The sequence below is a fragment of the Ovis canadensis genome, chromosome 20 (assembly GCF_042477335.2).
Source record: "Ovis canadensis isolate MfBH-ARS-UI-01 breed Bighorn chromosome 20, ARS-UI_OviCan_v2, whole genome shotgun sequence".
Classification (NCBI taxonomy): Eukaryota; Metazoa; Chordata; class Mammalia; order Artiodactyla; family Bovidae; genus Ovis; species Ovis canadensis.
Window position 1 is genome coordinate 24611997 of NC_091264.1, and position 140817 is coordinate 24752813.

The window sequence follows — 140817 nt, forward strand, 5'->3', positions numbered from 1 at the left end:
GAAGATCTTTTTTGTACAGTTCTTCTGTGTATTCTTGCCACCTCTTCTTAATATCTTCTGCTTCTGTTAGGTCCATACCATTTCTGTCCTTATCGAGCCCATCTTTGCATGAAATGTTCCCTTGGTATCTCTAATTTTCTTGAAGAGATCTCTAGTCTTTCCCATTCTGGTGTTTTCCTCTATTTCTTGGCATTGATCACTGAGGAAGGCTTTCTTATCTCTCCTTGCTATTCTTTGGAACTCTGCATTCAAATGGAAATATCTTTCCTTTTCTCCTTTGCTTTTCGCTTCTCTTCTTTTCACAGCTATTTGTAAGGCCTCCTCAGACAGCCATTTTGCTTTTTTGCATTTCTTTTCCATGGGGATGGTCTTGACCCCTGTCTCCTATACAATGTCACGAACCTCCATCCATAGTTCATCAGGCACTCTGTCTATCAGATCTAGTCCCTTAAATCTATTTTTCACTTCCACTGTATAATCATAACGGATTTGATTTAGGTCATACCTGAATGGTCTAGTAGTTTTCCCTACTGTCTTCAATTTAAGTCTGAATTTGGCAATAAGGAATTCATGATCTGAGCTACAGTCAGCTCCCGGTCTTGTTTTTGCTGACTCTATAGAGCTTCTCCATCTTTGGCTGCAAAGAATATAATCAGTATGATTTTGGTGTTGACCATCTGATGATGTCCATGTGTAGAGTCTTCTCTTGTGTTGTTGCAAGAGGGTGTTTGCTATGACTAGTGCGTTCTCTTGGCAAAACTCTATTAGCCTTTGCACTGCTTCATTCCGTACTCCAAGGCCAAATTTGCCTGTTACTCCAGGTGTTTCTTGACTTTCTACTTTTGCATTCCAGTCCCCTATAATGAAAAGGACATCTCACACGCTAGTAAAGTAATGCTCAAAATTCTCCAAGCCAGGCTTCAGCAATATGTGAACCGTGAACTTCCAGATGTTCAAGCTGGTTTTAGAAAAGGCAGAGGAACCAGAGATCAAATTGCCAACATCCGCTGGATCATGGAAAAAGCAAGAGAGTTCCAGAAAAACATCTATTTCTGCTTTATTGACTATGCCAAAGCCTTTGACTGTGTGGATCACAATAAACTGTGGAAAATTCTGAAAGAGATGGGAATACCAGACCACCTGGCCTGCCTCTTGAGAAACCTATATGCAGGTCAGGAAGCAACAGTTAGAACTGGACAGGGAACAACATACTGGTTCCAAATAGGAAAAGAAGTACGTCAAGGCTGTATATTGTCACCCTGCTTATTTAACTTATATGCAGAGTACATCATGAGAAATACTGGGCTGGAAGAAGCACAAGCTGGAATCAAGATTGCCGGGAGAAATATCAATAACCTCAGATATGCAGATGACACCACCCTTATGGCAGAAAGTGAAGAGGAGCTAAAAAGCCTCTCGATGAAAGTGAAAGAGGAGAGTGAAAAAGTTAGCTTAAAGCTCAACATTCAGAAAACGAAGATCATGGCATCCAGTCCCATCACTTCATGGGAAATAGATGGGGAAACAGTGGAAACAGTGTCAGACTTTATATTTTTAGGCTCCAAAATCACTGCAGATGGTGACTGCAGCCATGAAATTCAAAGATGCTTACTCCTTGGAAGGAAAGTTATGACCAACCTAGATAGAATATTAAAAAGCAGAGACATTACTTTGCCAACAAAGGTCTGTCTAGTCAAGGCCATGGTTTTTCCTGTGGTCCTGTATGGATGTGAGAGTTGGAGTGTGAAGAAAGCTGAGCACCGAAGAATTGATGCTTTTGAACTGTGGTGTTGGAGAAGACTCTTGAGAGTCCCTTGGACTGCAAGGAGGTCCAACCAGTCCATCCTAAAGGAGATCAGTCGTGGGTGTTCATTAGAAGGACTGATGCTGAAGCTGAAGCTCCAATACTTTGGCCACCTCATGCGAAGAGTTGACTCATTGGAAAAGACCCAGATACTGGGAGGGATCTGGGGCAGGAGGACGACAGAGGATGAGATGGCTGGATGGCATCACCAACTCGATGGACATGAGTTTGAGTAAACTCCAGGAGTTGGTGATGGACAGGGAGGTCTGGTGTGCTGTGATTCAGGGGGTCACAAAGAGTCGGACACGACTGAGCAACTGAATGGAACTGACCACTTAAGACACTTTACTGCCATCTGCTGGGAAGTAACTGTCATTAACATCTACAGTTGACTATGATGCTAGTTGTTGAGTCGCTCAGTCCAGTCACTAAGTCGTGTCTGATTCTTTGCGACCCCATGGACTGCAGCACGCCAGTCTTCCCTGTCCTTCACCATCTCCTGTGCTTTGCTCAAGCTTATGTCCATTGAGTCAAGGATGACATCTAACCCCTCGTCGTCTGTTGCCTGCTTCTCCTCCTGCCTGTAATCTTTCCCAGCATCAGGGTCTTTTCCAATGAGTTGGCTCTTCGCATCAGGTGGCTGGAGTATTGGAGCTTCAGCTTCAGCATGAGTCCTTCCAATGAATATTCAGGGTTGATTTCCTTTAGGATGATGCCAGAGGTGCCAGGATGGATGTGAAGTCCTTGTGCTGAGTACAACCTACCCAAGCTTACATGTTGGCCCTTGTTCCTGGGGCAACTGGGCTTGAAGGTGATGGTCTTCTCTCCTTCTGCCCTCTCATAGCCAGATTCAGTGCCGGTTCTTCGTGCGGGGGAATGGCCGCTGCCCTTTCAAATTTGACTGCGTTTACCTGCACCAGCTCCCAGATGAGGCCCCGAGTTTTGATCCTCTCTGGCCTGAGAGTATGCAGCTGGCCTCTGTGAGTGAGGTGGTAATAGCGGGGATATGGAGGTTGGGAAGGCTGCTAGTTATGCTTTATAATAAATGTCTGTGAATTGTAAAACCTACATATGCTATCTATGACATGGATGGTGCCTGTGTGGATGTGGTACTTTTGTGCTATGGACAACCTCCCCAACCTATGTGTCGGCCTTGATTCTCTGGTACCAGGCACAACTAGAACTGAACCTGATGGGTTTTCTCTTATTTCCTTTTCTACTCCTAGATGGTGGGCAGACCAGTGTTCCTAGGGGGCACTGAGCCAGAAGAGGAAGTGCTCTTCATGGACTGTGCCCTGGGCATGACTTTCTGGGGTTCAGAACTCCTCCTGGACCCCAGCAGTTCTTACCACTGCCTGCCATAACCATGATCAACGTGTGGGGGATGGGGCTGAGGGGCAGGGGTTGCCAGGTGGTAGTATTTGCCCTTTGGGGGCTTGGTAAGGGACGAAAGTAGCAAGCCCTCTACCCTCATGGACTGCAGCAGTGCCACAGCTGGGGGACGTAGCGAGGGGGTAGGGTTCTCAATGTCTCGGCAGGGACTTGGTTTTTAACTTTGTTCTTTTGTAAAAGGATTCTGAAGGAAACCAATAAAATGTACCTAAAGCATCACTGCTGGTGTCTGAAGAGTCTGCTTATACCCCAGGCGTGCCCCCATCCCAACCAAGGGGTTGCTTCTGCACTTAACCTGTTGTAGTATCACTTGCGACTTGGCTTTTGGAAAACTTCACTTTATACCCATAAGAGAATGAGACAAGAAAGGGCAAATAACAACATAAGTACTACAAAGAAGAGTGATGTCAGGGATCCCCTGAAAGGATCTTGAGTATTCCTTCAGGGATCTTGAACCACACTTTTAGAAAACACTTTTTAAGAACTTTTCTCCTTCATCTCCTTCCCATCGGCTAGAATGCAGACCTTGAAGGGCATGAGCTAGAGCCACTACAAAGGAAAGCTTTGTTTGTTGAGGGTGGGCAAGGCGTTGAAGGTTGTTTAGCATTCTTGGCCCTGCCCACTACTTATCTGGGCCTCCCTAACTCCTTGCCCCCAACATCATTAGAAGACCAAAAACATCTCCCATGAAGTTAGAACTGATAGCCTGAAAGAGAGGGTCCTGGAAATTTCTTTCCTACTATTTTGGGCTTTGCAAAGCAAGCACTATCTAAGAAATCCTCCTTACTCCTCTCCACAATGTTGTTCAGTTGCTTCAGTCGTGTCCAACTCTTTGTGATCCCATGCATTGTAGCTCTCCAGGCTCCTCTGTCTATGGGATTTCCCAGGCACGAATACTGGAGTGGGTTGCCATTTCCTCCTCCAGGGGATATTCCCCGACACTTGGCAGGTGGATTCTTTACCACTGAGTCACCTGGGAACTCCAGTCCTATCCAATAGCTCCCTTGAAATCATTTTGGAAAAAATTATAAAACTGACTAATGGAAATCAGATCCAGCTCAAAATATGCCTATGGCTTCCCATACTATTCTGAGTAAAAGACAAGTTTCCCTCTGGGACCTCACAAAATCTGGTCTGGTTATCTTTCCAATCTCATCTATTTTTCTCCAGCAGGGGCACTCAGCTCCAGCCAGGCTTCTGCTCAAAGCCTAACCATAACCTTCTTCCCAGAATGGTCTTCTCATAGACCTCTACCTGGCTTACTTCCTTATCTCCTTTAGGTTCAGCTTGCCTGACCACCTATTTAAAACTACCTCACTCTATCTCTGTTCCCTCCTATCACAAACAGTCATTCTATTGTTTACTTATTCAGTTGTCTGTTTCCTCCCTTGAGCATCAGCAACAATAAGGGCAAGGATCTTTATTTTGTTCCCTGTATCCTTAGCCCTAGGTGATCAGTAGAAGGCTTATTGATCGAATGGATGTATGCATGGCAGCAGCAGCTGGGAAGACAGAAATACAAGCTGGCACCTGAAGGAGGCTTTATGGGGGTCCTGTGGGGTCTTCTCCCCTCTGCCTTTATTTCCATCCTCTGCTATGATCCCTCCCTTCGCGGGAAGATTTGGTTCCTCCAGATTTCCCTAAGCTGAAACACTGGGAAATGGAGGCTCTCTTGATCCTTTATAAACAACCAGAGCAAGGCCACTTCTTGATTTGAGAGGAAGATTACAGTAGCAAGGTTCTTTGCTATAATAGATAACATTAGATTTTACTGAAACTCCCATTCTCTGGTGTACTTATACATCAAATATTTCTGGAGATGGCTGAAACTTAAATGATGGCAGCTGATGGCCTGTGGAAGAGGTGACCTTACGGTGTTTTATGATCAAATCCTATGCCAAAGCCCAAGATCTACAAGCAACATAGGCGTCGGTTTAAATTAAATAGGCTTGGGTCCAGAAGAATTGAATACAAGCAACCCTGATATCCGTTCTGTACCTCCGCCCTCATCGCTTACCTGAAGGAAGGTAAGGACCCGCTCCTCCATCAAGCCCTGTTCCACCCAATCTCTTGCATGACCCCGCCCACAAGCCTATTTCTTTGTAGCCCCGCCCCATCAGCAGACCGGCAGTCGGCCTTTGCCCTCTCCCCTGCTCCGTTCCTGCTTCCGGCCCGGCGTATCCCGGTCCCGCCCCTTCCGGCTTTCCGCCGCGCCCCGCCCCTAGCCGCACCTGCAGCTTCTTTCCTTTGCCGACCGCTCGAGACCCGCGCCCTGGCCGGGCGGCTCCCTGTGCTGAGGATGGAACTTGGCTGGAGCGGCGCTGTCCTCAGCCTCCCTTTCCCCAGGCCCCGGAGCTGAGGCCCGAAGCCGGAGCGCGGGGCGGCGCGACTCCCCGATCCCGGGCATGGAGGCCTTGGAGGCTGAGTCCGCTCGGGTTGAGGACGCAGAGACGGCGGCGCCCTGGGCTCGGCTGGAGGCCCCCGGCCGCCTCCTGCTGCAGGCGCTGCAGGCCGGGCCCGACGGGGCGCGGCGCGGTCTGGGGGTGCTGCGGACACTGAGCGGCCGCGGCGGGGAGCCCTTTGCCTGGGACTGCGTCCTCGAGGCGCTGTGCCGGGAGGAGCCCGTCGTGGAGGGCCCGGACTGTCGCCTGGAGCTGTAAGTCGTCCGCCCGCGTTCCTCCGGCCCTGTTGGTGCCCTCATCCTCTAGGGTCGTGTGAAGCAGGAGCTGGCGCTACCCGCTGCTCTAGATGTGTTTTTAACCCCCACACACAAATAAATAAAAGGTTTCTTTCCTGCCTCACATAGCCCAAGTGTCTGTGTGTGAAGAGGTGCGGAAGCGTGAAGGGTGGTTACCCTGTGAGTTGCAGGGACTGCCGAGGGGAGCACAGGGCTGCAGACTAAGCGTTACTCGGCGTTCTGGAGTATCATTTTTACATAAAATTTCAGAAAGGACTTTTTTTTTTCTTGTTTACATAAAACAGGTATGGATCTATTACAGGGTTCAGTTCAGTCACAGTTGGTCCAACTTTTTGCGACCCCATGGTCTGTATCATGCCAGGCCTCCCTGTCCATCACCAACTCCCGGAGTTTACTCAAACTCATGTCCATTGAGTTGGTGATGCCATCCAACCATCTCATCCTCTGTCGTCCCCTTCTCCTCCTGCCCTCAATCCCTCCCAGCATCAGTCTTTTCAAATGAGTCAGCTCTTCACATCAGGTGGCCAAAGTATTGGAGTTTCAGCTTCAGCATCAGTCCTTCCAATGAATATTCAGGACTGATTTCCTTTAGGATTGACTGGTTGGATCTACCTGTAGTCCAAGGAACTCTCAAGAGTCTTCTCCAACACCACAGTTGAAAAGCATCAAATCTTCTGCCCTCAGCTTTCTTTATAGTCCAGCTCTCACATCCATGTATGACTACTAGAAAAACCATAGCTTTGACTAGACAGACTTTTGTTGGCAAAGTAATATCTCTGCTTTTTAATATGCTGTCTAGGTTGGTCATAGCTTTTCTTCCAAGGAGCAAGCATCTTAATTTCATGGCTGCAGTCACCATCTGCAGTGATTTTGGAGCCCAAGAAAATAAAGTCTGTCACTGTTTCCATTGTTTCCTCATTAATTTGCCATGAAGTGATGGATTACAGGGTAGGTTCCAATTTTTGAGCTGAAATAGGAGATGTCAAAGAGCAGGGCCTAGTGTAGTGTAGAATAGATGCTCGCTTGTTGAGTGATTTCCATGTTGTCTCCACTTTCATCCACACTGACCCTCAGGTGCTGCCTTCCAGCGCTCCCCACCAACTTCTGTCCAGCGCCATGTAGCCTCTAACTCTAGCTAGCCTGCTCTGTGCTCCTTTCAGCGAGATGCTCCTAACGGTACCCTCCCTCTGCCACCTAGGAAACCACTGCTGCTGCGATTGCCCCCGTTATGCCGGACAAACCTGATGTCCCTGCTCATGGCTGTTTGGCCATCGCTGCCCAAAAGCAGGCTCCTCCCTGTGCTGCAGATTGCGAGGCAGGATCTAAGCCCTGACCCTGATCCCTGGCTCCGGGCCCTTGGAGAATTTCTGCAAAGGGATCTGAGTGCTGGTGTTTCCACTGATGGAGCATCCCCACTGTCTGAAAGGTGCCAGAGACAGCTTCAAGGCCTGTGTAGGCGGCTGGGCCAAGGGGGCAGGAAGTTGAAGTTGCCCCCAGTTCCAGATTCTGAAGGAGAAGGGCAGGAGGAGAACAAGGACTCCCAGCAGCCTGGGAAACGCAAGAAGGAGCCAGAGGAAGAGCCTGTCAGTCCTGAGGGGGAGAGGGCCCCCAAAAGGCTCCGGTGTTTGGAAAAGGAAGAAGAGGAAGAAGAAGGTCACGAGGGGAAGAGACCTGAACACGAATCTTTGGAATCCCTGGCTGATGGAGGAGGTGCATCATCCATTACAAACCAGCCTATCATGGGACCTGAGCCCAGTGAGGCTGGTCAGAGTCTAAAGGATGCTAAGGGCCTACCTGAGAGTTTGGAGTTGCCCAAAGTCATCCAGGTACTAGGGTGAGGCTGCTGCTTTAGAGTGATCTTTTGGAGTGGAGGGTTCATACAGGGCAAAAGCTGGTTGGGACACTGTCCCCTTTGGAATGACTGTAGTCTGTGGAGCAAGGGGAAGGAGGAGGGTTGAGGGAATGTAGTTTCTGCTCCACAAGCTTCTGAGAAGAGGGTAGGGAAGGGAGGGACTGGAGGTGGGAACCCTTGACCTAATGATCAGTATTGTGAGGTCAGGGGTACCGGGGAAGAGGAAAGGCTCTGGAGCTACCCCTGACGCCCCATCTTATGGGAAATGGGGGAGTCATCCCAGCATCCAGCTTGACCTCCCAGCCCAGGGCCTGGTCTAGCCCCATCAGGATGGATGCAAAGAAGACAAGTTTGTTCAGTTGGATTTACATGGGCCCTTGTCTAGTTTGAGTTCTGAAGCACTTTGTAAAGTTTAGGCTTCATGTTCTGGCTCTCTTGAGTCATCTTTGCCCACTAGCTCCCACTGAGCCGGTGCCTTCTCTCAGAGGGGGCTGGGCCCCTGCTGGGGCCATGGCCATGACCGGGGGCCATGCTGCATGGGTGGGGGCTTGGCAGTGACCGGGCTCTCCTCTGCAGGACCAGGTTCCCAGGCTGCAGCAGCTGCTCAAGACCCTCGGAAAGGTGACTTGCCCTACCCTGCTCCCCACAGCCCTTCTTCCACCCTTTCCTGGACCCCAGGGGCGCCCAGGGAAGCCCCACTGCAGCAAGGCACAGCTGTTCGGTGGGGGTGGGGGGTGGGAAGTGAAGGTCTCACCATCCATGTGAAGGCTTTTCTTGGCCCACATATGTTGTTCTAACCCCTGGCAAGTGGTTCTTCTCCTCCAGTAGCACCTTCTGGGGTCCTCACCCACCCACTCTGCCAGTTGACTTGTCACTGAGGGCTCTGCCAGCCCTAACATGGCATTCGCCCTCTCAGGGGTTGGAAGGACTGGAGGGCACCCCACCGGTTGAGCTGCAGCTTCTCCAAGAGTGCAGTCCTGGCCAGGTGAGTCCAGAAAGCCTGGCTGGCCCCAAGGACACAGTCCCTATCTCCACTTAAATTTCTGTTCCCCTGCCTCGTGTGGGAATTTGGGGAGGGAATTTGGTTGGGTTTTTGTTCTCAGGGGCAGGGGTCACCTGCAGTGGTTTCTTTTAACCCTTGGTTCTCACAGGGCGGCTTTCCCGTCTTACCTTACCCTGGGGTGTCCTGGCCCCACCCATTCTTCCTGGTGGGCTTGAGACAGTTCAGCCAAGATAGGCTGAGTGTCCCGGGACCCTCCCCCGTCCTTGGCAGGTGGACCTACTGTGTGCCCAGCTGCAGCTCCCGCAGCTCCTGGACACAGGTCTCCTCCAGCTCTGCACCTGGCTGCTGGCCCTGTCACCAGACCTCAGCCTGGGCAATGCCACTGTGCTGACCAGGAGCCTCTTCCTTGGACGGGTAGGTGCTCTGGGACGCACATGAAGGGTCTGAGACTGGTGGGGCGGTGGGGAGAGAGTCTGAGCCCTCAGCAGGATGCCAGAGGGGGTTCCCAGGCTTGCACACATCTGGCCTGTCCCGGGTTCTGGGGGCAAGGGAAGGGCACAGACCCCTAGGCCATCTACCTACGGGGCATCTAGCTCATTAATCCCTCTTGGGCCACAGATCCTTACAGAAGCTGAAGGGATATGGGAGCTGGGGAAGGGAGCTATGTGTCCTTTCCAGTGGGTGGATCCGTGTGGGTCCTGGATAAAAGAACTTTTTGGTCACTGTAATATATGTGTTTGTGTTTAGTTGCTCAGTCTTGTCCGACTCTTTGTGACCCCATGGACTGTAGCCCACCAGGCTCCTCTGTCCATGGGATTCTCCAGGCAAGAATACTGGTGGGTTGCCATTTCCTTCCCTGGGGGATCTTCCTGACCAGGGATAGAATCTGCAGCTCCTCCTGCCGTATCTCCTGCGTTGCAGGCAGATTCTTTAACCGCTGAGCCACTGGGGAAGCCTGGTGTAATGTATAAGCTTCTGAAATGAGTCTGATAAACACTTGTTGGAGGGAAGAAGCAATTAGTTAATAGTTTCCTCCTTGTTGGCTGTAGATTCTCTCCCTGACTGCCTCAGCCTCCCGCCTGCTCACGACTGCCCTGACCTCCTTCTGCACCAAGTATCCCTATGCTGTCTGCAGAGCCCTCCTTGGCCCTGTGCTCCAAGCCCCGGGAATAGGTAATTTTAGAACAGGCCCCAGGCCCAGTAGCTCTGCCCTCTCTCTTCCCAGCACCCTCCACCTCCCCTGGGTGGTCCTGGCAGGAATTGGGTATTCAAGGAGTAAAGATACCAGTTGCTTCCCTGACGCTGCCCCCTGTAATGAGCCGGGCATTTTGTTCCCTGCCAACCCCCTCCTCTCCTGCCATCTTCCCCCAGACTTCTCTTATCTGCTGTCACCCACTCAGGTCCAGCTCAAACAGAGTTACTGTGTTGCCTTACAAAGGACAAGGCCCTGGAGCCAGACGTGCAGGTTCTAATGCTGGGGTAAGTGACAGGCACCCCTGCTGGCCCCACCCACACCTCCGCCCCCTGGCCAAGCTGCTCTTGGCATTCTGGAATTGGTGCTGACTAGGCACTAGGCCCTGTGCCCAAAAGTGCCTGAAATATAGGCAGTGGCACAGCCGATGCCCACTCTCGCTGACCTGAGCCTGGCTTTGTGCCTTACCACTATGGGTCCTTGTTAGTTGCCATACCATGTCCCTTCCCCAGCCGAGGGGGCCAGACTTCTGTGCCAGATGCCCCAGGGAATGTGGAGAAGAAGCCGGTGCTGCTGTGCTTAAGTTCTCGGCATAGTTGGAACATGACATCGTGGTTCAGAGCCCTGGCTCTGGAGTCAGACGGACATGGGTGAAAACCTCAACCTTGCCTTTTATTTTTTTATCTTTCCACTTTGCCTTTAAATGTGCAAGTTTAATCAGGTTGTTCTATCTCTCTGAACCTCTGCTTCCACACATTAACTGTGTAGGATTTTTCTAGATATTAAGTGTGATAATGCACATGAAGACCTCAGCACAGTATTTGGCACCTAGGAAGTGCTCAAATACTGTTATAAAATTGGTGTTAAATTTGGGCATCAAATTGGGGAGTTAAGATACAGACATGTAGAAATAAAGAGTAGGTGAGACCCCATTGGACATCAACATGAAATATAAAATGCTAAGTATCATATGAGAAGGGGACAGTCTCCAAAAAACTACTAGCCACCCGTTGCCGAGGACTTTGTGTTTTCAATTCATTAGTTCAGTCTGCGTGCAGTCCTGTGTGGCTGCCACCTTAGAGATAGAAAAGCTGAAGCTCAGAGAGGCTGAGGGAGGTGGCCAAAGGCTGCAGAGCTGCAGCGAGTGCAAAAGCCTGGCCTCAGACCCGAGTCTGTGCACGCGGGAAGGGACACTGTTTCCGTGCCATCCTGCCTTTCCTAACAAGCTGAGGACAGGAGGTGCAGCTGGAAAGGGCCTCACCCAGGGCTGGGCTCTGCAGGGACGGCCCGCCTTCTCTCAGAGGCCTCACATGTGTCATCCCTCCCACCATCGTCATCATCCTCTCCCTGGTCACCCTCCCCATTTTGCTCAGGATGCACTCTCGACTCCTGGTCATTTTTCAGGGAATCGTTGTACCTCTCAGCCAGAGCCTCCACTGTCAGCTCCCAGGGGTCTGGGGCCATGGCCTTCCCGGCACTGCAGCAGCGGCTCCTACCTGGCCACCAGCATCACGGGCCCTGACTACTTCCTCTGCAGCTGGGGATCTTAGCTGTCCCCGGGGCCTTGCCTTGGGGTAGGAGCAGTAGATCCCCACGCTTGGTGGGAGGCTGAGCTTTCCTCACTGGGGCCTGTGCTTGCAGACAGATCTCGGAGCTGCCCTGGAAGGAGGAGACTTTCTTGGTGCTGCAGTCACTCCTGGAGCAGCAGGTGAGCAGGCTGCCTTGGGATGGACAAAGAAGCACTGCTATGCTGTGGGCGGGCGTGGGGCTCCTGGGCTTCTGACCACTTCAGTGACGGAATAGGCAAGCAGGATGGCAGCCCTCCAGGAGGGTGCCTGTGATACTGGGAGGAGGGTCCTGGGGCTTGAAAGGCCGGGAGCAGAGAGCTGGCTGCACGGTTAATCCCAGCTATGCCTCTTGCTGGCTGTGTGGCCTGGAGGACGGACTTGTTGATGTATATGTGTAAATTTAATTTATTTTTGAATAGGTAATAGAGTCATATGTTCACACTTTTGAACTGTATCCTTACAAGGATATAGTGAAAAAATTCCTCCCAGCCACCCAGATTCCCCTCCCCAGGGCTAATCAGTATTACTAGCTGCAGTGGAACCCTCCCAGAGATGCTGTATATATACAAGGACACATGTTGAAATTTACTCTTCCCCTGCTTTTTACATAGGTTGTAACACACCAAGCTCTAAGCTGTAACACAGAGTGCCCTGTGCTTTGCTTTTTCCATCTAACAGGATATTTTGGCAGTTTTTCCGTATATCAATACATAAGAGTCTGCCTCATTTGTTTATAATGCAAGTAGTTAGCCTCTTTATGCCTCCGTTTCCTCATTGGCAAAAGGCGAGTGATGATGGCACCTACCATGTAAAACTAGGGTGAGATTTAACTGGTATAATTGGGGTAGCATGTCCGGAATGGTACCTAGTGCCTAATAAGTGTTTATTAAGTTATGATTATGAAGAGCTGTTGTTATTATGCTGGCAGGACTCCTTTGAGGCCACTCTCTCCTTTTATTTTCAACCACTATGCCAGGCTAAAGATCCTCAGCCTCCCCTTGCTCCTAATCTGAGCCTGTGCAGCAGTGACCACCGGTTTTCTGAGCCCTGTGTGCCAGACTTTATCTGTATAATAACATTAAATCACTTTCAAAGTCCTCAGAGTTCAGTATTATGAGCCCCATTTTACAGATGTGGAAGCTGAGGCTCAGACTAGTTGAGTGACCTGAAGCTCAGTTTGGTTGAGGATCACCTGCTTAGGAAGTGGTGGAGTTGGGGAATTGAATCCAGGGCCCTTTCTTGTGCTATTACCCCATCTCCTAATGTGTGCAGGTGGAGATGCCCCCTGAGAAGTTCAATGTATTGATGGAGAAACTCTGTAAAGAGGGGCCAGTGGCCACCACATCCATGGCCTATGCCAAGCTCCTGCTGACAGTGATGACCAAGTATCAAGCCAACGTGAGTACTGGTAGGGCCACAAGTGTGGGGCTTCCCTGGTGGCTCAGTTGGTAAAGAATCCGCCTGCAATGAGGGAGACCTAGGTTTGATCCCTGAGTTGGGAAGATCCCCTGGAGGAGGGCATGGCAACCCACTCCAGTATTCTTGCCTGGAGAATCCCATGGACAGAGGAGCCTGGCAGGCTGCAGTCCATGGGGTCGCAGAGTCAGACACAACTGAGCAACTAAGCACACACAAGGGCAGTTTCTGCTGCTTGATTGTGCCACAAGGGTGTCTGATGTTCGCCAGGGAAAAAACCCTGAGTGTAAGCCAGGGAAACCACAAGTTCAAGTCCAAGAATAGGGGAGTGAGGCTGCTTAGGAGTTCGTTCATCCAGCCAACACTGCTGTAGGCCAGATGCTTTCTGAGGCATTAGGAATCAACAATCACGATATCACAGTTTCTGTCCTGGACTTGACCTCTGCACCAGCACCTATTGGGTTAGTGAGAGGGGAGAGAAATGATAAGCGGATCATTGTAATATCTGGTAGCAGCCAGGTGAAGGCAAGCACAGGGCATCTGATGGCAGAGGAAAAGGGGGCAACTAAACCTTGTTTGTCTTGGGAATTGGTGCAGGCTTCCTGACTCTTAAAGGATGGGTGGTAGTTAAAGGCCAAGGTGGACGAAAGGGCATTCCAGCCAAATAAACTGTGTAAGCACTGAATGTCCGAGAGGATCTGCAGGTAGGTCATTGTAGCTGAGGCCTAAAAACCCGAGAGTGGATGGTCGTGGGGGATAAGGTTCAGTTCAGTTCAGTCGCTCAGTCGTGTCCAACTCTTTGGGACCCCATGAATTGCAGCACACCAGGCCTCCCTGTTCATCACCAACTCCCAGAGTTCACTCAGACTCACGTCCATCGAGTCCATGATGCCATCCAGTCATGTTATCCTCGGTCGTCCCCTTCTCCTCCTGTCCCCAATCCCTCCCAGCATCAGAGTCTTTTCCAATGAGTCAACTCTTAGCATGAGGTGGCCAAAGTACTGGAGTTTCAGCTTCAGCATCATTCCTTCCAAAGAAATCCCAGGGCTGATCTCCTTCAGAATGGACTGGTTGGATCTCCTTGCAGTCCAAGGGACTCTCAAAAGTCTTCTCCAACACCACAGTTCAAAAGCAGCAATTCTTTGGTGCTCAGCCTTCTTCACAGTCCAACTCTCATATCCGTACATGACCACAGGAAAAACCATAGCCTTGACTAGACGGACCTTTGTTGGCAAAGTAATGTCTCTTGTTTTGAATATGCTATCTAGGTTGGTCATAACTTTTCTTCCAAGGAGTAAGCGTCTTTGAATTTCATGGCTACAATCACCATCTGCAGTGATTTTGGAGCCCCCAAAAATAAAGTCTGACATTGTTTCCACTGTTTCCCCATCTATTCCCCTTGAAGTGATGGGACCGGATGCCATGATCTTCGTTTTCTGAATGTTGAGCTTTAAGCCAACTTTTTCACTCTCCTCTTTCACTTTCATCGAGAGGCTTTTTAGCTCCTCTTCACTTTCTGCCATAATGGTGGTGTCATCCGCATATCTGAGGTTATTGATATTTCTCCCGGCAGTCTTGATTCCAGCTTGTGTTTCTTCCAGTCCAGCGTTTCTCATGATGTACTCTGCATATAAGTTAAATAAGCAGGGTGACAATATACAGCCTTGACGTACTCCTTTTCCTATTTGGAACCAGTATGTTGTTCCATGTCCAGTTCTAACTGTTGCTTCCTGACCTGCATACAGATTTCTCAAGAGGCAGATTAGGTGGTCTGGTATTCCCATCTCTTTCAGAATTTTCCACAGTTTATTGTGATCCACACAGTCAAAGGCTTTGGCATAGTCAATAAAGCAGAAAAAAATAGATGTTTTTCTGGAACTCTCTTGCTTTTTCCATGATCCAGCAGATGTTGGCAATTTGATCTCTGGTTCCTCTGCCTTTTCTAAAACCAGCTTGAACATCAGGGAGTTCACGGTTCACATATTGCTGAAGCCTGGCTTGGAGAATTTTGAGCATTACTTTACTAGCATGTGAGATGAGTGCAATTGTGCGGTAGTTTGAGCATTCTTTGGCATTGCCTTTCTTTGGGATTGGAATGAAAACTGACCTTTTCCAGTCCTATGGCCACTGCTGAGTTTTCCAAATTTGCTGGCATATTGAGTGCAGCACTTTCACAGCATCATCTTTCAGGATTTGAAACAGCTCAACTGGAATTCCATCACCTCCACTAGCTTTGTTCGTAGTGATGCTTTCTAAGGCCCACTTGACTTCACTTTCCAAGATGTCTGGCTCTAGATTAGTGATCACATCATCATGATTATCTGGGTCGTGAAGGTCTTTTTTGTACAGTTCTTCTGTGTATTCTTGCCACCTCTTCTTAATATCTTCTGCTTCTGTTAGGTCCATACCATTTCTGTCCTTTATCAAGCCCATCCATAAGGTTAGAGAGCTAAAATACTAAGCTGATACTTGTCGCCCCTGCTATGCTCCAGGCATCCTTCTAAGCCCTTTATCTATATTAACTTGGTACTAGTCCTGTAAGAACTAGTCCTATGAGAAGATACTATTATTGGCTCCATTTTATAGATGAGGAAATTGAGACGCAGTAACTTGCCCAAGGTCACATCCCCTGGTCATGGTAGTATCTAATGGAAGTTAGATTTCTCAGGGAGTCATCTCCAATTGTCCTTGGGTCCTGGATTTCTCTCTTCTAACTAACAGAGCCCAGCGGCGGGATAGGGGAGAGGCGGGATCAGCTGCTGAAGTCCCGACATGATTCTTCCTTCTCTCCAGATCACTGAGCCCCAGAGGCTGGGCCTGGCTGCAGCTGTGGAACTCAACACCACTTTCCTGAGGAAGTCCCTGCAGGCTGCCCTGAGACATCTGACTCCCTGACTGTCCACCAAAGGACCACCCTCCCGAAGCTCCCTCACCAACTTCCTGAAGGACACTTCTGCCCTCAGCTCCTCACCCTGCCTCTTGCCTGGGGGTCAGGGCTGAACCTGGCCATCCCAGGGATCAACTTCCTCCCTGCTCCAGGCTGCAGAGGGGCTGGCAGGAAGGGTCTGGGGCTAGATGATCTTTATTACCAAGGGCTCCTGACCCTGGGCTCCCTCCTTGTCACTTCTGGGGGCAGACACCATAAGATAGGCCTCAGCAGGGTCATAGCAGACCCAGAGTGGACAATGATGACACTCCAGGAGCCCCAGGGACATGTGTTCAGCACCGATCTCTTGTGCTCAAGTGTATATGTGATGATCCTCTGTGTTCTTATTTCTGACTTGAATAATTTATCAATGGTATTTCATTAAAAAAAAAAAAAGGTTCAATAATGTCTTATTAGTAGCAGTGCCTGTCTTCCTACTAACTCCCCACCCCCTGCCCCATTCTGCTCAGTGACAGGTGGCATCTTTCTCCTTGTGGGGCAGGTGGTAGGGTTCTGAGGTTCATTCATGTTCTGTGGGCCAGATCATGTGTGATACCACGCACCCGAGCCCTGTCAGAGCGGTCTGTGGAGTGGGTGAGACTGGGCATGCCACACTGCGGGAGAGGGGCTTGAGGGCGGGAGTGACTCAGCCTGGAGTTGGGGAAGGCTTTGGGGCAGATGATGGCCTTTGAGGAGGGATCTGAAGGGCTCCTGGGGTTACGGTGAGCAGACAAGACGAGGCCTGCTGGACAGAAGAGGCAGAGTGTGCAATATTGTGGGCAGGTCTGTCCTACATCTCTATATTCCCACAGCACTTAGCGAGGCGCCTTGCTCATGTTCCTGAATCAACTGTCAGGTGTAAGTCCATCACAAAACCTTCCTTGAGGCCTCCCCGCCTCAGGCTCTGAGCGGCCAAGAAAGAAACTTTTAGTAAAGCCTGCTTTTGAGACGTGAAACAGGTTCGCAAGGCAGGAGGAAGTGCGCGCCGGAGGTATAAGAGACAAAAACGGTGGGGTCTGTCTGCATCCTCTCAGCGGCTGTCAAGGGTGCGATGCCCAGCAGTGTGACTACTGCAGTTCGAGCCCTGGCCTTAGCCTCTTCCCTAAGGGCGTGGCAGAGGCTGGTGCCACGGGGCGCGCGGCTGGGGTCTTCCCAAGCGAGTCTAGCGGTGCAGGGCACGGCACCTGCGCCCCTCAGTGGCCGCAGATGGCGGCGCTCCCCGGGATTGAGCCACCAGACTAACTACGCTGAGGAGAAAAGCCGCGGGAACAGTCATCTCTCGCGAGAACAAGGATCCTATTTGGGCGCATGCGCGAGCAGCGTTTCTCTCTTTTCCGGTTATCGCGGCGTAGGGAACTATGAGGTTGGTGTCACTTAGTCGTGCTATCCACGTTCATCCGCGCTTCTGGGCGCCCCCGTGGGGAAGGAAACATTGCGGGCAGAAGCCCCGGGAGTTCTTGCCCCTGCTTCGTTGAGGTGCATTTCTTGTCAGGCTTCGGCCTGCGGGCCTGGCGTTCGAGTTGGCGCGCCAAGGCCGGTCTCCAGTAGGGTCGGTCCCTCTTCCCCGGGGTTGGTCCTTGGGCCCGAGTCGCCCCACTCTGGTGTCCAGAAGCCCCCGGGGAGTAATCCCTAGGCCCTCCCGCGCCCAAGGCTCCTGACACCGCCGGGGGTTGGTGCCCGGCTACCGGGCTCTGACCGCTCGTCTTGCTTGTTTCTTGCAGCAGCAAAGTCTCCCGCGACACCCTCTACGAGGCGGTGCGGGAAGTCCTGCACGGGAACCAGCGCAAGCGCAGAAAGTAAGCGCCGGCCTCGGGGAGAGCAGCTTTGGGGAAAGCCGCTGGAGGCTTGTTATAACTTTGTTAACATTTTTTTTAAGGTTTTTGGAGACGGTGGAGCTTCAGATCAGCCTGAAGAACTATGACCCTCAAAAGGACAAACGTTTCTCGGGCACCGTCAGGTTGGCACCGTTCCGATCCCACCCAGCCCTCAGTGCCCCCGCGCTGCCCCGTCTCCTCCCTTGTGGCTCCAGTGGAGCTCGAGGCAGCCGGGCACGTGCGGCACTGAAGTGCCCGGGTAGTTCAGACCCCCTGCTCCGCGCAGGCGTGGCTGGACGGACCCCTACCCTGGGTCTTAAAAGAAGAGGGGAGGCGTGGGGAGGCTTTGGCCGAACCCGCCGGCTAGTTTGAGAAGCCAGACTAGCTGTTGGTGAATGTGGACGGCTCTGGGTAAGGCTCAGTAGTCCCAGACCCCTTCACCTTCAGCCTCGGTAGCCTAGGGCTGGACGTGACCTATCCTGTCCCCCCCAAAATGCAGGCTTAAGTCCACTCCCCGCCCCAAGTTCTCCGTGTGTGTCTTGGGGGACCAGCAGCATTGTGATGAGGCCAAGGCTGTGGATATCCCCCACATGGACATCGAGGCACTGAAAAAACTCAACAAGAATAAGAAACTGGTCAAGAAGCTGGGTGAGTGTGCCTGGTGTGGTTTCATAGGTGGGGCAGAGTGATGGCAGATCTCTTGGGAGTGGTAGAATATAGGGGTATTTCTGCTGTTGGGGTTTTAAAATGATGAAGGGGTAGAGTCATGACCAAGTATCTGCTGTGCTTGGCCAACTGGAAATTGAAACTTAGCCATGTAAAAATTCGTGGTTTTTTTGCTTTGAGGGTTATTTTTAAGGGAAGAAGACCAGGTAGTGGTTCTTTGCTAAGCAGGTGAGCTCTTGTCAAATTGACAGGTCAGGTGCTAGTGCCTTCTGGGTTGGAATTTCTATTTAGAGCTCCTGTTGTTTCATTTTAATCTTTATGCTGTATGATTGGAGTGTTTACCCAGATGGACAGGTTCTTCAGTTGGGTGGCTAGAAAGTAGGAAGGTGGGATTTGAAACCGGGCGGTCTTAGAGTGAGCCTTTTTCATTGCAACATGGATTGTGAGTCAGCGTGCACTTTGCAACCTGGTTTCATGTGGATGTTTGGCCAGTAAAAGTCCAGAGGATGGAGCTTACACTGCCTGGAGGAGGATGCAAAAGACTTGGTAGCTGTGGAAAGGGTAGAATGCTGATGGGAGGCCACTTCTGTGGTTGGGTCACAGAGCTCTGTTTCAGAGTTGTCTTGAGAGGCCAGGTCCTAATGGCTTTTTCTCTCTACCAGCCAAGAAATATGATGCCTTTTTGGCTTCAGAGTCTCTGATCAAGCAGATCCCCCGAATCCTGGGCCCAGGCCTGAACAAGGCTGGCAAGTTCCCTTCCTTGCTGACCCACAATGAGAACATGGTGGCCAAAGTTGATGAAGTGAAGTCCACGATCAAGTTCCAGATGAAGAAGGTGCGGTGGTCTGGCTGGTTGCATAGATTAAACAGTGGTGATGGTGGCAGGGCCCTGCAGTTTACCCACGTTCTCTGAGTGGAAGCCCTGGTTTGCATTTCTGTGGATTCTTAGAGACTTGGAACAGTCACTTTACAGGATTGAAGATTTTCAAATAGCTCTGGTCTTCTAGGTCTGAGGGCAAAGCACTGCTTATTAGGGCACTGGAAGGGGGAGGAACGGGCCATCTGGCTTGTAGATGAACCCACTCTCCACAGTTGGATTCTTTGAATCAGGCCACCAACCTGATTTGACCTTCTCCCCACAGGTGCTGTGTCTGGCAGTGGCTGTTGGCCACGTGAAGATGACAGATGATGAGCTTGTGTACAACATCCACTTAGCTGTCAACTTCCTGGTATCATTGCTCAAGAAAAATTGGCAGAACGTCAGGGCCTTGTACATTAAGAGCACCATGGGCAAGCCCCAGCGTCTGTACTAAGGCACAGCTTAATAAACCATACTAAACCATCAGCAGTGTCTTCTGTGGCTTTGGGAAGGAAGGGAGGTGCTTTGCTACCCTGCACTGATGAGCCAGTGGTGGGTAGTCATTTACTGCAAATAAGGCAAGGCCTTTCTGCCCTCAAAATCATGGAGCAATGCTGAAACTTCTTAAAACAACCTTTATCTACTTGTGTACAAGGTGTTAAGTGGCTAAGTCGTGTCCAAACCCTTTGAGACCCCATGGACTGCAGCATGCCAGGCTTCCCTGTCCACCATCTCCTGCAGCTTGCTCAAACTCATGGCCATTGAATTGGTGATGCCATCCAACCATCTCTTCCTCTCACCCACTTCTGCCCTCAGTCTTTCCTAGCATCAGGGTATTAACCAGAGGGATTTGTCATTTTAGCTTGTGAATGAGTGAATTCGCTTAGTTGTGTCCCACTCTACTACCCCATGGACTGTAGACTACCAGGCTCCTCCATCCATGGGATTTTCCAAGCAAGGATACTGGAGTGGGTTGCCATTTCCTTCTCCAGGGGATCTTCCCAACCCAGGGATTGAAACCAGGTCTCTCTCATTGTAGGCAGACACTTCACCATCTGAGCCACCAGGGAAGTCCTGTCATTTTAGCTTATAGGTTGTAAGTATTACACCTAATCATCTGATGAGCATTTAATTTTGGTTCTCAATGTGGTAGTCCTGACTTGCTCCACCTAGGCCTGTTGAACAGTGTTCCCAGTAGGTATGGAGGGGGAAAAGCTGGCTACAGCTCAATTTTGCTGAAAGGAAACAAGTTTTATTCCTAGTATGGGGTTGGCCAAAAGGTTCACTCTGGGTTAAGCTGGCACAGAAAAAAAAGGACTTCCTATAACTCAGATGGTAAAGAATCTTCCTGCAATTCCTGGATCAGGAAGATCCCCTGGAGAAGGAAGTGGCAACCCACTCCCAGCATTCTTGCCTGGAAAATTTCTTGGACAGAAAAGCCTGGCAGGCTACGGTCCGTGGGGTCTCAGTTGGACACGACTAAGTGACAACAAACGTGGGCCAACTCAAGGAAAATGATGGGGAGCTTACAAACTAAAGTGTTGAGCACATTGAAAGCTGGGAGTTAAGTGATTTAGGGGATTTTCTGAAGCTGTGTGGTTTTTGTTATCCAAAACAATAAAGGTAATATGGGGGAAATTTATGATTTGGTAACTAGAGGAATAGAGTATGAAAGGTAGTTCACAAGTGACTACATCTTCTGTCCTGTCTTATAAAGGTGAGTGTAGCAAAAGGTCTGAGAGCGATGAGTTAAGGCCAGCAAGCCTCCCGGAAGGTGGGCCCCAAGTGCACCTTTGGCAGCCAGTTCTGAGAGAATGATCACAGCCTGTGAGATGGAAGCAAGTCACTTCTAGGAGACCAGCTGCTAGCAGCCTGCTGTCATGAGCAGATCACAGCAAAGCAAGGGCTTCCTGGAGGAGGTTCGCATGACGAGCTGCGCATAATGTGTTGGGTGCGAGACCAGATTGTGGGCTGGGGCCCTCATTGCCTAAGTGAATCCAGCTCTACCACTCAGAAACGATGGGTACCTACTGAGCCAGCCTCTTCCAGAAAGCTTATCTGAAAGGAGCTGAAGAAGGTACCTACTGAAAGCATGATGTGCTTTGCGCAGTGCCAGGCACTTGGTACTCAAACAGTGGTTATAAAATGGTAATTAGGCAGAGCTACGTACATGTGTGTTCTAGACCTGGCACATAAATACCTGCTTGTCTGGCTCAGCTGGCTGTAGGATGGAATGGAGGTCATCCTGAGGACAGCTGTCTCATCAATGGTGATGCGTGGGGAGAACAAGGTGCCTTCAGAATCAGTCGCACCCTCGCACCCCTCCCCCCCAACCACTCTCGCTGTGCCGAGTGTGGGATTTTAGGTCCCCAACCAGGTATCTAACCCATGCCCTCTGTGGTAGAAGCGCCAAGTCTTAATAAAAACAGTTTTGAAAACTCCATGGGTATGTTTTGGAAATTCTTGGAAACTTGAGTCTTACTGGATTACTGATTTGCATCACCTGGATTTAAAAATTAAACCTACTCCCCACTTTATAAGATCTATTAAGCCTTATGTATTGGTGCTGCTGCTGCTGCTAAGTCGCTTCATGTCCGACTCTGTGCAACAACCCCATAGACGGCAGCCCACCAGGCTCCCCTGTCCCTGGGATTCTCCAGGCAAGAGCACTGGAGTGGGTTGCCATTTCCTTCTCCAATGCATGAAAGTGAAAAGTGAAACTGAAGCCCACCAGGCTCTGTCCATGGGATTTTCCAGGCAAGAGTACTAGAGTGGGGTGCCATTGCCTTCTCCATGTATTGGTGCAAGAGTCCTTAAAAACTATATTAGACTACTGTGACTCCCTGCCTTCTGCTGGCCTGCTCAAAAGCTGTTTAGAGCCATGGTGCCTGCCCTCCAGAGGCCCATAGCACCACACTAGAGAGCCAAGAGTGGGAGGCAGGACAGAAAGCAGACTGATTTGATTTTAAGTGACAGTTGAGCTATCTTAGCCAAGCCCCAGCCTCTAGGATGACTCTAGACTAAAGCCTAGTGTGCACCTGAGGTAGAAATCTGGGGGGCCCCAGTTCTCCAGCATTTGTTGTTATTGTTTAGCCACCAAGTTGTGTCCGACTCTTTTGCGACCCCATGGACTGTAGCCCTCCAGATTCCTCTGTCCATGGGATTCTCCAGGCAAGAATACTGGAATGGGTTGCCATTTCCTTCTCCAGGGGATCTTCCTGAACCAGAGACTGAACCCCTGTCTCTTGCATTGGCAGGTGGATTCTTTACCACTGAGCCACCTGAGAAGCCAGCGTTGGTACTAGAGGGAAACAGAGAGCCCCCAGGAAACCTCATGACAGCGCTCAGGCTTTGTGGACTTGGCAAAATGATGGCCCACCTCCATCTTCCCTAAGGACATGGAATGGGAACAGAGGGGCTCATTGGATCCCTGCTCTCCTGGCCTTTCCTTACAGCTTCCCACAGAACTCCGGGCAGGGAGCGCTACCTCCAGGAGAGAGCCCTAGGTTTTGGGTTCATAAAACCCACCTTAAATTATTGAGTTCCTTCGCTATTTTGAGACCTCAGAACTATGTAGTTTTCACCCACCCCGAATCTGTTGCATTTCTATGTGGGGGTGGGGGTGGCGAGTGAGGAAGGCAGTCGAATTTCATTTCTTGAGTTTTCATGAGACCTATATTATTCTAATAGAAATTACCTGGAGGCTGTTTACTCCAGGAGCGTGAAGGCAGTAACCCACGTGAGGATGATTCAAGCACTCAACAGATATATTCACCTATTAGTAGAGATTGGATTTGTATCCCGCCCTAGGCCTAGCACAAGGTGGGTTTCTCATAAACCAATTTCTGTCTGCAGGACACCCTCCCATCTGGCTGGGGCTCCAGGCACCCTCCCCATCTTGCAAGCAACAGTCTCAGTGGACCAAGACAAAAGGCCACCTGATTATTTAATAGTATACTAGGTGGCTAGGCTTGAAGTCAGAAGACCAGGTTCAAATCCTGGTGTTGCCACTGACAGCTGAGTGAGAACATTTAACCTCTTGTTTCCCCATCTGCAAAATTGGAAGTTGGGCCAGAATGATCTAGATTTCAGTGTAGGGTTGCCAGGTTTAGCGAATGAAAATACAGGATACCCAGTTAAATTTGAATCTTTTTTGGCCACACCATGCGGCACGTGGGATCCTACTTTCCTGACCAGGGATTGAACCCCCGCCCCCACCCCTGCACTACATTGGGAACACAGGCCGTCAAGAGAAGTCCCTGATTTGAACTTCGGATAAACAGCTGTCCACTGAGTTCACCATCTCCACCCCACCCCCACCCCCGCACTGTGGTCCCAGCTGTGTAGGCACAGGAGAGCTCAAAGCAGAGAGGTTTTCTGGGCACAGAGCAGGTTGGAATCCAGCTGCCCCCAGCGAGCAGCTACCCACTTGGGAAGCACTCACTTCCCTGAGGTTCTTTCCTCACGCGTGGAGTGAGGATGGGGTGGTAAAACCTGTAGTGGCCCCTACGGACTGTGGGGATTTAACAGGGGCCCCATCTCAGAACTGAAGTCACCTGGGGCAAGTCACCGCATTTAAAGAGACAGTGCAACATAGGGCTCAGGCCCACCCTGGTCACACTTCTGTGCTCAATTCGTGGGAGGGTGGGAGAAAGGTTGGAGTCGGTAAAGCTTTCCCAAGACCCTTGAATCATATTTATTCATTTAATGATATTTTTTCTTTTTTTTTCTTTAATCTTTTGGCCATACCCCATGGCATGTGGGATCTAGCTCCCAGACCAGGGGTTGAATCACACCCCCTGTATTGGCAGCGCAGAGTCTCAACCACTGGACCACCCAGGAAGTCCCAGCACATATCTATTTTAAGTGTGGACAGAATTGCCCCCCCCCCACCCCACCCAGAGGAGACAGGGCGGGATGACCCACTAGGACCTGCTCCAGGGGGAGCACCCACCCAAAGTGCAGAGGCCTGACACACAACCACCCGGGCACACAACTAGCCCACAAACAAATAACTTTAATTCTTTTTTTTTTTTTTTAAGCAGGAGCCAGGCCTTCAGGCCTTCTGCCCCAGCCTTGTGCCACATGTATGATATAACCCATCACAGCTGGATTTTAAAAAATACACAAAAAATATATAATATACATTATAAAACCTAGGTTGGGTTTGGAGGTGGCCTGAGCAATATGCAAACTGTGAGGACCTTCAGGAAGCTCAGGGGCGGCAGAAGGAAGGGGCACAGTACTTCATATGAAACTCATAAATACCCATGGGCGGCAGCTGGAGGCAGAGGGGCCCGGGTGATGGGGAGGGATACCCAGCAGTCCCAGGTCTGGGTGCGGGGAGCCGCCGCTCCAGGTCAGAGAGACCGAGGTGGGGAGAACAGAAGAGAACGGCATCCCCCGAGGGTTCACCACCAGATGCAAGTCTCAGGCAAGAGAAACTGTCAAACCTTTCTGCTGTCCGTTGTCCCCGGGCCATGGGTCCTCCCCAGGGGCTGGGACTCCATCCTTGGACCTGACCCTCCAGACTGTTTTGGAGCCCGGGCCTGGCCCTGGGAACCTTTGCCCACAGGGAGGCTTCTCAGGGGTGGGCTGGGACCAGGCCGGGCAGCTTGGGATCTGACCAGGAAGCCCCCGGGGCCTGGATTTGCAGGCTGGTAGGGCCCTGGGGTCTGTTTGGACACCCACCCCAGCCACCCTGGCCCTTCAGTGCAGACTCCCTCTGGCCCCTGTGGCTGGCCCCCACCCCATGGAGGTAGTGTAAACCTGGGCTTTTAGGGACAGGCTGCCCTGGGGGAGGACTCCCAACGTGCCCTCCTCTCCCCCGGGTCCCTCAATGGAGACACTGAGCCCCACTCTCGCCCTTCAGGGTCTGAGGATGGCATGTGGGGGCCTGCCCCAGGTCTGGCACACTGCAGGCACAAAGAAAGCACGGGCCTCTCTCTTCCCAACACGACCCCAGCTCGACACTCCCTCGTCCGGGGCCTCTGCACTCCGGCTCCTCGCCCACCACCGTCCCCTGAAAGGGCAGCAGCCACGCACCCCTGAGCTGGAAGGCATCCTCCCAGTCTTTCGAGGCTGGGCAGAGCTGGTGACGGTGGTCAGCGTCCGGCCGGGCTGCCCCGGCGCTGAGCCCCGCCTCTCTCCTCCTTCAATGAAAGCGCAGAACAGTGGCAGGGAGTGGACGTGCAGGGGTGGCTGGGGAGGCCTCCCGGGTCCTGGGCCTGTGGCCTAGCAGGTGGATGAGTCCTCCACTCTGGACCCCTGGGGTGGGGGGACCAGGCAGGCGTGTGGGAAAGATACTCGTCCTGGATCCTGGTGGTGGTGGCGGTGGTGGTGGGAGCTGAGGGCACCCTAGTCTTTGACGAGTTTGTAGACGTGGTGCTGGGCTCCGTGCTCGCTGGTGGAGACTTCAAAGACGAAAGCAATGACGAGCAGGGTCTCCTGGGAGTCCCGACTGGTGACCACCTAGGGGTCGGGTAGGAAGAGACGGGAGGTCAGGCGGCCCAGGGCTGGGGTGTGGGGAGGGGTCCTCCTTTCTGGGGCTCAGGCTCCTCCTCTGAGGAATGGGCTTAGGTACCCCCACTTGAAGGCCCCTGTGCCCGGGTGCCCCCTGACCCACCCCCATTCCCCCTGTGCCCGGGTGCCCCGCCCCCGCCGCCACACCTGCAGGACGGTGAAGTTCTCCAGGACGCTGTTCATCATGTATTTCTCTGGCAGGTGCTTGAGCTTGTGGATAAAGTTTATCATGTACTCACACATGGGCGAGCGGTGGATGCGGTACACAAAGCGCCCATTCTCCAGCCTGGCATACTCAGTCTGCGGGAGCCGGAGGGGGTGGGCGGGGGGCAGGAGTCACTTGGCCTGCCCACTCCTAGCAGCCCACCCCCCCAGCCCCTCCCTCGCTGTGGCCCCCCACTCACCTCCACCTTCTCCACTACCTGCTTGCCAAAGGAGCACACCTTGGTGGAGACACTGATGGTCATGCTGTCGGCCGAGCTGTACTGGGAGCTGACCCCATAGAAGGCGCCTGGGCCCTCCTGGATGGTGCTGTTGAGGTCGGCCTGGAAGAGGGGGCCGGGCGGCATGAGGTGCTGCCCGAGGCCAAGGGAGGCATCCCGCCTGGGGGCCCATTGCCCGCATGGTACCCACAGGAGAGGGCGGGGGCACGGGCAGCAGCGGGAGGGTGGGCCTGGGGGCCACTGTGCTCCTGGCAGGGGCCATCGGGGACAGAGGGGAGAGGGCAGCTCACCCAGAACTTGACGAGGAAGAAGGCATTGGGGGGCCCTTTCTCATAGAGCTCCTTCAGGCCACCCTTCTTCTCAGGGAACTTGTCATATATCTGACGCACATCCACTGCCTCCAGGGGTGGGTCTGAGAAGGCAGGGTTCGTCTGGCCGATGTGCACAAACAGGTGTTTGCTGTACTGTGGGGAGGGCCCAGTACAGGGTCAGGAGAGCACATAAGCGTGCAAGCCCCAGGGCGGGGGGTGGCGGGGGGGCAATGCGCTGCACAGAGACAGACCCCCCTCGCCCCCGCCACAGTGTCCCAGCCGCATGACCCTGAGCGGCAGCCCTAGACCGCACAGACCCTGCCCCCAACCCCACGGTACCGTGTCAGGATCTCGCTGCACCTCCATGAAGGCAGAATATTCGAGGAGCCGCAGCCGGGAGGAGGCGATGGTGCGGTCCTGCCATACAGGCACAGAGGCAGCAGCTGAGGGGAGCGGGGCCAGGGGCTCGTAACCTGGGAGGACGAGATGGACCCTCGTCTGCATGGGGTGCTGTGCGGTTACACACAGAGCCGACCCTCGTCTGCACAGGGCCTGTGTGCAGCGTGGACCCTGCACCCCCGTGTGCTGTGGCCTCAGTAATGTACACCGGTGGATCTTCCTTGTGTCACTGTTGATGTGTGTCCAAACAGAAAATACAAGGCAAGTGAAAAGGCAGAAAACGAACTTATGGTTGCTGAGAGGAAGGGATAATTAGGGATGGATATGTACACACTGCTATATTTAAAATGGATAAACAACAAGGACCTATTGTATAGCACGGGGAACTCTGCTCAACGTTATGTGTCAAACTGGATTGGTGCTGGGGCGGTTGTGGGGAGGATGGATACATGTATATGTATGGCTGAGTCCCTTGCGGTTCACCTGGAACTATCACAACACTAATTGGCTGTAAGTGTTGGTAGCTCACTGTGTCTGATTCTTTGTGACCCCATGGACTGTAGCCTGCTAGGCTCCTCTGTCCATGGAATTCTCCAGGCAATAATTCTGGGGTGGGTAGCCATTCTACCCCAATACAAAATAAAAAGTTCAAAAAGAAAAAAAAAAGTGAAAATGGAAAAATAAAAATACCCAAAACCCCAATACCTAGAAGAAGTAAAGGTTTTGGTGTATTTTCCCAGAAGGAATTCTATGTATACACACATATCAGTGTAACACTTTTGGTGGTGTGTACTTGTAACAGAGTTTTGGAAGCAACAGGGTAAAAGGTAAAGGGCTGATTCCTGGCCTGTTCCAATCCCCTACAGATGCTAACCACCCTTCCCTCCCAGTATCCATACATGCACGTGTCCGCGCGCGTGCACACACACACACAGTCAGGCTCAGGCTCTCCCGAGCAGATGTGCAGGTGCTGAAGCGGGGACAGGTGGTGGCGGCTGCCTCGTGAAGGGAACTTACTGCTGAGCGTCGGTGGCAGGGGCGGCTGGACAGGGTAGGTTGGCTGTGCAAAGGGCTTGATGCTGCAGACAGGAGCACAAACTGGTTAGAGAGTCGCCCCCCTTCCCCACCTTCCGCCTGACCCAGTCACATGGGTCTCATCTGGGACCCCCGTAGGGAGGAACCTGGCCTTCCAGTGCACTTCCCCGAAATGCATGTCGACCAGCTAACTCCCAAGTGTTTTGTTTGCTCCATGTGTTAACTTTTATGAAGTCTGGCTGCATCTCACAACTGATGTGCACATTTAATGTAGCATTTCAAACCCCACCCTGCAGACCTGCTCATTAAACCGAGGGCGTGTCTTAGGAAGAAATTCATCCTGGAGTTGAAGGAGCTGAGAGTACTTGGCTACCTGACTTGTTGACTGAAAGACTGACTCAGGGATTAACTGAGTGAAAAATAATTGTAAGATGGATGACAAGTGGTTGATGAATAAACAAACACACGAACGAACAGACAGAAGCATTAGCTTTCTGAACTGGTGTTCTCCAACCCTCTATTTTTAATTTAAGATTTTGCTCAGCTGTTGCTGGAACCCAGATGGGAAGGGAAGACCAGCGCGGCTGACAGGGGAAGGAAAACGGTGGGGGAAGGACATCTCCCAATACTCACTCCTGAGAGGGTCCAGGCTGCTGTCCCAGGAGAGGGGGGCTGCTCCAAAACTGCAGAGAAGGGACAAAGGCCAAGGTCCTTCAGTATTCAGGACCCTCACCTTGCCCACCCTAAAGGCATTCCCTCACGCCAGTCCCACCTCCCAGGAGCCCCGTACCCGTGAGGAAGTAGAGAAGACGGCCTGGGGCAGAGGGGAGGGTGGGCTGAATTTGTTCTGTAGGACGCTGGCAGAGACAATCTGGGCGGAGGACATGGACGCCATGCTCTGGAGGGCTTTGTCCTTGGAGACCTGGTCCTGGGTAGGAGAGGAGCCCTGTGAGGCCTAGGCCAGGCCAGAGACAGGATGGGGGCCTGCCTCAGGGGCCCCGTCCCAGGCCCTGTCTCCTAAGTGTACATCATCCCTCTGATTACAATCCACAGTAAGAGATACTTTCATTTTATTCCATAGCCCAGGAGACATGAAAAACATTTCCCTTTATTTTGCTGCGTGTCACACGCCCATAGTTTCTATTTCATCAGCGGTTCTCAAAGTCTGGTCCGCGGACCGACAAAACACCAGCATCACCTGGAAGCTTATTAGAAATCAAATTCTCAGGCCCCACTTCAGACCTAATGACTCTGAAACTCTGAGGGTGAGGCCGAGAAATCTGGCTCCCTAAGCCTTCCAGGTGATTCTGATACAAGCTAAAGTTTAAGAGCCACTATCACCCATTTAAAAAAAAAAAAAATGCTGTTTGCACAGTCTATTACACTGATTTTGCAATCCATAATCTGAAAATTCTGCATAGGTGCTTTCCCACCCACTGCCCTTCCCCCACCCCCAGGGCAGGGGCAGTGCTACTTACCAGGTTCATGGCCTGTGGAAGAGAAGGAGGATGGATTAGATGAGACACAGAGGAGCCCGGACGGGGTGGGGGGTGGGGGGCATGTCATTTCACCACCCTCCTCTCAATGCCCACCTGGCTCTCAGGGTCCTGAGGGGCCCAGGGAAGCTCAGAGGCAGTTGTGGACCTTCCCCCAGCCCACTGCCACCCAGAGGGAGTCCGTGTCGGCTGAGGGTGCCCTGGAAAGGGCATGATGAGGGTGGAGGGGCTGGAGATCTAGTTAGGGGACCGTTCTGGGGCCCTTTGGGTCTGTCCACACCCCCTGGGGCTGTGCTACAGGCAGAGGAGCAGGGGCAGGAGGCCTGGTCTGCTGGGCAGCCGTGGGCAGAGAAGAGGTGCAGCTTACCCAGGCTGGGGCCATAAGCCCAGGTTCTGAGATCCTCAGCCACAGGGCCACCAGGATCGAATGCCCAAGACAAGGAACGGCCATGCCTGCCAGTCCCCCCCACCCCGTGCCTCCTCCCTGCCCACCCAAAGTCCCCATGCAATTAGCAAGCAGCAATTAGGAGGAAGGAGAAAAGGAAAATGGAGGAGAAGAGAGGTGAGCCTCAGGGGCCCCCAGACGGTCTTCCTCTCCCTCGCCGTCGGGCGGGCTGTCCTCCTGGGCTCCTCCCTGTCTCCAGGGACCGTGGCCCTGTGCAGCATGAGGCGGCCACTGGACTTCTGCTTCTCATATTTCTGAGACCCCCGTGCTGCCCACCTATAGCTCCACAACTGGTTCCCTGTCCCGGGCTGGGTCAGAGAGCAGCACCAGGCCCAGGCAAGGCCAGGCCAAGTGGCAGGGGACCCCCTACCTTCAGCTTGGACTGAATCTCCCGAGACTTCCGCCTGGCTAGAACCTGCAAGTGGCTAGAGACCTGCAGAGAGAGAAAGGAAAGAGAAAAAGAGCAGAAAGAACAGGAGAGGCGAGAGCAGAGCTTCAGCCAGAAGAGAGCCACAGTGGGGCCGGAGGGCCAGCCGAGGCAGAGGCCTGAGCCGCGCAGACAGTGGAGGAGGCACCGTGAGTGGGATGGGCACTGGAGGCCCCGGTCAGGCGCCTGACATACCTTGATGCCAACCTGGTACTCCCGCACCTTCTTCCGAGCTAGAACCTGTATGTGGCTGGACACCTAGGGGCAGCCCCGTGCCCGGCCAGAGAGGAAAACACAGAGAGTGAGGAGGCATAGCTGGGGTGGCCACAGGCAAGGAGCATCCCAGCCCTTATTCCTGGGACCAACTGTAAGGGGGGGGAGGCCTGTGGGGCCCCTGTGGGCAGACACCCCTTTGCACTGCCAGTTCCGCTCTCTTTTGGCCTGTCTTGATCATGAGCCTACTGTGGCTTCCAGGACTACCATGTACAGTTGTACAAGTTGTTCACTGCGTAAGAGCACCTGACCAGTGAGGGCCAAAATCAAGCCCAAGCTCTGCTGGCCAAGCCATGTGCCCTGATGCAGGGCTGCATCTAAAGCAAACGAAGAGAACCCCTGGAATCCAAGATGGCATCAGTCATACCACCAGCAGGAGAAGCTCCTGGATACCAAAACAAGGGAGCTGCTAAGCTGGATACTGATGCAGGATTTCGCCCCTGAAGGCACTGCTGGAGCATGTCAAGAGTATGACAACAAGTATGTCAATGTGAAGAAAGGAAGCTCTGCCGGACCTTCCATGGTGCTGGCAGCTTACAAGCTTTCAACTACTGCTATTCTTACGAGGAGTTCAAACACAAGCAGCCACGCAAGCGCCACTGGAGAGGCCCGATGCGAAGGGACACTGCGTTCCTGACCACGACCTTTGCCGGGCAGCCCTGAATTCTTTCATATCCTAATGGAGAGTTAACAGCCATTAAAAGATGACTGGTAAAAAACAGAGGAAGAGCACCTTTGTATTCTTCCAAGAACACGGGACTTCTTCCTCACTGGACCCCTTTTTTTTTCCAGTTGGGATCTCAGAGGCTGCTGCTGCTGCTGCTAAGTCACTTCAGTTGTGTCCGACTCTGTGTGACCCCATAGACGGCAGCCCACCAGGCTCCGCCGTCCCTGGGATTCTCCAGGCAAGAACACTGGAGTGAGGTGCCATGTCCTTCTCCAATGCATGAAAGTGAAAAGTGAAAATGAAGTCACTGAGTTGTGTCCAACTCTCAGCGACCCCATGGACTGCAGCCCACCAGGCTCCTCCATCCATGGGATTTTCCAGGCAAGAGTACTGGAGTGGGGTGCCATTGCCTTCTCCTAGCCATGGCCATAATGCCCCTGCTGGCCACCAGATTACCCATCAAGGCCAAATCCCTTACAGAAGGTCTCCCCTGAACCTCTGCCTAAGTCCTCCCAAGAAGACCCCAGCTTGCCGGCCTATGGAACCAGGCCTGGTCTCACTCCTGCTTTGTTCACGCAGCTCCCTTCCCCAGCACACCTTTCTCCCCCTCCGACTAACACATGGCAGTGTGTACTCTCTCTATGTACACAGTATATCCTCTTAACTGCATTTCTTCTCCAGCTCCTCCTTCCTGAAGCCTCCCTCAACTGGCAAAACTGAGCTAGCCAGTCTGGATGTGTGCGCCTGGGGCTTGCACAACACCCCCTTGACATTGTCAAGGATCTGACCCTGAGCCACAGAGAACTAAACATCTCTGTCCACCCCCAACGCCCCCCCCACCCCCCCACACCCCCCCACACCCCCACACCCCACACCCCCCCACACCCCCCCACCCCCCCCCCCCCCACACCCCCCACCCCCCACACACCCCCCCATGCCCCTACCCACCCCCCCACACCCCCCCACACCCCCCCACCCCCGCTTCATGAAACAAGCGGGAAGGAACTGGAGAATCTTCTAAGCTGCTTCCATTTCAGTAGCAGCAATTGCTGTTGGCTTGCCTTGCAAATTGTTTTTATCGCCACAAAGAAACAGTTTTTCTTTCTAATCATGGATTAAAAGTTACTATGTAAGGGCTGCTGGAGGGCCCCCTGCTCTCTGGTGAGGACCCAAATGAGTGCTTCTCATCTCACCGCGCCCACGATTCAGACCTACATCCAGCAAGATTCTTGATCATTTCACATCAGGACAATAACCAGCATTTTTTTGTTTGTTACTGAATGTATTATTTATTTATTTATCTGGCTGCACTTGGTCTCATTTGCAACATGCAGGATCTTTAGTTGTGGCCTGTGGGATCTAGTTCCCTGACCAGGGATTGAACCCAGATCCCCTGCACTGAGCACTTGAAGTCTTAGCCACTGGCCTACCAGGGAAGTTCCACACAGTTACTATTGTTCCCGGCACTTTACATGTACCAACTCATCTGAGCTTTACAGCAATGCTAAGAAGTTGGCACTAATATTATTCCCAATTTAATATGATTGGGATGATGATGCCAAAGCACAGAGAGGTTAAGCAACTTATCCAAGCTCACACCGCTGGACCCAAGTGGCCTGACAGCAGAGCCCACTTGGCCATTACCAATAGGCCCTCAGCCCAGAGGACTTATCTCCAGATGGCCATCTCTGTGACAGCTGAAAGTCACATGGGACTTAATCCTACTGTAATATTTAGCTGTGCTTTCGCCACGCAGGCACTGTTGTTGTCAGTCGCTCAGTCGCGTCTGACGTTTTGCGACCTTGGCACTGTAGCCGCCAGGCTCCTCCGTCCATGGGATCTCCCAGGCAAGAATGCTGAAGTGGGTTGCCACTTCCTTCTCTAGGGGATCTTCCTGACCCAGGGATCAAACCCACGTCTCCTACTTGACAGGCAGATTCTTTACCACTGAGCCACCTGGGAAGCCCATGGAGGCACTGCACTTGCTATTAACTGCTGAGATGGTGCTGGTTTGGTCGCTAAGTCGTGTCCGACTCTCACGACCCCATGGCCTGTGGCCTGTCAGGCTCCTCTGTCCATGGGATTCTCCCGGCAAGAATACTGGAGTGGGTTGCCATTTCCTTCTCCAAGGGATCTTCCCGACCCAGGAACTGAACCCAGGTCTCCTGCATTGCAGGCAGATGATATACCACTGAGCTATGAGAGAAGCCCATTAATTGGTGTAAGTAGCTATAAAAAATAAATTTAAAAACTGCATTTTTTTTTCCAGCCAAAAGTAAAATGAAAACCACCAAAAAACCTTGCATTGCTCTTTGTGACACATAAAGACACGCCTTGTTCTCACAACCATAGGTTGGGTCCCTCTTTGAGGAGATATCAGACATCAGAGCTCTAATAATAAAGTTAGAGGAGTGTCACCCTTGCAAAATGACAAAAGCCAGAGGTTTTTAAAATCCTGAACTTAACAACAGCTAGGATGTGAAATGTCATTGTCCAGCCAGCTTTCTTGGGATATCTGGCCAGGAGCGGGTGTGATGCTGGACCCAGAATTCAGAGGATCTGCTACCCTCCCTGGTCTCATTTAAAGATCCCTGGGCCCCTTCCCACTCTGACCAACAGGTTCCTGTAAACACATCTTTTGGGTGAAGCAGGACACGCCTGCCCAAGACAGTCCCCTCTTCCTGTGCCTGGGATGGCAGTCTGTAATGACTATAATAATAATAGCGATAGAAGTGGCAAATTCTTACACAAATATACTCTGTTTCACATTTCAGCTAACTGAACAGCTGAGGAACAGAGGCTGGGAGGTGAGGCATCCCCTGCCTGCAGGTAGAGGAGCAAGTATTTGAAGCCGGGGGCTGAACAGCTAGTGTTCCTCCCATGGCCCCAGGCTTCAGGGAACTGGGCCCTGTCTGTCCGGTTCTTGGAGGGATCCCTAGTGCCGAGAGAACACAGTAGTACCTTCAACGATTTGCTAAATGAATAAATGCTGTACAGTCTGAGCTGGCCCAGGGACTTCCCTGGTGGTCCAGCAGCTAAGACGCCAAGCTCGCAACGCAGGGGGGCCCAGGTTCAAACCCTGTTCGGGGAACTAGATCCTGTGTGGCACACGGAAGACCTGGTGCAGCCAAGTAAAATGAAATAAACAATAAACTAACAACAACAACCACGCGCTGGCCCAGGGAGAGTGACTAACAAAGGCCTGAACAATGAGGGCGCAATTTCCACATGGGGGAGTGGACCCAGAGCCTTCCTTGCAGACAGTGGGGATCTCGGGGTGGGTGGCAAGGCCCAAATCCCACCCAGACAGGGAGGTCCGGGCGGTGCTGACCTCAGTTCTCCAGGTCCCTAACTCCAGCCTGCCTCTCTCACCCCACACACAACCCACCCTAAGGGGCTCCGTTCAGGTTTCCTCCCTGGACTGGAAGCCACCTAGTCATCTCCCAGATCGCCAGTTTCTTCCGTGTCCACTGTTGCTACCCACGGTCGCTGCCCAGGCCACGGCTGCTGACCTAGGTCCCTGCCTCTGCCTGGCTCTCCCTAAGCACTGCCTCGGGTGCTCGGGCTGACAGGCCTTAACAGCTGCCACTCCCTGATCTAGGCCCTTCCAGGGACCCAGCTGCCCCCAGGGAAACTTGGCCCTTGGGCGCCAGCTCAATGTCTCCACCCTCCCTCCACACACCACACCAGCTAAAATCTCTTTTCCTGTCCAGTGGATCCAATGGCCAACCTGCCAACCGACCTTAGGAAGTTACTTAACTTTCCTGTGCCTTGGTCTCCTCACCTGTAAGATGGAGATAATTACTGTACCTACTTCACAAGGCTGCTATGAGGACTAAATACATGAACATAAAGTCAACTCTGGAGGCGTTAACAATTATTATTTGTACAGCCAACTTCCTCGGCCTGGAAGAATCATCTCCCTCTCCTCCTGCCCGGCTAAATCTTGTTCCTTCTTAGAAAAAGGCATCTTGAGCATCGTCTCCTCCAGGAAGCCTTCCAAGCCCTCCCTCCTCCCTTCCCCTGGCTGGTCAGGGTTAGATGCTTGTCTGATAGCGCACACTCCAATCTCAGCCATGCCGCCCTCTGCACTCATCTGTCCAGCCGTCCGTCTCCCTGCCTGGTCAGTGAGCCACTCAGGGCAGGGACACACAGCTGCCACAGTTGCCCAGCGATTTGTGGTCGCTGAACCAAAGATCTGGGGGAGGGGGGCAGTCACAAAGGACAGCGGCGACTTCCCCGGAGGTCCAGTGGAGGAGGAGACTCCTCGCTCCCAACGTGGGTGGCTCAGGTTCGATCCCAGGTCGGGGAACCTGGGCTGAGTAATGGGGCGAATCCGAGGAAGCGGGCAGGGCAGTGGGCTAGATCGTCCAGGAAGGAGCTGAAGGAGGCAGGGAAGAGGGTGTCTTTTGGGGGGGTGGTGCGCACAGTATAAATCATCTCTTACCTGTTTTCTCGTCCTAGTCTTCCCCGTCCTCAATTTAATATAGCGTGCGATCAACTCATTTCGACCTAGATTGGGATGAGAGGAAAATGGGAAGTGGGCAAAGAGGAGAGCCCCTCCCCAGCTGGAAACCACACCATGCCTGTTCCCCCATCTCTGTCTCCACTCCACACCACCCCCCTCCCCGCCCCCCAAGGGGCACAAGCAGGGCAGCTGAAGGGGAAGTCCCAGGGCTCCCCTATGGCCTCCAGGACCTGGCGTGGGGCGGGGGGGGGCGCTGCTCATTGCGGGAGGGGTTGCAGAGCAGGAGGTGGAACAATGTCAGGCGGCCTGACGGGCTTTCCCTGCGAGACGGGCAGGGGCAGGTGCGGCCAAAGGGAGGCAGGACAGCGGGCCCCCACTCCCAGCCCCGGGCAGGGCTTCCTTCCCCCTCGTGTTGTCAACGTGGGTGTGTGTGGCATCTCTTCCTGGGCGCACACCCCTGTGTGTCTGTGAGATTCTGGGCCCCGGGTCCCTGTCCTGGTGCCCTGGCTACCGGGAGTCACTGGGCAAGTCCCTGCCCTTCTCTGGTGAAGCAGCCAGGAAGGGCCCGACGGTCCCCAGCACGCCTTCCACACTGACAGCCTGGGCCAAGGGGCGCCACTGAGCATGTCGCCCTGTCCTTGAGCCTGTCACCCCCAAGTCACTGGTTCCCAGTGTCTGTCCCGCCCTGTGACAGCAAGCTCAGCCTGTCATCCTTGGATGGCGGGAGCTCTGCTCTGCACCCCAGACCCTCGGGGGACCCAGAGGCTGGCCAGTGTCTGAGGTCTGGCCCTGTGAAGCAGAGGGGCGGTGCTTGAGACACACGGTGCAGCGTATGTCAGCATCCTCAGGGGGCACACCCCTTACCCCCAATTTTAGGCCCCCTGCCCCCCAACTCCACAGCCTCCGCAGAAGGGCCACATTCTCCAAATTCCTCTTCCATGACAGAGCCAGGCCCACTGCCCCTCCCTTCCTGCCTGCCCCCTCCACCCCACTCCCTCCACCCTGTCTAAAAATACCCTGCGGGGCTGCCCCGGCCATCTGGGAGGTGGCAGTGGGGGCAGGTGGCCCCCATCCCAGGGAAGGCACCCGGGAACACCTGCCCGCCCCACGAGTGGGCCCGGGCTGGCAGTGGGCGTGTGCCCGTGGGAGGAGAAGGGGACCATAGCAGCCCAGCTGTCTCCCTTCTGTGCCCGCCACGGTGCTGGACACCGGGCATGGACGGGCTGACGGCCTGCCCTGCTCCAGAGAGCTGGAGGATGCTGGCAAGGAGCCAGGAGCAGAAGGGTTGAGTTATCCCAAAAATGCAGCCCTGGGAGAGCCCTCTGAGGAAGGAACGGGGTGTGGGGGACACTCCCTTCTGGAGTCAGGAGGTGAGCCAGGTGGCAGAGGGAGGCAAGCAGGAGGCCTGGGAGGAGGTGAGACCCTCTTCCTCACACAGGCCCTGTCCCAGAGTGGGCCTCTCACCACCCTGCAGTCACCCTCCCCGACCCCCCCATGATGGTGGGAACCCCTGCTCTGACTAGGAACCCACCCCAGGCCTCAGCCCTTGGGGGGCTCCCTGACATCCTCCTAGGAGGGATCCTCCTCGACGTCCTCCTACGAGGGGGACCTGTGTTCATGTCCAGACCAGAACATACCAAACTGACCCAGTTTCCAGGGCCCATTGAGTCACCCCGAAACCTCCAGGCCAGGAGGGGCGAGGAGAGGAGGGGCAGCCAGGGGGGTGTCGCGTGTGGGTTGCACTCTGGTGGAGGGGGCAAGCCTGGCCTGTTTGTGAGGAGGATCCAGACACACAGGCTTGCACGCCCAGACTCGCCCGCCCGCCGGGCCGCCCTGCTGGAGGAGGGCTGGAGGCCCCGCAGGACTTCGCCAAACCGGTTGGGTGAGGGGGCAGAGAGCAGGGGGAGGGGCGGGGAGGGCCAGGCGCCTCCCCAAGTCTGGCCCAGGGTCCCCTGCCTCCCTGCACGCACCATACATCTTGCCCTCGTCCGACAGGATGATCTTGCGGCGGCCGCAGGGCGGGTAGATGGCCAGGGCCTCCTGGAAGCTCTGCTCAATGTCCGGGCTCCACACGCCCTCTGCGTCGTTGTCCAGCCCCTTGTCCAGGCCCTCGGGCCCATCCTCCCGGGCCTCCCCGGGGCTGCTGCTGGCATTCCAGCTGTTGGACGCTATTGTGCTGGTTGCTCTGGGCTCTGGGCCTGAGCCCACTGGGCAGCCTGAGCCTGGGGGGCAGAAGCAGAGGGGTTAGGTAGGGCAGGGCCCTTCCAGACAACAGCAATCTCCCACCCCAGGGGCCAGGCTGGGGCTCCAGGGTGGAGTGGTTTAGCCAACGTGACCTTGGATGAGTGACTCCACCTCTCTGAGCCTTATTAAAAGGAAGGAAGGGTCTCCCTGAGGTTGTGAGGGCTAAAATGAAATGAGATCAAAGTGCCAACCATGATGCCTGGCTCTTAACACTCAAGACATGGTACTAGTGGGGATCAAGAGCAACAATAAAATGCCTTATACCTGCACTGTGCTTTTGTGAGAAAAGGTACTTTTATGGGGAAAAAGTACTTTCAGAGAAGGAAATGGCAACCCACTCCAGTACTCTTGCCTGGAAAATCCTATAGACACAGGAGCCTGGTGGGCTTATGGTCTATGGGGTCGCAAGAGTCGGACACAACTTAACGACTAAACCACCACCACCTGTACTTTCATATTCATTCAACCCTCAAAACTAAGGGGGTGGGGGGGGGTTGGCAAGAGGGGTGGCAAGAGTGATGCCCATTATTCAGACGAGAAAAGCAGGCTCACAAGACCATGCAGCTGCCAAAGGCACGATGACGAGGGGGAGAGGAGGACCACACGGGCAGGGCGAAGGGTTTCTGCGGCTCTCTAAAGGGCTCCTTGCCTCTTGCCTTGCCTCTCCTCCTCCTTGTTGTCAGGAGCCCTGATCAGGGACCCCTACCCGTGGGCTTCCCTGGTAGCTCAGACGGTAAAGAAGCTGCCTGCGATGTCGGAGACCCAGGTTCGATCCCTGGGTTGGCAAGATCCCCTGGAGAAGGGCATGGCAACCCACTCCAGTATTCTTGCCTGGAGAATTCCACGGACAGAGGAGCCTGGCAGGCTATACAGTCGATGGGGTCGCAAGAGTCAGACATGACTGAGCAACTAACACTTCACCCCTTATTCTCCCCCAGCATCAACCCAACCCTCCCAAGGACCTGCCATGGGATGAGGGTCCCTGATCCAGGGAGGGTATGGTTTTGCCTTCCTCAAAAGCTAACTCATGAGAACGCTGCCAAGGAACCTAATCTCAGGGCAGAAACTGCCCTAGGAATCCTGGAGAATGGAGCAGAGCTGGGGGGTAAGGGAGCAGCTGAGAAGGTGCCGGGCTGACAGCCTTGCTCAACCCCACCCGTTCCTCCATCCCACTTCCTGTTCCCGCACCTCCCGGCCCCACAGCAGCCCATAAACCACCCACACGCCCGCCCCTGCCCTGGCCCACATGGTGGAAGGGCCAGGGCTCTATAAACTCTGAGTTCCCTGCACACGCTGAGCTGGGTTATTAAAGCAGACCACACCCAGACAGTCCCCCAACACACACAGCCCTTCGGCTCACCCCCAGCCCCTTCCAGCCTCAGAACTGCACGTCCAGTGTTTTTTCAGGATCCAGGGAGCTGCAGAGCCCCAGATGGCTAGACTCTGAGATGTGCTCTGGGCTGAACGGAGAGAAGGGAACCAGGTGGGAGAACAGCACAGAAGCCAGGGAAGAGAATTCTTTCCCTTCAAACAAGAATTCCAGGTCCTCCCAAATGGGTGGGGGTTCTCCCTGTGGGGACCACCTGTTTACTCTGGAAGGCGTGAAGGTGGCTGCTGGCAGCTGGGCCCGGGGGGGGGGGGGGGCGCCTGAATGTCAGGTGGACAGAGTTCATACTTCACGCCACTACAAACGAGAGCACCTGCACACGGCAGGCGCCAGCAGGGCTTGACACACTGACGCACTCCATCCTCGCCGTCGCCTGTGAGGTGGCTACTCTTATTATTTCCACTTTACCGATGAGACAGCCAAGGAACAGAGAGGCTAGGCAATCTGCCCAAGGACACACAGCTAGTGAGTACTGAAGCTGGGTTCTGAACACAGGCGACCTAACTTTGGTCTCTTAACCAGGATGAGAAGTCCCACCATCTGCAGAGAGAAAGGAGGCCCGGCTGTCATGGCAACCATCCTCAGTCTGCCTAGTGGGGTCTGGGCCAGGGGATCCCCTCAACCCAGGTGGCTGGAGCAGCTTCAAGGACCCCCAGGTTACTGCCATAACCCTTCCTTGGAAGGCCTTCAAGACACACCAGAGGCAGCCATGGAGAGAGGAAGCCGTGCTCCTGACAGGTCACGAGGGCCACACGTCTCTATTCAGCCCAGGAACGGCATCCCCACCTCCATCCCCTCCTCAACCCCTTGAGGCCAAGTCTAAGTGGGGAGGGCAATGCGGGGTGGGGGCGCCACAGCAACTTCTGTACTGGGGTAGTTGGGATGCAAAGCCTCCCCCAGGTCTGACAGTGCCACAGATGGGTGGGCTCTAGAGGGGAGGCAGATGAGGGATTACGATGAGCTAAGACCCCTCCCAACAGATTCCTCAGCCCATTTCCCCCCAAATCCTTCCCTGAGGCCTCCCTCAGAGCAGCAGGGGCCCGGCACATGGGGGGCCCTGCCAGCCCCAGACTTTCCAAAGCAACTTTCCTGCCTCCCCCAAGTCTCTGCCCGCCTCCCCTCACCCAGGCGGCGGGGGGGGGGCCCCCCCTTCTCAGGGTGATGTCAGCCCCGCCCCGCCCCCCGCAGGAGCACTGTGGCCAAATATGGCGAACACAGCAGTGCTTGGGAGCTGGGACAGACTGGGGGGGCGGGGCGGCGGCCCCTGGCCGGGACTGCTGGCAGCTGGCGAGGGGGAGGGGAGCCCCGGGGGTGGGGGGGGCGCCGCAAGGACAAGTCAAGGAGAGAAGCGGGACCACCGTCCCTCCCGTTGGCTCACAGGCTACATGCGAGACCCAGTTTCCAGGCACACTCCTGGGGGCCCGAGGCGACGCCCCAGCCCACACAGCCACGCCCAGGAGCACTGTGTGCGCAGGTTATGCTGCCGTGTGGGTGCCCAGATTGACGCCCAGGGAGAATATCTACACCCCCCCCAGAACAAGGCGCACTCGGGCGCTGGCAGGTGGGCAGTGGCGCCTGGCTGGGGGCTGAACTAGGTAGGGTCTCTGTCCTGCCATGTCACTCAGGAGGGGGTCAGTGAGGAGAGCCTGGACAGCCACTCTGCCCTTCCCAGAGTTACTGCCCTGGGGCGAGGACAGAGAGTGCCCCCCCCCTTAGACTCCAAACCACCAGGACTCAGCCTGCGGGGAGGGAGGAGGCTATGAGCTCCCCTCAGACAGCTGCAGGACTGGACTGAGGCCAATCCTGAGGCTGACGGTGAAGGGAGCTGACCCCAGGGATGCTAGCCCCCACCCAGCTTAGGGTCTGATCTGCCCTTCCCATGGTGGGGTTCACAGGGGTGGCAGCCCCAGCCGCTCACTGTCGCTGGCCCAGGTGTGCAGAGCCTCTGCGTTGCTCTCAAGAGGGGTGGGAGAAGGGGGAAAAAGACGCAAGTGAGGGGCAAAGGGGGTGGAGGGATGGGGGGTACAGGATGGGGGAGAGTCTGGGAGTGGGTGAACAGAAGACAGCCGAGAAAACTGACAAGAGACCCAGAGAGGGAAAGCTGGAGTGAGAACAGGAGGGTGGGCTCCACGGACACTGCGCAGAGGGGGCGAGTGACCAACAGAGACACAGGAAGACAGAGACCAAGACGGAGGAGACAGGAGACCCAGCTGAGAGGGGCCAATCAATAAACCAAGACGTGGTCAGGCTGTGCGGAAACGGAAAAGCAGAAGGTGGGGGGAGAGAGAAAGAGGCAGAGGGAGTCAAGGACAAAAAGCGCGCGGGGAGACTGAAGGGGAAGGGAGGAGTGACGGGGGAGCCGGGGCGACGGACCCCTCCTCTCGGAGGACCTCCCCTCTCCGCGTTCCTGCAGGCCTCTGCGGTCTCATATGGCCTTTACCTTCGATCTGACCAGTCACACCTGCTTGCCCTTCTCCCAGGGCTTTGGGAGGTCAGAAGATGCCTCTGGGTGGTGGCCAGGTGGGAGATAGGAGGCTAGGCGAGCAGGCTTCGGGGCCCTGAGGGAGATAAGGGGGACTCTGCAGCCCACTCCCCTCCCTGGGGCCAGACCTGCTGGAATAACTGGCTGGACAGCTCCAGGGGTGGAGGCTAGGGAGGTCGGGGCTGCCACAGTGGACCTAAACGCCCACCCGAGCCCCTCCCACTCCCCCTCAACTCCAGACCACCCTCCCTCTACTGCCTTTCAAGCAGGGGCAGGGACAGACTTGAAGCTTGGGCCTCCCCAGAGCCTGGGCCTCATGGGAGATGCAGGCCAGGCCAGGCCAGTCCAGGCAGGTGTCAGCAATCCCCCCACTCTCCCCAGGTAGCAGCCCCACCGAGAAGGCGACTGAGCCGCTGTCTGCACTGGGGGTAGTGGCAGCAGCTGTCCACTCCTGCAGGAACTTAGCCCCCAAAGTGCTCTCATGCTGAGTGAGAACCTCACTCAAAGGGTGGGAAGATCAGGAAATCAGCAGTTTCATCCCGAATGCCCTGCCTCCAGACCAGGGCAGCCCAGGGCAGGGCTGACAGGCGGGGGGTTGAGGATGGGGCCGGCAGTGGAGGAAGGCTCGGAGAGAGCCTCCCCGCCCCCATCTGTCTTTCCCTCCTTCCTCCCCACCCACCCCCACCGCGGGGCCAGCTGTTCTCCAGCTGCCAGAGGCTCCCACCCTAGAAGTAGCTGTGCTGTGCTGGGACAGGGAGCGCAGGGCGGGTGGGATGCGGATGGTGTCCGCCGCCCCCACCTCCAGCCCAAGGACCCCCCCCCAGCCCCCCAAGGGATCCTGCCAAGTGACCACGCCCTGCCAGCCTGGGGAGGGAGTACCCACCCTCCCTAGAGCCAGGCTGAGATTTTTACAGGAGGAAGCAATTTGCAGAGCCCACTAGGAGGGAGGTGAAGGGGGCTCCCCTGCTGCCCAGCTTATTAATGTGCTTCCAATTTGGGAATCCAGCCTCTGCACCCACCCATCCCCTCTCCTAGGGCACAGGCTTCTCAGGGAGCCGAGGGGGTGGGGAACCCCCCCAGGCTTCTCTCTCCAAGGCTCCCCCTCACTGTCTCCCCCCTCCACCAGTGTAGGAGGGAGGAAAGAGGCTTCGAGCCCTCAAACCTCTTGCAGAGAGAAGGGGCCCACTTCCCAGACTTCACCCCCCACTCAGAGCCGCTGTCCAGCCTCCTCATCCCGACCCAGTCCAGGAAGGCCAGGGATCCAGGCTGGAGAGGGCGGGCATGCAGTAAAGGGGTGACTCTGGGTTTCACAGTTCTCACCGTGTCAGAGGACCCCTTGGCCGCTGGGTCAGCCACTGAGCTGTGACCCGTCCCTCAGTCGGTTGTTGCCTCCTCGGGAAAGTCACACCGGCAATGTCATGTATAAACACAGAAGCTTGCCCTGGGCCCCTCCTCTCTCTCAAACATGCACACCCCTCTTCACAGCCACTGTCCCGCACATCCACTGTCCCCTGCATCTCCCTCATTTCTTTCGTTTTTAAAGAAACATTTTTTGGGGGGGCTGCACGCAGCCCTACCAGGGATCAAACTTGCGCCCCCTGCAGTGGAAGCACCAAGGTCTTAACTCCTGGACCACCAGGGCAGTCCAGGGCAGTCCCTTAATTTTTTTTAATGGTGATAAAATATACATGATTAAAAAAAAGTACCTTTTTAAAGTGCACAATTCAGCCTCATTAATTACATCCTTTGTTTCTAACAGGTTTTTTTTTTGTGGTGATCCGCCACATAGATGCACGTGCATGGGGTCACGGGCCCTCAAATTCAACACACCCGGCATCCCACGCCATATATGCCACAGCCCTGAAGGATGTCACCCCCACGGCCCCACTGTCTCAAACCACCAGGGATGTGACCGCCCACAGGGTCAGCCTCACCCCGCAAGCGGCACCGACCCTCGGCGCGTGGGCTTTCTTTCTCCGTCTCACCCACACACCTGATTTCACACTCAGCCGTCGCCACGGCTTCTCAGCACTCGCATGCTGCACTAGGCAGAGTCCGTCGTGTCATACGGCTTCTCAGCGTGTCACACGCAAGCACACCCAGCACACGGGGTGCCTCATTCTGCCTCGGACACACACAGCATCACACGGTGGGACTGGCCCTCACACAGGTGGAGCATCGGAATCCCGGCCAGTCAGTGCCGGACACGGCTATGAGCTCACACCACTGGGCAAGCAGACAGTTTCTTTCACAAACCCACCCCGTGTGATGGCCCCTCACACACACAGAGGTCCCCTACAGACACACAAGCACGCACGCACGCAGTGTCAGTCACACACGAAGAACGTCATTCATCGTTTCTCTCAAGCACCCGCAGCCCCAGTCACATGCTGAGAACGTCACAGCGTCTCACACATGCACGTTAGAGTCACAATGCCGCATGCAGTTCCGTCCTGCGAAGTCACACACATGAGCTGGTTTCACCCCAGTTCCCCTCATGTGCACCACCCCTACGGTGTCACCCACAGAGGGTCCCTCTTGGCCTCGCGCACACGCGCACACACACACACACAGGTCCAGCGGCACGCACAGTTGCACTCCCGTTTCCCTCTATCACTTCCGGTCCTGTGGGCCTGGCAGGGAGCACAGGAAGCAATCAGCACTCTAGGAAACCTCAGGGGCTGAGGCTTTGCGGATTCACCACGGTTCTCTGGTCCCCTGGCCTGTGGGTCCCAGCCTCCTGCGGGGCCCTGAGCAGACAGGCAGAGCCCCGAGGGGCAGTGCCTCTCCGGCAGACCACCCTAGGCTGTCACAACACTGGGGGAAGGGGAGGACGGGGCGAGGCCACAGGGACAGGGCCAAGTGTGATCAGCTGGCTTCCACCCCAGCTCTGAACAGAGAAGCTCCCCGCCATGGCCCCAGGGGTCCACGGAGACCTGGATCCTCAATGCTACCCCTTGGACCCCACATGGGAAGCAGAGGCTGGGACCTCCCGGCCACCTCCACGGAGAGCTGCAGCCTTGGGAGCCCTCTTTCTTGGCTCCTTGGGGCCTGGCACCACCAGCTCCCCCCGCCACCCCGCACTGTCCTCCCTGTGAGCCGGACCCCTTGGCTCCTCTCCCTTCCTGAGCGAAGAGGTGGAAAGGACTGGGAGTTTTTGCTCCTTTCCAGCTTCCACCCTGAGCCCTCAGAGGGGTCTGGGAGAGGGCTGGCCATCCAGGTGGCCTCTGAACACCATTCATTGCCAGACCCCACAGCCAGTTCCCAGGACTGTTCTCTGACTCCACCTGGCCTCCCTGGCCCCCTGATGCCTGCTGCCGTAACCTTCTCAGCCCCTCGCACTGGCTTCGCTGTCTTCGGTCACCCCCCGGTCAGCCCTCAGTTTCTTCCTTAGACCCACTTGATCACCAACTCACCTCTCCAGATCCCACCAGGTTCAGTTTCCATGATGGGAAGGCCGACTGACCAGGAACCAAAGAGAGACTTGGAGAAGCTCAGAGAAAAGGGACCAGAGAAGTCCTGGATTCCAAGCAGGGAAACAGAGGCCCACCAGGATGACACAACTGGTTAGAGGCCAAGCTGGGGCCAGATCTCTTAAGTTCTTGGCTTCTGTTTGAGATGTCTCCTTTTCAATTTCCCCAACTGTTCAGAATGAGCCAAGATCTGCAAACCTGAGGATGAATGTGGGAGCAGGGCCCAGGATACACACACATACACACAGCTCTGGCCTGCCCATCACTGACCATCCTACTCAGCCAAATGAGCTAATTAGCATTAATTACTGTTCCCTCCCTGGGGGGCGGGGAGTGATAGTGGGGGAAGGCCCACGAGGTTGAGACTCCCATTGGATCCCAGCCTCTCTCTGAGGAGGGGGCATTTGGGGGTCCCACGAGTCCCCGTCATCATATACCCTAGTCCTAGAAAAGACATCTGTCCATCGCCTGCTCACAGGGTGAGCAGGGGATCCAGAAGACCCCAGAACCATGGTCTGCGGTGGCAACTCTATGGGGAAAAAGAGCTGCAAGAATCTGGATGGGAGGAAGACCTCATTTCTCACCAAAACCTCTAACTTTTGGCAACTTTAGATTTCCCTCCTTGCCCCAGGCTGCCCCCATCATTCTGGCCAACGAGATGTCCTGGCCCCCCTGCTCTGGGGCTGCGGGAGGCAGGCTACACAGAGCCGCCCTGGGCACCAGCCCCTCTGAGCTGTGTCCAGCCCCCACCCCCACCCCCTGCTCTGCTCAGCTACAAGTTCAGGCCTGACCTGGTTCTGCCTCTACCTGGAGAGAGAAAAGACAGAGGGAGGTGAGGGACGGCTTCCCTCCCTTGAGAAGCTCTACCCCAAGGCCTCAATCCCCCTTGTTCACAGAAAAAAAAAAAATCTCTCAGCCCTGGATGAGGGCCCCTCTCCCGGAAAGGTGACACGGTGGGGTCTGGTCTCAATGACACTGCCCCAGGGCCCCGCTAGGCTGGAAACCAGAGGCAGACAGGCGCTCCCAGCTCTCCTTCCCCAGGCAGGAGTAGAGGGCACGACAGACAATGGTGGGGCTTGGGGTTGGAGGAGACAAGCCGCCTTCAAGTCCTCTGAAGTCTAAACACGGGCTCTGACGAAGTGTGTGGCCAAGACAAGGCCCCAAATCCAGTCCCCTTCGGAACCAGGCTCACAGGGCTCAGGGCTGGAACTCCGAAACCTCCACCCCGACGCCAGCGGCAGAACTGAAGGCAACTTAAGCCCCTGCCCCCCTTAGGGGGCACACGCCCGGGGTCGTGAAGCTTGGCTGCCAGACACCGTCCACAGTCCGGCGCGGCTGCGGGCACCGCGCGCGGGAGCCGGCCTGGGCGCCCGGAGGCCCGGCCCGAGGCCTGCGTGGAGCTGGGGCCGGGCGGGCTCCGAGAGAGCGCCAGCCGGGAGTCCAAAGGGCGGCGGGGCCAGGGGCTGGGCGCTGCGGGGACGAGCTCCCCGGTGGCAGGCCTCCCCAGCCCCAGACCGTGCGGGCCCCCGAGCCCCGGCCTCGACACCCCCAAATGCGGACGTCTGGACAGGCGCTGGCACCGGGGCCAGGCTCGCGGCTCCCCGACCTCCCCCCGAACAACTCGTCCGGGTCGCGGGGGGTTGGAGGGAGGGTGGGCGGGGCTTCCCGGAGAGCTTCTCCCCCTTTCCTCTAAACTTCCCGGCACCCAGATCCGGGGCTCAGGCTCAGTCTGGACAATGGCTCTGGAACCAGCCCCCCCTCGGCTGCTCCCCACCCCCCACCCCCCGAAGCACCGACCAACCACACCATCTCTCCCAGCGGGGCCTCCTCCCGGCGTCCGCCCGGCTTACCTGGTCCGATCTCGCGGGGGCGCTCCGGCCGGGCGGCTCCGCCGGGCCCGAGGGAGCGAAGAGGGGGGCCGGGGGAGGGGGGTCGTGGGGAGGGGGCTGACCGGAATGTGCGGAATGAGCCGGGCCGGAGCGGGAGGCGCCGGGCGCGGAGGAGGGAGCGAGCCGCACGGAAAGTTTGTGTTGAGGAGCCGGGGCTGGGGGTGGGGGCTGCGGGGAAGGAGGGGGCGGGGCGCGGAGCGGGGCGGGCACCGGCCGCGAGGGGCGGGGCCGCGCGGGGCCGCCCCCGGCCGGCGCCCGGGCCGCCCACCCCGGGGCCCCGGGACCCCCGCGGCGGCCCGCCCGGCGTCTCCGCGCCCGGGCGCCTCGCTCCTCGCCCGCCCGGCGCGGCGCTCTTAACCTGCCTGGAACGCCGGGCGCTACTCCCCCACCTCCCCTGTTCCCCGCCGGAATCTGGGGCTCCGGCCTGGGCGGGGCCGAGGGCGGAGCTCCAGCCTCGAGGGCAGGGCTCCCGTCGGGGCCAGGGCCCGGGTGCCGCGTCACTAGGAGCCCGGCGGAGCCTCAGGGCGCACGGGCCTCGGGGCTCCTTACCCTCCACCCCCCGAGTCCCGAGCGGCCGAGGCGGAGCGTCCTCTCCGGCCCGGGGGCCCGCACCCCCGACTCCCGGGGCCCCAGAACCGGCCCCGCCCTAAAGGCTGCACCCGCCCTGCCCGAACCCGGTTTGTCTGGTTCTCCCCGAGAGGCTTGTTTCTCGAATTTCTCCCTTTCCCCCTCTTCCTGTACCTCCGGGGCCCTCCCTCTCGTCCCGGCTCCCCGGGGGCCCCCGCAGGGGGCGTCTCGACACCGCGAGCCCGCCGAGTTTCGGTAGGACCCGCGATGGGCGCGTGGGAGGGGACGCGGGAGCGCCCCGGGGCCGGAGCGGGACGGGGGTGGGGGATCGGAGGCCTCCAGTCCGCCCCCCGGACCCCTCCCGCCGCCTCGTTCTCCGCACGCGCTGAAGAACCGCTGCCCGTCCGGGCCTAGGAAGTGGCTTTATTGGGGGTGTGGGTACCGGCTCTCCGTCCCCCATCACCTGCCCCCTCCTCTGAGCCCGCGTCGGCTCCTCGGAGCCCCAGTACAGTCCCAGAGGGGGTTAAAACAACACTGACTACTGCTCCTGGACAGGAAGTGACTGGGGCGCGGGGCGGGGGTGGCGTTGGTGAAGCGGCACAGCCTAGCTCCGCGACCAGATGTGCAGCTCCAGCTCCAGATGTTCTTCATCTCCGTCCAACCCGCCGTCTGAGCTCCTCCCCGCCCCCGCACCGTGCCAGGATGGGCAGTGAATGAAGGTCACCCGGAGACGGTGAGGGGTCAGCCCCCCGACAAGGGAGAAGTCTTCATCGAGAGGCTCTGGTGAAGGGACCGTGCAAGCCTCCAGCGTGAATCCTTTTCCCAGCCCTGGCGGGCGGGCGCTGGGGGAGATCACTAGGATCACTCGCAAGCCAGCTTCCCGTCGAAACTGGAGAGGGCGATGGCGAACGCCTGCAGGGCGCACAGCGGATACCGGTAGTCTAGGGTGAAGGCGTCCTCGGCCACGCGGCCGAACTGCAGCACGATGTAGTCGGCTATGGACACAGATACGGGTGGGGGCGGCCTGAGACCTCGTGGGCTCTCTGTCCTGGCAGACGAAGCCCTCATCATTGAGGGAAGGGCCCCCACCCTTTCACTGGGACCCCAGTCCTTAGCCACCATCTCAGTTATTCACCCTCCATCCATGCACCCTCTTATCTCACCCAATAAGCCTGCCTGCCGCTGTGCCCGCCACTGTAAGCCCCTGAGGGCAAGGACCCTGCCTTACCTTCTACTGCCCAGGGCTAGGCAGATGACCTGCCCGCATTGTAGTAACCAGTCAAACTTGCTTATGCCTAGAATCCTTCCTTTCCAACTTCTGCTGATTTTACCCTATCCCAGACCCCAGGTCCTGAGACCACCAACCTCATGACCTCAACCAGTGCCCCTACTCAGCCCCTACCTCATATCTGGCCCAGGTTCCCAGCCCCAATCCCAACACTTCCCCCAGCATCCATGGGACAGGATGTTGCTAAAAATACCCCCAACCCAGGCAGACCAGGCTCCACCAGAAATGTGATCTGGAGATGGGTTTTTAAGACCTCAGGATAGATGACACTGGGGGCACCTCCCTAGGATGGAGTGGGGGTAGGGAGCTCATTCAATGTTAGCCAATCCTGGGAACCTGGAAAATCCCTAGGAGATACCACTCTGTATCCAAATCCCTTCAACCTAGTGGGGACCTCTCCTCCAGGCTTGTAACAGGGGATGTTTTTATTTGTGTCTGAGTATATCTTTTTTCCCTAATTCTATGATAGCAGGCCTTTGACCTCACTGGAAAGAGAATAGAAATGCTCGACTTATACTTCCTACTCCTGAAAGACAATCATCTTGATGGGGTTAGGAGTGGGGCACTGGAGACAGAGTACCTGGGTTCTGACCCCAGTTCTGCCTTCACAAGCTGTAAGTTACTCAGCCTCTCTGCACCTCAGTTTTCTCATCTGCCAAATGCTGTTCAGTCGCATTCTGTTCGTGTCTGATACTTTGTGACTCCATGGACTGCAGCACGCCAGCCTCCTCTGTCCTTCCAATAGGGATAAGAATAATACCTTCCTCACAGGGTTGTTGAGAAGATTTAATGAATCAGTATCTGTGAAGTCCTGAGAACAGTGTCTGGTCCACAGAAAGCACTGTGTATTTGTGAAATAAAATTTGAGGGCCAGGGTAAGTGCCTGCAATTGCTGAGAGACTTGGGTAAGGGACTGCCCTCTCTGAGCCTCAGCATCCTCTCTGGCCACTTAGGGGCTGGGCTATAAGTTATGGGGGTTTTTTTTTTCATATTTATTTTTATTGATTTGGCTGTGCTGAGTCTTAGTGGCTGCATGTCGGACTGAGTACCCTGACCAGGGGTTGAACCTGGGCCCCCTGCACTGGGAGCATGGAGTCTTAGCCACAGGACCACCAGGAAAGTGCCCATAAGTTTTTTTTTTTTTTTTTACTTTTACTTTTGGCAGAGCCTCATGGCTTTTAGGCTTCACTTTCAGTAACTTATATGCAGAGTACATCATGAGAAACGCTGGGCTGGAAGAACCATAAGCTGGAATCAAGATTGCTGGGAGAAATATAAATAACCTCAGATATGCAGATGACATCACCCTTATGGCAGAAAGTGAAGAGGAACTCAAAAGCCTCTTGATGAAAGTGAAAGAGGAGAGCGAAAAAGTTGGCTTAAAGCTCAACTTTCAGAAAACTAAGATCATGGCATCTAGTCCCATCACTTCATGGGAAATAGAGGGGGAAACGGTGGAAACAGTGTCAGACTTGATTTTTGGGGGCTCCAAAATCACTGCAGATGGTGACTGCAGCCATGAAATTAAAAGACGCTTACTCCTTGGAAGGAAAGTTATGACCAACCTAGACAGCATATTAAAAAGCAGAGATATTACTTTGCCAACAAAGGTCCATTTAGTCAAGGCTATGCTTTTTCCAGTGTTCATGTATGGATGTGAGAGTTGGACTGTGAAGAAAGCTGAATGCCAAAGAATTGATGCTTTTGAACTGTGGTGTTGGAGAAGACTCTTGAGAGTCCCTTGGACTGCAAGGAGATCCAACCAGTCCATCCTAAAGGAGACCAGTCCTGGGTGTTCATTGGAAGGACTGATGCTGAGGCTGAAACTCCAATACTTTGGCCACCTCATGCGAAGAGCTGACTCATTGGAAAAGACCCTGATGCTGGGAGGGATTGGGGGCAAGAGAAGGGGACGACAGAGGATGAGATGGCTGGATGGCATCACCGACTCGATGCACATGAATTTGGGTGAACTCCGGGCATTGGTGATAGACAGGGAGGCCAGGCGTGCTGCGATTCATGGGGTCGCAAAGAGTTGGACACGACTGAGCGACTGAACTGAACTGAACTGAACTGCAGTATCTTATTTCCCTGACAAGGCCATGGCAGTGAAAGTACCAAGTCCTAACCACTGGACCGCCTGGGAACTCCCTTTCAGTGGTATTTAAACTCTAGTAGCGTAACTGTCCCTTCAACACAGTCTTACCCAGAACAGCCCAGCATCTGCCCAGGCTCTGGTCAGTGCTAGAACGAGGGCCTGAAAAAATGCACCCGAAGACAGCTGCTTGGAATATCTGAGGCTCTTTGAGGGGTACAATGTGAGTGCCCCACAGGAGAGAGTGACCTTCCTGAATGTTCTGGCTCCAGGAATAAAAGCCAGCTCCACTCCAGCACGCGCATGTGTGTGTGTGTGTGTGAGAGAGAGAGAGAAGGAGATGGCAGGGGGAGAGAGGAGGGAAAGATCTGAGTGAGGGCTGAGGTCTTGGAGGTGGTGGGAAACAGCCTGGCTTGTGTCCTCAGATACTCACGGTCGTCAGCGTGGACAATCTGGAAGTTCTTGACTGAGGCCTGGGTGACTCGGCCTTGGAAGTTGAGGGTGTAGGAGCCACTGTCTTCATTCCAGATGGGGGGCTTATTGTGCAGCTCGATGAGGCTCTCCAGCGTCTTGTTCTGCCAGCGCACCAGCAGCCCGTCGCTGGCCTGGGGTGTGAGGGGTGGGGCAGTATTAGGGGCAGGACAGTGAGAGCTGGCTGAGATATCTTGGGACTGATGGGGTGGGGCGGTGGCTGGGGACCTGGGGTGCCCTTGTATGTGTGTGCAGCCTGGGTGTCAATAGCCATGGTGGCCAGGGTTTCTTTGAGTACGCCCACGGTATCTGCGGCATCCACCTGGCCAGGGTGTACGTCTGGGAGAATGGGCTTGGCTGTGGGTCGCCAAAGTGGAACGTTGGAAAGTGAAAAGCAGTATCTGCCGCACAGGAGGGGCTTTGTACCATTGGTCCCAAGGGGTCTTAGGCCACACGCGGGCATCTATCACAAGGATGAACCAGATATTCTAGGATTTACAAGGAGCTCAGAGTTGAGCTTCGAGAGATGTACAGGTAAAGAGTAGTTAAACTGTCCTGGAAGAGTTTCTGGAAGGAAGGAGCAGGGTCTGCATGAGACATGTATTTCTTTTCTTGGTTTCTTTGTCCCCTGTTCATGTTCATGGCTTAGAATGAGTCCTCTCAAGATTTTGTCCTCCAAGAAGCCTTCCTGACCCCAGGTGTGATTTAAATGTCTTAGCTCTGAATTTCCTTAACACCTCGCTCTTATGATTTCTCCCACTGCACTGTTATGGACGGAATTAGATACCCTAACAGCAGGCACAGTATTTGACTAATGGCTCTGTGCCTTACAGGTGACAGGGGATGAGATGGTGGGATGACGTCACTGACTCAATGGACATGAGTTTGAGCAAGTTCTGGGAGCTGGTGATGGACAGGGAGGCCTGGCGTGCTGCAGTCCATGGGGTCGCAAAGAGTCGGACATGCCTGAGTGACTGAAGTGAACTGAACTGAACTCTGTGCCTTAGTTTCCCTCATAACAGGGTGTTGTGAAGATTAAATGATTAATAGTGCATGAACTGCTGTTTTGAGCAGTTCCTCGCACAGAGTAAATGTTCAATAAATATCAGATATTGTTTTGATGGTACCTCTTGTATTGATTTTACATCCTCAATACCTGGCCTTAATAAATGATTGCAGAATGAATGAACTGATGATGAAGAGAGATTCAGAGCAGCTCTGGGTGTCAGTTCTTACTAAGCCCAAGCACACGTGGGAGGCACCGCCTTTGGAGGATCTGTGTGTCTATTCCAGGATGGGAGGAGCAGGTGTGGAGCCACCCAGGGCTTGTGCCCCATGGGTTGGCCAGGTCTCTGACTATTCCAGTGTGGCTTTCCAGCAAGGAAGGATGTGTGATCAGCTGACGGGAGTATTCTTTTTCATTGTAAATGAGTAAAGTGACATCACTGTGAGTATGAGACAGGCCAGTCAACCGTCTCTGAAATCCCGGGCTCACTCAGCTTGCGGTGCTGAGGGGCAAAGCGTGGGTCTGACACACTGAAGGAGGCCCCCTCTCTCTGGGGGCAAGCCCTCCATCTTGCCCTACACCTCTCTCACACACACACAAAAACAACCTTTGCTTTTAAAACTACGTCAAATCATATCACTCCTTTGCTCAAAGCCCTGCTGTTCCTGTTTCTCTGAGTAAAAACCAGCTACACAGGCTCACCTGCCCCTCACTCTCACCTCTCTGACCTCATCTTCCTGCAGCCACCCTGGCCACCTTGCTGCTCCTCAAACCCAGCAGGCACTCTCCTGCCTCAGGGCCTTTGCACTGGCTCTTCTCCCTGCCTGCATGATCTTTTCCCAGATATCTGCAGGGTTGCTCCTCACCTCCTTCAAATTTCATCTGCTCAGTGAGGCCCACTCTGACCACTGAATTTAAATCAAAACCTAGACACACATCTCATCTCCTTTCCCTGTTCAACTTTTTCTTTTCCCCTCTACAGTAAATACCACTTTCTAACACACTACACAATTTACTTACTTATCACAGTCTCTGTCTACCGTCTGTCTCCCTCCACTAGAATGCCAGGTTCATGAGAGTAGATATTCGTTTTGTTGACTGATGTCTGCAGTTGCCTAGACTAATACTTGGTACTCAATGTATGTGTGTTGAATGAATATATGAACAATTGATTTTGATGTACACTAAAAAACAACCACACAAACACAGCTAACCAACCCTATTGTGCTCGTTTTAGTGAGTTCAATGAAAACCCTCCAAACTGAACCTATCAAGTTGCCAGAATGAATCTGTGACAGGGCGATGGGTGTGCTCCGGGCTGGGTATGGGGTAGGCGGGACACCCCCTCCCCACCCCACAGGGGTTCCCGGAAGTGGGTTACAGGCCGGTAACTAGGGAGCAAGACCCACAGGGAAAGGCGTGTCAGGGAGGTGCGCGGCTCACGTTGCGAGGCCGAATGGGCACCCTTTCGTTGTCGGAATTCATGCCAGGAATGATGACTGTCATGCGCCGGGGACCTCGGAAGCCAAGCACATTGGTTTCCTGGGAAGGAGACGCGCATTAGACCACTCGGCGAGGGAAGGGGCCTATCGCAGGGCACAGGGGACAGAGGGCGCTCTCACATAGATCACGGCTGCCAGCTCCTGCCGAAGGCTCCCCACGTCCGTGCTGCCGCCGCGGTGCGGGTTCTGCCCATTGTCAAAGACAGTAAAGCGGTTCCCCAGGAGGTTGGACCTGCGAGCAGGGTGGAGCTGGGGGCGGGGCTGAGGGGGTTCCACACCCCTTCTTCCAGACCCCTCCTCACAGCCAAGCTTAAGAGCTTTCTGCCTTAAGCAAGGGTGTGTCTTAGGACCCTGCCCCTGGTTTTCTGCATGAAGTCTTTTTAAAAACATGGATCTACAGGGAGACTGGGCAGCTTTCAAACCTCAGCTCTTACTAGCTGTATGACCCCAGGCAAGTGACTTAAACTCTTAGCCTCAACTTCCCCATCTGTAAAATGGGCGTGGTAATAGTATTTACTATCAATTTGTTTGATAAGATTATTGAATGGATTAATATTTGCAAGTTACCTAGAAATACCTCTGACACACAGGTAGGCCTTACATATGTGTTTGGTAAAGACATAAAGAAAAGAAATAAAGCCTGACTTGGGGACTCACTTTCTCCTCATCTCTCAGATTTGTGGTGAGGACTGGATGAGCTATATGGGGAGACATAACACAGGGTAGGTGCTGACTATTTCGTTTGATCAGTTAGTAACTGTTTATTGAATAGCTACTATGTGCCAGATGCTAGGAATTCAACCATGAACAAGACAGACATAATCCCCCTTTCATGGACTTTATGATCTACTCCAAGTGAGGTCCCTGGACCAGCAGCATGGGCATCACCCCAGTGCATCTTAGAAATGCAGAAGCTCACTCTCAGCCCAGACCCTCTGAACCCTTTTTTTTTGCCTCACCCTGGGGCTTGCAAGATCTCAGTTTCCCAGACCAGGGACTGAATCCCGGCCACCACAGTGAAAGTCCAGAATCTTATCCTCTAGACCACCAGAGAACTCACTGAACCATTTGAAGAAGATCCCCAAGTGATCTACATGCATCAAAGCGGACAAGTGTCCATGTGTATAGAGAAGCCCGGGGCCGGGGGACAATTCCAGAGTGTCTGAGGTGGGGACACTCTGCACAGCGGGGCAGAGGTGACTGGCCCCCGAGCTTCGCAGCCCCACCTCAGCTTCCCAATGAAATTCTCCCCTCCTCGGGACAGATTGGTGGGGTCACTGGAGATGAGGTAGTTGGCGGTCTTGCTGCGTTTCCGCTTCCTGCCGGCCAAGAGAAACACCTGGGGAGAGGGGCAGCGGAGATGCGCTGGAAGACAGAGGCAAGCGGGAGGGGAGTGCGGGGAGGAGAAGGCCCGTTTGCCCCCCAGCCCCCACTCCCATTCTGGCTCTCGCCTCGGTCCGGGTCCCTCCCCTCTCCCTTCTCCCTCCCTCCTCGGACCCACCTTCTTCTCCGTGTCCAGGTGCAGGAAGTAGGAGGGATACAGGCCCCGGTCCATGCCCTTCTTGTCCCGGGTCAGCCGGCAGCGGACCGTCCGGCCCTGGGGGGCAGGCCGAAGCACGAACTCCTGGGGTTCATCCACTTCCACGGGTGGGGATGGGGCCCTGTCCTCCTTCTGAGTCGGGGCAGAGGGTGCGTCAGCCCCAGAGCACCATCTCCCCCAGCCCTCAGCAGGTCCGGACCGGGGAGGCAGGCAGGGCAACTCACCGCTTTCTGCTTGGGGGAGAGAACAGAGGCTGCTCCAATGCTCACCCCAGGCCCCTCAGTCTCCCCCGAAGCTTGCCAGGCTGTGGGAAGCTTTGTGCTTTATTAAAATTGTGTTTAGCTTGTGGTTAAGAGCCAAGGCTCTGGAGTCAGACAGCTTGGGTTCAAATCCTGGTTCCACCACTAACTGTCTATGATGTTTGTTAATTTTTAACAACGCTGTGACTCAGTTCGTTTCATCTGAGAAGTATGCAGGATGGGGGTGGATACCTGGGACAGACCTTAGTTTATATATTTAACAGACACTCATAGAAAGTCTACCGATGTGCCAGGAATTATTCTATGCACTTTCCAAGTATTCCTCCTTGGAATATTATCATTCTTTTTATCTATAACTACTGAGGTGGTTGGTCTCTTTATACAGGTGAAGGAGCTGAGGCTCAGAAAGGCTTAATAACTTGCCCAAATTCACATAGTTAGTAAGAGGTGAAGGTGGATGCTGAATGCTGCCCCATCTTCTGTTAGATGCATAGCCTGTCGAAAGATCTTCCATACATGGATGCTCTTAGGGAGTAAACTGAGGTGAGGCTGAAGGTTTGGATTTCTGCCTTCTAGGCACATGGTGTTACAGCAGTGTTAGCTACTATTGTTACTATGCGCATGCAGATGTGCTAAGTCACTTCAGTTGTTCTGACTTTTTGTGACCCTGTGAACCATAGCCCACCAGGCTTCTGTCCATGGGATTCTCCAGGCAAGAATACTAGAGTGGGTTGCTGCTCCCGCCTCCAGGGGATTTCCCTGACCCAGGGATTGAACCCTTGTCTCGCGTCTCCTGCATTGGCAGGTGGGTTCTTTACCACTAGCGCCGCCTGTTAGTTTAGCAGACAGTAAATACCCACTGAATGTAGCAGCCAATCTCCAAGATGGTATTTGTACTCTAATGTAGGTCCCTCCCACATTGGTCTCTGTGATCAATGGAATAAGGCTGAAGTGATGGGCGGTCGCTTTGAAAGTTAGGTCATAACTTTCAAAGATATTACAGCTTCTGCCTTGCTCTGCCTCTTGGGCCATTCTTGAACTCTGAGGCAAGTTGGCTACCACATCACAAGGACACTCAAGGAGCCTCTGGAGAGGCCTCCAGCCAACCACCATGATAATAAGCCAATTTAGAAGTAGCTCCTCCATTTCCAGTCAAGGTTTGAGAATGAGTGCAGCCCCAGTTGACATCTCGACTGCAAATTCATGGGACACCCTGAGCCAGAACTACTCTTGCTAAACTACTCCTAGATTTCTTTTCTTATTAAACTTTTTACTTTGTATTGGGGTATAGCCGATTAACAATATTGTGATAGTTTCAGGTGAACAGTGAAGGGACTCAGCTATACATATATCTGAATCCATTTTCCCCCAGACTCCCCTCCCATCCAGGCTGCCACATAACACTGAGCAGAGTTCCCTGTGCTATACAGCAGGTCCTTGTTGCTTATCCATTTTAAATATAGCAGTGTGTACATATCCATCCCAAACTCCCTAACTATCCCTTCTCTTTATCCTTCCTCCCTGGCCACCATAAGTTCATTCTCTAAGTCTGTGAGTCTGTTCCTAGATTTCTGACTCACAGAAATTAAGAGGATGAATTGTTGTTTTAAGTTTTGGGGTGGTTTGTTACATAGCAATACAACAAATGAATAAATAAGCTCATTTTGCTCATCGAAAACTTTTAATAACTCTTTGGCTGCATTAGGCCCTAGGGTGGCCTGATTATTGCCCCTTCTGTTCTTAAAAGGCTAGTACCCTTTGCTCGTATGTTCTGTCCCTCACATGAAGGGCAATCAAGATTCTAACCCCAACTTTCTCAGCAGGAGAGAGAAGGGACTGCCACCTAGGCATGTGCATTTGAGGAGTAAATGCTCTCTGGGAGCCCCCAAGAAGCCCTGGTAGGCTGAGGTTGCCCATTTTGCTGAAGGCAGGTTTGCACTGGGTGTGAAGTGAGGCTGGTGTTGGGAAGCAGGCCCTTAACCTCCGGGTGAGTGGGCATCTCTTCTCCACTCTAGGCTGCTGCAGAAGAATATTGGGAAACTCAGGACTATGTTTGGAATGCAGTATGGAGAAAGCCGGAACTCATTTAAACATTTCTACACGGTGAATTTCAAGGGCCTACTATATTAAAGGCTCTGCATGCCTGCATATTCATTCTGGAAGATAATAAACTGGGCTTTCAGTTTATACATCAGTATCTGGTGATCTTGGCCCTTGTGAATCAGTCTCTTGAGACCTGACCACTCTTGTACAAAGGAATAAACCCGCAAAGCTAAGACCCCACCCTCACCCCCCAGGCCCTGCCCTCGGGGTGATCTCTCCATTCCTGGAAGCCTGTTTCTCAAAGGCTTTCATCACTTTCTCCAGCTGGACCCCTCTCTCTTCCTTATTCCAGCCTGTGCATGTTGGTACCTGAGTCCTGTTTGTGAGGAGGGGCAGCATTCAATATATTTAACAACATGTTCTGCCCCCAGAGACTGCCCAATCAGAATGGACATGGTAGGTTCAGAGGAGGGTCCTGGAGGCCCTTGAGGGCCAGTGTTAACCCTCTGGTTGCTGGATAGTTTGGTTGCTAGATAGTTTGGTTGCTGGAAGGTTGAGGGTCCTGGGTGGGAGAGGAGGAAGCATTCTGAGCACTCTCAGAGCAGCAGGGTAGAACTGTTAAAATAACTCACAGTCAGCTGGCTGTCACAGTCCCTGTGCCCAGGGGTGTGTATGCCTGTGCCTGTCTGACTGTGCTCCACCTCCTGGTACAGAAAATGTGTGTGCTTTCAGGCGGGGCCATGCAAGCACCTCCGGCTGTGTCTGATGGTTAGGCTGCAGTGGGGAGGGCTCAGGGCAGACAGCATAAGGCCCCCGGGTGGCAGGTCCCAGCCTGGTGACCCCACAACTGCCTCTTCTGTTCCTACAAACCTGGTTCCCTTTGTCCTCATACCCTGTCACCAAAGAGGGAGCTAAGAATTCCAACCCCAAGGGACTCCACGGCCCCACGCCCAGGTCCCCCACACCCTGCCACTGGTCCCAGCAGGGACCTCACCCTCTCCCTTCCGGGCTCCCACCTTTTTGCCTTTTCCCTTGGCTTTGCCCTTCTGATTGCTGTTCTTGGTCATCACAGTGGCCGCCTCATCGTCCTCCTCCTCTTCCTCCTTCTTCTCCTCTTCGGAGCCTTTAGGAGTGCCTGAGGGTGGAGGTGGAAGTCTGTTCACCCCTTACCCTGGCAAGGGCACATCACAGTTTACAAGGGACACCCACGCCTCACCTGGACCCCTCCCACAGCCACAGGGGAGCAACTCTAGTTCCCTATTATCGGAAAGCAATAACCTCAGAAAGGTGAAGACCCTGTCTTGAGGCCACACAGCTTATTAAAGTGGGCGTCAAGGTGCCCCCAAGTCTTCCGACTTGAGAACCTCCGCCTTACCCCATCTAGTCCTCACCCGTCCCTCCACACTGACAAATGACTGCCCCTGGACGTCCTGGAACCAGAGCTCACCAAAGCTCACCACCCACCCTTCTTCTTCAGAGCTTTCTCTGCTGGGCACTCCCCGGGAACCAGAAACATGGCTGCTGGTGTCTTCTTCACCGTGCCTGGGCTCACAGAGCAGTCCTTGTCAGCCTCCCCGGACCCTGCTGGTGTGGAAGTGAAGAGGTCACACCCCTACCCCCGCCTGCCCCACACCCAGAGACCCTTGCTCCTCTGGAGAATAGGCTCACCTTTCTTCTTCATCTTTCTTATCTTGGTCCCTTCCCCCGCTGGAGCCTCCTTTTTCTTAACTCGCAGAGGTTTCAGTGGGGGGCCAGGGCTTCCCAGATCTCCTGGAAATGGAGGGTGGGGGTTAGACAAAGACGAGTCACACCCTCCACCTCACTCATTGTCCCTTCAGTCCCCTGAGAGGCCCAAAGCTCCTCTGCTTGTCTTGTTTTTAACCCTGAGTCCAAAAAGAACTGAATGAACACTAAGAGTATAACAAGTATTGAATGAATGGATGCCAGGCCTTCTAAGGAAACTGAATCCCAGCTCCCACCCCATCTCCATCAGAAATCCTCCAAACCTTCTCTGGTCAGAGCTACAGACAGTCCTCCCACTTTGAGAGGCCCAAGGTCCTAGTTATGTGTTTGCATTTACACCAGACCCCAGTACCCGTAGGGCAAGGTGCCCAGCCAGGAAACCATCACAGTATTTACTTACTGATTGATTTTTATTATAATCACTTTGATACTTTTGTAAAAATTATAAATATAATTCATATTGAGTTAAAAAAAAAACAAACAAACTAAAAACTCACCAAGAACATGAAAATCCTCTGCCCTCCCTGGCTCAGCACACCCTGAGCAGGGGGCTGGGAGGATGGTGGTGATGGTGGGGGGGGTGGCACATATTAATTTAAGGATCATTAGAGGGAAGAAGTTTCCCAGGTGGCTCTAGCGGTAAAGAACCCCCCTGCCAGTGCAGAGACACAAGAGACGTGGGTTCGATCCCTGGGTTGGGAAGATCCCCTGGAGGAGGACATGGCAACCCACTCCAGTATTCTTGGCTGGAGAATCCCATGGACAGAGGAGCCTGGCAGGCTGTAGTCCATGGGGTTGTAAAGAGTAGGACACAACTGAAGTGACTTAGCACACAGCATGCAGAGGGAAGAAATCACCAAAGGATGGAACACTTGGGTCCAGGCACCTGGTAGCTTTCTGATGTCTCAACCCCTGCACATCCATGAACCCCCAGGCCCCTCTGGGGCCAGTTTTGTGTGTCTTTTTGCCCTCCCTGGACGCTCAACACCCACCCTTTGGACCCTGGGCCTTGGTCTTCCTCTCCTTGGTGTCTGTAGAAGCCTTCTCTTTGGGGGGCTTCTTGGGAGGCAGGCGGACTCTCTCTTTCTTTTCCTCCTCTTCGTCTTCATCTTCCAGGTCATCCTCTTCCTCCTCCTCATCCCCTGTAGGTAGAAATTCATCAATATGGGGGTTGGGGTGGGTCCTCTAATCTCTGTGCGGCTCAGTCTCTCCAGATTTCTGGGAGGCAGTGAAGGAGCCAGGGGTAGGAGGGTGCCCTCTGGAACAGAAACAGGAGGAAGATTCTCAAAGAATGCGGTGACCCCAAAGTCTTCCACAGTGTGCAAGTCACACGAGAGCTGGAGTCGGGGGTACGTGGGGGCTTGGCAATCCTGTTCTGGGAAAATGCGCCTCTCTGCAGGTCCTTCTCTCTCTGGCTGTCACACACCCTCCTGGCATCTTGCAGTTTCCCCTTTTCCATCCCTTCTAATGAGACCCGTGCCTGCTTCTCCCACTCTGCTTCTCCCTACGCTGGTCTGTCTCTCTTTCTAACCCCCAGCCAGACCCATCTGAGCTCCCGCTGACCCCTAGCCGTAGTCTAAGGCAGAGCTCTTAACCGCTCCTTTGTGCCTCGGTTTCCCCATCCGGAAAATGGGGACAAGAACACGAGCATAAAGGGTTTCCTAGTTCAGAGCCAAGGCCAGGGATGCAGACGCTGATCTCCCCAGCTGTCTGCGACTCTCCCTCTTTGTTCCTGTCTAACCTCTCCTCTCCCGTCGCCCGCTCCTCTGCTGGTCTCCAGCCGCCCCCTTCCCTCGGGGTTCGCTCACCGTCCTCCGCGTCCGGGGCGTCCGGGGCGTCTGGGGCGCGGGCTACCAAGAAGGTCTCGCGGGGGTCGCGCTTCTTGGCCTCGGGGTCCCTGAGGAACTTGGTGTAGACTGTCTGCGCTGCCCGGGCCTCAGCCGGTCCCTGCGCGGGCTCCTCCCGCGGCTTCCCCTTCCGCCCGGCTGAGCCGAGACGCGCGGGTCAGGAGGGACCCCACGCCTTCCTGCGAAGGCGCCCACCCACCTCGGGCTCCTCACTCCGGGGGCTCCCCGGGGCTCTGTTTCACTTTGGACACCGCTCTCCGGCTTTCATGCATCCTTCCGCTCTTCCTATCCCTCAGCTCACCCCCTCCGCTTCGTTCCTCGCCTGCGGGCCCTCCCTCACGGGACCCTCACCCTGGGGGCGCCCCGGGACTCGCCCCCCCATCCCCCGCCCACCTCCAGGTCTCCGGGGCTTGGATCCCGTGGGGCAGGGGGCCTCTGGGGCTTCTGGCTTTTTCTTCCTCAACTTCTGTCGCTGCGGAGTGGGGTGTCAAGAGGAGGGAGAGGAAGGAAAGGGGGTGCTCTGAGGGCTGCCCATCACCCTCTAATCCCTTGAGCCGCCAGAAATAACCGCGGATTATCGGGAGGGGAACTGCGCCCCTTCCTGGAACACAATGGATGACTCCCTCCGACGTCTCATGGACACTTCCAATGTCCCAAAGCCCAGATTCCCCCCCGCGACATCCCATGCCCCTCAAACACCCCTTTCCTGCAAGAACAAAATAAAGCCCAAACTTCCAGGGAAGTAAGGACCCCCAGAGGCTGCTGAGGGGGACCGGGCCCACTCCCACACTCCCTGTGCTGCGTGGGGGGCTCTCTGTCTCCTCCCCAAGCCGGGTGACCTACCTGCTTGGTGCGCTGCTGGACCTCAGGGCTCCGGCCTTCCTCCTCGTGTCCGCTGAGGGTAGCAAAGGAATCAGCCTGTCTCCCTCCCCAAACCCTCCATCTGAGCCCCCCACCAGGCTTCAGGTAGGGTGAGGTGGGGGCTTTCCAGACCTGTCTGAGGCCCACACCTCTCGGAGGGTGTCGTCCAGCAGCGGCATGGTGCCTGCGCCTGGCTGCACCCACTTCTCTGGCCGCCCTGCAGCTCTAGAAGCTTCTCTGCCGCCGGCCCCAGCTAATCCAGGCTCAGCCTCACCCCCACCTCCTGCAGGCACCAGAGGGTGGCAGGACTGTGGGAGGGGCTCCTGCCCACAGCACCCTCCCGCTTCCCACCCCCACCCCCACCCCGCGCCTGGCCCACTAAGATGAGGCTGAACTCACAAGATCTCAGATCCCCAGCGGCCTAAAGGTTGGCACCCTGTAGGAGGTCCCCCCACGCCCTGAGCTTTGACTTAGAGATGCTGATTTGTAATGTGGTGGTGGTAAATGGGGCATGGGAAGAAAACATGAGATCGGATCCTGTATGTATCTTTGTTTTTCATAAAAAAAAGAATCAAGATTTACTGATATTTAATATATATGGATTGACAGATACATGTGTATTACTTTATAAAGAAATATGCCTATATTCTGGATGTAAACGTGTTTCTTTATGATAAGGAACATGCTTTTTAAAATATATTTTAGTTAATTTTTATGAATTTTTAAAAAGTTTTGTTGATTCAGCTAGTCTTTTTTTTTTTTTTTTTGCCATGCAACACACAGGATCTTAGTGAGGGATCTTAGTTTCCTCACCAGGGATTGAACTCATGTTCTCTGCATTGGGAGTACAGAGTCTTAACCACTGGACCACCAGGGAAGTCCTGGAACATGCTTTTTAAAAAACTTAGAGACAAGAGAATGTAGTGTTGGTATGATTAATATCATGGGAGAGGTTTGGCTAATTGCAGAGGAAGCCCAGAAGAGGGGCCCAACTGGGGGTCCTTCCTGAAACCTGATTTAAAACTTGAAAGGTGAGGGGAGTTCTGCAGTCAAAAAAAAGAAAAAAGGTGGGATGGTTTATTGCTGGAAAGGGAACAGCAAGGTAGAGTCCAACGGTTGGAAACAGATGTATTCAAAGATCTAGCACTAGGCGGGTGGCAGCCATCTCTGGCATGGGTCAGCCAGCCCTGAGCACAAGCCTTAAGCTCTGCTGCTTAAGAGCTGAACATCCTTGGGTGACTGACTTAACCTCTCTGAGCCTCTGTTTCCTCATTTTATGAAATGTGTTTAATAACAGCACTGACCTGGTAGGGATGTTGTGCAGATTAAATGAGATGACAGGTGGAAAGCCACATACAGTAAACGCTCAAAAATCGGTAATTAGAAGAAAAAAAAAGGACAAAAAATTGGTAATTATGTGCCCCATTTCAGAGCACTTTGGATTCATCTCTGTTTCCTCAGCATTTACAACACAACTTGGCACATGATTGGAGTTCATTTTTTGCATGAGTAAATTAGCACTTTTTTCCTTTTATGCCCACAAGGTGTGTGGGACCTTAGTTCTCTGACCAGAGATTGAACCCAGGCCACAGAAGTGAAGGTGCTGAGTCCTAACCACTGGACTGTCAGGGAATTTCCTATTTCATTTAATTTTCACTGGACAGTAGTCCAGTGACATAGGTGAGGTGGAGATTATTATTTCTATTTTATAGGTGGAAAAACTGAGGCCCAGAGAAATGAAGTGACCTGCTTAGCATCGGCCAGATGATAACCAGAGCTGTCTCCTGTCAGACCTTTTGCTCTTAGCCCTTTCATGTTTTGTATGGTCATAACGATTAGATCGGAGAAGGCAATGGCACCCCACTCCAGTACTCTTGCCTGGAAAATCCCATGGACATAGGAGCCTGGTAGACTGCAGTCCATGGGGTCACTGAGAGTTGGACACGACTCAGTGACTTCACTTTCACTTTTCACTTTCATGCGTTGGAGAAGGAAATGGCAACCCACTCCAGTGTTCTTGCCTGGAGAATCCCAGGGACAAGGGAGCCTGGTGGGCTGCTGTCTATGGGGTCGCACAGAGTCGGACCCAACTGAAGCGACTTTAGCAGCAGCAGCAATAGCAGCAGCAGCAATGATTAGATGGATTTTGAATGAAACAGTCTTTTGGTTTTTCTCCACTTCCTTGGCCCATCTGGTCCCAATTTGCCATACATAATCTTCCTAAAACATTGCTTCTTCAGTTCACACCTTTGCTCCAAAATCATCGCTGCGTCCCCATGATCAGGTTTAAGTATGCTGGGTTGGTGTTCCAGGCTCTCCCTGACCTGGCCCCAGTCTGCTTTTCTCACTACAGGGCTGTCTCAAACCCTACTCTCCATCCACCCCCATAGGTTTACTTATTGGCTTTGTGCTTCCTCTCCTCCATACTTTTGCTGCAGCTGTTCCCTCCTCCCAGGTTGCCCTCCGTATTCCAAGAAATCCATCCAACCCTCGCTCAGTCACTCAGTCGTGGCCGAACCTTTGTGACCACATGGACTGTAGCCTATCAGGCTCCTCCATCCATGGGATTTTCCAGACAAGAGTACTGGAGTGGGTTGCCATTTCCTTCAACACATCCAACCCTAAATAGCCCTTAAGTCCCCACTGCTAAGATGCCTCAGTCGTCATCTGCCTCTGAATGTGTGATAACGGGAGCAGCATTTATTGACCACCTACGGTGCATCAGGTCATTGTTCCCATTCTCTCTCCACGGAGGCAGATAGTAACACCTTGATATTAAAGGTGAGGAAACTCACAGCTGAGAGTCATCAGCAAGCATTTCCTGGGTATCAACTCTGTGTGCCAAACAGCACTAGTTATACAGTGATGGACAAAAGGATGTGGTCCCTGCCCTCATGGAGCTTCCGTTCTTGTGAGAAATGGAAGAGAGCATAGCCATGACTATGCCAGGGAAGCCCAGTTATGATGATATCATTATTATTAATTCTAATAACTACCAGGAAAGGAAAGAACTGGGTTCCATGAGACTAGCAGGGGGGACCAGTCTGGATTTAGAGGATAGATGAGGCTGAGAAGGGAATTTTAAAAAAAAATTGTATTTATTTATAATATTTGGTCGTGCCAGGTCTTAGTTGCAGCTTGTGAAATCTAATTCCCAGACCAAGAATGGAACCCAGGCCCCTTCCATTGGGAGTACAGAGTTTTAGCCACTGGATCACCAGGGAAGTCCTTGAGAAGGGGATTTTAAACTGAGACCTGAAGGATTTCAAAGACTAGGAAAGAGAATGTTCCAGGTAAAGGGCACAGCTTAAGAACATGTTTCCAAGCAACAAAGAACTTGACACAATGTAGTAGTGGGTGCCAGAGCCGCCTGGACCAGGACTGCAGCGACCCTGCCTAAGAACCACCCTTCAGAGGGAATCTGTAACCTCAGACACATCCGAGCCGAGAACCATGGGGAGCCTGGGGCTCAGCGGGCTGTAACCCTAAACATCCAGGCTCCAACCCTGCCAGGGTCCCAGAGACACTTTTCTCTTGCCCACTCTTCTCAAAAGCAAAGATTCCTGAACCCGCCTGTAGGAGGCATGTGGGCTGAGCTTTGGCCCCCACGAGAGAGAAACTCTGCTCCTGAGTTGGGGGGCAGAACTGAGCAGCAGAAACTTTAAGGTGAAAGAAAAGGTAAATTCACTTCTCAGATCTCTCCTCTTGGGTTGCATGGGTGTGATCAACACTTACATAACAAAGTGTCCATTTAGTTGCTTTTTTTCCTGTTCTGAAGGGTCTCTGAATCAGCATTGTCTCTGTACCTGTTGCACATGGCAGCTGAGGAGCATTATAGACTATTCATTCACGGTAATGTGTACCTGCATAAGTCTGGACATGACTTGTGAAGCATGGTAGCAGTTCTTCATGTTGGCAACTAGTGCAACGTTGGATGATACTTTAAGAACAGTTCAGTTTTCCTAAAAGTGTTAAATAAGATGAAATTAAAACTTCTAAAGACCATTTAAATTTGATTAATTGGGGGATATTTATCAAGTGTAAACTATATTTGCCTTCAAATTTTAATATATCATTTTGAATATATTCGAGGAAAAGTCACTTTTCAAAACATACATGAAAAATAATTTTAATTAAAAAGTTTAACATTTACTTAGTTACTTTGAGGAGACTGTATTCACATTTTGTACACTTTGAATGCAGTGACATGTTTTTAATCCTTGGAGAGTTAGTCTGGGTCCAGATCAAGATAGAAACAGAAAATAGCCAAATGAAACACAGAAAAGAATAAAAAGAATCTTCAGAGTTTTGTTGGGGACCTTCCCTGGTGGCTTAGCTGCTAAAGAATCTGCCTGCAACGCGGGAGACTTGGGTTTGATCCCTGGGTTGGGAAGAGCCCCTGGAGAAGGGAAAGGCTACCCACTCCAGTATTCTGGCCTGGAGAATTCCATAGTCCAGGGGGTCGCAAAGAGTCGGACATGACTGAGTGAGTTTCACTTTCACTTTTCACAGTGTAAACGTGGGTGGGAAACTTAGAGATGTGCCAGTGTTTAGAATTGGGCCAAGGATGGGTAGGTTTAGGATTGGCCATCAAGATTTTGCTGAAAGTAGGAATATAGTGATAAGATTCATGTCAAGAACACACACAGGGACTTGCTTGGTGGTCCAGTGGCTAAGATTTTGCATTCCAAATACAGGGGGCCTGGGTTTGATCCCTGGTCAGGGAACTAGATCCCACATGCCGCAACTAAGAGTTCTTATGCTGCAATTAAAAACGAAAACAAAAACAAAAAAAGATCCTGAATGCTGCAACTAAGGCCTAGAACATTCAAATAAATACCCCCCCCCAATTTTTTTTAAAGACCACAGATATCTTCTGGTACCTTCTGCTCTGACACCAGAACACCAAACCTCTTCACAAAGAAAAACAAGCTTGAGACTTTGTAACTACACTTTGTTCTGGTCTAAAAATGACATTTCTGTTTGACCATTGGCATTAGTCACCAGACTCAATTCCACTGGAATTTTAGCTATTTCCTAAAATTAAATCTACTTTCAGAAGACAAAGATTTGCTACCACCAATGACTACGACGCTGATCAATAACGACTCCTGCCATGTGCTAGGCGTTGCAGCCAGTGCTTTCAGCTGATTCTCATAGCACACACTTGTGTGTCTATGGCTCAGAGAAGTTAAGTAATTTGTCTAAGGTCACACAGTTGGTGTGTGGTGGAGCCATTCCATGGACAAGCACCTACTAGGTGTGCGGTATTCACTTGTGTTATCTCTAGTCCTTCTGGAAACTTTGAAAGGCAGGTGAGCACATTAGTTCACCTCTCCATTTTCTAGCCGGCAAAGTGGTGACAATAACTGTATCTGACTTTATGGAAGTTGTGAAAATCAAATGGATTGATCCATGTTCAGTGCTTAGTGCAGTGCCTGGCATAGAACCGATGTCTTATCAAGGTCAGCTGTGTGGTGCTTTATGTATAAGGAAACTAGGGCCCAGTCCCTAAGCGACTCAAACGCAGCCCTCCCTGGCTCAGCCTGTGTGGTGCAAAGGGGAAAAGAGGGGATTTTGGAGAAAGTCTGAAGCGGTGGTTAAGAGCTGGAGATTTTACCTAGAAACAGACCCATGTGTCCTGCTTTTCCATGTCCCAGCAGGGTGACTTTGGGGAAGTTATCCCCCTTGCTTAGATCCTATTGCCCTGAGCTTCAGTTTCTCAATCTGGCAAAATACATTTGTATCATGCAAGGATCCATTCAGGTGGGCTTTTCAGAAACCTGGAAACTCCAGCTGCCTGAAGATGTGTTCAGGCTCTTGCAAAATAGAAAAGAGGTCTGGGCTTAGAAATGGCTGATTTTTGTCAGCTTTATTTTGTTGAAGGTTGGGTCTTCTTTTATCCATCAGGGTGCTATTAATGTCACATAGCCCCTGGCGGACTGCTCTAGAAGGGGGTTTCTCTCAGTGAGCTCTAGACTTGCAGTACCGGGGTCTTAGTCTTTTTTTTTTTAGTCTGCATCAGTTCTCAGCTGTGGCATGAGAACTCTTAGTTGCGGCAGATGGGATCTAGTTCCCTGAACAGGCATCAAACCCAGGCCCATGCGTTGGGAGCTTGGCGTCTTAGCCACTGGACCACCAGGGAAGTCCCCAGGGTCCTAGTCTTAGCCTTGCTTCTTGGATAAGGACACGGAACCTCAGGAAGTTTAAGCCACTGTCCAGGGTCTCACAGGAGGACAGGAGGGAGTGAGCAGGATTCAGGTCAGCTGTCTGAGCTCAGAGCCTGGGCTGAAGGCAGCCCTGATGACTGTTGGGCACTGGCCGAAGGAGCTGAAAATGGGGTTCCAGCTTGGTTTTTTCCTCGTGGAATGCGCAGGCTGTGAGATGAGGTTGTTGGGAGACACAGAGAATAAAACTGGGGCACTGATATCTCCTCTAGGAAAGGAGAACATGACAAATAATATTACTGGGGTTTCTGAAATGCTTACTCTTGAAATTACTCTCGCAGTAAAGCACTGATTCTCAAAGCGGGTTCCCTGGACCAGCAGCATCTGCATTACTGGGGAACACGTTAGAAGCGTGGATGTACAGACCTCACCTCTATCAGCAGCTCTGGGCTGGGGCCCAGCCTTCAGCATTCTAGCATAGCCTCTAGGAATTCAGATGCCCACCTGAGAACCACTCAGCCCAGCACTGTCTCCAAGAGGCCTTCAAGAAATGAGGATACTATGTCCCGACTGGGTAGTTCCCCACACGTCTCTGAATGATGTCTCAGGAGCTATGAAGTAAAGCTCCTTGAGGCCAGGGACTTTGTCCATTCTGTTCACAGCTGTCTCTCCAGGGCCCACGGTGTGTGATGAGTAACTAAATGGGGAGAGAGAGACAAAGAACTGTCTTGGATGCTGTGAATGGGGAGGGGAGACCCTGCCTGTTTCTTATTCTGTCTTGATCTGCAACATGTGTGCAGATCAACATGTGTGACTCTAGTGTTTTTAGCCTTTAAAGATACAGATTTCTGGCACAAGTGGGCCCTTAAATACCTGTCTCTCCACCTAGTGCTCAGGGGAGGAGATGTGGCCTTCTTCTGCCCCTGGTGGAGCAGCCCTCTGGCTGTTGTTCAAAGTCCGTTTGTGCCTCCAATGTGGTGTATGTGGTGGCAGGTACACTATTTGACAGGCGGTTTATGAGAGTTTTTCTTCAAAAACTTTTCCTTTTTGTCCCCTCCAATGTTCATTTTTTTTCCTCCAGTGGTGTTTTTTTATTTTTGAAACAACTTCATATTGACACATAAGTTTCAAGAATAGTGTGATGAACTCTGGAATACCCTTGGCCAGAGACCGATAGATTTTTCCTGCTGTCCCAGTAATGGCCCTTCTAGGTTCAGGGGAACACTTTGCATTGGTTGTGATGTCTCTCTAGTCCTTCTCAATCTCTGAGGAATTGTCAAGGGCAGTTCTGCTCTGTGCGATTTTCACTTACAGGGGTGTGTGTGCGCGCGTCAGTCACTTAGTCGTGTCCGACTCTTTGTGACCCCATGGACTGTAGCCCACCAGGCTCCTCTGTCCATGGAATTCTCCAGGCAAGAATACTGGAGTGAGTTGCCATTTCCTTCTCCATCACTTATGGGTAATTACCCTGATTTAACAGTTGCCTTCAGGCCCAGCCTCCGCATAAGACGCCACTTCCTAGACATTGCCTCAACTGAATCCTTGAGGATGAACAGGGACTATGAACCCAACCTAAAGCCGTGTAAGTGACAGGTAACAGAAGCCCAGTGTAAACTAGCATAAGCACAAAAGGATTGCACCCTCAACTGGGTCAGCTAGAGGGAGTCTCACTTCTGGCATGGCTGTACCCAGGGGCTCAAAAGGCGTCCCCAAGTCCCCCTCTCTCACCCTCTCTGCTCTCCTCTGCGTTCCTGGGAAAGGTGACCTCAGACGACTCCCTGAGCTCATCAGCTCCCCCAAGCGGAGGCCTGACTGGCTGCACCTTGGTCCCTTGCTTGCCCCTGGATCTAAGTCCTAGGATGGATGTACTCTGATTGGCCAGCTCAGACCTATGCCCGCCTCTGGGCGGGGCTCTCTGTGATTTGCGAGAACAGTAGTTCTGAAAAAGGAAAGAGGATTTCTTCTTCTGACCTTTCGGTGAGCAGTCCGCACCTGCGCTGTTGTGGCAGTGAGGAATAATAATAGCAGCAGCAGCCGGAACATTTATTGAGAGCTTGCTGGGTTCTGGGCATCGTTCTAAGTGGGTTTCCTATCAGTTAGCTCATTTAATACTTAGCCATATTGTGCCGTCGATTTTTTACTTTCATACATGCTTTCCATACCAGCAACTTCACAGACAGGTGCAGGCACTTGCCCAAGGCCAACACAACTAGTACACAGCAGAACCCGGGGCCCCACACCCTCGGGCGTCACTCTAGAGTGCGTCCTGGTGCACACAGAAGTTCGCCCTCCAGTTACCTCTCAGTGGTAGAACCAGGTCACCTGCTCCAGGCTGGGGCTGTCACGTGGCACGGTCACTCCCGCCCCCCCCCACCAGTGCACCTGTGAACCTGGGGCAAGTGGAACGACTGGGCCCAGATCGTTTATGGGAGATTTGCTGTTACCCACAGAGCAGAGAGCAGAGCCCCGAGCCCCAGGAAACAGAAAACAGGAGTGACTTTAGCGCAGTGGTTAACACGGGCTGCCCACAAGAATACTCAGGGGGGAGCTGAAGGCATATCCCAGGCCAAGTAACCAGAATCTCTGGGGTGGAGCCCAGGCATGAATATTCTTTAAGTTTCCCCAGGTGAATTCAGTGTCCAGCCCAGGCGGATAATCACTAGTTTGTAGGCTCTCTGCTGCTGCTGCTGCTGCTGCTAAGTCGCTTCAGTCGTGTCCGACTCTGTGCGACTCCATAGACGGCAGCCCACCAGGCTCCCCGGTCCCTGGGATTCTCCAGGCAAGAAACTGGAGTGGGTTGCCATTTCCTTCTCCAATGCATGCAAGTGAAAAGTGAAAGTGAAGTCGCTCAGTCGTGTCCAACTCTTCACTACCCCATGGACTGCAGCCCACCAGGCTCCTCTGTCCATGGGATTTTCCAGGCAAGAGTACTGGAGTGGGGTGCCATTGCCTTCTCCTTGTAGGCGTTCTAGCTTAATAGAAATAACCATAGTTTAAGATCTGCCTGGGTTTGACTGTTCTTTAGTGAGAAAGCATGAAGGTTCTGGCTGAATCAGTTTCGCAAGGTTTTTGCGTAACCTGAGTGTCCAGAGCTGAAAAGCCTGAGGCTGTTTTGAAGAATCAAGCAGTATATTAAATTCTGGTGAAAGTTTCTAACTCTGTAGCTTTCCTTTCTGAAAAAAGAAAATAAAATCCTTTAAAGAAAGATCCACCTGGGCTTGAGGTCTGGCTCCACTGTCGCAATGTGTGATTTTGTGCCGGTCACTCACCTTCTCTACGTCTCAATTTCCTCGTCTGTGGGAAAGGTTCTAAGTCCCTCTTCTTTATGTGAAGATCAAATGAGATGATACCTATAAGACCTCCAGCCTAGAACTGGCATTCAGCTCCATTCTTACTATCAAGGGGGAGTCAGGACAGAAGTGGCTTCTTCAGGACCGTCCAGGGAGTCAGTGCCAACGACTCACCATCCCTAGGTTGAGGCTGTGGAAGGGACTCTGGGAGCCTCAGACCCCAGCCCCTCCCGCCTTGATCTTTCACCCTCGCGGAGGGACCTAAGGCTTCTGAGTAGGGTGAGCTTGGGATGGAATGGGCCAGGTGGGAGTTGGGGCAGAGTTGGATGGGGAAACGGGGAAGTCAGGATGTGCGCACTGACTTAGTCTTACCACCAGGAGGCGACAGGGACCCACCCACTGCGAGAAGAACAGTCAGGCTGAAGGAGCAGACGACTGGGGATAACACAAAGATATTAGAGGACTTTTTGGAGTACTAGGTAAATGCTAAAGCCTCATTTTCTTTCATTTCCATTTACTTCATGCAGGAGTCCTGGGGTAGGCGCCATTGCCCTCCTTTATGGGATGAAACTGAGGTGGTGCTGGTGACTGGCAACCAGGAATTTAACTGAAATCAGTTGGACTCCAGGTTAGCCTCTTAATCACTGAAGTCATAGGTCACAGCTGCAAGGGTCTTTAGAAATTCTCGGGCCATGTGATTCCCAAACCTGTTTGATGATAAAAATCACCTGAGGCTCTTCGAAAAATTCCAAATTCCTGGGTCCCAGGACAGGCATTGAATTAGAATGTCCCAGGAAAATGGGCTTGGGAACGTGTCTGGTTAACAGAAGTCCCTGTTTGGAAACGTGATCTGCTCTCAGAGAGGGAAAGTGTCCTGCCTAAGGTCACACAGCCAATCCCCTCCAACCTCCTCATACCCTCTGATTCAGAAGCCAGGCTACACCCACCCCCTCCAAAGATGGGACAGTATAGCACGTGACCGAGCAATTCCTCTTCTGGGTATATGCCCGAAAGACTTAGAAGCAGGATCCTGAAGAGGTATTTGAACACCCATGTTCATGGCAGCATTGTTCTTGGCTGCTGAAAGGCGGACACCACCCAAGTGTCCTTCAGCAGGTGAATGAATAAGCAAATGTGATGCATGCGTGCGTGAACGCTCAGTTGTGTCCGACTCTTCGTGATTCCGTGGACTGTAGCTCTCCAGTCTCCTCTGCCCATGGACCTTCCCAGGAAAGAATACTGCAGTGGGTTGCCGTTTCCTTTTCCAGAAGCAAATGCGGTATAAACATACAATTAAGTATTATTCAATCTTAAAAAGAAAGGGAATTTTGACATACGCTACAACATGGATAAACTTTGAGTACATTAGGCTCAGTGAAATAAGTCCATCCACAAAAAGACAAATACTGTATGGTTCCACTTATATGATAGACCTAAAATAGTCAAATTATTTTCATGGAGGCAGGAAGTATAATGGGCCTGAGGGGAGGGAGCAGTGGGGAGTTATTGTTTAATGGTAACAGAGTTTCAGATTTACCAAATAAAAATAGTTCCAGAGATGGCTGGTTGCACAATAATATGAAGGTTACTGACAAGGAGATCAGCCCTGGGATTTCTTTGGAAGGAATGATGCTAAAGCTGAAACTCCAGTACTTTGGCCACCTCATGCAAAGAGTTGACTCACTGGAAAAGGCTCTGAAGCTGGAAGGGATTGGGGGCAGGAGGAGAAGGGGACGACAGAGGATGAGATGGCTGGATGGCATCACTGACTCGATGGATGTGAGTCTGAGTGAACTCCGGGCGTTGGTGATGGACAGGGAGGCCTGGCGTGCTGCGATTCATGGGGTCGCAAAGAGTCAGACACGACTGAGCGACTGAACTGAACTGACACTGAGCATCACTAACTCAATGGACATGAATTTGAGTCAACTCGGGGAGATAGTGAACTACAGGGAAGCCTGGCATGCTGCAGTCCATGGGGTTGCAAAGAGTCAGACACGACCTAACTACTGAACAACACCAGCAACTGACATTGAACTGTACACTTTAAAATGTTTAAGATGGTTGGGTTGATAGAGTTGAAGATTGAGAAGGTAAGTGTGATTTTCTTCTTTTGAATGAATTTATGAATAAATATATGTGGAATTTGATGAGTGTTGATTGTCAGTCATCTCTTTTCCTCAAAGAGGATTACACTAATAATGTATGGATACACTTTTTTCCCGGTAACTTCACCAACTTTTGGTTCTATTATTTTACCTTTTTTTCTATTTAATGGGTGAGAGATAGTACTTCATTATTATTTAAATTTGCATTAACTTTTGTTAGATTTAAAGTGGAAGGTCCAGAATTGACCAATGTTGTTGATAGCCTCAGAATGATTTTCCTCAAAATGTTAATGCTTGATTTATTATACTAAATAAAACAAGTCCATGTTTATTGTTAAAGTAAATTTAAAAACCTACTAGGTCTGTTAACAGAGAAGAGAAAGTGACTCCTGCTTGAGCTTTGGCCTTAGGGTTTCTGCTTATTTAGCATGAATTCCAGATTCTGAGATGGAGGCTCTTGAAGCAGAGGGCTCATGAAGTCGAGGACCAAGAATGTAAAAACTCGTGTTCATTTGGCTTCGTCACCGGCCAGTCCTCCCAGTGGCTGTTATTATTATTCTTTTTTACATATTTCTTTGTTTATTTTGGCTGCACCGGGTCTCAGCATGCAGGATCTTCTGTCTTCCTTGCAGCACATGGGATCCCTAGCTGCTCCGTGTGTGATCTGCTTTAGTTGCAGCATGTGGGATCTACTTCCCTGACCTGGGCCGCCTGTGCTGGGAGTGCAGACTCTTAGCCACTGAACCTCCAGGGAAGTCCCCTAGTAGCTGTTGTTATGTACCTCCTAGGTCATTCTCCTTAGCTTTTTTTTTTTTAATCGGAGTATAGTTGATTTATAATGTGTTCGTTTCAGGTGTACAGCAAAGTGAACCAGTTATGCACACAGCGGGGGTTTCTCTTGCGGAGCGTGGGCTCTCTGTGCCCAGGCTTTAGTAGTTGTGGCTTGAAAGCTCTAGAGCGTGGGCTTCCGTAGTTGTGGTGCATGACTTGGTTGCTCGCCAGCAAGTGGAATCTTCCCAGAGCAGAGATTACAGGGAACCCACGTTCCCTGCCTTGGCAGGCAGATTCTTAACCACTAGACCACCAGGGAAGCCCCATAGCCATCGTTTTTTAGAGTCTCTTCCCATATAGGCCGCTTTAGACTATTGAGGAGAGTTCCCTGTGCCATACAGTAGGTCCCTATTAGTTATCTATTTCATATGTAGTAGGTCACTCTCCTTGTGATGGGGTAAAAATGGTCAGTGAGAGGCTGGGCACAGAGATGTGTTCTCATTCCCTTCCACACCCCCTATCCCCCAAAGAGTCCTGTAATTATGGGTCCACTTTCTCCTCCCTGCCTTCCCTTCCTGAAGAAGAGTGATTCTTCCCCATGGGAAAGTAGCTCCTGAGTTGAGCTAGATGTGGAGGAGGAGCGTTTTGTCTTTTCTTTTCCTTTTTTTGGTGGCAGATGGAGATTGAGTAGCTTCGGGGCATGAAGAAAGAGAAGAGAGGAAAAGGGGGTTTAATGAGCGTGGCTCTGAACCATGTACCTGACTCCCTTTACATCCTCCAAGAGGTGTCACCAAAGAATGAAACTGCTTGTTAATTACTTTGGCTGTTGGGTTGTGTTTCTGGTGCCAGCTGTGCCCTTCTGAGACGGGACCATGTGTGTCCACATTTTATTAGGGCTCCGCCCTTACTAATGAAGACTTGGGCACGAGCACTTCACCCTCCAACACCCTGGGGACTTGGCTCCTTGACAGCCCTGCCACTCACCCCCAAGACCGCAGGTCCCTGTCATCACCCGAAACCGCTCCACCTCTGAAATTGCACTTACACAGTCTCCAGTGGCAGTCTCCTCCCCGAAGCCCTGCCCACTTTCTTCCCCCACACCTCTCCTCTGACCCCGTTGGGGCTTCCAGCCCATTGATCTCCCTGTTGGCCTTTTTTCCTGTTGGTAATGACACTCACTTATTCCTTGGAAGAAAACTGATTTTTTTTCTCCCATATGGGTATGATTCGAATGAGGCTGACTCTACCCTCAATCGTGTTTCAGACGCTTGGCTACAGCACTGGGTCAGGGGTGACTCTGGGAGAGCCAACCCAAGGGGACACTTTTTTTCTGCTCCTGTGGCTCACCTGGTAGGACTTAGCCGGGGCTGTCCTGGGGTCAAGAGCCTGCAGGATAACGAGAAAAGCTGAGCAAAGAGGGGGAAGTTCCTAATAGTCTTGTTGGAGTATCTGGAACTAGCCATTCCTGAAACTACCCTGGGCTTTTCGGCGACGTGAGTCACGGTCTGAGATCCATGAGTCAGGACTGGACTCTATCACCTGAAACAGACGTGGCCATTACAGTGCTGCTCCACTGAGGCTCTAGACGAGGGGCACCCAGATGTGGTTGCTCATCAGAATCACGTGGGTAAGGGGGTACTTTCCTGGCAGTCCCGTGATCAAGACTCTGCTTCCCCTGCAGGGGTCGCGGGTCTCACCCCTAGTCAGGGAACAAAGACCTTGCATGTCAGTGCGGTGCAGCCAAAGAACAAAACAGTATACTAAACCATATATATACTAAACCATAATACAGTATACTAAACCATAATTCCATATATGTGGAATTTAGAAAGATGGTAATGATGACCCTGCATGCGAGGCAGTTAAAGAGACACAGATGTGTAGAACAGACTTTTGGACCCTGTGGGAGAGGGAGAGGGTGAATGGCATCGAAACATGTATACTATCATGTAAGAAACGAATCGCCAGTCTAGGTTCGATGCAGGATACAGGATGCTTGGGGCTGGTGCACTGGGATGACCCAGAGAGATGGTATGGGGAGGGAGGTGGGAGGGGGGTTCAGGATAGGGAACTCATGTACACCCGTGGCGGATTCATGTCAGTGTATGGCAAAACCAATATAGTATTGTAACGTAAAATAAAAATAAATAAATAAATAAAATAAAATATACATGAGACTATATATAAAATAAATAACCAACAAGGACCTACTGAATAGTCCAGGGAACCATACTCAATAACTTATAATAACCTATAATGGAAAAGAATCCATTTTCCTAAAATGGAAAAGAATTTGTGTGTGTGTATGAGACTCACTTTGCTGTATACCTGAAACTAACACAGTATTGTAAATCAACTATATTTCAATAAAAATTTAAAGAATAAAAATGCTATGGGAAAAAAAAAGAACAAAACAAAAGAATCACATGGGGAGATTTGTCTTTTTTCTTAAACCTTTATAGATACAGAAAAAGACATAAAACATAAATATACAAGTGAATGTATTATTACAAGGCCGACTCCCATGTAACCTCGTTAAGGTCTAGAAAGACAACAGTGGGGACTTCCCTGACGGTCCAGTGGTTAAGATGCTGTGCTTCCAGTTCAGGGGCCGCAGGTTCAGCCCCTGATCAGGGAACTCAGACAGCAAGGCCCGAAAGCAAAGCAAACACTGTCAGACTCAAAGCCCCAGCCCCGCCTGCCCCTTACCGAACCACTGCCCTGATCGGGTCCTCACTTCCTTCCATCTTTTTCAGCCTGAGGATGCCTTCCTAAACACCATGGGGGCAGTTCTGCCTGTTTTAGAGTGTTGTACAAATGGAATTACTTATTAATCTGAATGAAACCGAATTTGTCAGGCTTTTCACTTAAGGTTGGTGCTTTCGTGTCAGGAAAAGTAATCTGTCAACCCCGAGGCTTTCAGCCTCAAACTTTTCTTTCACCTTCTATCATCTCTCGTAATCTTTAAGGTTCTGCCCTCCATATGATGACAGCTCACCCGAGATTATTTGTTTATGGTGTGTGGTCAGGATCAAGTTTCGCTTTTTCCCCATGTGAACCCTCAATCCATTTATTGAAAAAGCTCATCTTTCCCTGCGCTCCTATTGCCGCATAAATCATGACTCCTGTCCTTCTCTGTGTCGGTCTCCCATCTGCTTCAGTCCGTCTATGCTGGCACAAGTACCACCCTCTCCTAATCACTGTACTTTATCAAGTTTTGCTCTCCAGTTGAGTAATAGTCCCATGTTGGGTTGTTTTGTTTTTTTATTTACATACATATTTCATTTGCATACGTATTGTAGAATCAACCTGTCACATTCTACCGAAAAAATAACCCATGAAGATTTTGATTTGATTGTATCACATTCATATCTTCTAATCCTTTTTTCAAAAATGTACACATATTAAGAAGAGATTTAAGATGGGGGAGACCTAACAAAATTTGTTTTTTTTTTCCAGCTTTATTGAGACATAACTGACATACAACACTGTGTATGTTAAAGGTATACAATGTGATGATTTGATACACTTATAAATTGCAAAATGATTGCTACCATAGCATTAGCTAACATTCCATCCTGTCTCATAATTACCATTTCTTTTGTGTGGTAAGGACATTTAAGATCTCCTCTCTTAGCAATTTCAAGTATGTAATAGAGTATTATTAGCTATAATCACTGGAGAAGGCAATGGCACCCCACTCCAGTACTCTTGCCTGGAAAATCCCATGGACGGAGGAGCCTGGTGGGCTGCAGTCCATGGGGTCTCGAAGAGTCGGACACGACTGAGCGACTTCACTTTCACTTTTCACTTTCATGCATTGGAGAAGGACATGGCAACCCACTCCAGTGTTCTTGCCCGGAAAATCCCAGGGATGGGGGAGCCTGGTGGGCTGCCGTCTATGGGGTCGCACAGAGTCGGACACGACTGAAGCGACTTAGCAGCAGCAGCAGCAGCAGCAGCTATAATCACCATGCTGTATTTTGTACCCCCAGAACTTATTAATCTTATAACTGAAAGTTTGTATCCTGGAACTTTGCCTTCCAATCTTTGAATGTGGTGTGTGTGTGTGTGTACGTGTGTACTCATTGTACACGTATGCATACATTTATTCAGTTAGTTAAATTTTTTCTCATTGAATTTATTCGTTGATAATTGTTGGGGGCTTCCCTGATGGCTCAGTGGTAAAGAAGCCCCCTGCCAAGGCAGGAAATGGGGTTCAATCTCTGGGTTCGGAAGATCCCCTGGAGAAGGAAACGGCAACCCACTCCAGTATTTTTGCCTGGGAAATCCCATGGACAGAAGAGCCTGGCAGGCCACAGTCCATGGGGTTGCAAAAGAGTCGGACACAACTTAGTGACTAAAACAGCAATAACAACAGATAACGGCTATGTTTTCTAGTGCTTTGAAAAATCATTTGTCTATTTTTGGCTGCGCTGCGGTCTTCGTTGCTGCACATGGACTGTCTCTAGTTGCAGGGAGCAGGGGCGTCTCATCGCGGTGGCTTCCCTTGTGGAGCACAGGCACTTTCTTGGGGCTTAGTTGCCCCAAGGCATGTAGAGTCTTCCCGGAGCATTGTTCCCTGCATTGGCAGGCAGATTCTTTACCACTGGATTACCAGGGCAGTCCTTAGTGCTGTTTTTTAAAAATATCTGTTTACTTGGCTGCTTTGGGTCTTAGTTGCAGCACGTAGGGTCTTTGTTGCATCATCTTTCATTGCGACACACGGACCGTCTAGTCGTGGCTCACAGGCTTAGTTTTCTTATGGCCTGTGGGATCTTAATTCCCTGACCAGGGGTCGAACTCACATCCCCTGCATTGCAAGGCGGATTCTTAACCATTGCACCACAAAAGAAGTCCCTTTTAGAAGTCCCTTTTAGCTGCTTAAGTGTCTTATTTAAAATCCAGATCCTGTGGCTCAGCCTCTGAAGAGTCTGAGTGAGTAGTTCTGGGTGAGCGAGCCCATGTACACAGTTAAACCATCTGAAATTTCTTTTTGTTTAAATTTGGCTATGGTGAGAGGTGGCGGTTCTAACTCATTTTCTCCCTGGTGGCATCCCAGTGAGTCAGCAACACTTATTAAAGCACATTCTTCCCTCACCAAGTTGAAATCCTGCGTTGTCACATTTTAAATCAAATCTATCTTGGTATCTGTTCATGTGCTCTTCTGTTACACTGGATTTTTCATCATTGTCTTGATCAGTCTTGGAAAAGTCTTGATAGGAATCAGAGTTCTGGAAAAGCCCACCTTCCCCATGTCCTTAGCCAGACTTGAGGATAGTGAGCATCCCGTATTACTGGATACAACTGGCAAGGCATATACAATCCCAGCACACACAGGATTGTTTCTGCACGGTGTGGTTATATATGCGTCTCTGCATGACTTTTCTCCCTGACAGCCTTGCCAGCCACCCAGCCCCACCACAGCTCTGCTCCAGACTAATCTCATTGAATCCGTCATCCCTGTTTATGGTCTCTGCTCAGCCTCCTCCCTGCATCTAATCCTCGTCTGGCCGAGCTTTCCCTTCTCTCATCCTGTCTCCTGTTCCTTTACTAAAAACCCTTCATGAGCCTGTGCAAATTCAGACAGGGGAATCACCCTGGGATTTGTCTTCTGTGGACAATTCATCTCCTAGCTCTTCTGGAAAACTGAGTCCCCCTGAGGACACGGCTTTCCCAGCCACTAGCTCAAATGGTGACTGTCTTCTCTCTCTCGCTCCTCTTGCCATGGGGCCAAGAAGAGGTGGGGTCAGCGATCGACTCGTTCCATTTGCGACCCTTCCTTCTTCCTCCCGCCCCAAACTCTCAGCGTTAAATCTCATGTTATTTAACCGAACTGTTATTACAGAGCTACTGGCCCTTGGTCACTCCTGATTCCTTGAAGGGTTTAGCACCTAATTCACTGCACCTTCTCTTAAATACCACTCCAGGCATAATTTTTTTGAAGTATAATTGACCTGCTGCTGCTGCTAAGTCACTTCAGTCGTGTCCGACTCTGTGCGACCCCATAGACGGCAGCCCACCAGGCTCCCCCGTCCCTGGGATTCTCTGGGCAAGAACACTGGGGTGGGTTGCCATGTCCTTCTCCAATGCATGAAAGTGAAAAGTGAAAGTGAAGTCGCTCAGTTGTGTCCGACTCTTCGCGACCCCATGGACTGCAGCCCACCAGGCTCCTCTGTCCATGGGATTTGCCAGGCAAGAGTGCTGGAGTGGGCTGCCACTGCCTTCTCCGATAATTGACCTACAGCACTGAATTAGTTCCTGGTGTGCAACTTAGTGCCTCAGTATGTCTGTGCATGACACAGGGCTCACCACAGTAAGTTCCCATCTGTCACCTACGCAAGGATATTACGTAGTTATTGATTCCATTCCCCACGTGGTACATTTCATCCCTGTGACTCATTCATTTTGAAACTGGAAGTTTCTACGCATTAATTTCCTTCTCCTGTTTCACTCATTCCTCTCCGCTCACCCCTTTGGCAACCATCTGTTCTCTGTATCTCTGACTCTGTTTCTATTTTGTTGTTTGTTCATTTATTTTTTAGATTCCACATGTAAGTAAAATAATACAGTGTCTTTTTCTGTCTGACTCAGTTCACTTAAGTGCAGTGTTCACTTAAGCATGATACGCTATAGGTCTATCCATGTTGTTTCAAAAGGCAAGATTTCATGATTTTTTTTTTCTGGTTGAGTCATATTCTGTTGTGTACTAGTAGCAGTGTTAGTCACTCAGTCGTGTCTGACTGTGTGTGACCCCGTGGACTGTAGCCCACCAGGCTCCTCTGTCCATGGAATTCTCTAGGCAAGAATACTGGAGTTGGTGGCCATTCCCTTCTCCAGGAGATCCTCTCAACCCAGGGATAGAAGCTGGGTCTCCTGCATTGCAGACAGATTCTTTACCTTCTGAGCCACCAGGGAAGCCGCTATACACACGTGTATATACTGCATCTGGTTTATCCACTCGTCTATCGATGGCCTTCCCAGGTGGCACATTTGCTAAAGAATCTGCCTGTAATGCAGGAGACACAAGAGGTGCAGGTTTGATCCCTGGGTCTTGAAGATCTGGAGAAGGGAATGGCAACTCACTCCAGTATTCTTGCCTGGATAAGCCCGTGGACAGAGGAGCCTGGCAGGCGATGGTCCATGTTGGGCACTTAGGTTTCTTTCATATCTTGGCTTTTGTAAATAATGCTGTAACAAACACGGGGTGCATGTATCTTATCCAATAGGTGGTTTTGTTTTCCTAGAGAAAACACCTAGAAGTGGAACTGCTGGATTGTATGTTAGTTCTTTTGTTAATTTTTTTGAGGACGCTTCATGCTGTTTTCCATAGTGGTTGCACCAACTTACATTCTCACCAGCAGTACAGGAGGGTTCCCTTTCCTCCACACCCTCACTAACACTTGTTATGTTTTGTCTTTTTGATGATATCCGTTCCAACAGGTGATGTCTCATTGTGGTTTTGATTTGTATTTCCCCAACAATTAGTGCAGTGTCTTTTCATATACCTGTTGGCCATCTGTACGTCTTCCTTGGGAAAATTATCTATGCAGCCCCTGCCCATTTATTTATTTGGCTGCACCAGGTTTTCGATCTTGCGGCATAAGGGGTCTTTAGTTGCGGCATGCGAACTCTTAGGTGCAGCATATGGGATCTATTTCCGGACCAGAGATAGAATCTGGGCCTCCTGCTTTGGAAGTGCAGTTGTCTTAGCCACTGGACTACCAGGGAAGCCCCACCCCTGCCCATTTCTCAATGGACTGTTTGTTCCAGCCACAACTCTTTACATGTTCAGTGTTCACATAGATGGTCCTCCCCCAGGTGCCTCAGTGCCCTGACTCCTCTCTACCTGTGACCTTGCCTTCACCTGGCCTCTGGTCCTTCTCCTCCCCTGGTGCCTCAGTCCCCTGACTCCTCCCTACCTGTGACCTTGCCTTCACCTGGCCTCAGCCTTCTGCCGCACGGTCACACCTGAGGCTCTAATATTACCAATGCCAGGCCCCTCATTTGGGCTTGCTGTTGGCTGGCCCTGCCTGAGATCCAAGCTGGAGGCATCCTCTCTCCATTTAGCTCCCTACCCTCCCTGATTCTTCATCTCAGTTGCTTTGGGCACGGCCTTTGCCCGTTTCGTAGTTTTCAGTTTTCGTTATTTTCTCGTTTCCTCAGAGATGGTCTTTCTGTTCCTCGGTTCATCAATATGAGATCACACTGGGTTTGTGTGCCCCGGTTATCTGTTACTGTATAACTTCGTGGTGTAAAACAATAGATGGTTTATTTGGTCGTGATTTTGTGGGTCAGCAGTTTAGTTGAGCTCAGCTGGGCGATTCTTCTGCTGGTCTCTCCTGGGGGCAGTCATCTGGTGGCTCGGCTGGGGCTGGGTGAACGCCCCAAGACAGTCGGCCTGTGGGTGCTGGCTGTCTGTGGAGCCATGCGGTCTCTCATTCTCCAGGAGGACCATCCTGGCTTCTTTCCCTGGAAGTCTCAGGGCAGTGAGAGAGTGGACAGTCAGGGCTAGTGCAAGCTACAAAACTCCTGAGGACCTGGTCTCGGAACACCCACAAAAATCACCGTTGCCATATTCTGTTGGTCACAGCACATTACAAGCCCAGGTGGCATTTAAGGGAATGGAGACATAGGTGTCCCCTTGACAGGAGTTGCAGTCAAGTCACACTTTGAAGGGGTTTACACACAGAGAGGGGAGGGACTGTCACTATTTTATTTTGCCATCTTTCCCAGTGTGTCAGCTGGTACAGCTGGGAGGGTACCAAGCAGTTTTCTTGGTTTTTTTTTTTTTTAATGTGGACCATTTTTTAAAAGTCTTTATTGAATTTGTTATAATATTGCTTCCATTTTTAGCTGCAAGGCATATGAGATCTTAGCCCCCTGACCAGCGATTGAACCCACACCCCCTAATTTGGAAGATGAAGTCTAAACCACTGGACCACCAGAAAAGTCTCTGCTTGGTTGATTAACTAAAACCTGGACTCAGTGATTGACTCCATTCAGTGAAGTTGAGGTGCTAGCATGTCCCTGAAATTATGTAGAAAGAGTCCCAACATGCAGGAGGGAAGAAATGTGAAATGGACTTGTCATGTGTGATGGGCACATCCCCGCCTCGCTGCATCCCCTGTGAAGTCCCAGAGGACACATCCCTCTGAGGGCACTAGGGATTCTGTATCAGTGTCCTCGGCCAGCTCTGTGCTGGCTGCTTCCCATAGGCCAGGAATACCAGGGGCCCACCCCTGAGACGGGCTCCCATATTTCAGTGGCAAAGCCGGAGTCCTGGAGCAGGAGGGGCTACAGGGCAGCGTTTGGTCACCAGAAACATCATAGACATTAGAGAATGGCAATCAGAATGTTTTGATCTGTATGGATTTTGAGGGTGCCCAATTGACCATGGTGTCCCTAGGAATAAAATAGATGAACAACCTGTAAAATATTTCTTAATCTACAAAGCCAGAACCCTTAGTTCCCACAGTAATGGTCACAGTCCCCACCCAGTCTATGGACCTAAGGCAGTTCATAGCTGCAGAGCCCTTTAACTGACTTGAGGCTGAGGTCCCTCTGAGATGGGATCTTGCAAGCTCCTGTAAGCAAGCAATATATATCTTCCAAGCTTTCCTCCAAGGACCCTGCAGCCATTTACTAGGATAGCTGTGTCTTGGGTAAAGGGACATTCTCAGCCTCTTTGGAGATCACTAGATACTGGTTTTGAATTATTGTTAATTCCTGGCAACCAAAAAGGCCAGTAGGGCCTCACGGTGCTCAGATGATAAATGGAATTTTGGCTAAAGTCTAAATCACAATGAGCCAAGCAGGATCACAGACCCATCCTGTGACTGTTTTCCTAGTTCTTGAATGAATACTTGGCCAGTGGTAGAATCTTCATAGTAACTCTCGGAACCATTGTATAAAGGCTATTTTGGCAGGAAGTACCACAAAGAAGAATCTCAGAATTGACCTTCCCTAACCAGGTAGTAGGAGAAGGCGATGGCAACCCACTCCAGTACTCTGGCCTGGCAAATCCCATGGATAGAGGAGCCTGGTAGGCTGCAGTCCATGGGGTGCTAGGAGTCGGACACGACTGAGCGACTTCACTTTCAGTTTTCACTTTCATGCATTGGAGAAGGAAATGGTGACCCACTCCGGTATTCTTGCCTGGAGGATTTCAGGGACAGGGGAGCCTGGTGGGCTGCTGTCTATGGGGTCGCTCAGAGTCGGACACGACTGAAGTGACTTAGCAGCAGCAACCAGGTAGTGAAGTAAAAGCAATTTTGCAACATGGGAAAGCAATGTGGATGATGCTACCTGGTATACCCCCATTTATTATCTTACCTGTTTGGCTTGTACAAAAAAAAGATGGCTTTAGGAGAGCATTTCTGTAATTCATTGTAAACATAATCGGATGGTGATTCCAATCACACCTGTTGTTCCAGATGCATTATCTTTTTTGGAACAAATTATTACGGCTGCATGTCCTCCTGGTTAGCACTATTGACCTGGAAAATGATATTTCCTCTGTAACAGCTTGCAAGTAGTACCAAAAGCAGTTTAAATCACTGACCAGGCCCAACAGTATATGTTTACAGTCTTCTTCAGGGCCATGTCAGCCCTCTAGCTCTCTCATAGCCTAGTGTGCAGAGGTTCTCATCATCCCAGTATCTCACAGAACATCATGGTCTTGATGATGCTCATTTGATAGGACCTGAGGAGCAAGGACTTTAGACACCTTAATAAGGCCCAACCAAGCCAGAGGGTGGGAGACAAAGCCCGTGAAAATGCAGGGACTTGCCATCTCAACAGCCTTCCTGAGGGTACACAGTAGTTTGGTGCCAGTTGGGTTATTTCCTTACAGGTGAGTGTGGTACCTTCTACTGCCTCTGACCGAAAATGAGGCCCAATGCTTCACGGTCCCTTTGGATTTCGAAGGTGTTATGGTTTGAATTGCATTTCCCAAGAAGGTATGTTGACATTCTAACCCCCTGTGTCTCAGACGTGACCTCATTTAGAAATAGAGTTTTGGCAGATGTAATCAAGTTAGGATGAGGTCATTTAGGGTGGACTCTAATCTAACATGACTGGTGTTCTTGTAAGAAGAGGCCAAGGTCACATGAAGACACAGACACACAGGGAGAAGGCCAGGTTTGGGTGGAGGCAGAGATCATAGTAATGTGTCTACAGCTCAAGGAACACTGAGAACTTCTTGGAACAACTGGAAGCTGAGAGGTGGAATGTCATGTGATAAGTTCTCACCTAGACCCTTTGAGAGAGTGTGGCCCCGTGACACCTTAATACCAGACTTCCAGCCTCTAGAACTATGAGAAAATTAATTTCTGTCTTTTTGAAATTTGTTTATTTATTTGGCTGCGCCAGGTCTCAGTTGTAGCACACGGGGTCTTCAGTCTTTGTTGTGGCATGCAGGATCAAGTTTGCTGACCGGGGAGTGAACCTAGGTCCCTTGCATTGGGAGCTCAGAGTTATAGCCCATTGGATTCCCAGGGAAGTCGCCTTTCTGCAGTTTTAAGCCATCTGTGTTTGTGGGAACCTGTTACAGCAGTCCTGGGAAGTGAATACAGGGAGCGATGCCCATCACAGGGAGGGTACAACCCAGATCCATTCACTGAGTTTCGAGCAGGGTCCAGGGAGAGGCAGGCTCTGTAGCGGGCTCAGGCTCTAGTGCAAACGACTCCATCACTTGGGCCTTTTATGATCCAACCGAGGAAGCCCTGATGGGGAATCACAGCACACACATGTAAGTTTGCTGAGCAATTCCATTCTGTGTTGTGCAGAGAACTACTTTCCTTTTGATTTAGCTGCACGCTTGCTGGGACCTGGTGGAGACCGAATGTCTGGGGATGAGACATCAAGTGGCTGTTTGTTCTGAGGTGGCTGTTAGGTACCGGGAGTCATCTGACCCATCAAGTCACAAGAGAGACAACATCTTGAAATATGGGGTTCGTCTTATAGGATGACCTTTTGAAGAAGCACCCAGAATATACAGACCTGGAAATCAAATGGTGAAAATGTACATGGTTCCTTTCATAAGCACGTCTGTCTATAGATGGCTCCTGTTCTGCCATTCTGAGCTCTGCTGGTTTAAAGGTCATGATTCCCAGTAGAGAAATTTCTTCCACCATGGGATATGACGTGGATATCATTGACCTGGAAGCTGAGACTGCTTCCTGGTCAGTTGGGGTTCCTCGTGTCACCGAGCCAACAGGTAAACGAAGGGGTTACTCTACTTGCTGGAATGACTGAACCTGGTGACTAAGGGAAAAGGGGGCTGCTACTACACAGTGACGTCAGACATCTAGAATCAGGGATGTTTTCCGGGGTGCCTCTTAATGCTTCACATTTCCAAGTAAAAGTGAATGGAAAACAATAGCAACCAACAAAAGACACTGAGAACTCATACTCTTCATATTAAATAAAGGGCTACCCCACCACATAAATAATTCAACCAGCTAAGGTGCTAGCTGAAGGAAGAAGGAACATAGGATGGGGAATGGAAGAAAGAAACTATCGACATCAAGTACAGTCTTGTAGTGAATTACCAGAATGAGAATAGGCTAGCTAGGTACACTTTCTTATTTATTCTATACACACATACACACTCACACACACACACACACACACACACACACACACAGCTAGTTTCCTAGTGCTGCCGTAACAAAGGCACAGGGTGAGTATCTTAAAAACAACAGAAATTTATTTTCTGACAGTTCAGGAGGTGGAGTCTGAAATCAAGGTGTGGTCAGGATCATGCTCTCTTCACTGGCACAAGGGAATACTTTTTTGTTGCCTCTTTTTCAGTTTCTGGTGGTTTCTTGGCTTGTATACACATCACCCTAATCTCTGCCTCTGAGAACATGCTGTTCTTTCTGGGTCCGTATCTTCACATGTCATTTGCCACTTCCTGTAGGAACACTAGTCAGATTAGATTAGGGTCCACCCTAATGACCTCATCTAGACTTTTCAGTTTCATGCATTGGAGAAGGAAATGCAACCCACTCCAGTGTTCTTGCCTGGAGAATCCCAGGGACGGCGGAGCCTGGTGGGCTGCCGTCTATGGGGTTGCACAGAGTCGGACACGACTGAAGCGACTTAGCAGCAGCAGCAGACTTTATTACATCTGCAAAGACCCTATCTCTAAATGAGGTCACATTCTGAGGTATTGAGGGTCAGGACATTAGCCCATCCTTTCGGGAGACCCAACTCTCCCTATAAGACACACACACACATGCACGTGTGTGAAGTTGCTCAGTCGTGTCTGACTCTTTGCAACCCTATGGACCATAGCCCGCCAGGCTCCTCTGTCCATGGGATTCTCTAGGCAAGAATACTGGAGTGGATTGCCATGCCCTCCTCCAGGGGATCTTCCCGATCCAGGAATGGAACCCACTTCTCTTTCATCTCCTGCGTTGGAGGCAGGTTCTTTACCACTAGTGCCACCTGGGAAGCTACTGCCCCCACACCCCGCCCCCATACAAACACATATACATATAAAAGAAATATATATATATAATATAGCTTTATATTATCAGCATCAATGTAGTTATTAACATCGTTTAGCGATGGCTGTACAGACTTAGTGCATCCCCTTTTGGGGAAAGGCTGAGAATATCTTCATTTATTTGAAGGATAGTTGGATCTAGCTTGTTAGGCAGAAGCATCACTTTGTTTTGTGGGAATATGGAAGTTCAAATGTAGGTGGCAGGGTGGAACTGGATGCTGAGGAGCCAGGGGGTGGCTTGGATGGATTGCTACTGTCTTTTCGCTCCAAATCGACCCTTTTGTGCTCTGCTCTGAAGTGCTGGAGCTGGAACTCGGCGGCGTTTCTCCTGCTAGATAGCGTCCTGCGGGCTTCTGCCAGCAGGGGGCGCTAGAGGGAAGACCGGGCGGCCAGAGCTGAGACGTGCCGGATGCTTGCTGGGCATGCGCAGTATTTCATCAGCAATGCGCGCATGTCACACCGGGCAGCAAAGGTTGGCTTCCGCCTCCAGCTTGATGTGGGGGTCCAGGCTTCAGCCTCCCCGCAGTCTCCCGATACACTCACATGATGCCACAGCATCTCTCCTTGGGGGTGGAGCCCAGTACCAGCCCTTCCTCGGAGCAGTTGGGATGGTAGCAGCCGCTGGATCCCACCTCTTTTCCGAGGTCCAGAACTCACCTCCAAGCTGCTGCTGCTGCTAAGTCACTTCAGTCAGTCCTGTCCGACTCTGTGCGACCCCATAGACGGCAGCCCACCAGGCTCCGCCGTCCCTGGAGGCCTCCCCTTTAGCGACTTTTCATCATTCCCGCAGCGCTTCAGGTGGGAGTTGCTTCTTGGGGTAGCGTATATCTTGGTTCGACCTCAGTGTCCTCTTTTTGTTTTTTGAGTCCTCCAGCCCCTGTTTAATCACTGTCCTATCTCACATTCTGTTAAAATAACCAGTATGAAACCTGTTTTCTTTTATTTGTTTTTTTGGCTGTTTTAGTCCTTTGTTGCAGCAGGCAGGATTTAGTTCCCTGACCAGGGACTGAACCCAGGGCCTCTGCATTGGGAGCATGGAGTCTTAGCCATTGGGTCACCAAGGAAATCTCTGGAACCTCTTGTCTTGACTGGACCCTGACTGATACAGATGATTTCCAGACAAGGGGGAACACATCAACTTTATTAAAATCAGAAGTCAAAGACCCTGTTTTATAAATTTTTGCATACCCATAAGACTGAATGCTGGCTGAATGGCATCACCGACTCAATGGACATGGGTTTGGGTGGACTCCAGGAGCTGGTGATGGACAGGGAGGCCTGGCATGCTGCAGTTCATGGGGTCGCAAAGACTCAAGACATGACTGAGCGACTGAACTGAAGACTGAATGCTGAGTTATATAAATTTTCAGTAAAGGGTTGAGTCATGTGTATTGAATGAATCAATGTGCCCATGAAAGATATCCATATCCTAATCCATGGAGCCTGAGGGTGGGGGTGGGAGGATCTTTGCAGATGTGATTAAGAGTGTTGAGATGAGGTAACTATCCTACATTATCCAAGTGGTCCCTGAAAGCACACACATGTAATCTTCTTACAAGAGGGATGCTGAGGAAGTTTGATAGAGAAAACGGTTATGTGAAGATGGAGCTAAGGGAGATTTTAAGATGCTGGCCTGAAAGATGAGGGTGATGTGGCTATAAGCCCAAGGGCTGCTGGCAGCCAGCCACTGGACGCAGCGTGGAGCAGGTTCTCCTCTAGGGCCTCTAGACGTGGGAAGGAGTAAGTTTCTGTTGTTTTAAGCCATCAAGTTTGTGATAATTTTTTACAGCAGCCACAGGAATGTAATACATGAATACTGGATTGGATTAACTTGACATGGGAGGGACCTCCCTGGTGGTCCAGTGACTAAGACTATGGGCTCCCAATACCAGGGGCCCAGGTTCAATCCCTGGTCAGGGAACTAGATCCCACATGCTGCAATGGAGATGGAAGATTTCATATGCTGCGACTAAGAACTGGTGCAGCCAGATAAAAAAGTATTAAAAAATTGACTTGGGAGACGGCTTTCCTAAGGAAATTAGTTCTTCTGGTGTCATATCCACATGGCTTAACCAGCCGGGTCAGTGTCCTGTCTGCTTTGGGTCCGCTGTGGGGGAGGGTCCCTTATTTTCAACCCTCTGATTTATTTCACCTACCCACTACCTAAAAGGATTTAAGGTAGATTATAGTAAAAGACAACTCATTCACTCATCCATTTATTCAATCTTATACTCATTTAAGGGGAGGGCATGGCAGCCCACTCCAGTATTCTTGCCTGGAGAATTCCATGGATGGCTACAGTCCATAGGGTCTCACAGACTTGGACATGACTGAAGCGACTTAACACACACACACAAACTCATTTAAAATATTCTACACACCAAATTAACATACCCAGCACTGTCTTTTAATTTGATAAAGATGCTCCTTAAGATCCAGGGTCAAGATATTAAAAAATTATGAAACTAAAATGAACCTAAGAAACTCAGTATTTGGGCTCAGCATGACTAAGAAACTAGGTTTTAGGTCAAACACCAGCCTGCCTATGTTCTAGCCCCCTAGTCCGCTACTGTGACCCACTGAGTAGGCTTGTTGTCCACTGTGCAGAAAGACTGAACATTGAGACAATGGTCTTCTGCAGAGAGAAAAAGCTTTATATGGCAGAGCAGCCAAGCAAGGAGGCAGGAGGCAGAGCTCAGATCTGTCTCTCCGGTCTGGGGTTTGGTCAGACTTTCATGAGGTAGGGGAGGAGGGTTGATCTGGGGAAGTGCTGGTGGAGCAGGTTTTGATTGGTGGGCTTTGGAACTTGGTCATTTACAGTAAGGTGTGGTAAAGGGAGCTTCAGCATCTTCCTGGACAGCGACTCTTCGCTTCTGAAAGGGTTCCAGCGTTCAGGTTCCAGGCATGTCCTGGTCCTTTGATCCCGTTGAGGGGAGGTAACTGAGTTGGAATTTCCTCCTCTGCTCATGCACTGTTTGTGAGACTTGAGGTTTTATTCTGTTTTCTCTGAAAAACAGCCCATTATCTTGTTAGAAACGGGGCAGCAACAGTTTGGGCTGACTCTGGAGTTACTCTGCGTGTCTTGCTACTGGGCCTCAGTTTCTTTTAATAGCCTGGGTACCTGAATGACTGAATGGATGAAGGCTATTTAACCTGCTCAGTAGCGTTACATAACCCACAAAAGAACTTTCTGTTGTGTATGCTGCTGCTGCTAAGTCGCTTCAGTCGTGTCCGACTCTGTGTGACCCCATAGACGGCAGCCCGCCAGGCTCCCCCGTCCCTGGGATTCTCCAGGCAAGAACACTGTAGTGGGGTGCCATTGCCTTCTCCTACTGTGTATGACCCTTACATATTGTGGGGTTTGTTTGTTGTAGCAGTTGGCCTGTTCTAATTCATACAGCATTATCAGGGCAATATATTCCTCATTTATTGGGGATAGAGTGCCCTGCTGATTTCAGTGGAGGGCAAAAAAAGTGTGACTTATAAGAACATGTATTTGGTCTTCTTCCTGCTTCTGGCACAGAGCCCCTAAAATCCTTGGAATTTCCTAAATGATACAAGCAATGGGAGCTTTGTTTTTTTTTCATGATAACATTTGGTCTTTTGTCTTTGGTTCGTAAAACAGCTTCAGAGCCATAAAGGCGAAAACAGTGTTTTGGTATTTATTCACGACAAACTTCTTTCACTCACAGCTGCTTTGTGTTAATGAGGTAGCTTTTGGAAAGCCCCAAAGGATGGGGGCTGGTTGCCAGGGGAACCAACCACTGATTAGAGGGCTGGAGCTTTCAGCCCCACCTCCTTGACTTCTGGGGAGGGGAGAGGAGATTGAGTTCAGTCATCAACGGCCAATGACCCAGTCAGTCATGCCTACATAATATAGCTTCCTTAAAACCCCCAAAAGGACAGGGATCGGAGACTTTCCGAGTTGCTGCTGGGAGAGTGGCCCGCTCTGAGGGAGCATGGAAACTCCACCCTCCTTCCCACATTCCTTACCCTCTGCATCTCTCCCATCTGGCTGTTCCTGAGTTATATATTTTTTTATAACACACTGATAATCTAGTAAGTAAATGTTTTCCCAAGTTCTGTGAGCCACTCTAGGAAATTAATTGAAACTGAGGAGGGAAATTTGTAATTCATTGGTCAGAAATGCAAGTGCCAGGGACTTCTCTGATGATCCAGTGGTTTAAGAATCTGCCTTGCAATGCAGGGGACACAGGTTTGATCCCTGGTTGGAGAATTAAGCTCCCACATGCTCTGGAGCAGCTACGCCTGTGCACTGCAACCAGGGAATTCGTGTGCTACAACTAGAGAGTCTGTGCACCACAATGAAAGATCCTACATGATGCAACAAAGGTCTCATACCACAACTAAGACCCGATGCAGCCAAATAAGGAGGTAAATAAATATTTTTTTAAAAAAGAAATGCAAGTAACAACCTGGACTTTTTTTTTAATTTTTGGCCACACCCTGTGACATGTTCCCCAACCAGAAATCAGACCTGCTCCCCCACATTGAAAGGCAGAGTCTTAACCACTGGACCACCAGGAAAGTCCCCAGTCTGGACTTTTGATTGGCATCTGAACTGGGAGTAGGGGTGTCTTGTGGACTGAGTCCTTAACCTATGGGATCAGACGTAATCTCCAGGTAGTATCAAAATTGAGTTAAACTGTGGGACACCTAGCTGATAGCACAGAATTGCTTGAACGTGTGAAAAACAACCACACACACACACACACACACACCTGGTGTCAGAAACAAGTTTGTAGTAGTGTGAAAAAATAGTAAATACAAGAATCCCTTGTACTATTTTTTAGATCCTTGTATTCTTTTAAAGAAATGGAGTAGCCATCATAGTCAACAAAAGACTCCAAAATACAGTACTTGGATGCAATTTCAAAAATGACAGAATGATCTCTGTTCATTTCCAAGGCAAACCATTCAATATCACGGTAATCCGAGTCTATGCCCTGTCCAGTTAATGCTGAAGAAGCTGAAGTTGAACGGTTCTACGAAGACCTACAAGACCTTCTAGAACTAATACCCAAAAAAGATATTCTCTTCATTATAGGGGACTGGAATGCAAAAGTAGGAAGTCAAGAGCTACCCAGAGTAACAGGCAAATTTGGCCTTGGAGTACAAAATGAAGCAGGTCCAAGGCTAACAGAGTTTTGCCAAGAGAACACACTGGTCATAGCAAACACTCTCTTCCAACAACACAAGAGAAGACTACACATGGAGTAGATAGTCAATACCGAAATCAGATGGATTATATTCTTTGCAGCCAAAGATGGAGAAGCTCTATACAGTCAGCAAAAACAAGACTGGGAGCTGACGGTGGCTCAGATCATGAACTCCTTATTGCCAAATTCAGACTTAAATTGAAGAAAGTAGGGAAAACCACCAGACCATTCAGGTATGACCTAAATCAAATCCCTTACAGTGGAAGTGACAAATAGATTCAAGGGATTAGATCTGATAGACAGAGTGCCTAAAGAACTATGGATGGAGGTTCATGACATTGTACAGGAGGCAGTGATCAAGACCATTCCCAAGAAAAAGAAATGCAAAAAGGCAAAATGGTTGTTTGGGAGGACTTACAAATAGCTGAGGAAAGAAGAGAAGCTAAATGCAAAGGAGAAAAGGAAAGATATAACCATTTGAATGCAGAGTTCCAAAGAATAGCAAGGAGAGATAAGAAAGTCTGCCTCAGTGATCAGTGCAAAGAAATAGAGGAAAACAATAGAATGGGAAAGACTAGAGATCTCTTCAAGAAAATTAGAGATACCAAGGGAACATTTCATGCAAAGATGAGTGCAATAAAGGACAGAAATGGTATGGACCTAACAGAAGCAGACGATATTAAGAAGAGGTGGCAAGAATACACAGAAGAACTATACAGAAAAGATCTTCGGGGGCCTTAGGAAGCATCACTATAAACAAAGCTAGTGGAGGTGATAGAATTCTAGCTGAGCTATTTCAAATTCTAAAAGATGATGCTGTGAAAGTGATGTACTCAATCTGCCAGCAAATCTGGAAAACTCAGCAGTGGCCACAGGATTGGAAAAGGTCAGTTTTCATTCCTATCCCAAAGAAAGGCAATGCCAAAGAATGCTCAAACTACCGCACAATTGCACTCATCTCACACACTAGCAAAGTAATGCTCAAAATTCTCCAAGCCAGACTTCAGCAGTCCGTGAACTGTGAACTTCCAGATGTTCAAGCTGGATTTAGAAAAGGCAGAGGAACCAGAGATCAAATTGTCAACATCTGCTGGATCTTTGAGAAGGCAAGAGAGTTCCAGAAAAACATCTATTTCTGCTTTATTGACTGTGCCAAAGCCTTTAACTGTGTGGATCACAACAAACCGTGGGAAATTCTTCAAGAGATGGGAATACCAGACCACCTTAACTGTCTCCTGAGTAACCTGTATGCAGGTCAGGAAGCAACAGTTAGAACTGGCCATGGAACAACAGACTGGTTCCAAATCGGGAAAGGAGTGCATCAAGGCTGTGTATTGTCACCCTGCTGATTTAACATATGCAGAGTACATGATGAGAAATGCCGGGCTGGATGAAGCACAAGCTGGAATCAAGATTGCCGGGAGAAATATCAATAACCTCAGGTATGCAGATGACACCACCCTTATGGCAGAAAGTGAAGAGGAACTCAAAAGCCTCTTGATGAAGGTGAAAGAGGAGAGTGAAAAAGCTGGCTTAAAATTTAACATTCAGAAAACTAAGATTATTGCATCCAGTCCCATCACTTCATGACAAATAGATGGGGAAACAATGGAAAGAGTGAGAGACTTTATTTTCGGGGCTCCAAAATCACTGCAGATGATGACTGCAGCCATGAAATTTAAAGGCGCTTGCTCCTTGGAAGAAAAGCTATGACCATCCTAGACAACATATTAAAAAGCAGAGACAGTACTTTGCCAATAAAGGTCTGTCTAGTCAAAGCTATGGCTTTTTCTTGTAGTTATGTATGATGTGAGAGCTGGATCATAAAAAGGCTGAACACTGAAGAATTGATGTTTTTGAACAGAGGTGTTGGAGAAGATTCTTGAGAGTCCCTTGGACTGCAAAGAGATCCAACCAGTCAATCCTAAAGGAATTCAGTCCTGCATATTCATCGGAAGGTCTTATGCTGAAATTGAAACTCCAATACTTTGGTCACCTGATGTGAAGAGTTGACTCATTGGAAAAGACCCTGATGCTAGGGAAGATTGAAGGCAGGAGGAGAAGGGGATGACAGAGGATGAGATAGTTGGATGGCATCACCTACACAATGTTTGAGTAAGCTCCAGGAGTTGGTGATGGACAGGGAAGCCTGGCATGCTGCAGTCCATGGGGTGACAAAGAGTCGAACACGACTGAGTGACTGAACTGAATTGAAAGAAGACACAGGAGGAAGTGAGTTTTTCCCTTTACATTGAGCCATTTTGACTTAGAGCATCGCTAGGCAACCCCTTAGGCCAAATCCAGCCTGCCATCTGTTTTTGGCTTATTTTAAATTAAATTGTATTGTTTTAATAGATATTATAAACACATGCTAGACCATTCAAAAGGTAAAAATGAATATACCTTTGAAAGTAATTCCCCCTCTTTCGACCCTCCGGTTTCCCTCCTTAGATGCAGTCAGTATTACCAGTGCTCTTCCAGAAGTGTTAAGATTCTGTGAATATAAGTGTGTATATTGCTAAATCCAAGGTAATGAAGATTTATCCCTGCGTTTTCTTCTAACAGTTTTATAGTTTAAGCTCTTATGTTTAGGTCTTTGATCCACTTTGAGTTGATTTTTATATATGGTATGAGGTAATGGTCCAACTTCATTCTTTTGCACGTGAATATCCAGTTGGACCACTGGTAAAAAGACTTTTTTTTCCTCAGTGAGTGGTCTTGGCACCCTTGTCAAAAATCAACTGACCATAGATGTGTGTGGGTTTATTTCTGGGTTTTCAGTTTTGTTTTTCTCTCTATGTCTATCTTTATGTTAGTAACACACACTCTTGGTTACTGTTGCTTTGATTAATAGTAAATTTTAAAACCAGAAATATGTCCTCCAACTTTGTTCTTTTTCAGAATTATTATGGCTAGGCAGAATCCTTTGCAATTCCTTATGAACTTTAGGATCAGCTTATCCATTTTCATAAAAAAGGCAGTTGAGATTTTGACAGGAATTGCATTGAATTTTATAGATGAATTTGGGGAGTATTGACATCTTAACATGGAGAAGGTGATGGCACCCCACTCCAGTACTCTTGCCTGGAAAATCCCACGGATGGAGGAGCCTGGTGGGCTGCAGTCCATGGGGTCGCGAAGAGTCGGACACGACTGAGAGACTTCCCTTTCAGTTTTCACTTTCCACTTTCATGCATTGGAGAAGGAAATGGCAACCCACCCCAGTGTTCTTGCCTGGAGAATCCCAGGGACGGGGGAGCCTGGTGGGCTGCTGTCTATGGGGTCGCACAGAGTTGGACACGACTGAAGCGACTTAGCAGCAGCAGCAGCAGACATCTTAACAATAGTAAGTCTTCCATTAAACACAGGATGTCTTTCCATTTATTTAGGTCTTTAATTTTTTTTTCAGTGATGTTTTGTAGGTTTTAGCATACAAGTCTTGTACTTCTTTTGTTCAATTTCCTCCTTTTTATCCTTCTTGATGCTTTTGTGAACAGAATTGTTTTCTTAATTTCAGTTTCATTTTTGGACTGTTGATTGTTATGTGTATGGAGATACAGATGATTTTTGCATATTGACTGCAACTTTGGTGAACTTGTTTACTAGGTCTACTAGATTTTTGGGTGGCAGATGCCTGATTCTTGATAGATACGCTGCTCACAGTGTAGGCCACACTTCCAGCATTCCCTGCAGCTTGGTATGACCCAGGATTAAGTTCTGGCCACTGACTGTGAATGCAAGTGATGTGTGCAACTCCATGTTGTGTGGGTAGCTTTTCCTTTCCTACTCTCTTTTGACTGGAATGGACTCAGCCATTATGGCCTGTCTTCAACGATCTGATAGCTGTTTTTATACTGGGTTGGCCAGAAAGTTCATTTGGGTTTTTCATAACACCTTGCAGAGAAACGTGAATGAACTTTTTGGCCGAGCCAATAGATGGTTTTATGGAACATGGGCGCCTCATTCACTTGTGTCTTGCCTATGGACGCTTTCATGCTATAATGGCAGAGTTTATTGCATAAAGACCCTAAGGCCTACACGCCTAAAATACTGTCTGGCCCATTACTGAGGTCCTCTAAGGATTTTGTGGTCCCATCTTTCTGGAAATGGACTTAAAGTTACTGGTATTTGAAGCATTGCTGTTTGATTTTTGTTGTTGTTTAGTTGTTAAGTTGGGTCTGATTTTATTGAGACCCTGTGGACTGTAGCCCACCAGGCTCCTTTGTCCATGGAATTTCCCAGGCAAGAATACTGGAGTGGGTTGCCATTTCCTTCTCCAAAGGATCTTTCCAACTCAGGAATCAAGTCCACATCTTCTGCTTGGCAGGCGGATTCTTTACCACTGAGCCAGAAGGGAATCCTGTCTTTGATTTTTCTTATGTGAACTTCTGTCACAGGCTGGCAGCAAGAAAAGCTCATGAATTGTCATGATCTTCTTGATCCTGAAGAGGAATTTGGGTTTTATTAGACTGATCACTCCTCTCTCCCCCTCTCTCCTTCCTATAATTTGCCTTCCTGTTCTTGAATTCTGTGCTTAGAAGTGTTTTTGCTTCCTCTTCAGCTAAGAGCTTCTGCTCTCCTCTCGTTTATTCTCTTTCTTTTTGACAATAGTAAGGGTTTTTTGGGTGGGGGTGGGGGTGGGAATGGTGGCCAGGAATTGAACGTAGGCTCAGGACAGGGAAAGTCCCAAGTCCTAACCACTGGAAAGTGAAAGTTGCTGTCGTGTTTGACTCTGCAACCCCATGGACTATTCAGTCCATGGAATTCTCCAGGCCAGAATACTGGAGTGGGTAGCCTTTCCGTTCTCCAGGGGATCTTCCTGACCCAGGAATTGAACCAGAGTTTCCTAAATTGCAGGCGGATTCTTTACCAACTGAGCTATCAGGGAAGCCCCCCTAACCAGTGGACCACCAGAGAATTTCCCCATTCATTCTTTTTCAAGCCAGCTTCTCCTCTGAGCTCCTTCTCTGCTGATGCAGTACTTAAAGGTTTGCTCTCTGCCACAAGGTTCTGCATTTCTCCCCCACTATATCTGTGACAGGATGTAGCTATTATCAGCCTTATATCTTATCACCTATTTGATTAGAAATGGCCTCTTTTTCAAAAGTGCAGGATATATTTTTTTAATTGAATATAATTTACATGCAAAAAAATATTAAGTGTCCAGTTTGATGAATTTTGACATTTGCACCTGTATAGCCACTACTCAAAATAAGGTAGAAAACATTCCATCTTGTGACTTTTCCCAGTCAATTCCCACCTCTACTTACCAGGGGCAACCACTTGTTCTGATTTCATCACAGACTAATTTTGCCTGCTCTTGGACGTCACATAATCAAACCCATATATTAGAAAGTACTCTTTTGTGTCTGATTTTTTTTTTTCACTCAGCATATCATCATGTTTTTGAGATGTATCTTTGGTGCCTGTTTGAAAATAAGATTGTTCCTTTTTTTTTTTTAATCACTGAGTTGTATCCTAGCGTATGGATAGAGCACAGATTGGTTATGATGAACCTTTGAGTTTTTCCATCTCAAGCACAGTACCTTTTAACTACAATTTTATTCATGGCCTTTTCCAGCTTTAAGGCATTATCATCTCAACATTGTCAACGGAAAGACTGAAGGTAGGAGGAGAAGGGGACGACAGAGGATGAGATGGTTGGATGGTATCACTGACTCGATGGACATGAGTTTGAGCAAGCTTCCGGAGTTGGTGATGGACAGGGGAGCCTGGCGTGCTGCAGTCCATGGGGTCGGAAAGAGTCAGACACGACTGAGCGACTGAACTGAACGATGGTCAACGGTATAATGCGATGTTCCAAAAACTTGAATTTCTTTCTTTTTCAGAAGTCAGAGCTTCTGGTTGTTAATCCTGGCTGTCCACTAGAGTCACCCGGGAAGCCTGTAAAGCCCAACAATGAAGCCACACCTGACATCAACACAGTGAAGCTCTTTGGAAGCAGATGCGGCCCAGGGTCCCGAGGCGTTAAAGCCCCCCTGTGATTGCGCTCTGTGGCCAGTTGGGGGAGCTCTTGCAGGGAGTCGGCGGAAGGCTTGGAATGCTCGCTCATCCCCAACGCTTCCTGCAAGTAAGAGCTCCGAGCTCTTCTGAAATTCGGTGTTTTTTCTCCTCTAGAATTTGAAGGTATTCAGACTTCATCTTCTTTCTAATCGGTCGTGTTTCTTTACGGGCTTTTCTTTTCCTTCCTAAAGTTTCACCAAATTCCTCTTTACAAGCTTCCCGCATCTCCTTTACATTGTCTTTTTTCTCCGCCGCCCCCATCCCCACACCTCCACCCCCAATCTCACCTCTCTTTCCTTCCCTGCATCCTCCACCCCCGACGCCAAACATTTTCCCCCTTGAATTTGGTCTGGACCCTCAAGCCTTCCAGCAGAGTGCATTGTAAAGTCTAGGCACCTCTTCAGGGGAGTTCTCCTTTTTGTACGTTATTCCCTTCAGAAGAGACCATAGCTGCTTTGCTCTTTTGCTCATAAATTTACGTTTTGAAATAGCTTATTTTATCAATAAGAAAAGAATTTCTGTGAAGCCTTTGATATCTTCTCCTCTTGATGGAAAAGAGAGTTCCCTGCAAGAAAATGGAAAATGCACCAATTCCCAGTAAAGTGTAATAATAATTATAGGCTTCCAGGTGCTCGGTGAAAACCACAGGTTCTAGATCAAAAACAGTTGCCCTCTCCTTGGCGGCCAGGACAGTTTGGCCAAATTCTGAAGCACTAATGTCCTTCAGCTGTGGGCTGTTGAACTGCGCGCCTCTTCTCACAGGTGGGACTCCTGGCTTATCCTTTCCAGGTCTTGTCCGGTCTTCTCCGGCAGCGTCTTGTCACTGTTCCGCTGGCCATGACCCTCTCGTCCCCATGCATAGTGTCTTCTGGGCTCCGCTGCCTGCCCCTGCCTGCAACTCCGGAGCACCCACTGGGACGCCCTTCTCTGCGCAGGTGTGTCTGTAGTGGAGGGGGCAGCACCTCCAAGTGTGAGTACCCTCCTGGCTGGGGATCTGGAGCAGTGAGTTTCCAGGGTCAGGTAACAGGGCAGGAGGACTGGGGAGAGCCCGGTGCTGGACTCGGATGGGCAGTGGGCATGGCAGCCCCAGGTGCTGGCACTGAGGAAGTGTGCGGTCTCTGGAGATTTGTTGCTGAAATGTTACCTTGTGTTGATTTAGGTGGTCCAGCTTCAGTATATAAGAGGGGCTATTTTCCGTCTTTAATGACTGCCCACGTTTACTCTTTTATCTGTGACTTCTTTCTTAGATTGTAGCAAGGCTGCAGAAAGTAAAATGGATGAGACAGATGTAGGAGAGTTTTGAAAACAATTATAAAACTGAGCATCTTGCTGGCTTTTTATTTTTATTTTTTATTTTTGGCTTTTTATTGTAAAAACCTCGCACTGGCAATCCTCAGCAGTATTAGTGGTAAAATGCCCCCTTCCCCAAATCTTTTGTTTCAGTTCCCTTGGTTATTATTGAAGTTCAAAGCACAGAATTTCACTGTGTGCTTCAAATTAGCATATTTTTATTATTTATCCTTTTTAGTCTACCTGGAAGCTCATTTGGAGAAATCTCAATTTGTATAATAGGAAACCTTTCCCTGATGCAATGCTCACACACACACTCACACTCACTCAATCTACAATAGCTTTCATTAGGAAAGTAGGAACCTCGAGGTATGAAATCCTCCAAGCTCACTTTGGCTGTATTGTGTCTATAATATGTACCGCATTTTCCTGCATTTAATTAGTGAATATGAAAGAAACAATGATGGCACAGTGGTTGTAAAAATTATCACACAGAACTGATACAATTTCAATTCTGTCTTTATATGATCACTTAAAGTTTTTACTTTGTGTTTAAAATTTTAAATGGCAAAATTGAGTGTAAACTGCAAGGTGTGTGTGTATTCTTTGGTAAGTGCAAATTTTCATATGTAAAATTGTTGATTACTTTTAAATTTTGAAGTTACTCTTTTTAATAGTTATTTTAAAACTGAAGAATGAGTCAAGAAAAGTGATTATTACTGAAAAAACAATTTTGTGTATAGAGAAGAGGGTGTTAAAACGACCCACCTGGGGTTTGAAATGTGGGCTTCCCAGGTGGCTCAGTGGTAAAGAATCTGCCTGTAATGCAGGAAACGAGGCATTCGATCCCTGGGTCGGGAAGATCCCTTGGAGAAGGAAATGGCTTCTCACTCCAGTATTCTTGCCTGGAAAGTTTCATGGACAGAGGAGTCCGATGGGCTATACAGCCCACAGGGTGGGAAAGAGTTGGACTTGACTGGGTGGCTGAGCACGCACAGGGTGTGACATGGAGCAGTGGCCTCAGAGGAAGGAGTCATCCCAGGAGGCTTGTGGCTCCAGGTCTTCTGTTCTGACTTTCCCTCTGGATGCTGAGTTTCACCCTTGAGTCTTTTCTGAGGAAGCCTTCTGAGAACAATATTCCTCATTTTGCTTGTTCAGAACTGTTTGGACTGAGTATAAATGTCTTGGCAATGTTTGCTTTTTCCTGCCTTTTGAAGCCTCACTGGCTCAGGATATGGACAAGGGTTCTAGGCCTTCCCCAGTCAATAGAATTTGACTAGAGGCTGGACAGGAAGCTCAGGCAAAGCTTTATCAGGGCCCCTGCTGAAGCAGGGATGCTGGGCAAGCGAGAACAAACGGGTTCCCTTGCTTGCTTGCTTCTTGGGCGGGGACAAGCTTGTTCCTCATGTGGGATGAGGGTAGAGGTGTGTCCATATTGGGCTGGAGGGTGGCTTAGGTGGTTTGCCCACCCCTTTGGTGGTGCAGGGGGCGCGTGCAGTACCCTGCTTTTGCTCCCAACACCCAGTTTTTGCTCCAGGCTCTTCAGAAGTGGCAGTTGGGTATTTTGATCTCTTTTGTCCAGAATTTGCCTCAACTTTGCATACCCATAGTTATTTTTAGTCCCATACAGTTTCTTTGTATTTTGTTCTGGAGAAGAGGTGTGTCCAGGTGCAAGGATTGCAGCAAAAGGGTCCCAGGTCCCAGCTTGTCTCAACGCCCTCTGAGAGACTTCCTTATTCTTAAGGGGTGAGGGGCTGAAGGTCTCATCTTCTGAAACGGCTTCTTGCTGGACAGGGGCAGCAGACCCTAGCCTACCCAAAAGGTGTAGAAGTCCCTTGCTGACTGTTCCAAGGACCCGTAGGGACCTGGGCCACTCTCTGCTGGAGTGGGTTGAACTCCTTGAGACCTCATGAGCCTTACTTCCAACTGCTGAAGCCTAAAAGACCCAAACTGCAACAAAAGGTTAATCAAACAAGGACCAGAAAGGAGAACAACAGTAGCCTTTAAAGGGCCTCAGAAAGGAAGGAGCCAGGTTAACTTTGGGAGGGCTTCCTTAACTGTTGACCAGACAGGGGAGGAGTTGTTACCCCTGCTAAGAAGCTGTTCTGCTTGGGTATATATTTTTTGTTACTCTCAGGGTTAAAGCTGAACATGTTTCTCTATTTTTAGAATAGAGGCTCTGGACCTGTTGGTTCCAGGTCTCCTCCTTGGCCCAGAAAGTCTTAGTCACAGGTTTACAACACTAGGGAAGACATCGGAGTACTGTTGTAAACCTGTGACCAAGACTGAAAAGAAAAGGGTTATGAGAAAATGAAAACCTCCTGCCAAAAAGTTTTTTATATCTTGTAGGATGCAAGAGAACAAACTAGAGAACCAGCTTTCAGTTTCCCTGTCCATACTGAATAGCAAGCACTGGTGGTTAATTGTCTGCTGAAGCCAGGTGATTTGTTGAATTTTCTCAACAGTGGTTTCTGCCTGGAACGAGGTATTGACATGGGCTACCAGCAGTACTGGCAGTGGCCACACCCCTCCTTGTTCTGTCAGTAGATACTCAGAGGTCAATTTCCTTTTGGTGCCCACGGCAGTGAATGACTGTTCCTTGTTTTGGATTTTGAGTCACTTCTTTGAGATGTCAAATCTTAGCCCCATATATTTAACTAATTTCTTTATGACTATGCTGGGTCTTGGCTACCCACTACAGTATTCTTCGGCTACCCTGGTGGCTCAGACGGTAAAGAATCCGCCTGCATTGTGGGAAACCTGGCTTTGATCCCTGGGTTGGGAAGATCCCCTGGAGAAGGGCATGACAACCCACTCCGGTATTCTTGCCTGGAGAATTTCATGGACAGAGCAGCCTGGTGAGCTACAGTCCATGGGGTCGCAATGAGTCGGACACGACTGAGCAACTAAGCACAGCACAGGGTCTTTGTTGCCACGCTCAGGCTTTCTCTAGTTGCAGTGAGCAGGCGCTTCTCTGCAGTCGCAGAGTGCGGGCTTCTTCTGTTGCGGAGCGCGGGCTGTAGGCTGGCAGGCTCCGTAGCTGTGGCACATAAGCTTAGGTGCCCCACGGCAATGTAGAATCTTCCTGAACCAGGGATTGAACCATTGTCTCCTACACTGGTAGGTGGACTCTTAGCCACTGGATCACCAGGGAGGTCCCTTACCCCATACTTTACAGGGGATTTTTTTTTTTTGCATTTAAAAATCCTTTTTCTTTCCAGATTGCTGCAAGGGCATGTAAAACAAGGCCTATTTTGAGTCTGTACATATATTTATGTACCAGGCTTCCCTGGTGGCTCAGACGGTAAAGGATCTGCCAGCAGTTTAGGAGACTGGGTTCAATCCCTGGGTCGAGAAGAGTCCCTGGAAAAGGGAATGACTGCCCACTCCGGTTTTGTTGCCTGGAGAATCCCACGGACAGAGGAGCCTGGTGGGCTACAATCCACAGGGTCACGAAGAGTCCGACATGACTTAGCAACTAAGCACACGTGTGTATTTATAATTTTTCCTTTTTCTAAGGTTAAGGCTCGAGTTAGGACCATTAGCTCACCTCTGGGCTGAAGTGTTAGGTGGCAAAGGTTTGGCTTCTGCCGCAGTGTGAGCTCTCATGATAGCATACCCTGCCCTGCTGCCTCCATCTTTAACGAAACTACTGCCCTCAGTAAACCATTCTTCCTCAGGGTTGTCTATAGCCTGGTCTGTTAGGTCAGGCCCGCAGGTATAAACCTGGTCACGGTTTCAAGGCAGGGCTGTGTTAGTTCTGGGCTTTCAGCAGGCATTAGTGTTGCAGGGTTGAGGGTGTAGCAGGTATTGAGGGTTAGTTCTGGGGAGTCAAGGAGTAAAGCCTGGTGCTTAGTCAGATGGTCTCCAGTAAGCCCATGGTGGTCTTTAATCTCCAGAATCCCTTGTTCTTGATGAGGGGTCTAGACTTCCAGTGGCACTCCAAAGGTAAGCTTGTTAGCTTCTTCCTGTAATAAAGAGATGGCAGCTAGCACCCAGAAGCAGCTATGGGCCATAGAATCTGGTTGTTTGGAAAAATAGCCTGTAGGCTGAGGAACTTCTCCTAGCTTTTGTACAGGGACCCCCTGCAGAGTTGTCCCCCAGCTTCTCAGCTACATATGAAATAAATGGCTTTTTGAAACTGGGAGACCCAGAGCAGGAGCTTTGGGTGAGGATCTGTTTGATGTTATTAAGAACTAGTCTAGAGTAATGGTTCTGTATCTGGGTCTTAAGTGGCTTCATACAGAGGCTTGGCCACTAGTCTGAATCCTGGAATCCAAATTCTGCAAAATCCTGCCACACCTAAGAAAGGATGATTTTTGTTTGTTTGTTTTTGGGGCACTTAGGCCTAATATAGCTTCTTTTCTATAAGGAGATAACTGTCTGCTTCCAGGGTTTATAATATATCCCAGATATTTAACTTGTGGCTTTGAGGTTTGGGCTTTTTTTTTTTTTTTCTGAGAGATCCTATAGCCCCAGTGTTAGTTGCTCAGTTGTGTCCGACTCTTTGTGACCCCATGGACTGTAGCCTGCCAGGTTCCTCTGTCCATGGGATTCTCCAGGCAAGAACACTGGAGTGGGTTGCCGTGCCCTCCTCCAGGGGATCTTCCTGACCCAGGGATCAAACCTGAGTCTTCTTGCGTCTCCTGCATTGGCAAGTGTATTCTTTACCACTAGCACCACCAAACAAGTGTGGGCTGTCTTGAGACCCAGAGGCAATACTGCTCAGGTATTGTTGCATTTGGCCCGAGCAGGGGTTCGTCCACTTGAGGGCAGACGTACTGAGAGGAGGAATGGGTTGGGATGCGAAAGAAGGCATCTTTGAGGTCAAGCACAGTAACCCATTTGGCATCTCCAGGAATCTGAGCTAACATAAGGATACATGGGGACCACTGCCTTGTTTACTGCGAAGTAGGGGTATTGCATGGAGACTGACCAGGCACTAAGAGGCTGTGTTTTAAGAATTTATTTATGAGAGTTTGCAAACTGTTTTTTGCTTCCTACTTGATAGGGTACTCTCTCTTGTTAGGATAAGTGACTTCTGGCTTACGGCTAATTCTTACTGCTGGGCATTGGTAGCCTTCCCAGAGATTATTTTGTCCCAAGCTGTAGGGTTTGCTATGTGTAGAGTATGGCTGGGAACAGGCCCTTGTTCTTCCAGCTGATTTGTCTTCGAATCAAGAGAAGGTTGCTTGGGGCCTGTTAATCGTGATATGGCCCCAAGGAGCTGAGAAGGTCTCTCCCCAGTTGTGGAGTAGGACGCTCAGGCACCACCGGAAAGCCGTGTGAGGTTAAATGCTGCTTGGATTGGCAAGCGAGACACCTAGTGAAGTGATGGGCTTTCCGTCCACACGAGTCACTGTTCAGGTTTTGGAGGGAAGAGGCCCAGTGTGAGAGCTCAGGCAGAGGAAGTGGCTCCCGTACCAACTAAAAATTGATTTTCTTGCCTACCATGTCAAGGACCACCCAGGACTCCTCAGTGGAGACAGATGTCTCGTTGAGGGGAGCTGCCAGAACCCCAGGCCACCTCGGTCATCCAGTGTGGCCATCTCAGGAGCGGGAGCCCCCATTCCCTTCCAGGACTGGGGATAGTCCCACCTGCAGTCTCCCTGTTTGTTGCAGACTGGACGTGGACCAGGGGGTTCTTTTTGGCACTTTTGGGCCCAGTGGCTGGTCGACTTACATTTGAAGCATCCCTCTTGCTGATTTTAACCGTCCTCCAGGTGGATGGTTAAGCTTCCTTGGTCTCTTTGGGTTGTCCTGTGGTTGCAGGGTGTGGCTGATGGCTGTGGCTGTAAGCATGGCTTGAGCCCTGTTCTTCTGTTTGCCAGGTCTTCTCTTCCTCCTCAGCTTGATCTCGATTATTAAATACCCCAAAGGCCACCTCTAGGAATTGGAGCATTGGGGTTTGTAGGCCTAATTGTAACTGTTGGAGTTTCTGCCTAATATTAGAGGTGAATTGGCTGGTAAAATGTTGTCCCAGCAGGGATTGACCCCCCAGGATGGATCAGTGTTAGGAAATTTTCTAAAAGCCTCCACAAACCGTCCCTGAAAGAGGGTTGGATTTGCTTTTTCTTCTTGGGTCAGTCCTTTAACTATCCATAGTTAACTGGCTTTTTGATGTGCTTTCTCATCCCTTCCGACACACACTGGACTGTGGGCTTCTTGGCTTCTGTTCCGTCCAGGAGTTATCATTCCAGTGGGACTCCTGATTGGGGACTGCATCTGCACCCACGACAAAACGCTCGGGTTGGTCCCTGGCAAGTTGGTCCCCAGGCCCCTGGGCTGCTGTCCATACTTCCCTGATGTTCTTCAGGGCACAGCAAGTAGGTAGGACTATCTGGACATCCTTCCAAGTTAAATCAAAGGCCAGGGTTTGGGCCTAAAACCATTCAACAAACGTACTGGAGTCTTCAGAAAATTGGCCCAGTCTCTGTCTGCACTGGGCTAAATTGGTTAAAGAGAAGGACACGTGTACTCTGGGTGTCCTTTCACCATTTGCCACTTTCCTCAGAGGGCACACTTTTCCCGATCCTGGGCGATAGGAAGTTCCACTACGAGTTATCCCAGAGGGACTAGTCTCTCTCCTGGGGTAGCAGAGACCATGAAGGGATATAGGGAGGTGGCGTGTGGGATTGGGCAGAGGGATCTGAAGGAATAGGTGCCTCTAGGGAAGTAGGTGGCTCTGGAAAAGCAGGGGAGACTTGGTTTCCTCCCTGTAAGTTGGGAAAGGTTAAAAGAGGATCATCAAAAATGTTGGGAGTGTTTTTTAATTCCTCAGACTTGAATACAGGAGCTGCAGAGGGCAGGGTTCTGGTAAAGAACCGTGAAGGCTTGAACATAGGGAGCCTCAGTCCATTTTCCCATCTTGTGACAGTAAAGAGCCAATTGCAAGCTAGTATCATAATTTAAGACCCATTTTAGGCTTTTTTCCTCTATCCCCCCCAACTTATATAAAGGCCATGCGTTGTTACCGTAGGATTTAAATTCTTCCCTTTTCAGCCCTCTGTTTTTTAAAATTTCCATTTTGGGGGGGATACATTCCAGAGGTGTTTCTTCTCGCTTAGAAGAGGGTGCTCCCATGCTGAGTAACTTGCAATTGAGAGTGCTCCTGGAAGTGAAGTCCAGCATCCCAGAGACATTGACTAGGAGGCTTTTGTAAGAAGGGGGTTGGGGTGTCCTCTGAATTCCCTCCTCACCTAGTGGGATCTGGGGCTTCCTCTGTTCTCCTATCACCCATCCAGATGTCTCTGGTACTCAGTCCCTCCTGCCGGGGGGTGGGGTTGGCGGTGTCCCCTGGTAGCGGATGTTTGAACCAGTGCGTTGCCAGGACTGTTGCCTTATGTTGCCTTATGTTGCTTATGTCCTGTAACAGTTTTCCTGGTGTTGGGTCGGGTTGTATTCTTCAAGACTGAGCAGCTATAAAGCCTCGGATATGGGCCTCTTGGAGGTGGCCAGCCCCACAGGCAGTCTGTAGCAAGATACGGGCTGCCAAGGCCTGGAGCGAGGGGCTGCAAAAAGGAGCTCCTGGAGGAATTCAAGTTGGGCGGAAAGTGCCACAGGGGTCAGGGCCTGCGGGCCTGCAGGTGGGAGTATTCCCACAGGGGATATTTTTGGACATAGAGTAAGGTGAGAGACTTGGCAGCAGAAGAACCCAGAATTCCTTCCCCTGTCTGGTGGCTGCTGTCAAGGTGGGGAGAGCCTGATGTTTCCAGCTGACACAGGCAACAGCCAGTTTGGACAATTTCCCGTGCAATTTAACATACCAAGCCAATTAGTTTAGGATCTCACTTTGGGATGCTCCAGGGGCCCTTTGAAGCACCCCAAAGCTAGCTGGAGGTCAAAAGAACTTTAATTAGAATTCGACATTTGAAAAGTCTGTCAAAGATTTCATAAAGTTTTTAAAAAACCCAGTCAGATAGAATCATAGGTCACTGTGAAACAATTATTCCTTGAGCTAAGGTGCAAAAAAAAAAAGATTTCAAAAGTAAATGCAGATCACTTAAAGGCACAGAAATTCACGCAATCTGTCATCAAAAGCAGCATTCCAGGGAAAGTTTGTTCTCTTACGAGAAAGAGGCCAAATCCAGCCTTGCATCAGCCTATCTTAAAACAAAAATCCATTTACCTGATTAAGTTTAGTCCAACCTTCGAAAATCCTGACCACATACAAAATTGTTTTCTCAGTGTTCCTCTTCCACAAACCTTCTGCACCTTTCTGGAGCCAGACTTTATTTCTTATTCTTTTCATTTAGAAATAATCAGTTTCAGGACAAACCCACCCTTTTTTCTTATACAAAATATATTCCCATTCCTTATACCTTCTTTTCTAAAAACACACATAGTTTCTTTAAGCACCCAGGAACTGTCTTTTACATTAGTATTCTATAGATTGGTAGAGGACATCTCAAGGTGGTACCAAACTTCTTGCAAGAAGTCAAAAGAGCTACATTTAGGCCTGTTCAGCCATTAATGTTCCCAATATTTTATTTGGAATGGCCTCTTTATTCAATGAATTCCTATCATGTAACTTAATTTAGTTTTGAGTTACCAAAGTTTGGAGGCGCTGTTTTACTTTATTTTGGGCCATGCTGGGTCTTCATCGCTGCGGTTGCTTTTCTCTAGTTGTGGTTAGTGGGGGCTGCTCTCGTTGGTGGCGCACGGGCTTCTCACCGCCGTGGTCTGTCTTGTTGCAGAACACAGGCTTGAGGGCGCCCAGGCGTCGGTAGTGGGCGCCCAGGCGTCGGTAGTTGCCGCTCGTGGGGCCAGGCGTTGCGGCTCCCAGGCTCTAGAGAGGGCACGGGCTCAATAGTTGTGGCACCTGGACTTAGCTGCTCTGCGGCACGTGGGATCTTCTCAGGTCAGGGATCGAACCCATGTCTCCTGCATCGGCAGGTGGATTCTTGACCACTGAGCCACCAGGGAAGCCCCGGAGGGACTATTTTAGATGGATATTTTCAAAACATAATTATTACTAAAGAGTTTACCAAAAAGTTCTTATCACAGTGACATTGACTTAAAAATTTGATCATAAAAGTTTGTTTTCCCTGTTGACAAATTTCATAACAAAACCAATATGTACTTATTGACTTTCAGTGATCCTAGGTACAATGAAAGTGTTATACTTAATTTAAAAAATTATTTACTTATTTAATTTTGGCTGCGCTGGGTCTTCATTGCTGTGTGCAGGCTTTCTCTAGTTGCAGTGGATGAAGCTACACTCTAGTTGCGGTGTGGGCTTCTCACGTGGCGGCTTCTCTTGCTCTGGATCGCAGGCTCTACGGGTCGCAGGCTTCCGTAGTTGTTGTTCACAGGCTCAATAGCTGTGGCGCACGGGCTTAGTTGCTCTATGTCATGTGGGATCTTTCCCAACCAGGGATCGAACCTGTGTCTCCTGCATTGGCAGGGGGATTCTTAACCACTGGACTGCCAGAAAAGTCCTATGCTTAATTCTGATGAATCTAAAGTCAGGTCTGTGTTAATTAAACCCACAAGCTTAAGCCAGTCAGGCCAACTTCTATAGAGCCAGAGATCTCATAGTTTCCTCACTTGAATTTGTTTATTTGGCTACAACACACAGCATGTGGGATCTTAGTTCCCCAACCTGAGATCGGACCCACGCCCCCTGCATTGGAAGCAGAGTCTTAGCCACTGGACCTCCAGGGAGGTCCTGGAAGTTGCACTTTTAAAATAAAATACTTATTTATGTATTTGGCTGCACCGCGTCTTAGTCTTAGCACGCGGGATCTTTGATCTTCACCGTGGCATGTGGAATCCAGTTCCCTGACCAGGGATCGAGCCTGGGCCCCCTGCGTTGAGAGTGTGGAGTCTTAGCCTCTGGAACACCAGGGAAGTCTGCCCTCTTGTTTGAATGTAAAATGCCCCCCACCTTTTTTTTCTTTAGTCTGGAGGATGGCACATGGATCAGGGAGTTACTGAGAACCCAGGCAGAATAGTTACATTGCAAGAGAAGAGGAGGAAAAATGTAAGCTCCTTCTCTTCTTTGTGTTCTCTAAAATCCCACCAAGTAACCCAAGGTTGGTCTCTCTGGCAAAGTGGGTTGCATTTGTATTTCAAGATTTAAATGTTCTGCCATGCCCACGATTTTGGCGGAGACTGGCAGGAGCAGTTGGACAGACAAGACTACGTGAAACAAAGATGCCAATGACAAAATCTTAAAGACACAAACAAGCAGTTTTCATGATAAAGGGGATGGCAGTGAGAGCTGGACTGTGAAGAAGGCTGAGCACTGAAGAATTGATGCTTTTGAACTGTGGTGTTGGAGAAGACTCTTGAGAGTCCCTTGGACTGCAGGGAGATCCAACCAGTCCATCCTAAAGGAGATCAGCCCTGGGATTTCTTTGGAAGGAATGATGCTAAAGCTGAAACTCCAGTACTTTGGCCACCTCATGCGAAGAGTTGACTCATTGGAAAAGACTCTGATGCTGGGAGGGGTTGGGGGCAGGAGGAGAAGGGGACGACAGAGGATGAGACTGCTGGATGGCATCACGGACTCTATGGACGTGAGTCTGAGTGAACTCCAGGAGTTGGTGATGGACAGGGAGGCCTGGCGTGCTGCGATTCATGGGGTTGCAAAGAGTCGGACATGACTGAGTGACTGAACTGAGCTGAACTGAACTGAAGGATTAGAATCAAGGGAGAGGTTCAGGGAGGAGGGACAGAAAAAGACTGGAAAAGAAAGACAGCAGGAAAGTAAAGGTGAGACTCCTGGGACGATAGGACTTCCAGCCACTGCACAATGTGAGGTTTGAACCTCTATCACTCTCATAGGCCTTCCGTCAGGGAGAGCCTGCTCCCACCTCTGTTCATCACCTGTCCAGGTGAGCTTGCCGGCCAGACGGGTCAGGTCTAACAGGTTGAGAGGAGTGATGCTGTAGGTGCCTGACGTCCACTGTCAAAGATGGAGAAGACAGAGAAGTAGAGCAATCTCAGGAAAGGGAAGAGGACAGCGGGGAGGGGAACGCGTGGTCTGAATGAGGGTGCTGAAGCCCCCAGGGGCAGGAAGGCAGGCTTAGCAAAGGAGATGACTCTGGAACAAGAAGTTCAGGTGGCCACTGTCGCCCATGGGAAAGCTGCATCCAGTGATTCTGGAGGTGCCCAGATCTCCCCAGAAGGGGACAACTGTCCCACTCTGGGCGCCATAAATCTGATGCCAACCAGGGTTCTTAGCCTTCCCCAGTCAATAGAAATTGACTAGAGGCCAGACAGGAAATTCAGGAGAGGCTTTGCTGGGGACCCTGCCGCAGCACTGGGCAGGGGGAGTGAGACCAACAGGTTCCCTTGCTTGCTTGCTCTCGCTGGAGCGGGGCGAGCTTGTTCTTTATATGGAGTGAAGGTGCGTCCAGGGGTCAGGCTGGAGGGCTGGCTTAGGTGGTTTGCCCACCCCTTAGGCAGTGGTATGTGCAGGGGGCCATGTGCAAGTACCCTGCTTTTGCTCCCAACACCTTGTTTTTGCTCCAGGCTCTTCAGAAGTGGCAGTTGGATTTTTTGGTCTCTTTGTATTTTGGGGGGAGGGGGTCCAAAATTTGCCCCAACTGCTCATGCAAACAGTTATTTTTAGTCCCATATAATTTCTTTGCATTTCATTGCTGGAGGAGAGGTGTTGTCCAGGTGCAGGCGCTGTAGCAAAGGGTCCCAGCCTGTCTCAGCTCCGCTGTGCTCCGACACCGAATACAGCTGTAGGGTGGTGTGAGCCCAGATGTGATCTGTTTGCCTGCGGGTTCAAAGCATTCTTCTCTTTGAAGTCCAGTAACAGCCAGCATTGGACATCTTCAGTTTGTAACCCCCCTCTCCCTGGGACCCGGCCTTTCCAGGTGTCACGTCGTATGTTTCCTCATTGGTGAAAGCAGTCAAGATTCTGTTTTCGAGTCTCTTTGGATTTTCTTCCCTAGGGATCTCTCTCTGTCTCTCTCTCTTGCTCTCTCTCACACACACTCACTCACTCTCTGTCTTGCCCATTTGCCATGCATGTTATTTCCTTTTAAGCCTGTGTAAGTACTTCCATTTTATCTCGCTCACTCTTCAGCAGTCGGGTTTTCCAAACCCTCTTCTGTGTTTCGCAGTCTCTTTTTCCCGAGATACTTTCATCTCCTCTTCTGTGCTGCTTTAATCTTCTTTCTTTCGCTCGTCCCCTGGGTTTTGCCAGCCCATGTTTTGCTCATTATTACCCATGCAATGCTCATGCATCTTAGTCTCATCCTTGGGCTCTGGTTTCATGGAAGAGTTGTTTTAAACTGAAGATGAAATATCTGGTCGGATTTTTTTTCACCGGCTTTGTGGTAACAATTTCCTAATAAGTGTTTTCCAGTGTTCACATTTGTCCTGCTCTTTTTTTCTCCTTTTTTTCCTTCTAGTATCTTTGCATAGGTTCCTCTTTGATTATTCATCTTTGCCTGAGGTGAGCTTTTCAGGTAGAGCTGGGACCCTTTAGAAAGCCAGCAGGAATTTTCCTAATGGCCTGGGGTTATTATAATCTTTACTTTTCCCCAGGTGGTAAAGCAGGCAGCCACAGGGATATTCACAATGTGAAAACATGGGTATTGGAAAAAAAACACCAAAGTAAGAATCTCTAAAATTTCCTCCATAAAAGCAATGAGAAAACTGGCTAAAATGGTCAGAATTAACTTTCCCAAACTCTGGAAATTTACCAAAGACTTGCGGTGATTCAGGAAGTGTTTATGCAAGAAAAATGGCTGACTCTTAGTAAGAACAGTGAACTTTTTAGTGTTTTTGTTTGTTTTTATTGCGTGAAATACATGTAATATATAATTTAACGCCTTAAACTTTGCAGTTCAGTCACATTACATACATTCACGCTGGTGTGCAACCATTGTCACAGTTCATCACTGTATTTCTTTTCATCTTGTACAACGGAAGTGCCATACTTTTTAAATAACAGCTTCCTATTCTTCACTCTTCCCGCGCCAGAACCACCATTTTAGTTTATGTCTTTATGAATTTGACTACTCTGAGTACCTCATACAAGTGAAAGCATACAGTATTTGTCTTTGGCAAGACAAAAAACAAATTTCACTGCTCATCTCACTTACCAAAATGCTGTCAAGGTTTACCCATGTTGTAACATTTTGGAGAATTTACTTTTCTTTTTAAGGCTGTGTAATATTCCATTGTACGTGTCCACAGCATTTTGCTTATCCATTCATCGGTTGTGGACACTTAGTTGCTTCTGTGTTTTAGCAGTTGTGAGTAATGCTGCTATCAACATGGGTATACAAAGATCTCTTTGAGCCTTGCTCTAAGTTCTCCAAGATACATACCACGAGGGCAGGGAGGGAGCTATTCCATCAGGCTGGGAGGACTACACGGCCCTCTTGCAAATGGAATTCTGCCTCTTCAAGGATGCAGTGTGAAGTTCCCAGCATCTATTGGCAATACAAGGATTTCGTGTATTTTTAGTAGTATAGTAAGCATATGTATGTAAGTTTTTAGAGTTGGTACTAGAAATTGAGGGGCTGCCCATGTGGTACAGTGGTAAAGAATCCACCTGTCAATGCAGGAGACGCAAGAGACACAGATTTGATCCCTGGGTTGGGAATATCCCCTGGAGTAGAAAACAGCAACTTGACTCCTGTCTTCTTGCCTGAAGAACTCCATGAACAGAGGAGCCTGGCAGACTACAATCTGTGGGGTCGCAAAGAGTCGGATACAAATGAGTGACTAACACTTTCACTTCACTTCTTTATTTATAGTAACCATGTTTCTGATTTTTTTGAGACACTGCCCATACAGGGCTCAAGGTTTCCAGTTTATCTACCTCTTCATCAACATTTGCTGGTTTTTGGATAGCAGCCATCCTAATGGGTATAAGATACTCTCGCACTTTGGTTTTGATTTGTATTTCCTTACTGGTTGAGTGATGTTAAGCATCTTTTCCTGTGCTCATTGGACATTTGTTTATTTTCGCTGGAGGAATGTCCAAATTGTTTGCCCATTTTTGAAGTGGGTTGGTTTTTGGTTGAGTTTTAGAAATTCTGTATTTGTTCTGCATATTAAGCCCTTAGATACATGACTTACAAATATTTTCTCCCAGCCTTTTAACTCTGTGGATAATGTCTTTTGATGTACAAAAATTTTAAAAATCTTCATTAAGTCTAATTTTCTTTATTATCTGTTCTTTTGGTGTCATATCCAGGAAATCATTGCCAAATTCAGTGTTGTGAAGCTCTTGTCCAATTTTTTTTCTAAGAGTTTTAATTCAGGTCTTATATTTAAGTTTTTGATCCATTTTGAGTTAAAAGTTTTGCATATGGTGTGAGATAAGGGCCCAATTTCATTCTTTCGCATGAGGATACTCAGTTTCTTGAGCATCATTTGTTGAAAAGACAAATTCTCATTGAATGGTCTTGGCACTGTTACCAAAATTCATTTAACCATATAGGTGAGGGTTTATTCCTGGGCTATTTCTATTCTATTCCATTGGTCTATATGTCTGTCTTTATGTTAAAACCACACTGTTTTGATTATGGTGGCTTTGTAGTAAGTTTTGAAATCAGCTATCCAGTTTTTCCTTTTCCAGACTGTTTTGACTATTCAGGGCCCCTTCAGTTTCTATACGAATTTTAAAAAGAGTTTTTCTATTTCTGAGAAAAAAAAATCATTGGAATTTTGATTGAGATTGCATTGAATCTGAAAGTTGTTTGGGTAGCACTGACATTTTAAATAATGATGTCTTCCAGTTCACGTCCATGCGGTATATTACTATTTATTTCTGTTGTCTTTTATTTCTTTCAGTGATCTTTGGTACTTTTCATTGTATGAGTCTTTACCACCTTGGTCAAGTTAACGGCTGAGTATTTTATTCTCTTTGATGCTATTGTAAATGGACTTGCTTTTTCAATTTCTTTTTCAGAGAGTTTATTGTTCATGTGAACCTTTTCAGACAGTTCATTCGTTTAGATCACCACAGAGCACTGAGTGCGGTTCACTGTACTACACAGTAGGTTCTCATTAGTTACCTGTTTTATACACAGTATCAACAGTGTGTAAATGTCAATCCCAGTCTCCCAGTTCATCCGACCCTTCCTTCCTCCCTTGGTATCCATATGTTTGATCTCTACCTCTGTGTCTCTATTTCTGCTTTACAAATAAGATCATCTGTACCATTTTTCTAGATTCCACATATATGCATTAGTATGTGATATGTTTTTTCTTTCTGACTTACCTCACTCTGTATGACAGTCTCTAGAGCCATCCACGTCTCTCCAAATGGCACTATTTTCATTCATTTTCATGGTTGAGTAATATCCCGTTGTACATACGTACCACCTCTTTATCCATTCCTGTGTTGATGGACGTTTAGGTTGCTTCCATGTCCTGGCTACTATAAGTAGTGAACATTGAGGTGCATGTATCTTTTTGAATTATGGTTTTCTCTGGGTACATGCCCAGGAGTGGAGTTGCTGGGTCATGTGGCATTTCTATTTTTTAACTTTTTGAGGAACCTCCATACTGTTCTCCATAGTGGCTATATTAATTTACATTTCCACTAATAGTGCAAGATAGGTCCCTTTCCTCCACAACCTCTCCAGCATTTATTGTTTGTGGATTTTTTTGTTATGACCGTTCTGACTGGTATTATAGTTTTGATTTGCATTTCTCTAATAATTAGTGATGTTGAGCATGTTTTCGTGTATTTGTGAAATGTGAAATGTCTGTTTTGGTCTTCTGCCTCGTTTTTGATTGAGTTACTTGGTTTTTTTTTTGATACTGAACTGCATGAGCTGTTTATATATTAATATTTTGGTGATTAATCCGTTGTCAGTTGCTTCGTTAGAAATACTTTCTCCCGCTGCTGATTTCTGTTTGCTAGTAATGTGTCACGGATTTTGTATCAGTGTTCATAAAGGATTTGTTCTATAGTTTCCTTGTAGTGCTTTGGTATTAGGGTTATGCTGGCCTCAGAAAACGAATTAGGAAGTATTGCTTCCTCTTCAGTTGTTGGGTAACGTTTGAGAAGGACTGGTGTTCACTCTTATTTAAAGGTTTGGTAGAATTTACCAGTGAAGCTGTCACATCAAGGACTTTTCTTTCTTTTTTTTTTTTTGGCCACGGTGCACAGCTCATAGGATCTTATTTCCCCAACCAGGCATCAGACCTTGAGCCCCCTGCAAGTGGAAGCACAGAGTCCTAACCACTGAACTGCCAGGGAATTCCCTAGGATTTTTCTTGGGAGATTTTTAGAAGATTGAGATCCAAGTGACATATAGCATTATATTAGTTTTAGGTGTAGGACATAGTGATTTGATATATGTATGTATTTTGAAACAGTGACCATATACGTTAACATCTACCACCACACAAATAATAGTTACAATAATTTTTTCTTCTGTTGAGAACTTAAGATTTACTCTCCTAGTGACTTTCAAATATATGATACAGTATAGTCACCATGCTGTGCATTAATCCTCAGGAGTTACTTATCTTATAACTGGAAGTTTATACCTTCTGATGACCTACCTGCACCCATTTCACCTGGTCTCTGCAACTGCTGTCTCTGTTATCTGTATCTATGAGAGTTTTGTCTTTTTATTCTATGTATAAATGAGGTCATACAATATTTGTGTTTCTTTGTATGAATTTAATTTTATTTAGCATAGTGCCTTCAAGGTCCATCCATGTTGTCACAAATTGCCAGCTGTCCTTTTTGTAACTGAATAATATTCCATTATCCATTATAATGGAATTAATATACATATAGTATTTATATGTATTATATTATAGAATTATATACAATTGTATGTATAACTCACTACTTATGGAATTTTTTATATATGTATATAAATCTATATATATTATTTCACTACTTCTTCATTCATCCATCAGTGGACATTTAGCTTGTTTCCATGTCTTACTGTTGTAAATAATGCTGCAGTGAACATCGGGCTGCAGCCGTCTTTTTGAGATAGTGCTCTTGTCTCCGTTGGATAAATACTCAGAATGGAATCGCTGAACTGCATGGTAGTTCTGTTTTTCAGTTTATGAGGAACAGTATGGTTTTCCATAGTGGCTTGTTGCAATAGCAATTCAGAGACCCACGAACAGTGCACAAGGGTTCCCTTTTCTCCACATCCTCCCAACACTTACTATCACATATCTTTTTGATACTAGCCATTCTAACAGATATGAAGTGATATCTCATTGTGGTTTTGATTTGTGTTTTTCTGATAATTAGTGAGGTTGAGTACATTTTCATGTATCTGTTGGCCATTTATCTAGCTTCTTTGGAAAAATGTCTGTTCATTTCTTCTTGCCACCTTTTAACTGGATTATTCTTTTCTTTTGAAGTATATGAGTTCTTTATATATTCTGTTTCTTTTTAAAGAAATATTTATTCTTTAATGCCTAAGTAATAGACATGTGGTTTTTATTACTTAGTATTAAAGGACTCTAAATTCTCTTCACTCTTTTGAAATGTCCATTTTTTTCCTCTGACTTGAAAACATAAAACATACTCATTATAAAAGAGAAACACAGGAAGGACAACTATGAAAAAAATTTCATTCTAACAATTGTCAGGATTTTATTGCATATATTTTTAATATTCTTCTTAGATATTGACATATCCTTTTAAAACTAATTTTTATTGGAGTATAGTTGTTTTACAAGGTTGTGTTAGTTTCTGCCCAGCAGAGTCGATCAGCTATATACTTATGTTGTGGTTTGTTGATCAGTCACTCAGTCGTGTCCGACATTTTGCAACCCCACCGACTGCAGCCCGCCAGGCTCCTCTGTCCATGGGATTCTCTAGGCAGGAATACTGGAGTGGGGAGCCATTCCCTTCTCCAGGGGATCTTCCCAACTTACAGATCAAACCTGGGTCTCCTGCATTGCAGATGGATTCTATACTGTCTGAGTCCCAGGAAACCCCACATACACGTGTATCTCCTCCTCTTTTAGGTTTCCTTCCCGTTTAGGTCTCCACAGAGCACTGAGTAGAGCTCCCTGAGCTATGTAGGTTCCCATTAGTTACCTGTCTTATACTCGGTATACAATAGTGTGTACATGTCAGTCCTAACCTCCCAATTCATCCCACGCCCTCCATGTTCTTTATTTTCAATGTTAACTCTTTATCCATCATGTGCTTTGCAAAATGTTTTCTCTAATTTGGTAGGTTGCCTTTTCTTTTTTTTTTTTTTTTTGGTAGGCTGCCTTTTCACTTTGTTGATGCTATTCTTTGCTGTATAGGAGCTTTTTGCTTTAACGAAGTCCCACTTATTTGTCCTTCTTCTCTTCTCGCCTTTACTTTTGGTGTCAAATCAAGAAATCATTGCCAAGACCGATGTCAAGGAGGTTTCACTCCATTTCTTTCTTCTAGGAATTTAATTTTAGCTTCAGTCTTACATTCAACTCTTTTTAAATTTTATTTAATTAACTATTTTTGGCTGCTCTGGGTCTTCGTTGCTGTGCATGGCCTTTTTTTCTAGTTGCGGCGAGTGAAGGCTACTGTCCAGTTACAGTCTGGGGGCTTCTCATTTCAGTGGCTTCTCTTGTTGTGGAGCAAGGGCTTCCGAGTGCATGAGCCTCAGTAGTTGCAGCACGTGGGCGTGGCAGTTGCAGTGCATGGACTTAGTCGCCCCACAGCATATGGAATCTTCCTGAGCCAGGCATCGAACCCGTGTCCCCTGCGTTGGCAGGTGGATTCTTAACCGCTGGACCACCAAGGTGGTCTTACATTCAGCTCTTTAATCCATTTCAGTTGATTTTTGTGTATGATGTAAGATAGTGATCCAGTTTCATCCGTTCGCCTGTGGCTCTCCAGTTTTCCCAATGTGGCTGTTCATTTCCCACCATTTATTGACGAGACAGTCCTTTCCCCATCGTATCTTCTGGCACTGTTGTCATAAATTAGTTGACCGTATTTGTGTGGGTTTATGTCTGGGATTTCTATTCGTTCCATTGATCTATGTGTCAGTTTTTATGCCAAAACCATTACTATTTTGACACCATAGCACCATAGTATAATTTGAAGTCAGAAAGTCAGGAAGCCTTGTTCTTCTTAATCAAGATTGTTTTGGCTCTTCGAGGTATTATGTAGTTCCATACAAATTTTAGACTTGTTTATTCTAAATATGTCAAAAGATGCTGTTGGAATTTTGATAGAGGTTGCATCAAATCTGTAGATTTCTTTGGGCAGTATGGACATTTAAAAATATTAATTCTTCCATTCCATGAGCATAGAATATCTTTCCATTTATTTGTGTCTTCAGTTTATTTTATCAGTGTCTGTAGTTCTCAGTGTACAGGTCTTTCAATTCCTTGGTTAAACTTACTCCAGGGTATTTTATTCTTTTTGATGGGATTGCTTAAATTTCCCTGATAGTTCAATGTTAGCAACATATTTTGGTATATTGATTTTGTATCCTGCAACTTTACTGAATTCATTTCTTAGCTCTACCAGTTTTTTGGTGGAGTCTTTAGGGTTTTATATATAAAATCTTTTTATTGGCAAACAGTGACAGTTTTGCTTCTTCCTTTCTGAGTTGGATGACTTTTACTTTTCCTCCTGATTGCTCTGTCTAGGACTTGCAGTACTATGTTTAGTAAGTGGTGAGCGCTTCTCTGGTAGCTCGGTGGTAAAGAACCCACCTGCCAGTGCAGGGGACACGGGTACGGTCTCTGGTCTGGAAGATCCCACGTGCCGTGGAGCAACTAAGCCTGTGAGCCACAGCTATCGAGCCCACGCGACACCACCTCTGAAGCCCGCGTGCCCTGGAGCCTGGGCTTCACAGCAAGAGGGGCCACTGCGAGGAGAAGCTGATGCACCTCTGCTGGGGAGTAGCCCCCACTAGGGAGTAGCCCCCACTAGGGAGCAGCCCCCGCTAGCTGCAACCAGAGAAAAGTCCACGAAGCTGCAAAGACCTAGCAAAGCCAAAATAAATAGATTAAAAAAATAAGTGGTGGGAGTGGGCATCTTTGTCTTGTTCCTAATCTTAGAGGGAAAGCTTTCAGCTTTTCATCATTGAGAATGAGGTTTCTGTGATGTTTATTTCTTGTGTAGGTTTTTTTTTTTTATCACTTATGAACTTCCCTCTCAAATCAATTTTGCTGTATCTCATAAGTTTGAGTATATCGTATTTCTGTTTTAATTTGTCTCAAGGTATTTTAAAAATCTTTTTTGATTTTTCTTTGATCCATTGGTCGTTCAGTAGCATGTTGTTTAATCTCCACATGTTTGTGAATTTTCCAGTTTTCTTCTTGTAATTCATTTCTAGTTTCATACCACTGTAGTCAGAAAAGGTTCTTGATATGATTTCAATCTTCTTAAGTTTATTGGGACTTGCTTTGTGGCTTAACATGATCTATCCTGGAAGATGTTCCTTGTATACTTGAAGATTGTGTTCTATATATTTTTGAGTAGAGTATTCTGTATGTATCTGTTAGTCTGGTCTAAAGTGTTAAGGCTGCTTCCTTATTGATTGTCAGGATGATCTATCCATTGATGAAAGTGGAGCATTGAAATCCCCTGCTAATATTCTATTGGATTATTGTATTACTGGAATGAAAACTGACTTTTTCACCCCAATACCAAAGAAGGGCAATGGCAAAGAATGTTCAAACTACTGCACAATTACACTCATTTCACATGCTAGCAAGTTCATACTCAAAATCCCCCAAGCTAGACTTCAAACAGTATGTGAACCAAGAACTTCCAGGTGTGCAAGTTGGATTTAGAAAAGTCAGAGGAACCAGCGATCAAATTGTCAACATTCACTGGATCATAGAAAAAGCAAGCGAATTCCAGAAAAACATCTACTTCTGCTTCATTGATTAAGCTAAAGCCTTTGACTGTGTGGATCACAATGAACTATGGAAAATTCTTCAAGAGATGGGACTATCAGACCGCCTTACCTGCCTCCTGCAAAACCTGTATGCAGGTCAAGAAGCAACAGTTAGAACTAAACATAGAACAATGGATTGGTTCAGAATTGGGAAAGGAGTACATCAAGGCTGTATACTGTCACCTTGCTTATTTAAATTATATGCAAAGTTCAGTTCCATTGCTCAGTCATGTCCAACTCTTTGCGACCCCATGGACTGCAGCATGTCAGGCTTCCCTGTCAATCACTAACTCCTGGAGTTTGCTGAAACTCATATGCATCGAGTTGATGGTGCCAACTCAACGAGTTGGATGGATTCCTTTATCATTATGTAATTCCCTTTTCTTTCTCTTTGTCTTAAAGTCAGTTTTGTAAGATATGAGTATAGCTACCCAACTTTTTTTAAATTTTCATTTGTATGGAATATCTTTGCCATGAGTTCACTTTCTGTATATGCAGAGTACATCATGCAAAATGCCAGGCTGGATGAAGCACAAGCTGGAATCAAGATTGCCGGGAGAAATATCAATAACTGCAAATATGCAGATAATACCACCCTTAAGGCAGAAGAGCCTCTTGATGAAGGTGAAAAAATAGAGTGAAAAACCTGGCTTAAAACTCAGTGTTCAAAAAGCAAAGATCATGGCATCCGGTCCTATCACTTCATGGCAACTAGATGGGGACACAGTGGCTAACTTTGTTTTCTTGGCCTCAAAAATCACTGCAGATGGTGACTGCAGCCATGAAATTAAAAGACACTTGCTCCTTGGAAGAAAAGCTATGACTAACGTAGACAGCATATTAAAAAGCAGAGACACTACTTTGCTGACAAAGGTCTGTCTAGTGAAGGCTATTGTTTTTCCAGTAGTCATGTATGGATGTGAGACTTGGATCATAAAAAAGGCTGAGCACTGAAGAATTGATGCTTTTGAGCTGTGGTGTTGGAGAAAACTCTTGAGAGTCCCTTGGACTGCAAGGAGATCAAACCAGTCTATCCTAAAGGAAATCAGTCCTGAATATTCATTGGAAGGACTGATGCTGAAGCTCCAATACTTTGGCCACCTGATGTGAAGAGCTGACTCATTGGAAAAGACCCTGATGCTGGGAAAGATTGAGGGCAGGAGGAAAAGGGGACGACAGAGAATGAGATGATTGAATGGCACAACCAACTCAACGGACATGAGTTTGAGCAAGCTCCGGGAGATAATGAAGGACAAGGAAGCCTGGTGTGCTGCAGTCCATGGGGTTGCAAAGAGTCAGACATGACTGAGTGACTGAACAACAACAAATTATTGTATTGCTGCGTATTTCTTTCTTTAGGTTGGATAATAATTGTTTTGTATATTTCGGTGCTCCTGTGTTGAAAGCATTAACATTTATAAATGTCTTCTTGTTGGATTGATTCCTTTAGCCTTATGTAATTCCCTTCTTTTTCTTTTTACCCTAAAGTCAATTTTTTAAGATATGAATATAGCTACCCTAGCTTGCTTTTGATTTTCATTTGTATGGAATGTCTTTTCCATGAGTTCCCTTTCAGTCTGTGTGTGTGCTTACATCTGAAGTGAGTCTCCTGTAGGTAGTACACCGCTGAGTCTTGGTTTTTCCCCCCATATTCATTTCTTTTATTCTTGGCTGCGCTGGGTCTTCATTGCTGTGTGCAGTCTTTCTCTAGCTGTGGCGAGCAGGGGCTACTGTTTGTTAGGATGCAGGGGCTTCCCTTATTGCAGAGCACAGGCTTAGCAGTTGTGGTGGATAGGTTTAATTGCTCTGTGGCATGTAGTATCTTCCTGCACCAGGGATTCAACCTGTGTCCCCTTCATTGGCAGAGTGGATTCTTAACCAATGGACCATCAGTCCTGGGTCTTGTTGTTGTTGTTTTTAATCCATTCAGGCACTCTCTTTTTTTTTTTTTCCTAAAAATGTCTTTAATTTTCTGTCCCTCTTTTTTTTTATTGTGGAAAAATATATAATGTAAAATTTACCATTTTTTGGTAACCAACAAGGACTTACTGTACAGCACGTGGAGCTCTTCTCAGTGTTATGTGGCAGCCTGAATGGGAAGAGTATGGATACATGTGTATGTATGGCTATTCACCTGAGACTATCACAGTGTTATTTGCCTTCAGCTATACCCCAATACAAAGTAGAAATGGTAATTTTTCTTTTAAAAACCTTTTTAAGTATAAAATGCCCTTAAAGTACATTCACAACAATATGTTGTTGTGCAACCGTTTCCAATCCACCTCCAGAACTTTATCATCATCGCCAGCTGAAGCTCTGTACCCATTAAATGAATAATTCCCTGTTTCAGACAGTCTGTAGTATGAAGTCAAGTGGGCTTTAGAAAGCGTTACTACAAACAAAGCTAATGGAGATGACGGAATTCCAGCCGAGCTATTTAAAAATCCTAAAAGATAATACTGTTTAAGTGCTGCACTCAATATGTTAGCTGCTGCTGCTGGTAAGTTCCTTCAGTCGTGTCTAACTGTGCGACCCCATGGACTGCAGCCTACCAGGCTCCTCTGTCCATAGGATTTTCCAGGCAAGAATACTGGAGTGAGTTACCATTGCATTCTCCACAATACGTCAGCAAATTTGAAAAGCTCAGCAGTGGCCACAGGACTGGTAAAGGTCAGTTTTCATTCCAGTCCCAAGGAAGCAATGCCAAAGAATGTTCAAACTACCGCACAATTGCGCTTATTTCAATGCTAGCAAGGTTATACTCAAAATCCTACAAGCTAGGCTTCAGCAGCATCTGAACCGAGAATTATCAGATGTACAATCCGAGTTTTGAAGAGACAGAGGAAACAGAGATCAAATTGCCAGCATTCATTGGATCATGGAGAAAGCAAGGGGGGCGTTCCAGAAAAACATCTACTTCTGCTTTATTGACTACACTGAAGTCTTTGACTGTGTTGATAACAACAAACTGGAAAATTGATAGAAATACCAGACCACGTTGCTTTTCTCCTGAGAGGCCTGTATGCAGGTCAAGAAGCAACTGTTAGAACTAGATATTGAACAATGGACTTGTTCAAAATTGGGAAAGGAGTACATCAAGACTATATTGTCACCCTGCTGATTTAACTTATATGCAGAGTATGTCTTGTAAAATGGTGGGCTGGATGAATCACAAGTTGGAATCAAGATTGGCAGGAGAAACATCAACAACATCAGATATGCAGATGACACCACTCTAATGGCAGAAAGTGAAGAGGAACTAAAGATCTTCTTGAAGGTGAAAGAGGAGGGTGAAAAAGCTGGCTTGAAACTCAACATTCAGAAAACTACGATCATGACATTTGGTTCCATAACTTCCTGGCAAATGGGAAAAAAGTGGAAACAGTGACTTTCTGGGGCTCTAAAATCACTGTGGATGGTGTCTGCAGCCATGAAATTAAAAGATGCTTGCTCCTTGGAAGGAAAGGTATGACAAACCTAGACAGGGTGTTAAAAAGCAGACGTCACTTTGCTGACAAATGTTCATATAGTCAAAGCTATGGTTTTACTAGTAGTCATATACAGATAAGAGAGTTGGACCATAAGGAAATCTGAGTACCAAAGAACTGAAACTTTTAAATTGTGGTGCTGGAGAAGACCCTTGAGAATCCCTTGGACTGCAAGATCAAACCAGTCAATCCTAAAGGAAATCAACCCTGAATATTAATTGGAAGGACTATTGTTGAGGCTGAAGCTCCAGTATTTTGACCACCTGATACAAAGAACCAATTCATTGGAAAAGACCCTGATGCTGGGAAAGATTGAAGGCAAAAGGAGAAGAGGGTGGCAAAGGATGAGATGGTTAGATAGCATCACTGACTGAATGGACCTGAATCCGAGCAAATTCCAGGAGATAGTGGAGGACAGAGGAGTCTGACATGCTACAATCCATGGGGTTGAAAAGAGTTGGACACAACTTAGCAACTGAACAGCAACAATATTTCATTGTATGATTATACTGTATTTTATTCATCCATCACCTGATGACAGATGCTTAGGTTGCTTCTGCCTTAAATTTTTTTTTTAAATTATAGTAGATTTGCTTCTATGTTTTGACAATTGTGAATAATGCTATAGTGAACATGGGTATGCAGGTATCTGTGCTGGTCCCTGCTTTCATTTCTTTGGGATATACTCCGGTTGTTGAATTGCTGGGTCATGCGATAATTCTGTGGTTAAGTTTTTAGAAATTGCCATATGTTTTCCACAAGCAGCTAAACAGTTTTATATTCCCACTCACAACACATAAGGGTTCCAAATTTCTCCATACCCTCAATGCTTGTTTTTTTCTGCATTTGTTGTTGTTAGCCATTGTCTTTAAAAAATTATTGAAATATAGTTGGTTTGCAATGTTGTGTTTATTTTCTGCTGTACAGTGACTCAGTTATACATATATATGTATATTCTTTCCCACTGTGGCTTATCACAGGATACTGAATACAGTTCCCTGTGCTGTAACAGCAGGATCTTGTTTCGCTACTGTATGTATAATAGTTCGCCTCTGCTAATCTCAAACTCCCAATCCTTCCCTTCCCCCTTGGCAACCATAAATCTGTTCTCTGTATGTGAGTCCGTTTCCACTTTGTAGATGTGTTCATTTGTGGCACATGGTAGATTCTACATATGAGGGATATCGTATGATATTGGTCTTTTTTTTGGCTGTGCTTGGTCTTCTTTGGGGCTTGTGGCCTTCTCTAGTTGTGGCACGTGGGCTTAGTTTCCCTGGGGCATGTGGGATCTTAGTTTCCTGACCCCCTGGGATCAAATCCACATCCCCTGTATTGGAAGATTGTTAACCACTGGCCCCCTGGGAAGTCCTTGTCTTTCTCTTTCTGATTTATCTTGCTTAGTATGCTAATTTCTAGGTCCATGCATATTGCTGCAATATGGCATTACTTCATTCTCCTTGGTGACTGAGTGCTATCCAGTTGTGTGTGTGTGTATCTCACGTCTTTATCCGTTCATTCGTCAGTGGACATTTAGCTCGTTTCCATGTCTTGCCTGTTGTAAATAGTGTTGCTGTGAATATAGGGACGCATGTATCTTTTTGCATTATAGTTTTGCTCAGTCATGTGCCCAGGAGTGGAATTGCTGGATCATAGGGCAATGCTAATTTTCTGTTTTGGGGGAGCCGCCATACTTTCTCCCAATTCCCACCAACAGGGAGGGAGGGCTCCCTTTTTCCCCATGCTGTCTCCTGCATTAATTATTTGTAGGCTTTTAAAATGATGACCATTCTGATCTGTGAGGCAGGACCTCATTGTTTTGACTTGCGTTTCTCTAATAGTGAATGATGGTAAGCATCTTTTCATCTGCTTGTTGGCCATCCACATGTCTTCTTTGGAGAAATGTCTGTTTAGGTCTTCTGCCCATTTTTTGATTGGGTTGTTTGTTTTTTGTTATTGAATTGTATGAGCTGTTTGCATATTTTGGAAATTAAGCCCTTTGTTGGGTGCATCATTTGCAAATACTTTCTCCCAGTCCGTAGGTTGTCTTTTTATTTGGTTTATGGTTTCCTTTGCTGTGCAAAAGCTTATAAATTTGACTAGGTCCCATTTGTTTGTTTTGGCTTTTACTTCTATTGCCTTGAGAGGCTGGCCTAAGAAAACATTAGTATGATTTATGTCAGAATGTTTTGCCTATGTTCTCTTCACTTTTATGGTGTTGTGTCTTATATTTACAACTTTAAGCCATTTTGAGTTTATTTCTGTGTGCGGTGTGAGGGTGTATTCTAGCTTCATTGATTTACATGCATCTGTCCAACTTTCCCAGCACCACTTGCTGAAGACTGTCTTTTCCGCGTTGTATATTCTTACCTCCTTTGTCAAAGATTAATTGTCCACAGGTGTGTGGGTTTATTTCTGGGCTCTCTGTTCTGTTTAACTGATCTGTACATCTCTCTCTTTGTGCCAATACCAGGCTGTTTTGGTTAGTTTTGTGGTGTGGTCTGAAGTGCCAGAGTGTTATGCCTCCTGCCTTGTTCTTTTTCCTCAGGACTGCTTTGGCAATTCTGGGTCTTTTATGGTTCCATATAAATTTCAGGATTATCTGTGAAAAATGTTAGTATTTTGATAAGTATTGCATTGAACCTGTCAATTACTTTGCTTTTTAACAATATTCTTCTAATCTAAGATATCTTTCCATTTCTTTGAATCATCTTTAGTTTCCTTCATTAATGTTTTATAATTCTCAGCATATAAGTCTTTCACCACTTTGGAGAGATTTATGCCTAAGTAATTTATTTATTTAAAATATTTTTCAAGTGAGGCTGCTGTCACTGGTTCAATATTTATTTATTTAATTTTGGCTGTGCCTTGTGACTTGTGGCATCTTAGTTCCCAGATCAGGGATTGAACCTGGGGCCACAGCAGATGAAAGTGTGAGTTCTGGACTGCCAGGGAACTTTTCCTGGTGAGCATCTTTATAATCATTACTTTAAAATCTTTTGGAGGTAAATTTATCTGTTTTATTGGAGTCTTTTTTCTTTGTTCTTTTTATCTGTTTTATTGGAGTCTTTTTTCCTTGTTCTTTTAGTTGGAACATATTCCTCTCTTTCTTCATTTTGCTTGATTCTTTGTGTCAGTTTTTTATTCAGTAAATTAAATAATCACCCTCGACAGAGCCTGCAGATCCAGGTGATCAAGAGGCGTCTTCTGGGCAGCAGCAGCAAAAGCCAGGCCACCAGATGTATGTAAAAGCTCTTGCTGGGGGAAAAAAAAAGGCTTGGAGCTGTAAGAAACGGTGCCCACCCGCCGGAGCAAGACAGAGAATGCAAACATGGCATCTGTTGCCCTCCACCCACAGAGAGTATCAGATGCTTGCCTGTCAGGCTGGTGCTCCAAGACCAACCAATGCGCCTTTTTCACTTAAAGTGTGGGCAGCTCTAATTTGGCTGATCCCTGGGTTAGGTGAGTCCAAGTGCATGAGGTCTTTTTTTTTTTTTTTTTTGACTGCGTGGGCTCTTCGTTGCAGTGTGTGGGTTTCTGTAGTCATGGTGCTCTAGAGCTTGTGGACACTAGTTGTGGCGCTCGGGCTTAGTTGCCCTGCAGCTTGTAGGGTCTTAGTCCCCTGACCAGGGGCCATACTTGTGTCCCCTGTGCTGGAAGGTGGACTCTGAACCACCAGGGAAATCCCTGTATGAGGTCTTAAAGAGCCATTTCCCAGTTCCTTATAGCCTTGTGGTTCTTGTGGATGCAAGCCCTGTTGCTTTTCAAAGCTCAATGTTTTGGGGGCTCATTTCTCACGTTTTATTTAAAAATTTTTATTTACTTTTTGGTCACACCACATGGCTTTCAGGATCTTTGTTCTCTGCCCAGGGATCCAACCTGGGCTCTCAGCAGTGGAAGCATGGAGTCCTAACCACTGGACCACCAGGGAATTCCCTCAGTTCTCAGGTTTTAATAGTGGGGGTGCTCCAGGTGGGGCTCAAACCCTTTACCTCTCAGGCAGAAGCTCCAGGTCTTGCGTCCCCACTTGAATGGGTTGCCGTTCCAGGGGTGGGCAAGGTTGTTTCTCAGCCTCTCTTTCCCATGTTGGTGTGATCGCTTTCTTGTTTGCCTCATGTATGTCACTCAGCCAGTTCTTAGGTTTTATTTTTTAGAGGAAATTGCTCCACATGTAACTGTAGACATAGTGTGTACGTAGGAGGTGTATTTAGGATCTTCCTATGCTGCTGTCTTGAGCCAGACTCTTAGAGTTTTCTGTATATAACATCCCGTCAGTGGTAAATAGTGACAATTTTAATTCTTCCTTTCTAATTTGCTTGCCTTTCATTTTTTTTCTTGCTTAATTGCTGTGGTTAGGACTTCCAGTGCTGTGTTGAATAAAGGCAATGAGAGTGGGCATCCTTTCTTGTTCTTGGAGCAAGAACTTTCAGCTTTTTCACTGAGCGACTGAACTGAACTGATTTCTCATTTCTCTGGGGCCTTTTCATCTGCATTTGCTTCCTTTATGTTAAGAAAGATGAAGTGAAAGCTGACTTTGGTACGCTGTGGCCACTGTGTTGTAAAAAGTAAAAGAATCTGTGGAAAGCCAGGGTCCAGTGTAAGTGCTTCTCCAGGGAATAGGAACAAACTGAAGATGGTCAAGTATACCAAAGACTAGCACATCAGACCACTCATACAGATTCTAGAATTTCTTTTCAGGTCCAAAATGATATCATCCTTTCCCTGGAAAATACCAGTTCAGTTCAGTTGCTCAGTCGTGTCCGACTCTTTACGACCCCATGAATCGCAGCATGCCAGGCCTCCCTGTCCATCACCAACTCCCGGAGTTCCCTCAGACTCACGTCCATCGAGTCAGTGATGCCATCCAGCCATCTCATCCTCTGTTGTCCCCTCCTCCTCCTGCCCCCAATCCCTCCCAGCATCAGTCTTTTCCAATGAGTCAACTCTTCGCATGAGGTGGCCAAAGTACTGGAGTTTCAGCTTTAGCATCATTCCTTCCAAAGAAATCCCAGGGCTGATCTCCTTCAGAATGGACTGGTTGGATCTCCTTGCAGTCCAAGGGACTCTCAAGAGTTTTCTCCAACACCACAGTTCAAAAGCATCAATTCTTCGGTGCTGGCCTTCTTCACAGTCCAACTCTCACATCCATACATGACCACAGGAAAAACCATAGCCTTGACTAGATGGACCTTAGTTGGCAAAGTAATATCTCTGCTTTTGAATATGCTATCTAGGTTGCTCATAACTTTTCTTCCAAGGAGTAAGCGTCTTTTAATTTCATGGCTGCAGTCACCATCTGCAGTGATTTTGGAGCCCCCAAAAATAAAGTCTGACACTGTTCCCACTGTTTCCCCATCTATCTCCCATGAAGTGATGGGACCAGATGCCATAATCTTCGTTTTCTGAACGTTGAGCTTTAAGCCAACTTTTTCACTGTCCTCTTTCACTTTCATCAAGAGGCTTTTTAGTTCCTCTTCACTTTCTGCCATAAGGGTGGTATCATCTGCATATCTGAGGTTATTGATATTTCTCCCGGCAATCTTGATTCCAGCTTATGTTTCTTCCAGCCCAGCATTTCTCATGATGTACTCTGCATAGAAGTTAAATAAGCAGGGTGACAATATACAGCCTTGACGTACTCCTTTTCCTATTTGGAACCAGTCTGTTGTTCCCTGTCCAGTTCTAACTCTTGCTTCCTGACCTGCATACAGATTTCTCAAGAGGCAGGTCAGGTGGAAAATACAGGAGACTCTATCTACTCATACAGGTGTAGTAGGCTGAGACAGCCATGGGCACGTGGGCCACCTGGACACACAGCAACCTTAATCAGTAGTACCATGTGTGGCCAGGCAGCACATGCACCCCAGCAGGCACAGCCACACGTGGCTGAAGTTGGTGTGGAAGGCTGGGGTGGCCGCGTCCCCATCTGCTGCCAGGCTGCCCTGCAGGACCTGCTGCAGCATCACTGAGAAGAGTTGGGTGGAGAGCTGCTTCCCCTGCTCCTATTTCTGGGCTGCGCAAGACCACCAGGAGCTGATGCTCTGGCTTCCTCGGATTTTCTCTTAATGATTTAGTCTTTTTTTTTTTTAATACTGATTTTTATTTATTTATCAGGCCACACCAGGTCTTAGTTGTGGCGTGCAAACTCTTAGTTGCAGCATGCGGATCTAGTTCCCTGACAAGGAATCGAACCTGGGCCCCCCTGTATTGACAGCACAGAGTCTCAGCCACTGGACAGCAGGGAAGTCCCTTGATTTATTTTTGCCAGGTTTTGTGTTCTAGGAGTTTGTCTCTTTCATCTAGGTGTCTGGTTTGTTTTTGGTGTGCAGTTGTGCATAGAATAGCACTGTCTTACAATGTCCTTTTTATTTCTTTAGCATTCTTAGAAATGCCCCTACTTCCATTTCTGATTTAGTAATTTGAGTCTTCCTTCTGTTTGTCTTCGTCCATCTAGCTAAAGGTTTGTCAATTTTGTCGATATTTTTGAAGAACAATTTTGGTTTCGCTGACTTTGCTTTTTCTTCTCTATTCTGTTTACGCTCTTGTTTTATTTCTGTCCTGCTGCTGCCTTTAGGTTTAGTTGTTCTTTTTCTAGGTTCTTAAGTTGCAAAATTAGATTGTTGATTGGAAACATTCCTGGGTTTTTTAAAACATGTTTATAGCTAAAAATTTTCCTGTTAGCACCATTTTTGCCATGTACCATAAGTTTTGGTATGTTGTGTTTTTCATTTCCACTCATCTCTAAGTACTTTCTAATTTCCCTTGTGATTTTCTTTCTTTTTTTTTTTTTGCTCCATAGATTGTTTCAAAGTATGTTGTTTCATTTCCACAATCTTGTAAACACATTTCCAGTTTTCTCTATGTTATTGATTTCTTATATCATCTCATTATATTCAGAGAGAATACTTCAGATTGTGTCTATCTTTTAAAAATCTATTGACATAATGTGTGGCATAACAGATGATATACCTTGGAAAATGTCGCCTGTGCATTTGAGAAGAATGTGTATGCTGTTACTGGATAGAGTGTTCTGCATGTGTATCTTAGATCTAGGTCATCTATTACAGTGCTTGAGTCCTGTTTCCTTAATGAGCTTCTGTCTGATTATTCTCTCCATTTTTATGAGTTGAGTATTGAAGTCTCCAACTACTGGTTTAGACCTGTGTCTCTCTTCAGTTCTGTTAGGTTTTGCTTCATGTGTTTTGATAGTTCATCATTCAGTTCAGTTGCTCAGTCGTATCCAACTTTTTGCTACCCCATGGACTGCAGCGTGCCTGGCTTCCCTGTCCATCACCAACTCCCAGAGCTTGCTCAAACTTGTGTCCATTGAGTCTGTCTTTAGGTGTATAAGTGTTTATATTGTTTATCTTCTTGATGTATTGAGCCTTTCATTAATATAAACTGTCCTTTTCAGAAAATTAGTTTATTTTTGGTTGCACTGGGCCTTCATTGTCGCACATGAGCTTCCTCGAGTTCTGGCAAGCGAGGGCTGCTCTTCATCGTGGTGGCTTCTCTCGTTGCGGAGCACAGGCTCCAGGCGCATGAGCTTCAGTTGTTTTAGCTCATGGGCACACTAGTTGCACCACTCAGACTTCAGTAGTTGCAGCATGTGGGGTCTAGAGCACAGGCTCAGTAGCTGTGGCACTTGGGGCTTCTTTCCTCTGTGGCATGTGAAATCTTCCCGGACCAGGGATCAAACCCAGGTCCCCCTGCATGGCAGGAGGATTCTTATCCACTGTCCCACCGGGAAGTCCTATACTGTCCTTCTTTGTCTCTTGTAACCTGTTTTGATTTAAGGTCTGTTTTTTTGATATTAATATAGCCATTCATGCTGTCTTTAGTTTTGTATTTACATAGAATGTTTTCCCATCCTTTCCCTTTCAACTTTTTAAGTCTTTGGATCTCAAGCGAGTCTCTAGTAGATAGCATATAGCTGGATCTGTGTTTTCATCTATTCTGCCAATCTTGATTGAAGAGTGTAATCCATTTGCATTTAGAGTGATTACAGATACACAGAGGACTTCTGTCGCTGTGCTGTTTTCTATATGCCCGAGAACATTTTGTTCCTTCCTGTATTCCTATCTTTTATGTTCTGTTGATTTTTTTTAAGTGTAATATTCTTGTTTCCTTTTGTATATATTCTGTAGATATTTTCTTTATGGTTACCATGGGGATTACATTAAAAAAAAAAAAACCCTGCTCTTTTACAGCTCTGTCCCCACCTCTTTCAGTTTTGGTGTCACAGAATGACATCTTTTTATATCGTATGGACCAAAGCCATAAACTCATCATTCTCTTAATTCCATTAGCTTCTTGAATTATGTAGAAAACAAGATTTCGAGTGACAAGCCAAAATTACAATAATACTTCTACAGTAACAATTTTTTTCTTTTCTTCTAAAATTTCTTTTTGTTTTTGGCTGCGTTGGGTCTTGTTGGCTGAGCGCGGGCTTCCTCTAGGTGCAGTGTGCAGGCCTCTCATTGCGATGGCTGCTCTTGTGGCAGAGTACAGGCTCTAGGTGTGTGGGCTTCAGAAGTTGCGGCACACGGGCTTACTTGCCCCTTGGCATGTGGAATCTTCCTGGACCAAGGGTTAAACCTGGCTCCCCGGCTTTGGAAGGTGAATTCTTAACCACTGGACCACCAGGGAAGTCATTATAATTTTTTCTTTAAATGTATTATTATCTTGTAGAATGTAAAAAACCAAATGCAGTTAAAAATCATTGTTATATTAGTATTAGCTTTTACAATTGTTGATATACATTTATGGAGATCGTTAGGCCTCTGTATTGCTTCAAAGTACTCTCCAGTGTCCTTTTATTTTGCTTTGGAGGATTTCTTACAGTGCAGGTCTAGTGGTCATAAAGTTTATCAACTATTGTTTACCTGGGAATGTCTTGATTTTTCCCTCATATTTGAAGGACAGTTTGACTGGATATGAGATTCTTGGTTGAGTTTTTTCCATGTAGCACTAAATATACTAACCTACTGTCTTCTGGCCTCTAATATTCTAATGAGAAATCCACTCATCATCTTATTGAGAATCCCTTGTATGTGGCAGTTCCCTTCTTTCTTGCTCCTCTCAGGATTTGCTCTCTGTCTTAGGCTTTTGAAAGTGTACATTATTTATAATCTGTCTTAGGTTGGGTTTCTGAGTCAATCTACCTTGGAGTTCATTTACCTTTTAGGATGTTCATATTTATGTCTTGGGCTTCCCCGATAGCTCAGTTGGTAAAGAATCCACAGGAGCCCCTGGTTCGATTCCTGGGTCAGGAAGATTTGCTGGAGAAGGGACAGGCTACCCACTCCAGTATTCTTGGGCTTCCCTTATGGCTCAGCTGGTAAAGAATCTGCCTGCAATGTGGGAGACCTGGGTTTGATCCCTGGGTTGGGAAGATCCCCTGGAGAAGGGAAAGGCTACTCACTCCAGTATTCTAGCCTGGAGAATTCCATGGAGTGTGTAGGTCCATGAGGTCACAAAGAGTCAGACACAACTGAGCGGCTTTCACTTTCATTTATGTTTTACATCAAATTTGAGAAGTTTTTAACCATTATTCTAATAACCTCACTACTTCATTTTCTTCTTCTGGACTCTCACAATGTCCACATGATGGTGTCCCACAGGTTCCTTAGACTCTGTTCACTTTTATTTAAAATTTATTTATTTTAATTGGAGTCTAATTACTTTACAATATTGTAGTGGTTTTTGCCATACCTTGACATGAATCAGCCATGGGTTTACATGTGTTCCCCATCCTGAACCCCTCTCCCACCTCCCTCCCCATCCCATTTGTTCACTTAAAACAATTTTTTTTTTTTTTAATTTATCCTTGGCTATGCTGGGTCCTCATTGCTGCATGTGGGCTTTCTCTTGTTGCAGCAAGCAAGGGCTATTCTTTGTTGTGGGGCAAGGGCTTCTCCTTGCCATGGCTTCCCTTGTTGTGGAACATAGTCTCTAGGTGTGTGGACTTCAGTAGTTGTGGCTCTTGGGCTTAGTTGCTCCGTAGCATGTGCCATCTTCCCAGACCAGGGATCGAACCCCATGTCCCCTGCAGTGGCAGGTGAATTCTTAACCACTGGACCACAAGGGAAGCCCTGTGTTCACTTTTCTTCCATCTTTTTTTCTTTCATTTTCAGTCTCAGTAATTTCTGTTGTCCTATGTTAAGGTTTTCTGATTCTTTCTTCTGCCTTCTCAGTCTGCCTTTCAGTCTGTCTAGTGAATTTTTCATTTCAGTTATGGTACTTCTCAGTCCTAGAATTTCCTTTTGGTTTCTCTTGCCTGGAAAAACCCATGGATGGAGGAGCCTGGTAGGATGCAGTCCCTGGGGTCGCTAAGAGTTGGACACGACTGAGCAATTTCACTTTCACTTTTCACTTTCATGCATTGGAGAAGGAAATGGCAACCCACTCCAGTGTTCTTGCCTGGAGAATCCCAGGGACGGGGGAGCCTGGTGGGCTGCCGTCTGTGGGGTCGCACAGAGTCAGACACGACTGAAGCAACTTAGCAGTTAGCAAGGTTTTTTAAATCTCTATTGATAGTACCATTTTGTTCACACATCATTTCCCTTACTTTCTGCATATCTTTCTTTAGTGCTTTGAACATCTTTAAGATAGCTGTTTTAAAATTTTGGTAGTATATCTGCCACGAGGCCTTTTTCAAGGAAAGATTCTGTTGAATTATTTTTTCCATCAGTTGGTCCATACTTTCCTGCTTCTTTGTGAGCTTTGTGATTTTTGTTGTTTAACTCTGATCATTTGAATCTAATAATGTGGAATTTATTCTGAAAATCAGATTTTCCTCCTTCTCCAGGTTATGCTGTATTTTTAAATTTGTTCATTTGGTTTCTTGATTGCTGTAAGCTGTCTCTGTGCTGAGAGTCGGTCTGAGGTGCAAACGTAACGTCTTCTCAGGTCTTTTCTGAGCCTTTCCCTGGGCATATGTGATCACTTTCTGATTTCCTTTGTACATGCAGGTGTTTTCAAGTGTCCTCATATTTAATATCTGGCTCTCCAAAGGAGAACAAGGAGTGAACAATAAAGGGGAGTGGGGTGTGCATGGCCCTTTAAATCCCCCTGGAAGTCACTTGGCCAGAGATGGAGGGCCTTGCCACAACAGCAGAAGGTGAGACAATGGTTGCCCACCTATTTGTCTGCATCTCAGTGATCAGAAGCAGCAGTTGGCAGTCAGAGCACAGATACCCAGTACTTGGAGGTAGGAATCCTTTTTGACCACCCTAGCTCCTGCAGGCTGTGTATAACGGCCCCAGGAAAACTTGCACAGCTTCCTGCCACATGGCTGGGATGGGTGATGTGCGTCTGCTGCTGTGATAAGAGCTGAAAGTGACTGCAGGTAACCACCATTCACCATTAATATCTTCTCCTGTAAGCTGCTAGCCTTCAGCAGATTCCAGAGTTCCCAAATAGGTAAATTAGGTTCTGCAAGTGCAGTTGTTGTGTAGGTAGGAAGACCTATTCCTGGTACTTCCTCCTATGTCACATTCCCAGAGTCCTCTGAGCTTTTTGGTGTTCCAGCTTGCCCCTAGTACCATCCTCTTCTCTTCTACTCTGTTAGCTTTAAAAAAAATTTTTTTTTAATTTTAAATAAATAGATAAAATAAAGACTGTGCTGGGTCTCTGTTGCTACACACAGGCTTTCTCGTTGCTGCAGGCAGGAGCTGTGGCTCTGGCTGTGGTGCTTGGGCTTCTCATTGTAATGGCTTCTTGTTGCAGAGCATGGGTTCTAGGCTGTGTGGGCCCAGTAGTTGTGGCACATGGAATTAGTCGTCCCACAGCACATAGAATCTTCCTGGAAAGATCGAACCCAAGTCTCCTGCATTGGCAGGTGGATTCTTAACTACTGGACTCCTGTCGGGAGCCACATTAGGCATTACTGACAAAATGGAGGCATGGCCCCAACTCCCTTTCCTTGTCCCACAGGCATGGACCCGGGATGAAGGAGTTAGGCCTTGTGATTCTGACTTGATTTTTCCTCTCCTCGGCTGAGCTGACGGAAAAGAATATTAAGGTGCTTATTGTTCTTGAGAGGAGCATGAGAAGGCACAAAGCCTTCTGCAGCTGTTCTCAGAGAATAATTCATAAAGTTAGTCATTGACATTCGTTCAAGGACCTTTACAAAAGAGTGTTCCAGGATGAGCACATAGGCCACAGCTTGAGGCCATGGGAGCGATTGCTATCTGAAACCTATTTGTAAGGGAAATGTTTATGGCAAAGGAGTTTGCTGAATTTAGGGCTTAGGAATAATTAAAATAGTTAGAAGCTAAAGATTTAAGGAATGTTGTAATGTTAGCATATTTTACTATAGCTTATAGAGATTAGGGGAAACAGTGGAAACAGTGTCAGACCTTATTTTTTTGGGCTCCAAAATCACTGCAGATGGTGATTGCAGCCATGAAATTAAAAGACGCTTACCCCTTAGAAGAAAAGTTATGACCAACCTAGATAGCATATTCAAAAGCAGAGACGTTACTTTGCCGACTAAGGTACGTCTAGTCAAGGCTATGGTTTTCTCTGTGGTCATGTGTGGACGTGAGAGTTGGACTGTGAAGAAGGCTGAGTGCTGAAGAATTGATGCTTTTGAACTGTGGTGTTGGAGAAGACTCTTGAGCGTCCCTTGGACTGCAAGGAGATCCAACCAGTCCATTCTGAAGGAGATCAGCCCTGGAATTTCTTTGGAAGGAATGATGCTAAAGCTGAAACTCCAGTACTTTGGCCACCTCATGTGAAGAGTTGACTCATTGGAAAAGATTCTGATGCTGGGAGGGATTGGGGGCAGGAGGAGAAGGGGACGACCGAGGATGAGATGGCTGGATGGCATCACTGACTCGATGGACGTGAGTCTGAGGGAACTCCGGGAGTTGGTGATGGACAGGGAGGCCTGGCGTGCTGTGATAAATGGGGTCACAAAGAGTCGGACACGACTGAGCGACTGAACTGATAGAGATTAGGAATTTTGGAGATATTAGTGGTTAGAAGCCTTTTTAGAGAAAGTGAGCTCAGGATACTAGGGGCAAACAGGATTTAGAATGATAAGAAATAAACTGAGGAATGTGGTATGCAGCCCAGACATTAGCATGAGTTACTATGTATTCACAAGGACACATGAGAAGAAATAGATAAGAGAATCACTGAGGCAGGAACTCCTTTTGAGGGGCAACAATGATTTATGGAGACAACAAATCTGGGTCAAGGGGAACTGAAAATGTCAAACCTCTGACCTAATGCTTTTGTAAAAGTATAAAAGAGAATCTTAAGCTTGAAATAAATATGCAGTCCAAGAAAACTGAGAGGCTGCATCGTTCTCGCCGACACCGCTCATCCCTTCAGGCTGATTCCCTGGCTGCTGGAGCTGGACTCCGGCAGACTCCTCTGTGTTAGCTTTGAAAACTAACAGACTTTACTCACAGTGGAAACCAGTAGCATAGTTAAGTTCAGTTGCTCAGTCATGTCCGACTCTTTGTGACCCCATGGACTGCCGCACGCCAGGCTTCCCTGTCCATCAACAACTCCTGGAGCTTGCTCAAACTCATGTCCATTGAGTCAGTGATGCCATCCAACCATCTCATCCTCTGTCATCCCCTTCTCTTCCTGCCTTCAAACTATCCCAGCATCAGGGGGTTTTCTAATGAGTCAGTTATTCACATCACATGGCCAAAGATTTGGAGCTTCACCATCAGACTTTCCAATGGATATTCAAAGTTGATATCCTTTAGGATGGACTGGTTTGATCTCCTTGTAGTCCAAGGGACTCTCAAGAGACTTCTCCAAACCCACAGTTCAAAAGTATCAATTCCTTGGTGCTCAGCCTTCTTTATGATCCAACTCTCACATCATACATAACTACAGGAAAAAACCATAGCTTTGACTAGGCAGACTTTGTCGGCAAAGTAATGTCTCTGCTTTTTAATATGCTATCTAGGTTAGTCATAACTTTTCTTCCAAGGAGCAAGTGTCTTTTAATTTCATGGCTGCAGTCACCGTCTGCAGTGATTTTGAAGCCCAAGACAATAAAATCTGTCACTGTTTCCATTGTTTCCCTATCTATTTGTCATGAAGTGATGGGACTGGATGCCATGATCTTAGTTTTTTGAATGTTGACTTTTAAGTCAGCTTTTTCACTCTCCTCTTTCACTTTCATCAAGAGGCTCTTTAGTTCCTCTTTGGTTTCTGCCATAAGGGTGGTGTCATCTGCATATCTGAGGTTATTGATATTTCTCCTGACAGTCTTGATTCCAGCTTGTGCTTCATCCAGCCCAGCATTTTGCACCTGGCTTGAAGAATTTTGAGTGTTACTTTGCTAGCATGTGAGATGAATGCAGTTGTGTGGTAGTCTGAGCATTCTTTGGCATTGCCTTTCTTTGGGATTGGAATGAAAACTGACCTTTCCAGTCCTGTGACCACTGCTGAGTTTTCCAAATTTGCTGGCATATTGAGTGCAGCAATTTCACAGTATCATCTTTCAGGATTTGAAATAGTTCCACTGGAATTCCATCACCTCCACTAGCTTTGTTCATAGTGATGCTTTCTAAGGCCTGCTTGACTTCACATTCCAGGATGTCTGGCTCTAGATGAGTGATCACACCATCGTGATTATCTGGGTCATGAAGATCTTTTTTGTGCAGTTCTTCTGTGTATTCTTGCCACCTCTTCTTAATATCTTCTGCTTCTGTTAGGCCCATATCATTTCTGTCCTTTATCGAGCCCATCTTTGCATGAAATGTTCCCTTGGTATCTCTCACTTTCTTGAAGACAGCTCTAGTCATTCCCATTTTATTGTTTTCCTCTGTTTCTTTGCATTGATCACTGAGGAAGGCTTTCTTATCTCTCCTTGCTATTTTTGGAGATTTACATTCAGATGGTTATATCTTTCCTTTTCTCCTTTGCCTTTAGCTTCTTTTCTTTTCTCAGCTGTTTGTAAGGCCTCCTCAGACAATCATTTTGCTTTTTTTGCATTTCTTTTTCTTGAGAATGGTCTTGATCACTGCCTCCTGTACAATGTCACAAACCTCCATCCATAGTTCTTCAGGCACTCTATCAGATCTAATCCTTTGAATCTGTTTGTCACTTCCACTGTATAATTGTAAGGGATTTGACTTAGATCATACCTGAATGGTCTAGTGGTTTTCCCTTCTTTCTTCAATTTAAGTCTGAATTTTGCAATAAGTGAATTTTTCAGTAAGCAAAATCAGCCCAAAATAAGCATCAGTTCAGTTCAGTCGCTCAGTCGTGTCCAACTCTTTGAGACCCCATGAATCACAGCACGCCAGGCCTCCCTGTCCATCACCAACTCCGAGAGTTTACTCAAACTCATGTCCATCAAGTCAGTGATGCCATCCAGCCATCTCATCCTCTGTCGTCCCCTTTTTCTCCTGTCCCCAATCCCTCCCAGCATCAGTCTTTTGCAATGAGTCAACTCTTTGCCTAAGGTTCCCAAAGTATTGGAGTTTCAGCTTTAGCATCAGTCCTTCCAATGAACACCCAGGACTGATCTCATTTAGAATGGACTGGTTGGATCTCCTTGCAGTCCAAGGGACTCTAATGAGTCTTCTCCAACACCACAGTTCAAAAGCATCAATTCTTTGGTGCTCAGCTTTCTTCACAGTCCAAATCTCACATCCATACATGACTACTGAAAAACCATAGCCTTGACTAGATGGACCTTAGTCAGCAAAGTAATGTTTCTGCTTTTGAATATGCTATCTAGATTGGTCATAAAGCATCACTACGAACAAAGCTAGTGGAGGTGATGGAATCCCAGTTGAGCTATTTCAAATCC

At 48.9% G+C, this 140817-nt stretch overlaps 4 protein-coding genes across 6 annotated transcripts; 2 read left to right on the forward strand and 2 right to left on the reverse strand.

Annotated features, from left to right (window-relative positions):
- The first annotated feature begins 5359 nt into the window (after positions 1-5359).
- Positions 5360-16254, forward strand: FANCE (FA complementation group E). Of its 2 annotated transcripts, none has more exons than XM_069564040.1 (10): positions 5360-5852; positions 7093-7720; positions 8323-8367; positions 8663-8731; positions 9020-9163; positions 9799-9922; positions 10150-10228; positions 11583-11649; positions 12782-12907; positions 15719-16254. In XM_069564040.1, the coding sequence occupies exons 1-10, from the start codon at positions 5602-5604 to the stop codon at positions 15818-15820; spliced, it is 1635 nt and encodes a 544-aa protein (XP_069420141.1). In that variant the 5' UTR covers positions 5360-5601; the 3' UTR covers positions 15821-16254. The 2 variants fall into 2 exon arrangements, 1 of the variants encoding a protein (XP_069420141.1); XR_011251385.1 differs by having other exon boundaries at positions 5404-5852; positions 11346-11649.
- Positions 16255-17053: 799 nt separating this feature from the next.
- RPL10A (ribosomal protein L10a) lies at positions 17054-19676 on the forward strand. Its single transcript, XM_069564041.1, has 6 exons — positions 17054-17214; positions 17573-17647; positions 17728-17808; positions 18165-18313; positions 18994-19166; positions 19474-19676. Exons 1-6 carry the CDS (start codon positions 17210-17212, stop codon positions 19642-19644), a joined length of 654 nt encoding a protein of 217 aa, XP_069420142.1. The 5' UTR covers positions 17054-17209; the 3' UTR covers positions 19645-19676.
- A 4511-nt stretch (positions 19677-24187) lies between these two features.
- On the reverse strand, positions 24188-46988 carry TEAD3 (TEA domain transcription factor 3). 2 transcript variants are annotated; one of them, XM_069564375.1, is made up of 12 exons: positions 45206-46988; positions 37647-37898; positions 35656-35720; positions 30455-30526; positions 28691-28828; positions 28534-28583; positions 27883-27944; positions 26806-26939; positions 26446-26619; positions 26117-26257; positions 25860-26012; positions 24188-25661 (listed from the first exon to the last, which is right to left on the reverse strand). In XM_069564375.1, the coding sequence occupies exons 1-12, from the start codon at positions 45234-45236 to the stop codon at positions 25548-25550; spliced, it is 1386 nt and encodes a 461-aa protein (XP_069420476.1). In that variant the 5' UTR covers positions 45237-46988; the 3' UTR covers positions 24188-25547. The 2 variants fall into 2 exon arrangements, with proteins under 2 accessions (XP_069420476.1, XP_069420475.1); XM_069564374.1 differs by lacking the exon at positions 30455-30526 and adding an exon at positions 30212-30274 and having other exon boundaries at positions 28691-28846; positions 45206-45363.
- Positions 46989-48125: 1137 nt separating this feature from the next.
- On the reverse strand, positions 48126-62553 carry TULP1 (TUB like protein 1). The gene is made up of 15 exons (XM_069564318.1): positions 62507-62553; positions 62357-62408; positions 61907-61985; positions 61475-61651; positions 60659-60808; positions 59592-59693; positions 59388-59504; positions 58940-59058; positions 55845-55850; positions 55582-55752; positions 55307-55419; positions 54201-54312; positions 54022-54120; positions 51535-51706; positions 48126-48713 (listed from the first exon to the last, which is right to left on the reverse strand). The coding sequence occupies exons 1-15, from the start codon at positions 62551-62553 to the stop codon at positions 48580-48582; spliced, it is 1650 nt and encodes a 549-aa protein (XP_069420419.1). The 3' UTR covers positions 48126-48579.
- Between the last annotated feature and the right edge of the window lie 78264 nt (positions 62554-140817).

What these genes read in the sequence shown, in the direction of transcription:
- FANCE (XM_069564040.1), top strand. Translation starts at nt 5,602, where the DNA reads ATGGAGGCCTTGGAGGCTGAGTCCGCTCGGGTTGAGGACGCAGAGACG. An exon ending in CCGGACTGTCGCCTGGAGCT is followed by an intron (nt 5,853 to 7,092) that starts GTAAGTCGTCCG and finishes TCTGCCACCTAG; the next exon opens with GAAACCACTGCTGCTGCGAT. An exon ending in GCTCCAAGCCCCGGGAATAG is followed by an intron (nt 9,923 to 10,149) that starts GTAATTTTAGAA and finishes TCACCCACTCAG; the next exon opens with GTCCAGCTCAAACAGAGTTA.
- RPL10A (XM_069564041.1), top strand. An exon ending in GAAACTGGTCAAGAAGCTGG is followed by an intron (nt 18,314 to 18,993) that starts GTGAGTGTGCCT and finishes TCTCTCTACCAG; the next exon opens with CCAAGAAATATGATGCCTTT. An exon ending in TCAAGTTCCAGATGAAGAAG is followed by an intron (nt 19,167 to 19,473) that starts GTGCGGTGGTCT and finishes TTCTCCCCACAG; the next exon opens with GTGCTGTGTCTGGCAGTGGC.
- TEAD3 (XM_069564374.1), bottom strand. Translation starts at nt 45,236, where the DNA reads ATGGAAACTGAACCTGGTGGGATCTGGAGAG. An exon ending in AGACTAGGACGAGAAAACAG is followed by an intron (nt 30,275 to 35,655) that starts GTAAGAGATGAT and finishes CTCTCTCTGCAG; the next exon opens with GTCTCTAGCCACTTGCAGGT. An exon ending in CAGCCTGGACCCTCTCAGGA is followed by an intron (nt 27,945 to 28,533) that starts GTGAGTATTGGG and finishes TCCTGTCTGCAG; the next exon opens with CATCAAGCCCTTTGCACAGC.
- TULP1 (XM_069564318.1), bottom strand. Translation starts at nt 62,553, where the DNA reads ATGCCGCTGCTGGACGACACCCTCCGAGAGGTGTGGGCCTCAGACAG. An exon ending in CAAGCCCCGGAGACCTGGAG is followed by an intron (nt 61,652 to 61,906) that starts GTGGGCGGGGGA and finishes GTCTCGGCTCAG; the next exon opens with CCGGGCGGAAGGGGAAGCCG. An exon ending in CAAGGCCCAGGGTCCAAAGG is followed by an intron (nt 59,694 to 60,658) that starts GTGGGTGTTGAG and finishes CTCCATTTCCAG; the next exon opens with GAGATCTGGGAAGCCCTGGC.